Source organism: Vulpes lagopus, chromosome X (genome assembly GCF_018345385.1).
Source record: "Vulpes lagopus strain Blue_001 chromosome X, ASM1834538v1, whole genome shotgun sequence".
NCBI classification, from domain to species: Eukaryota; Metazoa; Chordata; class Mammalia; order Carnivora; family Canidae; genus Vulpes; species Vulpes lagopus.
The window spans coordinates 120843979-120981176 of NC_054848.1; the positions used below are offsets into that span (position 1 = coordinate 120843979).

The 137198-nt window shown below is 61.3% G+C and overlaps 3 protein-coding genes across 13 annotated transcripts; 2 read left to right on the plus strand and 1 right to left on the minus strand.

The window, feature by feature from the left end:
• The first annotated feature begins 5963 nt into the window (after window positions 1-5963).
• On the plus strand, window positions 5964-20308 carry BGN (biglycan). The gene is made up of 9 exons (XM_041742018.1): window positions 5964-5982; window positions 6283-6396; window positions 15362-15621; window positions 15936-16048; window positions 16568-16781; window positions 17270-17380; window positions 17588-17681; window positions 17767-17905; window positions 19111-20308. The coding sequence occupies exons 3-9, from the start codon at window positions 15372-15374 to the stop codon at window positions 19306-19308; spliced, it is 1119 nt and encodes a 372-aa protein (XP_041597952.1). The 5' UTR covers window positions 5964-5982; window positions 6283-6396; window positions 15362-15371; the 3' UTR covers window positions 19309-20308.
• A 7792-nt stretch (window positions 20309-28100) lies between these two features.
• ATP2B3 (ATPase plasma membrane Ca2+ transporting 3) lies at window positions 28101-90746 on the plus strand. Of its 4 annotated transcripts, none has more exons than XM_041741991.1 (22): window positions 28101-28260; window positions 45882-46242; window positions 51033-51230; window positions 51333-51590; window positions 51843-51968; window positions 52604-52729; window positions 54768-54809; window positions 55984-56148; window positions 56475-56689; window positions 57275-57517; window positions 57890-58131; window positions 61243-61477; window positions 63512-63691; window positions 63811-63898; window positions 64456-64562; window positions 65670-65861; window positions 67498-67711; window positions 68715-68926; window positions 70050-70157; window positions 71617-71799; window positions 76984-77097; window positions 87680-90746. In XM_041741991.1, exons 2-22 carry the CDS (start codon window positions 46035-46037, stop codon window positions 88004-88006), a joined length of 3783 nt encoding a protein of 1260 aa, XP_041597925.1. In that variant the 5' UTR covers window positions 28101-28260; window positions 45882-46034; the 3' UTR covers window positions 88007-90746. The 4 variants fall into 4 exon arrangements, with proteins under 4 accessions (XP_041597925.1, XP_041597923.1, XP_041597921.1 ...); XM_041741989.1 differs by having other exon boundaries at window positions 76984-77137; window positions 87680-87853; XM_041741987.1 differs by lacking the exon at window positions 76984-77097.
• A 3788-nt stretch (window positions 90747-94534) lies between these two features.
• CCNQ (cyclin Q) lies at window positions 94535-104923 on the minus strand. Of its 8 annotated transcripts, none has more exons than XM_041742189.1 (6): window positions 104711-104923; window positions 103246-103315; window positions 102559-102742; window positions 100917-101049; window positions 98610-98837; window positions 94535-95080 (listed from the first exon to the last, which is right to left on the minus strand). In XM_041742189.1, exons 1-6 carry the CDS (start codon window positions 104822-104824, stop codon window positions 94991-94993), a joined length of 819 nt encoding a protein of 272 aa, XP_041598123.1. In that variant the 5' UTR covers window positions 104825-104923; the 3' UTR covers window positions 94535-94990. The 8 variants fall into 8 exon arrangements, with proteins under 8 accessions (XP_041598123.1, XP_041598120.1, XP_041598119.1 ...); XM_041742186.1 differs by having other exon boundaries at window positions 94535-95020; window positions 100821-101049; XM_041742185.1 differs by having other exon boundaries at window positions 100821-101049.
• Between the last annotated feature and the right edge of the window lie 32275 nt (window positions 104924-137198).

The window sequence follows — 137198 nt, forward strand, 5'->3', positions numbered from 1 at the left end:
CCAAGCCCCGAGTGGCTATCTGCCACTGGGCCCCCCCCAAAACTGGATTTGCCCCCAGGAAGTTGACTGGGAGGCTCTTGGGGCCACCACCCCCAGGACGGGAGGACAGGAATAGCAGTGGCGGGGGGAGATGGCCGGTGATGGATGACGGCCACACCAAGCCCCGCAGGTGCTCTGGAGCTGAGCGGGTCCTGAGCGGGGCAAGCGGACCCGGCCTGTGCGTAGCCCATCGTCATTACACGGGGGTGCCCGCAAAGGGGCCAGGAGCTCAGGGCAGGCTTGCCAGCAGCTAGAGGCCAGGGGCTTCCGGCCTAGAGGGGAGACTGCCCAGGCGGCACGGCACACCCCCAGGGAGACGTCCCCACAGAGCCCCAGCCCGGGCAGCGAACGAACACGTCATACCGGCTGGCAGGACCCAGCACCCCGCCCTCCCACCCCGGCTGTTGCCCTGCAGCCGCCCCTTCTTCACCCACATCCTGGGTCAGCCTTGACAGCTCTTGTGCCAGCATGAGAGAGGCCACTGCCCTCCTCTTCAGGGCAGCCACTGACCCCACTGGAGGGTACAGGGGTGGGCAAGGCCCAGTAAGTCACTCCCAAAGCGCTGGGCATCTGAGGGGTGACTACAGTCAGATGGCAGGAAGGGAGGCGGTTGTCAGCCCTCCGACTGAGACAGGAGTCCCATGTAGGGGGGAGGCGGAGGGTCAGGATAGTGGGGGCAAGTGGGGACCAGGAAGGGGGACACATAAGCCAACAAGTGCAGTGGTAGGGAACGGGGACAGGGAGCAGAGGTGTAGCCCTTGCGGCTGGACCGATGTCTCCTCCCCAGGACCTCCGTGGAGCCACGTACCTCTGCCCACCCCGCCCAGCCACAGTCCCGCTGTCCTGCCCATCGCCTTCCAAATCCTCCAACCTGCCTTCTCCTTTCTATCCCCAGCACCCCCACCTGGGGGCCAGGCTCCCTGCCTACCTTTCTGCACATCTGGTTCCAAGCCTTTCCCCTGCCTCGTACCCCAGGTGGTGGCAAGCTTAGCCCAAGGCCCCACCTCCAGGACAACAGGCCCAGGGCGGAGCAAAGCATATGTGTAGCATGGTGTGCCCCATGCCCGTTCCACACCCCCCCAGCCCCTGCCCCGTAACAGTTGCCACCATGGCAGGTGAGCGGAGCCAGTCGGCCAGACACGGGCTGCCCAGGCCCCTCCCCTGTGCTGCCCTCACCCACTGTCCCCACCGGAGCCGCCTGGCCCTGCAGGCAGCAGCCAGATGCAGGCACTGCTCCTGGGGGCCGGCCTCCCCCTGGCGGAAGACCAGGGGCTCCCGGGGTGCCTCAGGGCCTCCCTGTGTCGCACCGGCCTGCCGGGCAGCCCGCAGACGCCTCCCGGTGGCACAGCCCCCTGTCCACCTTCCCTCATCTGGCCACACCCCAGGCCATGCCTCTAAAGATAGCCAGACACAGGCCCAGCCTCCGTGGAGACCCCTTCGGGCCCTGAAATTACAGCCTGGCGGCCTGGGCCAGAGAGCCGCTGTGTGATTATGTCCTCGGGGGAAGGTCAAAAAAAGCTCTGGCATACAGAGTGCCAGCTTTCACTGGCCACACCTCGGCTATCGGCGCTGGGAAGCTTCCAGATAGTGGAGGCTCGGCTCACTCTGCACTAGTCGGCTCCCTCTTGGGTGTTTAATGTGAGCCTCGGGGAAAGGTTCCCAGGCTCCCACACCCAGGGGGCCCCTGAGCACCATTAGGTAGGCCACGTCTGGGCTCCAGAGGGTTCCGACGCTAGCCTCTGGGGCGCTCGGGGTGGGAGGGGCTGCCCCCCAGTGACCATGGGCCTGGCTCGCCCCCCCCCCCCCCCCCCCCCCCCCCCGTCACTGCCCAGCCCCCGAGGCCGTGGAGATGGGGAGTGCAGGAAGCCAGGACGTGAGCTTGGCTTTGGGGGCTGCGGTGCCCGAGATCCTCAGGGCCCTCTCTGGGATCTCAGCTGAGTTCTGGGCAGGGTCGCTTGCTCAGGATGTGACCTCCGTGTGTGCATGTGCTGCGTCCCTGCCTGGGCATCTGTCCTGGAGGCTAGGGCGTAAGGGGCTCCTCCCTGGGGTGAGAGCACTTGCTCTGGGCTCACTTTGCAGGAGCCCCATGTGGCCACTCCAGGGAGAGGCTGGAGGGCAGCCCAGGGGGCCACTGGAGAGCCACCCCTACCCCCAGGAAGCCCTCCATGCACCCCCAGTGGTGCTAGTACCTAGGCCGGTGCGCCTCCCTCTGTAGCGCTCATCACACTTGGTCACCATCGTGCTTCCTCAAGCACATCCTGGCTTCTGGTCCAGGAACACATGTGCTCGGCGGGGCGGAGAACAGTGAGGCTGGCTGACGCGGTCCCCAGGGAAGGGACAGAGGGACAGACGGGAGATCTGAGGAAAGAGTGAGGAGCCGGGAAGCACAGACAGGGAGAGCGATGCGTAGAGGCAGAGACGAATGAGCGGGGGCCCAGGCAGACAGGGCTCGGCAGGGAGGCCAGAAGGGGGCTGGCGGAGGGCCCCTGCAGCTCGGGCCATGCTGCTCCTTCCAGGCCCCAGAGGCTCATGGGACCAGCAGCTGGGTGGTCTGGAGCTCAGAGGGAGCTCCATCAGCTGCTGGTACCTTGGTGGGGGCCCCTTGGAGCCCCTGGGCCTTGACCCACTGGGCCACCTCCCAGCCTCCTCCCTCCGCCCCAGGGAGCGCCAGCAGCAGCAGATGCGGGGTTTCAAGTGCAAAGGAGACTTGAAGCCCGCCTGCTGGGTGCCCTGCTTCCTGCCCCGCGTCCCCCTCCGACTCCGAGGGCCGGGCACACACAGCTGCGAGCCAGCTGTCGGAGGACAGGCTGCAGCTGAGTCCAGGCCCTTCGCACACAGGCACACAGGACGGCGGTGGGCTTAGACGGCCCTGCCCCAGGAGCCCCTCGCAGCTGCTAGCAGCCCTGCCTTCCCTTCGTCCCGGCCCCCCTCCCTCCTACACTCGCCCTCGCCCTGGCCCCTGTCCTGTCCCCTGCCTGCCGCCCCTGCTCCGCTCCCTTCGAGCGCCTCGCCCGAACTCTGGGGCCCCGGGCTGGGTGCCGGGGAACGGGCCGGGAGAGCCAGGTGAGGGAGCGGCCTGGAGCCTGGAGCAGCAGGCTCAGCCAGCGCCCTGGAGCCCTGAGAGGGCCCTCGTCACCCGGACCCCGGACCCCCTGACTTGGCCAGCCCTGTCCACCACGTGTTCTGGGGGAGCTAAGACAGCTGCGCATGGGCCTCCTCGGCAGCCCGGGGCCTCAGGAAATGCCTGCTCTTCCTCTGGCCTTGCCCCCCACGCCTGCCCTCCTCTGCCTCCTGCCGCCTCCTCCCCGCGCAGGGAGGCCAGAGGGCAGGGCCCCGCTGACTCTTGCAGGCCGGGCCGCAGGGACCCGTTGTTCCCAGCTGGGGGCCAGGTTTTTCCTGGGCTCCGGGGAGAGCAGAGGCCTGGGGACAAAGAGGGGGAAGGGGAAGGCCCGGACTGAGGTGCTGCCTGGCTGGGCTGGGAGTGGCCCCCAAATTAGAGGGCCCGGCCGGCCGAGTGATTCAGTGGGCCTTGGGCCGGGCGTGCAGTCCGGCCTTATTGCAGACTGCAAACCACAGACACGGGAGCCTTCCAGGCGCAAGAACCGTATTTACAGAGGGATTGCTCCAGATGCGTCCCCCAAGTGCAGAAAAGAGCTGCAGGACGCGCAATGGGCCCTGTGCGGGGTGTTGCCCATCGTCCCTCCCCGCGCCCCCCGACAAGCACCCTCCAGGAGCGGGCCTGGCCAACACCCAAGGCCGTGCAGTGTGCAGGGGACACTGAGGCTGCTGCGTGCCACTGTGCCGATTGCCCCCCACCCCGCTGCTCCTTGCCATGTGCTACTCCTTCCACTACCAACATTTCTCTTCCCTCCTCTTTCTCTTGTCTACTCCAAGTCACCTCCTCCAGGAAGCCCTTCGGAGCCTCTGGTGCTGCGTGTGGCCCCGGAGAGGCCGAAAACAAGAGTGCCCCAGTCCCATCCCCACAGGATGCAGGGCTCAGTCCCCGAGCCCCCAGAGTGGCGTCCCCCAGCAGAGCTCAGCCACCATACTCACGGCTTTTTGCACCCCCCCCCCCGCGACTCCTGGACGGTGCGGGGTGCAGTGGAGGGCGGCCCGGGGGCCTGAGACCAGCTGGGGTCTCAGGCGCAGCTACAGGCTCCTGGGGCCACAGGTATGTCTTACGTGGGGTTTTTTCATTTTCAAAAGAGCTTTATTGAGATATAACGCACATACCATAAAATCCACCAATTTAACACGTCCAGTTCAGTGGTTTTCAGTATGTGTGGTGTGCAACAGCGCCACGGTCCACTTCAGAACACTTCCATCACCCAGAAAAGAAAACTGACGCCTTCAGCCATCACCCTCTATCCCCGCTCCCTTAGAAGCCGCTCATGCCCCTTCTGTCCCTACAGGTTGGCCTATTCTGGATTCTGGATTTTTCGTGTGGAATCATACAATATGTGGGGCTTTGTGACCGGCTTCTTTCCCAGAGCACAGTGTTCTGTGCACGGCCAGAAACTGTGCATGGGGATGCCGAGGCTCCGTGAGGCTACGGGGGCTTCTACGATCTCGTCTTTCTGCTGCCGGAGAAGTTTCAGGATGTTTCCGAAAAACGTTAACAACACCAACGAGCAAGCAGACAAATGGTTCCCCCTCTCTAGAAGGGCTTGTGTTCTCGCAGTCTCTGGCCGGGTCCCGGGGATTTGCAGCCATCTCCCCCAGGGAAATAAGAGCTCCCAGCCCAGACCCCGTTGTTCCCACATCTCCCTTCTCCATGGCCTGGAAGCTTCTTGCAGGCAGGCGCCACGGCTTGATCAGGCCACCATGTGTCTCAGGTCCTCAGCGGGGGGGCCCTGAACTGACGCCGGTGCACATGGAAGGGGCTCGGGGCCCAGCCACATCCCCAGGCAGAGCCTTCTAGAGCCCACCTGCACGTGGCCCCGGACAGCTTGTCCTCTCTCCATGCACTTTCCTCTCTCGATCTCAGGGCCGTGCCCTCCCGTCTTGTTGCCTGCCTTCAGCTTCTCCGGCTGTTCCCTTAGTGGGCCTCCCCACCTCGGTTTCCAGCTCTGTGTCTACCCTCACCTCGCCGGTGGGAGTCTCCCTCCAGGCCGTGTCAGCCGGTGACAGAGGCTGGCTGTGGCCCCACTCCGCTGCACGTGGGGTACACGGACCACGGGAGGAAGGGGACCCCACGGGACAGGGAAGAGGTGTGCTCAGGCCCTGGGCTCTGGACCCAGGTGGAGCTGGGCTCCTCCAAGCCCGCGATCACGTGGGGTTGTGGCCGCTGGCGGCCTCTTCCTGGGACCCTTGGCAGGCCCTCCCGGTTCGCCCCTGTACGTGGCCAGCGTGGGGCTCAGCCCCGAGGAAGTGCCCACCCACAGAGCATTCACTGCCTCCTGGGGGACCGCACGGACAGAGTAAAGAAAGATGACTCACTGTTCCACTCTCGGCTTGCCCGGGCCTCTGCGCCTCGGGGCAGGCAGGCTGGGGAAGCCCCCCAGAGTCTGGGACTCCTTCTCATCCCAGCTGAGCCCCGGGGTGAGATCACGCAGAGAGGACCAGTCCTGCTTTTGAGGGGGGACAAAGACTGCCGAGGGCTGGGGGGCTGGGGTGTCCAGAGTACCTGGAAGCCTGCATCAAGGCCTTCCAGAAAGCCACAGCCGCTACCCCCCCACCCCGCCCCGACTGTGGAGAACCACCTCCTTGTTCAGGCTGGGCTGCTGGAGGTTCTGGGCGGGCTCAGGCCAGAATTCCGGGGGCCACTCACTGGACCAGCAGCCGGAGGCCGCCTCCCCCTCGCCGCCCTTCCCCTCTGCCCTCCGCCTGCAAGTGCCAGCAAGCCAGCGCCCGCCCCTCTCCCGGCCTCAGTGTCCCTATCTGGGCAGTGGAAAGTTTGAGTGTCTGAGGCTGTGCCGGCCCAGAGACACCGAGGGTCCTTGTGTGAGTGAGAGCGTGTCCCTTCCCCATGCCTGGGGTGGGCGGGCGGCAGGGGGGTGCGCAGCTCGCCCAGCCCAGCCGTCTACGAGAAAATTGCTCCCTTTGAAGCTTCCAGGGGGGCCCGGAGGCCGGCCCCCTCCCTGCGTCTTCCCTCCCTCCGTCGCGTCGCCTTCCCTCTCCGCCGGCAGCCCCCTCCCTCCTTTCCTCCCTCCCCGCCCCCTCCCGGTCCCCTCCCGTCGGCCAGCCCGCCCCGCCTTTAGCCTCCCTCCCACCGCTGGCTCCCTCTCTCCGCGAACTGCCCAGGAGCGAGCAGCTGCTCTCGGAGGGCCCGGACGGACGGACAGACGGACGGACGCGCTGCCTGCCTGACACCCGAGCCTGCCAGCCAGCCTGTGCCCAGCCGCTCGCCCTCCCCAGGTAGGGTCCCCACGCCAGCGCCCCCCACCCCGCTGTGCCCGCTGTCCCCCCCTTGTCTCATCCCTGCTGCCACTGCCCTCTCGCCGCCCTGGAGATGCCCACGTCCCTGCTGCCCCCCGCCAGCCCTCCGCATCCCTCCCCTCGGCCCCACCACGTTACCTCCGTGTCCTGCTCCCGGGCTCCTGTGATTCTCACGGCCCTCAGTCGCTGGCCCTTCCTGCATTTTCTGCCCAGCCTTCCTCTCCCCTCTGACCTCACGCAGCTCCACTCTCCCTGCCTCCCTCGCCCCTCGGGTTCTGCCCCTTGCCGCCCCCCCACCCCAAGCATGGCCTGGGCATGGCCCGGTGGCCGGCATCCCAGCTCTGCCAGTGGCCCTCTTCCTTCACTGCGAGTCCCGAGGGCACCCTGGGGACAGGGCTGGCAGGGCTCCGCGCCGGGGAGCGGTCCCCGGTGGCCAGGACCAGTCCTTGGCGTGGGCTCAGAGACTTGGTTTCCCCGGCACACCCCAGGCAGCCTGCCCAGATATTTCTCCCTTACCCGCAGGCTAATTCCCTTCCTCTGCCTCCTCCTGAGAGAGGGGTGGCTCCTCACGGCCCTGGCCACAGGGTCCCCTGGGTGCGGCTGCCTGGGGGGCTCGGTCCTGTCTGTCCCCGGAACCCCGTTGGATTGAGACTCAGGATGGGGAGGGGTGGGCACAGAGAGATGCAGGCGACTGTGCCATGTTACCCTGTGCAGGCCTGGCTTGGGGCCCTGGAGGGCCCCTGGGGACCCTGGGGAGGGGTGAGGCCACAGACCCACTTCCAGACTCGGACACCATGGTCCCAGGATGGGTGCCTTTAACGACCAGTGAGGCTCAAGAGCTCGCTGACTAATTGCTCTGTCCCCCTAAAGTAGCCCCCGCCTACTGGTGCATGGGACGCCTCCAGAACGGAGGGTGCACCCCAGGTCTGAAGCAAAACTGTAGCTGCGAGGTTGCCCCCAGAGTTCTCGGGGAGGGGAGGAGGGGCCCCTGTGGTCTCACCCCCACTCCTTCCATTGTACAAAAGGGACAACCGAGGCCCAGAGACAGGCAGGCACGTGCCCGCAGTTGCACAGCGAGTCGGACACAAACCTGGGGCCACGAGCCAGGGCTCCTGACCCACAAGCCCTGCCTATTGACACCATAGCACCTGGGGAAGCCTCGGGGTCACTGGGCCATGGATACTGACAATTGTGGCACCGCGTGGGCATTGGAGGAGGATGTGACAGGGCCCCTGGCCGCTGTCCTGCAAGTTCCCAGGATGGCTGGAGTGCTGAGGGGCCGCCAGGGGACCCAGAATGGGAGACAGGCAGAACGGAGCTCTCCGCCCGGTCGCGGGGTCTCCCGGGAGGTTGGGGGAGGGGAGCGCCCCACACACACTGCTCCATGGGTGGGGCTGGGCCTGGGCCTGGGCACTGGTTAGTGGGGGCTGCCCAGGTCGGTTCTGCTGGGTGGAGCAGGAGGCCGGGGTACCCAGGAGAGGGTGGGGGGCTGGGGCGGGCGGGGTAGACTTCGTCCAGGCCAGGGAGGTTGTTCTTGAACACTTTTGGTGAAGGGCCACTCGGGTGGCAGATAGGGCCAGCCCCATCCTCAGTGTGCTCCTGCATCTGTGCCCTCCCCTGCTCCCTGGCCTGCCAGGTCTCCGCCCTGGAGGGACCGACTGGCCCGGGGACAAGCTGGACATGCTCAGCTTCCTGGGGATCTCCCGCAGCCCGCAGGTGAGCGCCTCCTGGCGCCCCGAGGCCGCCAGTGCCTCCCCCAGTGGGTGCCTCCCTGGGGAGTTGCCCGTCTGCCCCCCCACACAGCATGGGGCGGCCTTTGAGGGCAGGACTGTGGGGTGCATGGAAAGGAGGGCGCCCCACGGGACCGCGAGAGCAGACGGAGAGCCGGGGGGCAGCTGCCGAGGGGTCCGCCCGCCCAGGGGCCTACCCACAAGCCCCAAGACCCCGGGCCACGGTGGGCATTAACCATCCCAGCGCTCTTGTGCCCTGCCCCAGAGCAGGGCCCCGAGTCCCCGTCGTGTATGTGGGGAGTCTGAAGCCCAGCTGTGGCTGCTGGCAGTTCTCTGCAGGCTCATTTCAGGGGCCCAGAAAGTTGGCACGCCATCCTCTGACCGAACCCGCCCCAGTCCTACCAGTGGCCCTGGCTCACTGGGGGGGCGTAAATGAGGAGAGACCCCAGAGTGGCCTTTCCGGTGCCAGTGCCAAGTCCCCAGAAGACGGCAGAGCCTTCAATAGGGCCTCCCATGTCTCCCAGCTGCCCTGCTTCCCGGGCCACCCACTGCCATCCCTCGCCTACTCCCTGGAGAAGCCCCGTGGAGACAGCCCAGCACAGGACCGTCCCAGCAGTCAGTTGTCCTTAGTTGCCCGGGGACACAGCTGAGGCACGAGAGAGTGGCAGTCCCCCAGGATCTCCCTGGGACACGCAAGCAGTATGCTGTGGCCCGGGCACCGTCCACTCTGCACCCCCTCCCCGCCGCACCCCAAGGATGGTCCCAGCCCCGGCCCCAGCCCCAGGGCCTCTGAAGCCTCATCTGCTGGGCCGCGGGGTCATTTGTCTCACACGTCTCTACGGAACTTCCCAAACCCCTGATTGTAAGAAAGCTCTTCCCACCCCACCCCGACTCCCTCCGCACCCTCCTCATCAGTCACCCCAGGGTGAGAGAGCTCAGTCTCTGCCCGGAGCTGTCTCCCTCTACATTGGTGCACGGGGCACACCAGCCCAAGGGCTCGGCTCAAATCGAGAGGCTGAGGAGTGATGGTGGCTGTCCCAGGGCACCCTCCCCTCCCTCCTGTGGGTGGTGGCGGTGACAGTGAGCAAGGGCTCCCCCTGAAGGCAGAGTCGTGGCAGCTCTGTCCCCTCCTGTCAGCTGGCCCCTGTGGTCAGTGCCCCTCCTCTCCCTCCTGTCTCCTGCTCACACGCTGGGGCCCACACCTGGATCACCCACAGAAGGCCTTCTGGAAGTCCCACCTCCCAGGGAGCAGTAGGGGGCAGGTAGAGGGGCTATGCTGGGGGCGGGAGGGTGTCTGCTCCGCCGCGTCCCCCGGGCCTGAGACCCACGGAGGCTACACAGCCGGGCCCTTCTTCCGTCTCCCAGAGCCAGTCTCCCAGTGGCCCCGGGGATGGGTGTGGGGCCCGCGTGGCCACCTCCTCTAGGGATGGGTGACTGCGATTTGTCCCCCCTCAACTGGAGTCCCCAGCCCGAGCTTCCCGGGGCCTCCTTCACTCCCTCCGGGACTCCAGCTCCTAGGGGCTGCCCAGAGCCCCCCCATTTGGCTTCTCCTGTCCCCGCCCCCCGCCCTGCTCTGGGTCAGGGCAGATCCTGGGGTGGCCGTGGAGGAAGCCTTCTCGCCTAGGGCCCACCAGCCTCAGTTCCCACGGCAGCCTACAGAGTAGCATCACTGACATTCCCCAGCCGGGAACTTAGATGACTCACCGGCCCCTCCCTGTGGTGACACATCTCTGGGTTTCAAGGGGCTGGGGTCTCTGTCCAGCCTCCTTGCACCGGCGCTCCCGGTCCCTGGCACCTGAAAGCCAAACTCCACAAAAACACCAGCCTAGGCTGAGCTGCAAGACTCACCCTGGTTTCTCCTCCACCATCCACCCCTTGGGAGACAGATGGCCCAGGGGGACCCAGCACGCAGGGCTGGGGATTTGGGGAACTGAAGTGGGACTTGGAGGAGAGAGGGAAGGGGCAGGGAGAGGCTGGCTCCAGCAGCTCTGTCCCAGGACACCAGAGGCAAAGGTGACTTTGATCATCCTTCAGTCTGAGTCCCTGCTCACCCTTGATTATGTCCAGCAGGGCCATGGAGGCCCCCGGCCGCAAGGCGGGGTGCATTGGGGGGTGCCCCGGGCCGGGTGCCGAGGGCTGGCTCCCACCACCAGCCGGAGCCCCTGGCTGAGAGCCGGTGCGGAAGGAGCTGCAGGAAACCCTGGGCCCAGGAAGGGCAGGGCCTCACTCCCGGGTGCCTGGCCACCGTCCTGCCCGGGAAGCGGGGCCCAGGCCCCTCGCCTCAGCCGGGCTCAGCCAGGGAGCAAGGCGAGGGGGGCGCCAGGCTCTGGGAGCCAGGCCGAGGACATCTCCCTGTGGGGTCTGCTGCCAGCTGGGACCTAAACGGCTCCAGGGAAGCTCCCTGGCTGGCTGGGATGATGGCCTTTCCATGCCCCTGCAGACCCGGGGCAAGCCGAGCCCCAGGCTTGTGGCCAGCCCGCTGGGGGTGCTGGGGCCAGCGGGGGCGGCTGGCCCGAGGCACTCGAAGACCTACCATCAGTGGCGGTCAGAGCCAGGGGCCGTTGTGCCTCAGGAGCCACGATGGGCAAAGGGCCCACAGAGCAGGGCCCGACTTTCCAACAGCATCACCTCCCAGCTCGGGTGAGGGAGCTGCCGGGGAGCCTTGCCAGGGCCCCACAGGCTGGTCCAGCCCCCCCTGCACAGCCCAGGGAGTATAGGGTCTCGTGGCTTTGGAACAGCAGAGGATGGAGCCAGACACACAGGCAGATAGACAGATGGACAGACAGGGAGCCCCAGTCCTACCGCTTCCTTACTGTGTGGCCTCGGGCCAGAGTTTTGGGCAAAGTGTGAGCCTCAGTTTACCTTTTCATCAAGTGGCAAAAACAGCACTTTCTTCTTTTGGTCTTTGGGAGGGCTACGTTAAGGGATCACTTGAGTCCCCTGCCCCATCCGTGGGAGGCGATAGCATCCACCCTCTTCCTCAAACATTCTAGAATGAGGTGAGGCGGAGCTCAGGATTTCTTCAGTGAGTTGGGAGGAGGAGGAGGAGGAGGAAGGACACCGGGCCCAGGTGTGAAAGGACTGGGAACCTCAGGACCCCCAGCTGACCTGGGTCATGGGCTGCCTGGCCCCTGGCCAGCAGTTTAACCCCTCCCCCCCCCACCCCGCCCCGCCTTCCAGAGGTTTCCCGACAGAGCGGCGGAGGGGCGGAGGGGCGGAGGGCTCTCCCGAATGCTGTGGGGACAGAGGTCTGGCCTCGCCCGCGCCAGCCACCCCGCCGGCTCCCCGGTCCCAGCCCTCTCCCGCCAATGGGCCGGCTCCCTGCCAGCTCCCCACGGCCTCCGCCTGCCACGTCCAGTTCGCATCGTTACCTGAATACCCCAGCGGAGCCAAGGCCATGACGGGAAGGAGCTGCCCTGGCCGGCCACGTGCAGGCGTCTGCTCGCCCTGCAGCCTCAGGTGGCTCGGGCACAGGCGCAACGGGGTGGGGCTCGGGCCTGCGCCCTCGCCACCCCAGCGCCAGCCCCTCACGCGGTCCCCCCACACGCACACACGCGCACGTGCGGGGGCCCCAGCGGGCCCACGGTGGCCCCCGAGAGCAGGTGAGGCTGCCAGAGGGCGGCGGGCTGGGGCCTGGGGCAGGAGGAGCGGCTGCGCGCCAGCCTGGGCTGGGCACCCACCTGCGGAACGCAGCTCTGGACGGCGCTCCTGCCCCCCGCCGGCTGTTCGAGGCCGGCCTCCGAGGCCTTTGGCGGACAGAGGGGTGCGGAGGGAAAGGGGACCCCGTGTTGCCCGTCCCCCCCCGCCCCTCCTCTTCCACGCAGCCCCGGGGACCCGGCAGGGCTAGGTAGACGGTGGCACCCGCGCCAGAGTTCAGGTCGGGTTGCTGGGGGGGGGACACGCCGGGCTGAGGCCTCGGGACGGTGCCCGGCGTCTCCGACTTGGCAGCTGCAGGCCACACATTCGCAAGCGAGCTCCCAGGGCATGCCAGACCTTCAGTCCTGCTCCCGCCGCCCTTGGCCTGGCCTGAATGCCTGGCACGGCCGCTCCATGTTCTCAGAGGCTGCCAATGCGTCTTGTTTGGCGCGGACCGGGAGCAACCTCGCTCGCAGGACTGCGCCGGCTTTCAGAGAGCGAGACAAGGGAGGCCCTATTGGTCTGGGCGCGGGCTCCAGGAAGCCCGGCCCTTTCCCTCGCTCACACCTGTGGGCACTGGGCCGGAGGCCTCGGCGCCGTAACCACTTCTTGCCTTTGCTGTCAGGGCCAGGGGTCCAGCGAGCTCCAAGCACAGCTTGACAGGGCTCGAGGCCCTCCCCGGAGTCCTCGGGGACACCCTGCCCGGCTCCTTGTCCGGCCAGCCCTCCCTCCCTGTGCAGTTCCACCAGCTTCCAGAGTGGAAATGAGGCTCTGCTGGCAAGCCCGCCCAGCCCCCACCCTGCCAGCCTGTCCACTGCCCGGGCCCAGCCGGGAGCGGGCGGCGGGGGAACCAGCCATGCCTTGTCCTCGGCCTCCGTCACAGGGCCCTGGTGGAGGGCCTCCCGCCGTCAGCCTCCGTCCCCCCACCCCACGCCCCGAGAGTGAGCCTGCACTAGAGCCCAGGGCCGCTGCCTGTGGCCCCCAGATGCAGCAACATCAAGCCTGGCTGGTTCGAGCTGAATCATCTCCTCCAGAGCCCCCACTCCTCCAGGACACGTCCCACGAGCCCACGTGGAGCCTGGGTGGCCAGTCTCACCCTGGTTGGCCTTTCCAGTGCCGTCCTGCTCTACTCTGGCGGCCAGGCCAGATCCGGGGGCGGAGGCTCCCCGGGAGACCCCTGGCCCTTCCCAGCCCCCGGAGGGCTAGAGGAGGCCTATTCTTGCCCACCTCCCACCACAGCCTCCCCTGGGCCCTGCCAGACGACCCCATCCACCCCCACCTATCCAGGTGAGCCGTGGATCCCAAGGCCTTCCCAGGCTCCCACTGGGCGTGCCAGCCCTGACTCATCCCCCCTGTGAGGTAGCGGCTTTGGCAGGGGTGCCAGGCAAGAAGACAACAGTCTCCTCCCTCTCTCCCATTCCATCTTGCTCTCCTGCCTCCATCCTCCCCTTCCTGTTCTCTCCGACCACTCGTCCTCGTCCCAGCCCCGGGCTTCCAGTGGTTCCCAAGCAAGGGTCCCAAGCAGTGGCAGCAGGCACCCAGGGCCTCGGCCTGTCCTGTTCTGCCCTGGAGGTTGCAGAATCAGGGGAAGAAGGAGGGACACCTTGTCAGGTAGGCAAGCACAGGGCCTCCTCCCTCCTTGACACCAGGACCTCCCCGGGGGCTCCCCTGGGTCCTGCCCGGCCAGTCTGGGGCTGGCAGGACCTGGGGTGTGATCGTGGTGTCTTGGGGCTTGAGGGAGCCAGGCAGACTGGGTGCTCCCCTGACGTGGGGGACGCTTACTTTGCTGTGTGACCTGGGACAGGCAGGCAGGCAGCTTCTCTGAACTTGCCACTGGGGGCCATGCACTCAGGAGGGCCACTGGGACCTGCTGGGGACACTCTGGGGCTGGCCCTCCAGCCGAGTCCACTGAACCATGTCCTGGGTCTGTGACCTCGGCCTGCCCAGCACACTGCACCCCGGGTCGCCAGTGTCCTCGGGGATAGTGGGAGCCGGGGCAAGCTACATGACCCACTTAGGGGAGCGTGCAAGGGGCTGGCAGGACTGGGATCGATGGGAACCTGGGCACAGAGTAGTTGTGCCCTGGCCTGCTGTGGGAGGGCTCCAGGGGGCCGCGCAGCACCCAGCCCAGCCCCACACCAACCGGGCTCGCTCAACAAAGCAGCAGACCGGGCCGAGATGCTCTCGAGGCTTAAATCCAGCAGAGCCCTCCAGTCCCCAGGGACTCCTGCCACGTTTATATGCAGCAGTCAGGCTCAGAGGTGCCCCGGGCCCCACTGAAGCCCGTCACGGCCCCAAGTGAGGAGGGTCTCCCTGGAGCGGGGGGCCGGTGCGGGTCTGCAGGAAGCCCCTGGCCCCCGGCCAGGCTCACTGCCCACAGAGGCACGTGGGGCAACCCCGGACACCGGAGCCCGGGAGCGGAGCAGGGCAGGCAGGCACACGGACGCCTGCGGAACACATGGGGAAATGAGGCTGGCTGGGACTTTCTGGGGAAATCCGGGAGGGTGAGGGTGGTGGGAGAGGCAGGGGCTCAGCCTTTCCCTGTACAGGACCTTCCAGCAGAGGAGCCTCTGGATGGGGGGAGGAAGGAGGTGGTAAAAACGGGCCCCTGGGGCAGGTTCGGGCAGGGCAGCTTCCCCCTCACGCCCACCCCGCTGCCCGGCCTGGGGGAGACTTCGGACAAGCCCGATCCTGCCTGCCACCTTGGCAGCAGCCAGCTCCCCTCTGGTGGCCTCTCCGGGGGGCTGGGCCACGGGCAGAAGGAAGGCAGGAGCCGGTGTGGGAGCCCCGGGGCTCTGCAGGCCAAGCCAGGGGAAGTCTTGCGGGCCAGGAGAGGGTGCCGAGGCCCTGGGGGGCCTTGGGGAGGGGAGCTGGGGGGCCGCGCCCCCTCCCCGGCAGCGATTGCCCGGGAGGCCGCCCCTCTCTGTCCGCACCGCCTCCGTGGCTCGCCCAGGCCTCAGCCCAGCGTGCCCAGCAGGGTGTCTTGGCCTCTCGACTTTTCTTCAGAAAATGTGGGTGTGCTGCAAGGGGGAGCTCAGGCAGGAAAGGAAGTGACTCATGGTGGTCTAGCTCAATGCTGACTGCACCCACAGGGCCTGGAGCATGTGGGATCGGCCCTGGCCACAATAGGTTATTCAAATCCCAATTCTTCAAAGCCTTTATGGGGCAGACAGCTGCCTTTCCCTCTCTGCCCCCTCCACTCCCTTCGCTCGCCTCACTGACCCCTGTCCCCAGGCAGGCTGCCAGCTGAGGGGCTGTGTGGGGGGCAGTGGGCAGGGGCAGGTGAGCGCGACTCACTGACCGGCAAGACGACCCATTGCCCATGAAAGCCGTTGTCCTGCCCGGGATCAGAGGGGAGCGGAAGGAGGTGTCTCCCGCCTGCCCACACCCCGTCCGTCTGCCACCTGCCCCCCCGCCGCTCCCGCCTTGGGGTCCGGCTGGCCCCACGTGAGGGATGGTGAACACTGTGCCAACACGTGCGGGTCCTCAGCTCCTGGTGTTTGGAGAAAAGGGGAAAGGGCCCAGGGGGCACGTACGGGTGCCAGCCGGGCCCTCCTGACAGCCCCTCCTCACCCCAGCCTCCCAGGCATGCCCACCATGTGGCCCCTGTGGCTCGTCGCCTCCCTGCTGGCCCTGAGCCAGGCCCTGCCCTTTGAGCAGAAGGGCTTCTGGGACTTCACCCTGGACGACGGGCTGCCCATGCTGAACGACGAGGAGGCTTCAGGCGCTGAGACAACTTCAGGCGTCCCGGACCTGGACGCCCTCACGCCCACCTACAGCGCCATGTGTCCTTTTGGCTGCCACTGCCACCTGCGGGTTGTTCAGTGCTCCGACCTGGGTTAGTCCTGGGACCAGGGCGGGGCGGGTGCAGGAAGGCGCGGGCCGGCCTCAGTGCCCTACTGGGGAGACACACGCCTGCCCAGCGGGATGGCAAGAAGGGGTGGGGTCAGAGATGGGGTGACTCCAGCGCGTGGGCTTGGGGAGCCTGGTCTCAGCGTGGAACGGTGTCCGGTTGCTCGGCTGCCAGCGAGCGGAGAGTGAGAAGGGCCCTCACCTGTGGCAGAGCCCCTGCACGAGCGCGTGTGTGCGTGTGTGCGTGTGTGTCCCCTGCTCGGAGGCGCTCACGCTGGTGACGGCGGCCCCGGCCCCCAGGTCTGAAGGCCGTGCCCAAGGAGATCTCACCCGACACCATGCTGCTGGACCTGCAGAACAACGACATCTCGGAGCTCCGCGCCGATGACTTCAAGGGCCTCCACCACCTCTACGTAAGGCCGCCCGGGCCGCCGCGGGGCTCGGAGGAGGTGGCAGTGTCAGGGGTTGGGCGCTTACGGCTGTGGGGGCAGATGTGTGCAGTGCGAGAGGGGGCGGGGGCCGTGGCGTCTGGGGAGGGCTCGGTGGGAGTGCCCCAGGTCCCAGGTCACATGTGTGGATGTCAGCAGCCACAAGCACGGGACACAGTCGCTCAGCCCAACTCCCTCTCCGGCTGAGAACTTCTTGCTGTACCGCTGCATCCCAGCGACACGAGAAGGAAACAGTCTATCACGGCCCGGGTGCCAGCCAGGAAACCGAGGTGCCGCGAGGCGGTGGGCCGTGCGGGGCGATAATGACATGGCCAGGCCCGAGCGCTGGCTCCGGGCTCTACATGCTGCCCGCAGGATCCCCTCGAGGCCCCACTGGCAGCCCCACTGATCGCCAACCCTGGGCGGCCAGGGAGGGGGAAAGTGGTGAGGGCAGGGCGGAGTGGGGAGCCGGTGCCTTCACGTCCCACGCCCTCCCTGCCCCAGGCTCTCGTCCTGGTGAACAACAAGATCTCCAAGATCCACGAGAAGGCCTTCAGCCCCCTGCGGAAGCTGCAGAAGCTCTACATCTCCAAGAACCACCTGGTGGAGATCCCTCCCAACCTGCCCAGCTCCCTGGTGGAGCTCCGCATCCATGACAACCGCATCCGCAAGGTGCCAAAGGGCGTGTTCAGCGGGCTGCGAAACATGAACTGCATCGGTGAGTGCGGCCTGGCCACCCCCGTGGCCGGCGGGGAGGGCGCAGGGAGAGGGACCTCTTCCAGCCGGCCTGGCCGGGTGCCATGGACAAGCCTGGTGGGCCTCATAGAACATTCCAGAGGCTTGTCTCGGGGCATGCCCCAGGGCTGCCATGGCAAGATGAAGAGAAACCTGGGGTCCTTAGAGAGAAGGAAGGGAAAGGGCCAGTGCAGCCAGACGGCCAGCCGGGGTCCACCAAGGGCCCAGCCGGAGGAGCTGAGCAGCTGATCTCTGGGTCCCGTCCCTTTCCTCCTGCCTCCCTTCCTCCCGGAGGCCGATGCCTGGGCCAGCACCCTTGGGAGGTCACGGTCTTGGACAGCCAGGAGTTCGCGATCAGCCCGGTACATCAGCAGGGCTGCTTTCTGGGGGAGCTGGGGGAGCCGGGCCCGTCAGGCCAGCCCAAGCCAGGAGGCCAGCAGGACCTGGGGCTGAGCAGGGCGTCTCTCCTAGAGATGGGCGGGAACCCCCTGGAAAACAGTGGCTTTGAGCCTGGAGCCTTCGATGGCCTGAAGCTCAACTACCTGCGCATCTCTGAGGCCAAGCTCACGGGCATCCCCAAAGGTAGGAAGGCAGCCCTTTCCCCCTGCTGTCCTGCGTCCATGGCACAGGTGGGCGCAGGTGGGGGGGCCTGGAGATATCTGGAGTCGCCAGTCAACTTGGGCTTGGGGAACCCTGTGCTCCCGTCGTCACCCCGCACTCAGACCCAGCCCACACACCTGGCCTCCGCCCCCCCTGCATTCCCCTGCAAGCACCCTGTCTTCCTGGCAGACCTCCCCGAGACCCTGAATGAACTCCACCTGGACCACAACAAAATCCAGGCCATCGAGCTGGAGGACCTGCTCCGTTACTCCAAGCTGTACAGGTGGGCTGGGGATCCAAGCGGGGCGCCCTGCCCCCACTGCTCTTCACTCCTCTACCTTTCGGTACATGTCACGTGTCCTTTGCAGGTTGGGCCTGGGCCACAACCAGATCCGCATGATCGAGAACGGGAGCCTAAGCTTCCTGCCCACCCTGCGGGAGCTGCACTTGGATAATAACAAGCTGTCCAGGGTGCCTTCCGGCCTTCCGGACCTCAAGCTCCTCCAGGTGAGAGCCGCCCGCCGCCCCCATGCCGGCTGCCCTGAGCCGGAGGGGCCTAGTAGGGCCTTGCTGTGCCGCTGGCCAGCCGCTCCTGCTCTCCCTGCGCCCCCTCGTCATCTGGAAAGAAGCAATCACAGGGACCCGTGCTGAGGAAGCAGGGAAGGCGAGCGGGGACTGCACTGGGGATGGCGGGCTGGGGGGTGCGTGGAGAGGGGGTGCGAGGCGCCTGCAGGAGTTGGCCTGGTAGATTTTGCAGCTGAAGTTTTCGTAGGCGGTGGGACCCCAGAAAGGCGCGGCGGAGCCTGGGGGGTCAGGGAACAGCCTGGGCACTGCAGGTGCACAGATCTGCGGTTGGGGGGGTTCAGCTCAGGGCAGGAAGTAGGTCGAGGTGGGAAGGGGGGTGCAGGGTCTTGCCTGGGGTTCTTTCAGGGACCTCGTCCCTGGCTTGGCTTCCAGTCTCTTCCTCGGCCCCATTGGCACTGGCCGGGAGACCTGCCCGCTCACAGGCTGTCCGGACAGGCCCTGCCGCGGGGAGGGGGGCGGGGGGGGGGCGCCCAGATGCTGCCTCACGGAGGCCCGTGCCCGGCTAAGCGCGCCCTCTAGCGGCCGCTGTCCGCTCTGCCTCTAGAGGGCGCTGCTGCAGTCTGAGCGCCTCCTCGCTTGGGGGTTTCTTCCGCCCCCCCCATCCAGAGGGGGGCTTCGGAGAGCGGGCGCCCCTGGGGCCCGGAAGGAAGAGGAGGTCATGTCCGGGCTCCTTCTCCTCTCGCACCTATGCCACGGGGTCTCCGGAGTGACCGGCTGCGACCCAGGGGCAGGCCTGGAGTTTGGGAAGCCCAGGGGGAGCCCCAGGTGCCCTCCTTCCTGCACCCGAACCCACGTCCCGTGCCCCTCACTTCCCACCCGCCACGCGCCGCATCTGGGCCCCACATCCCGGCCCCTGGCCACGCGCCTGTGCCTCCACATCCCAAGCAACACCTACCGGAGAGCCACCCCCAAGCCTCGGTTGGCTCCTCCCAACTATGGAAGGACCAGGTCCTGGCCCTCCAAGGGCCAGCACGGCCATGAAACCCCAATCGTGGGGCGGCGGGGCGGGACTCAGCCAGGAGGGAAGGCCCGAGCCCTCTGCCGTCCGGTCTGCCTGCCACTTGGCCGGCAGCTGGACCGGGCTGGGAGGGCAGGCGCTGGGCCTGAGCCACCCCCTCTGCCCCCAGGTGGTGTACCTGCACACCAACAACATCACCAAGGTGGGCGTCAACGACTTCTGCCCTGTGGGCTTCGGGGTCAAGCGGGCCTACTACAACGGCATCAGCCTCTTCAATAACCCCGTGCCCTACTGGGAGGTGCAGCCGGCCACTTTCCGCTGCGTCACTGACCGCCTGGCCATCCAGTTTGGCAACTACAAAAAGTAGAGGCAGCCGCAGCCGCCGTGGTGGCCTGGGCCGGGTCTCTGGGGAGCACAGCAGACATCCCGAAGGGGAGGGCAGAGCCAAGGAGCCGAGCCAGCGCCCAGCTGCGCCCAACCCAGCCCCGCCCTGATCCCGGACCCCGACTCGCTGCCTCCTGACGCCCTCATCCTGGCTCCCAAGCACGCAGATGGGGCACAAGACCCAGCCGCCCATCACATGCCTGTTGGCCTCAGAGCTGCCCCTGCCCGCCCCCCCACCGTCCTAGCCACTCAGAGGCCCCCTCATAAAGCTCTCCTCCCATTCACCCTCAAATCAAATGGCCCGAGGCTCCAGTCCAAGAAAGACGGGCCCTGGGTCTAGGGGTGGGAAGGGGCTAACAAGGATGGAGACAGCCCCCCGCACCTGCCGGGCGCACGTTCCTCCTTCTCGTGTGCTTCCGGCTCCCGACCGTCCTTGGCCTGGCCTGCTGCTCCTGGCCTCCCACGCTCCCCCCCTTCTGCAAGTTCATGGCCTGGCCCGTCCATCCAAGCCTCTTTCCTCTACTGGCCTCCAGACCAGGATCTTCCTCCCTGGCTCTCTCTCTCTCCCTGTCCCTCTCCATGTGTCCGTCTCATCCCCCCTCTCCTCTCTCACATCTCCCAGCCGGGTCCGCTGTCTGTGGCGCGGGGCTTCTGCTCAGCCCCTACCCAGGCAAGCCCCGGGGCAGAGGGCAGTTCCCCCCAAGCCTGGACAGTCCTGGAGGAGGTCAGCAGGTGGAGACGATGCACCCTGCATGCACCCCGCACTCCAAAGGGGAGCATTGGCCCCGGAAAGGGCCCAGCCTCCCACTGGAGCCCCAGCCAGCTTTCATCGTCCCCCTCTCCCCACGAGATGGCTAGCTCTCCCTTCCCCTCGCCTTCTGGCCCCTGGTACGGTGGGGGTTTCAAACGATCACACCCAGCTTGAGGAGGGGCTGCTTCTGAGGTCGGTTGTTGTCTTTCAATTAAAGAAACACTGTGCAATATGGCTTTGTGTGCTGCCACTCGCGGGGTGGCACCGGGGACCGAGCGGAGAGGGGAGCCACGGTGGGCCCAGGCTCCGCCTCCTCGTGCCCTCTCCGAGCGGTGGGCTTCCCCTTTGCTGCTTTCCCTGCCCGCAGGCCAGGGTCCTCAATACCTCCAGGTCTGCGGCTGGACAAGGAGATCCCTTCCGCTTCTTTCTAGGCACTTCCATCGCCCCAGCGGTCCTTATACTGGGCCCCTAGAGCGGGCCTGGCTGAGGGAGCATCCGCCCTCCCAGAGCGGAGCATTTGCCAAGCACCTGCCACCTTCAGAGCACCCAACCAGACCCTCGCTCTGAGAGGGGAGCCTGCAAATCCTATGGGGCCGCGTCTGCCTGTCCTGATGGGCTGGGGGAGGCTGCGAGCAACGCTACATCCCGGCTGTGGGGGGGACCCGTGCGCAGCACCCCAGTCAGCACCAGGGGGCGCACACCTGGGCAGGACAGGCCTCAGCCGTGGCCGCGAGCACGCACCTGCGCTGGCCTCTCGGCCCAGGAGCTCGGCCCAGGAGCTCGGCCCAGGAGCTCGCACCGCGCGCCCGCAGAGCCAAGCCCAGGTTGCAGTGCTCTGCCACTGGCTCCCGACAAAGGGTCCAGGACACGGCCTGAGAAGCCTACCCGCTGGGGACACGGGTCTGCCCCGGAAAGGGCAGCACGGGCAGGGGAGGGACGGTCCCCAGAGCAGTGTGCCCTCGGTTGGCAAGCCCAGCAGACTGAGGTGGTGGCGGGCCAGAGCCTGGCCGCTCTTCCTTCATCCCCCACGAGGGCCCTCCATCTCGGGTGGTGGGGGGCCAGGGCTTCCCCGGAGCCACCGGTCACCCATGAAAATACAGCAGGCAGAGCCCATGACGAGTGCCAGCCCAGGACAGAAGGAGCTCGGAGGCGCCACGTGCTGGCTCCCAGCACAGAGCTGCGTGCCCTTCTGCCTGGCCTGGCACCAGGGTGCCCGGCGTCCCTGAGTTTCCCCTTTTGGGGATGGGAGGCGCCGCTCAGCATGGTGGCCCTGTGATAGAATGTCACCCGTCGGCATCATAGCACTATTCTGGGCCATGTGCTGCACAGCCCAGCAATCTCTGCTGAGCTGGGCAGGCTCAGGGCAAGGGCACTGGCCAGGGGCCAAGAGACAGGGCCTCAGTCAAGTCCCCTCACTGGCTGCGAGGAGGGACAGCCAGAACTGGGGCCTGCAGGAGCCAGGGACGTGGAGCCCTCGGGCCATCTCTCTGTGGGCCGGCCCGGGGCACTGAACCCTGTCGTGCAGGTCCAACGTAGTCCCTGTAGGTCTCGGTCTTCTCTCCCAGCCTTCCCGCCCTTCCCTTCCTCTCTGCCTCCCTCTCTCGCACAGAGGTGCCCTGACAAACCAGTGAGACGAGTGGGGCATCTAGGTGGCTCAGTTGGTTAAGCCGCTGACCCCTGATCTGAGCCCGGGAACGGGGTCTCAGGGTTGTGAGGTAGATGCCCACATAGGGCTTTGCACTGAGCACGGAGTCTGCTTGGGATTCTCTCTCTCTCTGTCCCTCTGTCCCCCCCCACCCCCGCCACTCACACACGTGTACTCTCTCTCTCCCTCTCTCTCTCTCTCTCTCTCTAAAAAAAAAAAAAAAAAAAAAAAAAAAAAAAAAAAAAAACTAGTAAGACAACTGTAATAATGCTGCTAGGCTCGGATAAGATCCCGGTGGCTGGGCTCCAGGGAAAGCATCCATGGACCTTGTGGGTCACCCTGCACAATAGGAGACCGTGCCCTGAAGTCGGGACGCACACTCTGCCAAGACCAGAGGCCTCGAGGCACCCAGGGGACCATCTGGGCCCGTGGCGGGAGCCCAGGGAGGTGAACAGGGCCTCACCCCACAAAAGCTTGTGAGTCGTGGTTGGAAAACAGGGTTCTATCCTCAGAGCAGCTGGTCAGAGATGGAGGACGTCGTCTCCCTGTGCTTCAAGTGTGTTGCAAGCTATTAGGTGGTGATGATGACTATACAAAAGTGGGGACTGATTGGGCTTAAAAATAAAACCCAGGGGAATCCCTGGGTGGCTCAGGGGTTTGGCGCCTGCCTTTGGCCCAGGGCCTGATCCTGGAGACCCGGGATCGAGTCCCACGTCGGGCTCCCTGCATGGAGCCTGCTTCTCCCTCTGCCTGTGTCTCTGCCTCTCTCTGTCTCTCTCTCTCTCTCTCTCTGTCTCTCATGAATAAATGAATAAAATCTTTTAAAAATAAATAAATAAATAAAGCCCAGGGCAACATGAAGGTTACCCCTGCCACCCGCCAGCCCCCACCTACGGCTCAGGCCATGCAGAGCGCCCTCCTCGTGGAGCTCAGGGCCTGGCCGAGGTCACAGGAAGCCCCAGAGGGCTGGGATGCCCCACTATGAGCTGTGGGTACGCAGATGGGCTCAGGGGTGCCCGCTTTGAAAGCCTCAGCTATGCCCAAAAGGCAGCAGGAAGGATGGTAGGAGGGGCCAGGCTCCAGCCCCTGCACTTGGGGATAGATTGGATGTGGGGTGACAGGAAGGGGGTGGGATGGTGACAGGATGGGGGTGTGGCACCCCCAGGTCCTAGGCCTCTGGAGGCAGAGGAAGGGGAGGCCAGGAATATCACATGAGGACCAGGAGGCCCCCCCGTGCTTTGAGTGTGTCGATGCGGCTCAGAGGAGGGACCTGAGGCAGAGAGTGAGCTGAGGCGGGCACAAGTGCGTGCACAAGCGCGCGCGCGCGCGCGCACACACACACACACACACACACACACACAGACGCACGCGCGTGCTCGAGCATGCACACAGGGCCATAAAAGTCACGGGAGCAGCTCAGTCGCGGGGAGGGCTGTCCCGTGCAAGAAGTGGCTGCCAAGGAGCATTGTCAGTGACACGGGGCCCGGGTGGGGGACATTTCCAAGTACTTACTGCGGGTCAGGTGCCTTCTGAATGCAGCGGGGCCCAGCTGGAGCCTAAGCCGAATCCACTGCTCGGGTTTAGACAAGCTGGGGCTTGTCGGAGGGGCAGCCAGCCAGGCGTCCACAGCCCATGGCCGGGGCTGGGGGCAGGGCGCCTCAGAAGGACAACCCCTCCTTGAAGGACCTGACCGGGCAGGTGGAGGGCTTGCTTCGAGAAGCTGGGAAGCGGGGCCAGTGTTCATTCACTTCTGCTCCCCCTGTGGTCTCCAGGCCCGTCCCCGTGGGCTCTGGGCTCGGGTCTTGGGAGGGCAGGGGCCGCCGGAAGGTGCAAAGCCAGCTCCACTGTGGACATGTGTGGGGCAGGTGCAACGGGGCTGCCGCAGCCCTGGGCAGCCCAGAGCCAAAAGGCCACCTCCCCCAGCCAGCCCCTGAGGACAGAGAGGAAGCCTGGCTCTCCAGAACCTCCGGGGTAGCATCTACTGAGGCCAAGCACCTGGGAGGCCCAAGGGGAGGTATGCTGCAGGCAGGGTTCAGGGGCACCCAGGACTTCTTGGGGGCCGGGTCAGGGACTGGTATGAGTTTTCTGCGCCTGGCTTCAAACACTGGTTGTCTCAGGGCTCAAGTCAAGGGCCCTGCCCCCCCCCCCTGCAAAACTCCAGGGGAGGATCCTTCCTGCCTCTCCCAGCCTCCGGTGGCCCCGCTCATCCCTTGGCTTGCGGCTACCCCTTCAGTCTCTGCCTCTGTCTTCACGTGGCTTCCCCCTCCGTGGGTGCGTGTGTCAAATCTCTTTCTGCCTCCCTCTTATGAGGACACCTGTCACTGCACCTCGGGCCTGCCCAGATAAGCCAGGATCATCTCTCCACGTCAAGATCCCCAACTCAATCACATCTGCAAAGTCCCCGTTTCCAAATAAGATCCCAGCCCGCTTCCAGGGGTTAGGACCTGCACAGCTCTTGGGGGGCATGGCAGCCCGCCACAGGGCCGCAGGTGAGTACCGACCCGGGGGACCCCAGCACGATGGTGGCCCCCAAGGCCTTGGGGGTCAGGGAGAGGAAGGGTCTATGATCTCAGCCAGGGAGAGAGGGAGCACTGAGAAAAGAGAGGGCCCCGGGGCCCAGCCAGAGGCCCCCCATGTCAGGGCTGGGCTGAGAATTGCCCTCCCCAGAGGTGGCTGCGGAGGCCCCAGCGAAAGTAGCAGGAGAGGAACCAGGCAGGGGAGGAGGGGCGGCAGCTGCTGGGCCCAGGAAGAGGGGAGTGGGGACGGTTGGCTGAAGACCTGGGAAAGAAAGCACCCGGCGGTGGGGGAGGGGAGCCGGAGGCAGGTGACAAGGAGGGGGTGGTCAGCAGGAAGGGGGAGGGTGGATTCCTGTTACACGGAGCGTGTGCGGAAGGGCTGGAGGGAGCCGGGCCTGAGGGCGGGCCTCCCGTTCTTGGCTTTGTTTCTTGGGCCAAGAGTGCCTTTGAGACGTCCCAGGAGGAGAGCGGGAGTGAGGGGCAGTGACCCAGGCCCAGGCCCGAGGCTCCCGAGGGGGGCAGGAGGGGCTCGAGCACAGTGCTGACAGGTGTGGGGCTGCAGGAGCGACCAAGAGAGGGTACAGGGGAGCAGGGAGGCCCGGCCCGAGCCCAGCGCCTTCCCCTGCTCACGCCCCAGCCGTGGGCCTCCCCGCGGAGCTGCCCCCTAAGCATTTCCAGTACAGGGGACAGGGCCTGATGCAAAGAACTTTCTAGAGAAGCTCCCCCCCCACCTCTGTAGAGACAGAGAAGCCCAGAGGGGCTGGCCAATGAGCAAGGGCCATTGCTGACGACGGTGGGACAGTTTCCCTGGCACCCAGGCCCCCTCACTGGCCTGAGACCTCCCTCTTGGCCTCGGGGCCACAGGCTTTGGATCAACTGTTCTGAAGCACAGAAAGGGGCCATCCCCTCTCCTGGTTCATGAGCTGTTTGGGGCTGGCTGTTAGCCAGAGACTGGGGATTTTCATGACACCCCGTGGAGCTGTGGCTCCGTCCCTTGGGCTCTCCTGAAGGCCACATACCTTGTTCCTTGGCCAGATGACTTGGGCCACAGCAGGCCTCATCACAAAGGCGTGTGGCCCGGCCAACTCTGGCCTGGGCTAGCCCTTGGCAGTACCCCTAGGAAAGAGGCGGAGGGGTGGTGGTGAGTGTGCCCCGCCTCTCACTTTCTCCCCTTGACTCCTTTCTTCCCCCTGGGTGTTCAAGGGCAACCCCATGCAGAGCAAGGAGGGGGGCCCACGTAACTGTCCAGCCGAGGTGGCTGGCTCCAAGCTCTCAGAACTTCATGTGCTGGTGCCACTGCCCCCATGGGGACAGCAGCCAGCGGGGAAATGAACGTGTCCCCAGGGGCAATCCATATGTCCGCTGGTCCCTGAAGGAAGGCAGTGACGCGGTCCCAAGGGAGTCTCAGCCCTTCTCTCCAGCCACTCCCAGGCCTGCACGCCCGAGACCCCCCCTCCAGCTCAGCACCCACTTCTTCCCCGCACACCTGTGCTCAGAGACTGACCAATAACCGAACGTTTGCTCGGGCAGAGTGTGCGTCCTGCCCCAGGGAGGCTCTCGTAAGGGCCACCAGGGCCTCCTCTGGCTCTGGAGTCAGGGGCCTCGGGCGTGGGACAGAAGGACATGCCACTGGGCCAGGCTCGGTGGCCTGCCACGCTGTGGGGGGCTGAGCAGGGGACCCAGGGCGAGTCTGTGGGGTAGAGGAGGCCACAGGCTCTCAGGAGGCGCTCGCACCCCTCAGGGTTCCTCTTGCCTCGTGTGGCTGCCCCGGGGCTGGGCTGGCACCCCATCTCCTGGCCCCGGGGGAAGGCCCACCCAGCTTCACAGCCGGCTTCAGGTGGGGCCCGGTGGGCGCCCGCTCGGAGGGCGGCACAGCAAGAACAACTCCGAGGCCGCCCGTCACGTGGCAGGAGGCTCCGCGGGCAGCCCCGGCCCGCCCCGCCTCTGATGGGCCCTATTCTGGGCACCGTGCGACCCTGCGACCTGCAGGCTGGGCTCTGGGGCAGCGGACAGCTGCAGCCGTCTGGGGCAACCCCCGCCGTGGGGTGCCTGCTAGCTCTCCAAGAGCAAACAGCCAGGAAAGGCCCGCAGGAGGTGTGCAAGAGTGCGCGTGAGCGCGTGAGCGCGTGAGCGCATGTGACAATGAGGGTGCAGGAGCAGGGCTGAACGACTGTGCGCAGCCGTGCGTGGGAGAGCTCTGTGTCGGGGTGTACGAGAGTGTGCGTAGCTCAATGGGTGTCGGTGGGTGTGCGTGTGAATAGATGCACTGATTGTAAGTGTGGATGTGTCTGACTAGATACACGTGTGGATAACTGAGCGTGTCCAAGTGTGTGAGCGCGACAGTAGGTGAGTGCATGTGAAGAGCCGGTGTGGGTGCGCGCAGGTAGGTTGGCGAGTACACAGGAGCACGTGTCCGCACGAGGGTGTGTGAGTGACAGAGTGTGGGTTGTGGCAATGTGACCCTGCGTGTGAGTGTGTGTGAGTGCGACTGAGCAGGCATGAATGTGAGCGAGCATCGGTGTGTGAGAGAGAGCACACGTGAGCGTGAGCCTCCGCCTGTGGGGAGAGGTGCCGGGTCTCCAGGGCCACCCTCGGAACCCCACTTTGGGGAGGTGCGACAGTCCCCGGCCCAGGGCAAACCCTCTGTGTCCTTTACGTCTCTGCCTGCCGGCTCCCTGTTTTCTGCGCCCCCGCTGTGTCCCCGGCGCCCAGCATGGGCCTTGCACACCCTGGGGCCCTGTTTGTGCAAGGCAAGAAAGACCGTGTGGCTATGTCCAAGTGTCTTCCAGCGGCCACATTCTGGGGCTCTGAGCCCCGCCTGCCCTGAGGTGGTGGCGCATACTGTGGGCCTGTCGCATCTCTTCCCTGCAGACCCGGTCCCCTTCCTAGGCCACCCCAGCCCCCTGAAGGCCTCCTCTGGGTCTGGAGGCGCCCACTATCCCTAGACCTGGGGAAGCTAGGGACTCTCCGGAGGAGCCGCATGGGCCAGCCAGCCCCCCCCCCCCCCAGCTGCTAGGTGTCCATGGGCACACCCTCGGGTCCCTGGCCGGGGGTGTGCCTATGTGTGTCGGTGGGTGTGGGTGTGGGTCTTCTCTGCGTTGGGGTCTGTCTGTGTGTCTGTCTCGGCCTCTGTCTGGAGTGCAAACGTCCCCGTGCATGTCTCTGGGTGTCCACCTGCGTGCAGTATCTCGGTGTCCTGTGTAATGGTGTTTCTGTGATGACCTTTTGGGGTCACCAACTTTGAGAACCGGTCATAAGCTCCAGTCGCCTTCCCAAAGACGCTTTGGATGGTCATGCTCCCAACAGCAGGCAGGTTCTAGAGTATCTCCACCCCCTGGAAGGCCACAGGGGCCCAAGCACCCCAGGCTACCGATCCCTAACCCAGCGCCTCACTCCACCTGACTGTTAGGGCGAGGACCCAGAGGACCCGGTCTTGAGGGGGAGCAGCCACCCTGCGCCCAGTCGCATGCTCAGCGCTTTCTGTGCGCTCCCAGGTGCCAGGGCCCCCAGGTTTGCAGCCAAGCCCACCTCTCAGCCTCCGGCGCCCTGGCGCCCTCCGGGGACACGGACAGGCCAGGAGGGACAGACAGCCCCGCGCATCCCGGGGACAGAAGGGCGCGCGCCAGGAGTGTGGCTCCGGAGCCCCACGGCCCCCGCGCAGCGCGCCGCCCCCCGCGCCCGCTACCTCCTTCCTCCCCCCTTCTCCTCCCCCCCCCCCCCCCCCCCCCCCGCTCGCTCGCTGCCTCCCTCCCCTCCCTCCCTCCTCCCTCCCTCCCTCCCTCCGCGCTCAGAGCTGCGGCTGGAGCCGAGCGCGCCGCGTCGCCCGCCGCCGGTGCGGAGCGTGGGGAGCACTCGGCCGCAGCTCTCGCCTGCCGCGGAGGGTCGCGCCCCGCGCCTCCGGCCAGGCCGCCCTGTGCTCGGGCCTTTCCGTCCTTGGAGCGGATCGCTGCCCGCCGGGCGCCCGCCTGCAGCGACAGCAGCCGCTGGAGCCGAGGCCGCGGCGTTGGCCGTGCCCAGGACCGGGTAAGTGGTGCCTGGGGCGCGCAGGCAAGGGCGGGCGGGGCGGGCGGCTCGGCAGGTGGCGCGGCCGGCAGGTGGGGGGACGCGGGTCCCCGCCCACGGCACCTGCGCCCCGCGGCCGGCCTGCGTGTCCTTGCGGCGCCGAGCGTCACCCCGGGGGCCCTGGGCCGGCGGGCAGCGCCCCGCACCCCGCGCCCCGCGCCCCGCATCCCGCGCGCACGCGCATCTGCGCCGGGGTGGGGGGGAAAAGGCCGCTGGGGGCTGCGGGCGGGGTCCTGGGCGGGCATAGCCTGGGCGCCGGGGCCTGGGCTGGAGCCAGGCTGCGCCCGAAGCACCCTCCCGGAGTCTCCTGACACCCCCTCCCCTCCCCCCGTGCACCCTCACCGTGTCATCTTCCCCCAGCACACCGAGAAACCCTCCCGCGTTCCCACACTGTCCCCAGCACGCCCACACGGCTGCCCAGCAGACCCCGCTGCTGGCCCGGGCAGCGCCACGACAAGCCTCCCAGGCCACACTTCGGTAACTCCTTTTCCATCCCTCCACGCACAGCTGTCCTCCCCCTCCTCACCTGTGTGACCTTGGCCAGATGGCTTCTCCTATCGGGCCTCAGTGCTCTCTGGGCTTAGGATTCTGGAATTTGGAGCTGGTGCGGCATCTCCCTAAGGAGGGAGCCCTGGGTCTCCGCCTTTGACAGTTAGATCCTCTCTCTAGGACCTGGTCTCCCTCCTGCTGCCCCCCACCCCCCACAGGCTTAGCAGCTGGCCAGGCGAGGAGGGGTGGCAGGCAGGGTAGAGGCAGGGCCCAGGGCTGATGTGTTGGCAGTGTTGGGGTGAGAGCCATGAGGGCTTGGAAGACCCTGGGGAACACTCCCTCAAGGGGCAGGGCAGGGCCAGCATCCCTCAGCTGGGAGCGTGACACTCCCCAGGTCCGGGCAGGTGAGTGTACCCTCTCCCACTCCGTATTTCAAAGATGAGGTCATTGAGCCTGGGACCGAAAGTGGATCCCTGCGGGCCACAGGGTCCAGTCCAGCCTTGACCCTGGCCATCCCAGTCTCCCCTGGCCCCCAGCCCGGAAGGCATCCCCCTCATTCACCCACGAGATCGGTGCCCTCTCCACGGCCATCACCCTTCACTCCTCTGGGAGCCCTTTAAGGCAGGGAGCACTGGAGTGCCCAGCACAGGCCTGGCTCACAGTGGGCACAGGTGTCTGTGTGGCACGTTGGCGACCTTGACCTCACTGAATCTGCAGAATCACCCAACAAGGGAGGCAAGGCTGGGCTCTCTGTTCCCATTTTTCAGCTGGGATCATCGAGGCCTCAGGAGGGGACGGGCCTCGGCCCTGCATTGACTGGTTGGGTGGATGGCTGGGGACACTGCCAGGCGCTGGTGGGACAGAGCACCTCCCACGTGTCCCAGCACCATTCAAAGCAGGTTCCTGGACCCCCCCCCCCGCCCCCACCCCCCCCCAGGCCGACTCTGTCAACACCACAGGCCCGCCGCTGTTTGCACTGCCCCCTTTCAGGCGAGCCATGTGGTTGCTGAGCAGGCTGCTGGGAGCCCCCACCGACTGGCCCACAGAGAAGAGGGCTGCGGGGCTGCCAGGGCCTTAGCCTGGCGGCCCGTCCGCGGGTGGAGCTGGCCCCTGGAGAGCCAGCCGGTTGGAAGGGGCCGGGCAGCGTCGGTCCCAGGGCATTGATTGTCCCCACTGCCGGCCCAGAGGAGACGGACGGCCAAGGACACTGCTAGTCTTGATCAAATCAACCTGGTCCCTGCCCAGCGCTGCCAGGTGGTTCGAGTGAAGGGGCAGGCAGCTCTGGCACAGAAGTGTGTGTGTGTGTCGGGGGGGCACAGGCAGATGGAACTGGGGTGGCGTGGGAGGGGGCTTTGTGCAGAACCAAGGAAAGCCATGCCTTGGGGATGGAAGCCCCCGAGGCTAAGAGCACAGGGGAGAGCGCAGCAGAGATGCTGCAGGGGACCCAGGGGCCAGGGAGGCTGGTCAGAGGTGTCCCGGCCCGCGGGAGCTCCACTTTGCTGCCAGCTCCCGGCCTGATGGTCTTCGTGACCTTGGCCAAGTCCCTTCCCTGCTCCAGGCCTGGGGAGGGCAGGGGGGGGTCTCAGAGGCTCCCCTGACATTTCAGGCTTCTGAGCCCAGAGCTCTGGAGGTTGAATCATTTGTGAGCGAGTGGGGAGAGGCCGGGCCCTGAGTCAGTGCGCGCTCGCCACCCCAGAACATCTCCCAGCCCAGGAAGGCAACCAAGGGTGCTGGGGTCAGCTCCGGCCCCTGCCCCTCCCCCAGCGTGGCTTGGAGAGAGGGGCCCCCTGCCTTCCTGCTGGATGGGACCGGAGTGCCCGGGCCCCTGGGGGCTTTGAGGGCTGAGCTTCAGGCCCCACTTCCTGCTTCCACTTACGGATCATGTTGTCAGCACGCACGTGGGCTCTGCCCATTGCCCTGCCTTCCAGTTTTAAACTCGGGGCTGCCACCTGCGTCGGAGGTTACTGGCCCGCTCAATAAAGTCAGTAGTGACAGTCGTCATAATGGCACTCGTCTTTCCTCGGAGTGCTTCACGCACATTCCCTCACTCCGTTGAAACAACAACCAAATGAAGCAAGGGCTGTGACTGTCCCCATTTTTCGGATGGGGCCCAGAGAGGTTAGGCGACTTGCCCAAGGTCGTGCGGCCGGCAGGTGGCAAAACCAAGATCGGAGAGCAGGCCCGTAGCTGGACGGGGGAGCGGATGATCGAGGGCCCTTCCGCCCCGGGAAGGCCCCGCCGCCCTGAAGCCACTGGGGCAAACGGCCGACCGTGGGTGGATGTCAATCCCAAGCAAGTTGGGGGTCGATCTTCAGCAAGTGTGCGCGGCCCCTCCGGGTCACCTCTAGGAGGAGCGTCTCCGCGGGTGTCCGCGGCAGCTGGTGGACGCCCGGCTGTGGCGCGAAAGGCGGGTGCCTGCCTCCGACGGCGAGCTGCGCGGGAGCGTCGCCGGTGCCATCTCCGAGATGGGCCCGCGAGCCAGGCTCGGGCGGCGTGCTTGCGGGGCAGGGCAGATGTGCGGCGTGCGCAGATGTGGCCTCCCCTCCCGGGCGCCGTCATTTCCCGGGGGGCCGCTTCCTGGGCCGGGGCTCTGGCGCCTCACCGCGCCCCTCTTCCCTGCCCTGCCTAGGCTGGCAGAAGCCGGGCCAAGTGGCGCCCGGCTGGCACGCCGTCCCCTGCCTGTGCACCTTCTGTCGGGTGGGAGGTGCTGGAAGGCGGCCGGGGTACCGCCTGGAGAGCGGGATCCGAGCCCACGCGTCGCCGGGATGGAGGGAAAGGATCTCGGATGCGGGAGTCAATCAAGGCTGGGTGTCCTGGGCTGCCGAGGTCGGGAGGGGACAGAGGTCGAGGTCACATGGCTGAGTCGCTGGCAGAGCCCGGGCCAGAGCCACAGGATCAAGTGGAAAGGCCCGGAGGGAGGAAAGGGCTGGAGGTTTCTCCCGATTCCCACCTCCGGGCACTGGCGGGGGCCTTGGAGCACAAGAGGTTTCCAGAGACTTGGCTCGGAATCGGAGTTGGGCGGATGGGGTGCCGGGCCCGTGTTATCGGGGAGCGCCTTATTTGAAATGGTCCTGAGCCTGCCTGAGGTTCCGTAGGTGGGTCCCTCAGTAAAAGGGAACCCCTTATACAAACGGGACGTTGTTTCCTGCAGCAGCGATGTTGAGGCGCTGTCTAGAGAGCCTCGCAGTCCACTAGCCACAAGTGGTAATTTAGTTCAAATTAAGTAAACTTAAAAATTCCGTTTCTCAGTCTCAGCAGCCACATTTCAAGTGCCCAGTAGCGACACGTGGCTGGTGGCTACTGTACCGGACAGCCCACAGACAGAGAACATTTCCATCATTCCAGAAGCTTCTGTCACATTGTGCCACCGGAGCCAGTACAGACTCCAGTCGTCACCCGGACCCCGAGCTCACTGCCCTGCCTATCCCCCCATGGTTCCTTGCAAGGGACTGGGTCAAGGGTGGTGTGGAGCCCTCTGGGCAGCCCGCCTGCCCCCTGGGGAGCCCGGGGGCCTTTGCCACCACTGCGGAAGGCCAGCCCAGGGGCCCCCACAAACATGGCAAGAGCGCCTCATGCTGGGAGCACACGTGCACGAGGCCCTGGCACACTAGCTTGGGGGCAAACGTGGATCTGGCCCTGCCCTGCGTCTCAGGCTTGCTCACCTGGAACATGCTGGTGGCCCCGAGCAGCTCTGCACAGATGGGCGAGGTTCTTGGGTCTAAAAAAAATAATTAAAAAAACATTTATTTCTTTCCATTTAAAAATCATGCTCTTAACATGCATGCGCTTTATAGAAGATTCATAAAACACAGAGAAGTAGACGACGTAGGAACCCCCCTCCATCCTATCGCCAGAATGCAAGCCAGGGTTTCCATCTTATTGGACTGGTTTCCTCTCCGCTCTCTTTGCATAGGCCGTTTATTTTCACATTACTGTAATTATACCGTGGGCACAATCGTCTAATCTATTTTTTACTTCACATAAGCATTTTCTTTATTAATATAATCCCTTCCTAAATGAATTTTTTTTTTCCAAAATGGATATGGTTTAATTTTTTGAGGCTTTCGAAAGCAGTAAGTGCTTCTTGCAAAAATCGGGAAGGAATTTGAATCGTGCGAAGAAAGAGCTGCGGATGCTCATTTGCCCATTCAACAGCGATTTGCCCGGCACCCAGGATGTATCAAGGCAGTCCTCAGGGCTGTAATTACAATTTTTAATGGCTGAATAATATTCTCTCAAGAGATTATAATTCGCTTAATTATTTGGCTATTTGTGGCGATCCAGGCAGTCAGATCCGTTTTGCTGTCATACGTGAGGCTCTGCTGAGCATCTTGGTGGGTAATGCTCATCCTGTCCCGAGGAGAGAGTGCCCAGACCGAAGCTCGTTCTGCCAAATTGTTCTCCAGAAGGGCTCTTCAGCACATCCGAAAGACTGGCTCACTGAAGCCGTGCCAGCATCAGATATTATAATCAAACAACCTGGCAGAAACATCCAGGTCCAAAATATCGACTTCGGTATCCACTTCTTTAATTGTCTGCGAGCGTGAGCGTTTTCCCACGTTCATTTAGTCGCTTCTCGCGCTTTTTTAGGGGTTTGTCCCTGCCTCGCCTTTATTGCGACCCTAGTGGTTTGCTCGTGGGTTTGGATAAACTCGACACATGAACGCTGTTGACAATTGAGCGTGCCTGTTGCAAGTGATTTGGAAAATCCTTTGTTCCTTGCCTTTGAATGTTTTCACGTACAAGATAAACACTTTCTATGTCACGGGTTCTTGTGATTTCTTCCATTGCTTCTGGGCTTGCAGAACCCCCGACAAAAATCTGAGAGCTAGCCTTTCTGGGGTTTGCCCTGGGTGTGCGTATGTGCGTGCGTATGTGCGTGCATGCATCTGTGTGTGTGTGTGTGTGTGTGGTTTGCACTTTGAAGATGTTCAACCCTTTGATTCAGGGGTGGGCAAGCTCTTCCTACAGAGGGTCAGAGAGTGAATATTTTCCCCCTTTGCAGGCCACACAGTCTCTGTCCCAAACGCAAACAGGACAGAAATGAATGGATGTGGCCGTGCGCCAATAAAACTTTATTCACAAAAACACTTGGCTGCCAGCTTTGGCCCTTGGGCCATAGTTTACCAAACCCCATTTCATCCAAAGGAAACCTGCCTTGGGGACTAATTCAAGGTGAGGCTCTGGGTTGTCTCCCTGAGGGCCAGCCCATCTTCCCCGTTTCTTTTCTCCAGTGCTTTGGCCCCAGCTAACGTGTGACGCCTCCTAAGCCCAGAGGGGTCCTGATGTGGAGTAGGGCCCGTTTCTGAGCTGCCCGGCCCATTCTGCGGACCTGTGTGTGGCCCCACACCTTGTATCTCTTAATACCCGGCCTGCAGGTCACACCTTAGAAATCTTAAAGCGAGACGAACGTCCTCTGCTGTCCACAGACACTGTGGGTTTTCCTCACAGAGATGCCCAGGGGGAGGTGGGTGTGGGCAGGCGAGTGTGCGCAGCAAAGGCTCACAGCTGAGGACGGCCAGACAGCCCAGGAGCACCAGGGCCTCTTGATTAAGAAACAGGAAAACAAAGCTGGCAAAGCCGGGAAGGGGCAGGGAGAGGTGGGGATCGCCGCCGGCCGCCTTCACCCGGCTGGGGCGTGGGACTCGACCACAGGGCTGAGTCACGTCGCTGGCTTGCCCCAGATGAAGGAGCGTCCCAAGAGCCACCACCGCCTGTTTTCCCCCCAAGTGGCCTGGGGACGGCGTGGGTCCCTGGACCATCCGGACCCTGGGAATCCCCGCACGCTGCCGTTTGGGCACAAACCCCGCACCGGGGTCGAGACGCGTGGGGCAGCCTGTCTCTGCAGCAGCTCCGTGGGCAGGATTGCTGGCACAGGCCTCGAGGGTGGCACGGGGCGCGACCGTGAGGGGAGGGTCCTCCACAGTCGACCCGGCCGGCAGGGAGTGCTCAGTGCCCTGGGTGCATAGCGTGGGGAGGTGCCCGGGCAAGTGCTTCCTGGGCCCCGCTGGTGCCTTGGGGCCCGATTTTCCCATCTTGCCTTGGAGCCACAGGCCCATGAGAGAGGCACGTGGCCCGGGGACAGGCAGCCTGGGCTCCCTGGGCTGCTGGGGTCCCCGAGTGCTGCCCCGTGAGTGGGGTGCCCCCGCGGTCAGAGGAAGGCCCGCACCTGATCAGTCCAACACCTGCAGGAGAGGGGCGTGGGGCACATGCCCGGCAGAGGCCAGTGCAGGGTGCCCCCACCCCCGCCTGGTGCCTCCTTGCCGAGGCCCCTGGTCCTTGGCCGATGGGCCGTGGTGTGGGGTATGCCGAGGGGGAAGGCTCAGCGCCCGCCACGTTGCCGTCACCATCGAGGTGTCCCCACACAGGAGGGGCCCCCGCGCCTCTGCGCCAGCCCTCCGTCCCTCTCGGCACCTCCTGGGCCTGCGAGAGCTTTGCAGTGTCCTCTCAGGGCTTTGCAGGAGATGCTTCTGGCTTTGTGTCCTGGGGTCCTCCGCCAGAAATAGGCTTTCGGGACCTGGCGGGACTTGATCTTTCAGGAGATGGCAGCCAGGCCCTTGGTGACCTTCCGGTGCTTCCTGCCACAGTGGCCGGCCGGGGTTAGTAAGGGTGCTAGGGCCGGGCCTGGAGGCATTGCAGCTAGCCCTCCCTGCCCGTCACTGGCTCCTCTGTCACCGCCGTTAGCAGCAGGTACTCCTCCAAAGTCAGCCCGGAAAGGTGGCGTGAGCGCTCTGGTGTCTGGGTCACGGAAGGCCAGCTAGACTCAACTGCCATCTGCAGTCTGGACATGTCTTCTCCGCTTCGGCCCGCACCCTTGCCACTCCCCTTGCAAAGCAATGGCCAAGGCCCAGGTCTTTCCTAAGTGCTCAGAGTGACCTGTGCCTAAGTTCCCCAGATGGTGATGGCCCCGGTCAGCTCCTTCTCCACGTCGAGTTGGCTCTAGGGACCTGCCCCTAACCTCAGCCAACTGGGGCCTTACAAGGCTCCACCCTTTTGTCTGTGGGATGGGAGATGTGTGGGAGTTTGCACCTGGTCTTCCAGACTCTTACTGGCCACCAGGAAGTGGGTCTCCTTCCCTGACAGTCCTCCTGGCCCCTGACCTTGACCCACTGAGTCTCCCCAAGCCCATCCTCCCAAGGGCTTCAGCCTGACTCCAGAAACCAGATCCTCTCCTCAGCAGGAGCCACAATGGGACCCCCGTGGAGCCTGACCCCAGGGGGACACGTGTGTTTCCCGGCAGCCTCCTTGTCTGGTCACCCGTGGGCCTGCAGCGTCCCGTGGCCTTCAGCGGCCTGCCATTTCCTTAATTTCCTGTCTAGGCCTTGGGTGCTTCCAGTGGCTCGCTGCTGGCTTTGGGGATCAGAAGCTGGCGGGGCGGCCAGTGTGGTACCACGGACAGAGCTGGGGAGACAGGGGAGGAGTGGGATGGGGCACCCCTCCTTCTGTCCGTGTGTCCTCTATGAAAGCCTGGGAAACAGAGATCTGCTACCTCCGAGACCCTCCGTGTATTTTCTCGGCCCCTTCGTGGGCTGGAGGCAGGTCCCAGAGGCCAGCCGTGGTGTGCCCGGGTCCCCTCCTGCCCGTCACTCCTGAGACCATAGGCCGCCCGGCTCAGCGCTCTGTGGGGCAGGCCCGGGACCTCACTACCCGCCAAGTGCTCGTGGGATAGAGCGGGAGGGGCGTGGGCCACAGAGTGCCAGGCCACGAGTCCGGGGGGGAAGGGGCGGCTGGCTCGGGCTCCCTGCTGCAATGCAGCTCTGTCCTGAGCAGCCCGCTGTAATTGGATAATTAGTGTCATTATGCTTCCTGCCCATCAGCTCTCCTCTCCTGCTCTCTCGCACTCTCCTTCCCCAGCTCTCGCCTTCTCTGGCAGGAAACAAATGACTGCCTTCCCCAGGGTAGAGTTGTGACCCCTATAATGACACTTCAAGGCCCCAGCCAGAAAGGGGCTTCCGACTTCCCTGTGGGACCCAGGGGCACCTGGTGCTCTGAGAGGCACCAGCGTGGGGGTGTGGAATTCCCTCCAGAAGCATCGTGGGGAGCCAGCTGTCCCCGCAGTGTCTAGCACTCTCCAGGAGGGATTCGTGGCCCCGGCCCCCAGGAATGGGGAAGCGTCCAAGTGCTGCATGGGGTTGGCGCCTGACCAAGCAGAATGTTCTGGTCTCTCTAGTGGAGCCTGGTTCCGACCTCTGAATTCTGGGGTCCAGATGGGCTCAGAGAGAGCTCAGGGCTTCTGGGCAGGTGGGCGTGGCAGACGAGCAGCCAACAAGGGGCGTGGCCGTCCTCATCTTCCCTGGGGACCTGGCTAGGCACGCGGGCACCCCGTCCTCAGAGCTCACACCCACCCAGGGAGGAACGATGCTCCATTTCCCAGATGCGAACGTGGAGCCCCAGAGAGCTGCTGCTGTGCCTTGAGCCGCCTGGGACAGCCAGGCCTGGCTCTGGTGGCTGCACTCCCGAGCCCTGAGGTTTATGGGAACAGATTTCCTGTCTAGCCACTTTGTTGAACTCTTTTAATTGGTTTTAATCGTGTGTTCATTGCTTTTCTGGGGTTTCCTGGGCAGTCACTTGGCAGAGGAGCGATGTAGAATTCTCTGGAGCCAGACCACTCGGGTTCACGTTGGCCTCTGCTCCTTGCTGGCTGTGTGACCTGGAGGGAGCTCCCCAACCTCTCTGGGCCTCAGCGGCCTCAGCTCAGAAGTGGGGATGAGCCCCCTTCCTGGCTGGGAACAAATCCTTTCCGGCGTGCCTCGTCAGGCACGGGGAGCGGCGCCGCTCGTGGCCCAGGCTCTGGGCATCGCCTGTGACCAGACTGTCCTTCTGTCTGTCTTCAGTACTAGCACGGTTGCGTCTTCTGCTTCGGCTACAACTTCCGGGACAGGGTCCAATACACAGGTGAGCGGGAGCCCAGCTCCGGGTCGTCGCGTGTCCCAGGGAGCGCGTGGACGCGTGGGCCTGGGTTAGGTGGCAGAGACTTCGGCGAGCCGCGGGGGGCGTTCCTGCCCTTTCCGACGCAGCCCTGAAGTTGGCCCTGTCCCCCTTCCGTCCCGTGTGCCATCCCACGTGTAGTCCAAGAGTGAGCTGTGGCCCTGTCCCTGGGCCCGCTGCTGTTGGCCAGGACCGAGTCACGTGGTCACAGGGAGCTGCACCAGAGTTGGGGGAATGCAGTCGTTCTGCTGGATGACAAGACGCCTGATTAAAAATTAAAATACAACATTGGAAAAGAGGCGCAGAGATCGGGGAATGTCTAGCAAGTCTCTGCCACAACCTCCTGGGGGTTCGTTAGCACTTCCGCAGGCGTCTTATGTAAGCAGAATGCAGAGGGGGAGGCCCGGCCTTCCCCAACGGCTCTGGCCATCCCCTCTGGTCCCTTCTGAGGACAGGGTGGGGGGCGCGTGGGAAGTGGGGGGCCACACTTCCGGCAGGTAGGAGGGCAACAGCCGGTGCCAGTGGCCGCCGGTGAGCCCAGCTTCCCGGCTTCTCGGCTTCTCTTTGTCTCTGCCACCTAATAGGGCAACCACCCAGCAGAGGCAGGATGTGGGCGGTGTCAAAGGTCAGGACGAGCCAGCGCAAAGGGTGGGGGTAGGGCCGCACAGCCGGTGCCTTGGGTTTCCACTTCAGATAGGGGATGGATGCTCCTGAAAGTTAAAATTTCCCTGGGCACGACCACCGGCCCGCCCGCCAGTCAAGGCGGTGGGACTCCTGCGATCCCTGGACACAGGGCAAAGGGGGCGGTGAGACCTGTTTGGTTTCTCAATTGTGGTTAAACCCCGAGGACCTCAAATTCACCATGTTAACCACGTGCACGGCGCGGTGGCACCAAGAGCGTCCCTATTTTGTGCAGCCGCCCCCGCCACCCTGCCCCGGCACCTTTCGGGCGTCCCCACTAAAACCCTGTCCCGTGAGACACAGAGGCCCCCTCCGCCCCCCCCCCCCCAGTGCACCCAACGTCCCACGTCCTGTCCCTCTGAATCCGTTGCTCCGGGCACCTCGTAGACGCATCTGTCCTTTTGTGTCTGGCTCTCGGGCTCAGCAGGATGTCTCCCGCGTTCACGCGTGTCGTGTCGTAGCAGGTGTCTGAAAGTCCTCCCTCTGGGGGACCGCACGGTGTGCCATTGCACCGCCGGCCACATCGGGCTTATCCCACCCCCCCCCCCCGTCCCCCCGGGGCCCTGGGGCTGCTCCTGCCTTTTGGCTATTGGGCATCAAGCCGCTACGAACGAACCCGGGTGTGCGAGTCTCTTAGAGACCCTGCTTCCGATTCTTCTCGGTCTGGACCCCGACATGGAATTGCTGGATCCCACGGTGACTGTGTGTTTCGTTTTTTGAGGAGTTGCTGTACTGTTTTCTGTAGCAGCTGCACCATTTTACATTATCCGTCGGGGCGTGTTTTAGCTGGAGGCTTCTGGGCCCTCCCCGAGCCACGAAGGCAGGCCGACGTGGGGCATCAAAGCTGGCTGGGCCCCGGGGCTCCCCGGGCAGGGGGCTTTGCACGCTCCCAGGGCCACCCTCTCGTGACTGCGAAGCCTCGGTTGGGACTGTGCACCTTGCAAGTCCCTGTGGAAAGGGGGCCCTGCACGTCTGGCATCCACCTCTCTAGAATAGTCCTGGGCCCTAGGTAGCCAAGGCTACTGTAGAAGTTCACGCACCTGTAGGCCGGGGCTAAACCCCAGGTCCCTGCCACCTCTAGGAATCTAGACTTGAGTTTCTCCGGGTTCCAGAATCCTCCTTGGCTCGGCTCTAATTAGCAGACTTCCAATGTCTGGCGTCTGTGCATCTGTCTTTCTGCCGGCCTCAGACGGTCGTGTGAGCCTGGACCAGGCACTGGCAGGAAGCATCCTTTGCCCTGGCTGGCAGCCCCCAGTGGGTCCCTGAGGTGGCCCTCGTGGCCTGGTTGTGGCCTGGGGGCGGCCCTGTGGGGCGGAGGTGCGGGGACCTGCAGATGGGGGGCGTGTGTGTGAATTTGGGAAGAGGGCGGGGTACAGGGGGTGTGTGGGGGGCGGGGGGCTGGCCCTTCTCTGCTGTTTCTGGTTTTGCCCAAAGCTGTTCCCCGTGAGAGCCGCCTGGCTGTGCACAGATTGTACCAGGAACAAGGAGGAGGAAGGAGCGGAGGGGGGACTGTCCCTTTAAATCTGTTTTCTCTGTTTGATTTCCTTCTTTCTTCCCATCCTCCTCCCTCGGCTAGCACCAGTGCTGGGGCTGCGAGGGCCCAGGAGCTGCAGTGACGGTGCCTCTGAAATATTAATGAGGCTGCTCTCGGCCTGGCTCCCCCCTCCCAGCGCGCGCTCCCTCCCTCCTCGGCTGAATGCAGGCCTCATCCCCGGAGCCCTCTTTCCCCCTACCTGGTGGCCAGCCAAGGTGTGTCAAGCAGAGGGGAGGGGCGGGGCTGGGCAGGAGGAACAGGGCCCCCCGCAAGGGAGGGGGCGGCCAGGGGTCCCAGGGGCGCCCAGCCACCTCTTCACCTGCCTGGGACAGGAGAGGGCAGGGCTCTGGCGGCCGGTTGCCGAGGGCCCCTGCACCCACTCCCCACCTGCTCCTGCTCCCGCCGGCCCCGCCCCACCTCTCCAGGTGCGAGGGAGGCCCGGGGCCAGCCTGGGGGGCCTCCCGCTGTCCCCCTCAGTCTCCGCAGGGCCTGACCCGGCTTCCGGGGGCCCAGGAGGTGGACAGAGGAGGGGACAGTTTTTCCAAGGAATCCCCACAGTGAGTCACGTTGCTGAGCCATGGGTCTTTCTGGAAAGCGGCCCGGCTCGGTGGGTCTGTTGGGAGTTGGCGGCAGGCAGTGTGCCCCAAGGAGGCCGGTGGTGGAGGGCATGTGCCCGGGAGGGCCCTGAGGCCCCGTGTCCTACCCTCCGACCCCCGCTTCAGAGGTGACTTGGCTCTGCCGGATTCTGCTCCTTTCTTGCCTTGGGCAAGCACCGGGGGGATATTCTTGTCACCAGTTTACTGACCACAGGGTGAGGACACCGTGACTTGGAGTGACGCAGGGACCTGGGACTTCCTGGCTTTTAGTCTCTGCTGCCAGCCAGGCCCCATCCGTCCTGGGGACACCTGCCCACTCAGACCCCGGCGGCAGCGGGCAGGGGCTGCAGGGGGACCGTGTCGCCACAGTTGAAGATGGGGTGAATTCCTTAGCTGCCAGGAGGGAGACCCCCCCCCCGGTGCTCCCCCAGGGGGCCTGGTCTCCCGTGGGGGCTGCCCACGCTCGCCTTCACGGAGGGGACAAGGACTGGAGAACGAAATCCCGCAAGTCAGAGGTGGCGACGCGTCAGGATTCAGCCTCAGTTTTTGCATCCGTGAAACGGACAGCTGTGTTCTTGCCCCTTGCTTATGAGGTACCGTGAGGGAAGCATCTGGACTGGGGTCCCGAGAGAGGGGAGCCTGGGAACAGAGGTGCCCCCACCTCCTTCAGGAAGCTCCTAGCCTCCTGCCGGGTGGTGGGGTGCCCAGAGCCTTAAGGGAGGAGATCCAGGAGGCCAAGTGGGAGATCAGGGCAGGGTAAGTCAGGGGTGCTGGGAGACCCTCCAAAACCTAATTAGAAGTGGCCAGGGAGGGCAGGCACAGAGCAGATGGGGACTCCCAGGCCTCTCATCACATGGCTGTGAGTCCCTGGGCCGGGGGACAGGAGGCCTCAGGGTGTTGAGGCCCCACTGGAGGGAAGGGTCCAGAAGGTGACAGGCCCGAACTTGACCTCTGGCAGCACCCTGTTGAAAGTCACAGAGCAGGGGTGTGGCGGGCCGGAGGACCCGCCACAGGTCTCTGCTGTAGTCCCCACCGCCCCCCCCCGCCCCGCCGCGCCCCACCGTCCTGGCCAACTTGGGTCAGGATGGAGCAAATATCAGAAGGCGTGAGTCCCTCTCTGTGGAGGTTTGCAATTCAATTAAGCCAATTAAGGTCTGAAAGATGAAAGTACCAAAATGGTATGTTCCCTGCACTTTTAGTGCCTACAGTCCGTTCTAGGCAGCCAGCCCAGGAGAAAGTCTCCATCAGGCCTGCAGAACTGATAGGCCCGGTCGCTTCTGTTCTCGGCCCTTCCAGTGACGGTTACTGTCCTTATTCGGAACGAGGGAGGCAATGAATTGCTCAGCTTAGAGAAGCCCCCAGAAAAACGATAGCACTTGCCGTTTGGTCTCTACAGGAGCCAACAGTCACGCAAGACAGACTTCGATTTAACTGATGGCTCCTGTCTGCCCTGTTGCCTGTAGAGTTAATGAAGCCGAGGAAGGTTAGCATGAGCACGGTCTTGGACTCGAGGGGCCCCCCAGACCCGGGCGGAGCCCCTGGGCACACTGAGAGGGATGTGCTGGGGGTCCAGGCACTCCTGCCCCTCATCCCCGTGCTCTCCGGGATGGTGACCCCAACTCACACAAAACACTCCCAGCTCTTCCTCGCTAGCCAGCCCCAGGTCACGCACGCCTCCAGGCCCCCGTTCCCGTTCAGGGCTGGCCACGGCGCGGACGTCCTGCCGGTTCAATGACCACGTCTCGCCAACGGCTTACGACCCCGAGAGCGGGGAAGACGCGCTCACCGGTCACCGGCGAGCACAGCAGAACAGGGACGGTCGCCGGATTACAGACTCAGCAGTGATCAATTTGGGCAGAGACTTTGTGGAGAATGTTCCCCTTGAATTGCCACTCACATGTGTCAGAGGTCATCAGGTGGAGAGGGGACGGAGGGTGTGCGGGGCGAGGTGCCTGTGGAGCGTGCGGGGCGTGCGGAGCGGGCAAGGCCGTTGGGGCAGGGCGCCTGATGCCACGGGTGGGCAGCGTGCGGAAGCAGCGGAAGCGGGAGAGGAGCTGGCTTTTTATTTCATGGGGGAGGTGGACATTGAAGCGGGGGGTATGGCTTCCCAGAAGGCAGCGCAGAGGCAGAGAGAGCGGCAGCATCTGAACCGGGGAAAGTGGTCTCCCAGAGCAGGGCGGTGACAAGCTGCTCAACGGGGGGAAGCTATGAGGTGGCAGGTGGAGACGTGGGGCCTGCGTGGTGGGCGCTGAGCGAGCGGGAGCGGCCACAGCTGCAGGCGGGGAGCCAGGGGATACTCGAGTGCGGAGGAGCGGCAGGACCAGCTGAGAGGCAGTGGCGAGGGCAGGAGCGCGCTGTGTCCCGCCGAAGGTCAGGCCTCGCGCCTCCCTGCCCGGTTCCCTTACGTGAGTCACCACAGGCCCCGTAGGCCGCAGTGATGACAGCACACCAATTAGGAGCAGCTCAAGGACCCTGTGTGGCTGTCTGGGCCACCGCTGTTGCTTAATCAAAGGCGGGGCCACCCCAGGGGGCAGGCGTAGGGAACAGGAGGGGAGGCCAGAGCTCGCCTTCGGGGAGCCCTGTTGGGGGGGCTGTGCCTCCGCTGTGAGCAGGTGTATGGAGGGGTGCCCTCCTCCAGGCTGTGCTGCCATCTCCCAGCACCTGCCCCTGAGCCCGCCCGCCCCTGGACCATTCATTCTGTCACCCCTGAAGCCCTCTGATGCCATCTGGGTGGGGTTGGGTGCCTTCCAACCGAACCTTCTCCAAGTGGGTGTAGAGGCCAAAGAGATAAAAGGTTCCGAAGGAACCAAATAATTCACCTGGCTTCCCTTCTAGAAGGAGCCCCGTGGAGTCCCTAGGCAGCTCTGGGGGGGCCGTGCAGACACATAGCTGGCCCCCGGGGCCCGGGAGCCCAAGTGGAAGGTCTGGGGTGCCGGCCAGTGGCCTGCCTGCCAGAGGCATCAGAGCCTGGGGTGAGTGCCGCCCGTTCCCCTCAGCCTGACGAGGGGACCTACCAGCCGGCCGGGACTGACATGGCACGGGGACTCTGCTCGGGGACAATTGACTCACATTTTTGCTAAGTGCCGCCCTACCCCCCCCCCCCCCCGCCAGGACTCACACCTCCCACAGCCCATTGGTTGGTCTTCTCGCAGCAGCCCTGCCTGCCCGGGGCCTACTCGCGGAGGCATCTGTGCCATCAGCGGGGTGAGACCAATGTCTGCACAGATGAGCCAGACCTGTCCCTCGTGCCCCACGGCCGACAGGCTAGAGGGCTGGGGACACGGAGCCCAACACTGTGGGTTTCCCCCTGGGGTCGCCACGTACTGGGAAGGGAGAGGCAGACCGGCGACGCTCAGGGTCCGAGAGGGGGTGGGACAAGGTGCGCCCAGCAGGGCCACTGTCCTGAGCAGCGGGGGTGGATCCTGGGGGTCGGGGGGCAACAGGCAAGGCATCTAGAGAGATCCAAGGCGGCCACGGCTGCCTCCTTAGGTTCCGGAAATGGCCTGTGGTCAAAGTACCCAGGTGGCCCACTACATCCGGCCGACCTCTGTTCCCGGTGATCCCTCCTGCGCCCACCCAGGCGAGGGGGCGCCCTGGCATAGCACCCCGGAGGGAGCCCACTCTGCCTCACACGCCCTGAACATGAAAGCTTCACTTCCTTCAAATTCCGCCCCTCCAGCCTGTCCTCAGCCGGCAGCTCCTGCTTGGTGACGCCCGGGTCCCCTGTGGCCCCGCGGGGTCTGCAGCCCTCGCCCCCAGCCTGTCCCGGCCCCCGCCTTCTCCCTACTGTCAGAGCACTCCTCCCTCCGGAGGAATGGCTCACTCCTCCAGCACGTTCTGGTCTTTTCTCGAATGTGCCCCCTTCCAAGAGGCCTGCCCTGGCCCGGACGCCGACTGAAGCCCCGGCACCTAGTAGATGCTCAGTAAGGACCCTTCAGAGGGCAAACAGGGAGGCGGGCAGCGGGAGGCTGCGTGGGAGGGCGGAGGCCGCGCATCCTGGGGGTGGGGGGGCAGATGTTCCCGCATCTTCTGGACGGAGGCCGCTCCCTGTGCAGAGGCTAGAGGATTAACACTTCGGTGCTCGAGCTTACAGAATGTGGAAGGCGCGTTCTGAGGTGCCCGTCTGCGCCCCACCGCAGGGGGACGTCACGGGCGGGGACCAGCCCAGGGACCTGCGCCGCTTCTTGACGTCGCAGGGCCAGCGTCCCGAGGAACTGAGGCCCCTCAGGGCTGTAGGCACGGGGGCTGGCCCTTTCCTCCCAGGGACCCTGGCCTGTCCCCCGGGGCCTGTGGTGTCTGCTGGGCCCGCAGTAGGGGGGGGGGCTCTCCTGGGAGCAGAGGCCGCAGGGCTCCGGGCCCTTGGGCCTCCACGGGCGGTCCTAGGTCAGAAACCTGGGGCGCTGGCCACCATCTGCTTCCCAGAAGATCCCTCGGAGCCCGGAGCCTCCCCGAAGGCCAAGGGTGAGGCCCACCTGGGCAGCGCTGTCAGGAGGCCGCCCGCGGCTGTGAAGGCCAAGGCCGCGTGCTCCTAGCCTAGTGCAGTCCTGGGAGTGTGACCTTCGGGGACGCTTGCACTCACGCTGGCAGTATGTGTGTCTGTGGCGGCTCCTCCACCCACCACGTGGAGGGCAGGAGGCCGTGCACGGGGTGGTGGCACCGAGCCGCGGGGGAGCTGATGCGCAAGTGGCCAGGGCCCCTCGCTGCCCTCCGCTCTCTCCTGTGTGCCCGCCCCCACCTCTCCCCTTCCCCCCTCCTTCCCCTCCACGCTCCCTCCCTCCGGGCCACCTCCCTTCCTTGCCCAAGCCGCTCAGGTGCCCTCAGGGCAGCCGAGACCCCTGCACACTAAGCCCGGGCCTGGCTCGCTCCCTGCGCCCCCCCACGCGGTCCCGAGCCTGAGACCGGGAGCCACAGAGGCTGTGCTGGACCAGCGCCACCGCCGCCGTGGGGCTCGGCCATGGAGAACGGTGGTCCACGTACCCCCGCCCGTGCCGCCGCGCCCCCCCAGCACATCGCCTCCACTTCGCTGTTGGCTCCTAGACAGATTGGGAGGCAGTTAGAGCCTCGTATCCCAGCTGGGCTGTGCCGGCAGCAGCAGGTCCCTTCCAGGGGACACTAACGCTGGCTCCCTCCCCACCGAGGCAAGCCTCCTGCCTCCGCTCATGCTGCGCAGGACTAGGGGTCGCCGGCAGTGGGCCTGGCAGGGCACGAGGGCCGCGGGCCCAGGCTCGGAGGTGAACTTTGCGGTCGGCATCTCCGTGGCCCCGACGGAGTGCAGAGCTGCGGAAAATGGCTGGGAAGCGTGGACCCCAGTTTTGTCTCACCTTCGCCCCTGGCTTCTTCTCACCTCTCCCCAGGTGTCCGTGCTCAGCCGCGTCTCCCGTCGCCGGCTGCAGCTCCCCGCACCCCGCCTCACCCGGGCCCTGGGACCTCGGGTGGCCGCCCGCCCCTAGCCGAGGCTGCACCTGTGAAGAGGTCGGGCGCCCTGTCCTCCCAGCGCGGCAGGCAGGATGGGCGACATGGCCAACAGCTCCATCGAGTTCCACCCCAAGCCCCAGCAGCAGCGGGAGGCCCCCCATGCCGGCGGCTTCGGGTGCACACTGGCTGAGCTGCGCTCCCTCATGGAGCTCCGAGGAGCCGAAGCGCTGCAGAAGGTCCAGGAAGCCTACGGGGACGTCAGTGGGCTTTGCAGGAGGCTGAAGACCTCGCCCACAGAGGGTAAGGCTCCCGGCAGGGCCCCGATGCAGGCCACGCGGGTATCAGGGACGTGTGGTCACGGGCCACCCGGCAACCCCCATTCAAGGGGTGTCCTGAGGGTGCTCCGTACCCCCGGGGCAGGCCTGGTCAAGGCTGGGTGGGGCTACTGCAGCCGCTTCCTAGAGGCAGTCTTGACCCTGACTGTGCCCTCCCACGGTGGCTGCCCACCCACCCCTGCCCTCCAGCGGGAGCTGCTGTGTGTGGGGTGCAGAGGTCCTCCTGTCGGTGACCTGGGGTCCTCGAGGAGCTGTGGTCTGATCCGCTCCATTATCAGCAGCTCTCTGCTCTCGCCTCTTTGGACTCAGTAGAAATGGAGCAACAGAGAAGGGGCAGGAAGAGGACGGTACAGAAAGCCCAGAAGCTCTTGTGAGCAACAGGGTGGGCACCCTCCCGTGCACAGCGGAGGACGCGGGCAGGGCCCTGTCGGCCCCAGGGCTCCCTGAGGGTGCAGGAAGACGAGGAAGGGGTGCAGGGCCCCGGCCCTGTGAGGGCTTTGGTTACGGGGGGCCTCTCTCTGGAAACCGAGGGGAGCAGGGTGCTGGGTGGAGGTGCCACTGGCCGCAGGCCGTCCCAGAGACGCGCAAGCCTGGTGCACGGGAGGTTCGCTGGTAGAGTTGTCGCCTGCCAACGGGGTGCAAGCCTGAGGCGGCGTAGATCTGAGGAGAGCTGCCGCACAGAGCCTTAGGAAGGCTGAGGAACCACTTCGAGAAGGTTCCAGAGGTAGAGGCCTGACCACCATCTTGGGGCCCTGCTTCTGCCCAGTAGCCCGTTGCCCCCGCTTTGGAGACAAAGCTCTGCCCTACCCTGCAGCAGCCTTCCCCAGTCCTGCTCGCTGGGGCTGCTGGGAGGCTGGGACCACCAGGAGCCAGGCTTGGCCCCAGATTCCAGCAGTTGGAGTGTTTTCTGGCCCAGCTGGCACCTCCCTGGCAGGGCCACTAGGCCCGTCCCAGCCCAGTGCCAGGCTTGTTCTCAGCCAGCACTGATTGATCTCATCAGCTCGCATCTCAGCTCTCACACCGTTGTCGACCCAGGGCTCTGGCCGTCACCCCTATCCCCTGCTCCCTGGCCCTGTCCGTCTGTGGGGGGTACATAGCTGGGGCAGGGGGCAGAGGTGGCCCACCCAGGAGGCAGTGGGCCCGAGGGCTGGGTGAGAGGGTGCCCACTGCGCCAGGTCAGGAATTCCAAGCCTAAGTGGCCTTCCCCGGGCCATCTGGGTCTCTCTTCTTTGTGCTCCAAAGGGACCCAGCCTGGTGTGTTGTGTTATCAGGGCAGATGGCCTGGCTCAGGGCCAGAGGGATCTCTCTCCTTCCCTCCTCCTTGCCCCCCCCCCAGGATTTGGGGCTGGGGGGAGGCTGGGGTGGAGGGCCATTTAGCCACAAGGGCTCTGGCCTCTCCCAGATAAAAGGAAGCAGATGGGCTTCAGCTGGCAGCTCTTTCCTCTGCCTGTCAGGCCTTGTTAAATATTTAAAATGTCAAGGCCCCTGGGAACCTGCCTGATTCTGCCACAGTGGCTCTGGAGCCTGCCCGGTGCCTGTGGAGGGTGGGTGGAGGGAAGGGCAAGTGCCCAGGTGGGTGGCCAGGCCGCGACAGAGGGAGCCAGCCGGGCCTGATCTGCATCCTGAAGCACCAGCAGTGTGAGGACTACCCCTCCCCTCTCAAGCCCCGGAGCCCTGGCCCCCTGCACCCAGGCCGACTCAGCCCTGGAGCCCGTCACCCAGATGTCCCTGCTCCTGCCCAGACATGGTGGCCTCGGCGTTGGGCCCCTCTCAACGCCGAGGCCACTGTGCGGCTTAGCTGCACCCCAGGCCCCACATCAATGCCCTGGCAAGGTGTGCCACGGGGGCGGGGGCGTGGCGTACCGGGGCAGGAGGCCTAGTCTGTTCCCGGCAATAAGCGCATCAATGGGCTCGGCCCTTGTAGCTATTCTAAGAGGATTCCAGAAGCTGGGGGAACTGGGGTTTGGGCCAAGCTCGGTGGCAAGGCGACCGGAGGGACCCGGGTCCCAGCCCTCCCCGGCCTGGCCTTTACCAGCAGCCGTGGAAAGGAGCGGGCGGGTTATGCAGGAACCGCACGGCGTGGTCCTAATCCAATTCCGATGGCATCTGGCCTCTGCTCTGGGTAGGGCCCTCATCTGTGTCCATGCCAACCGGCCCGCCCCTGCCCCGGCACTCCAGCCGCTGCTGGGGGCCTGCCGGGCAGCCACATGCTTGGAACCGGGCGGCCGCAGCTCCCTTCTGACCCCCACATGACTACCGGGAGCAGCCGAGACCCCCAAGCCCGACAGGAATGCCGTGGCCTGGGGCTGCGGTAGGGCAAGGGAGAGGAAGCATGGCTAGAGCACCAAGGGCAACCCAAGGCCAAGGGACAGGCTGAAGGTGGGGGGGAGGGGGGAGGGGGAGGGAGGAACCGAGCCAGCTCAGTCCTGGGAAAGGGGCCCCAAGGGCCTGGCCTCCCTTGGAAACAAGCTGGCCGTGAAGTGAGGCAGGCAGGATGCAGACAGGGCGCCGAGGGGATCCGTGGGCTCTCTCTTGAGGGTCTCCGGACCTGTGGCCTCCTCAGGCAGGCATCGTGGCAACTCTGGGTGCCCGTGAGGGCCAGGGTGCAGGGGCCTCCAGAGTCCTGACCCCACCTGTCACATGTCTTGTAGCTTAGAGGCCCAAGCCTCAGTGGGGAGCGGGGCCCAGGCCCTCAGCCAGGCCCCCAGCCCCCACGAGCCGAGGTCCTGAGCTCCCGGGCACCCAACTGGAAAGTTGCAGCCTCTAGAAACTTGAGCCCCTGCAGGGCCCAGCTCCGGGAGGCCCCGGGGAGGAGGCCAGGGACAGCTGGGCTCGGCGAGCTGGGGGGCCCAGCTGGGGAGGCGCGCCGGGGCTATGCCGCCGCCCGCGGCCTTTGGCTCTACTCCTGCCTCAGGTGGGCCCCACTGGGCCCCCCCAAAGCCAGATGTCCCTGCCGGGGGACACCCACCCTCCTCCCTCCCCAGTCCTTCCGCGCCCCCACGTAGCACTTCACTTCCTTGCTCTCAGGGCGCCTGGGGGCCACGTCCTGTGTGCCCGCCCGAGCCAGCTGGGGACACCCCAGAGGCTGGGGATGGGGACCCCCACCTCGCGTCGTCCTGTCGCTTGCTCCCTGCCCCCTCAGGAGGCCAAGGGAGTTGCAACTCCTCTGGACCGGGAGCAACGAGCCGCCGTCCGTCCACCAGGTGTCAGTGTGGGACTGGACACCCTGGGGACAGGCCTAGAAGGAAGCCGCATCCTGAGGGCTGAGGGCGGGTCCAGGGGACTGGGTCCCGGCTGCCCGCCTGGTGGAGGGGGGAAGATGGCCAAGTGGGCGTCTGGCCTTGGGGGGCGGTGGCCTGGGTGTCGGTTCCCACATGGAAGCTTCTGGTAGCTTCAGGCATGGACCTGACGGGACTCATGCTCTAGAGGCAGACCCAGAGGGCTGGGTGCCGGCCTGGGTAGGAAGTGGGCTGTGGCGAGAATGAGAAGTAAGCTGAGGGCCCACCTTCCAGACGCCGGAGCTCGCCCCTCCGTGGGCCTCGATCCTGAGTCCTTCATCCTGCCTCCTGCCGCCGGCACAGCAGCTTGTCTGGGATGTGGACGGGGCCTCCCGGGCCTTGAGCACACGGGGTCCCCACTGGGACTGGCTTCCTCATCCTTCACCCTCCTTGTCCTCTGCCTGGTGGCCCGGGGACACGGTGGCATCAGCATGAATCACCCGCAATCCCATTAGCCTCATACATGTTCATTCACCAACTGCCACCTACGCAGCCGCCCAGGCCGGAGCAGGTGCGCGTGTGCAGGGTATCCCGCGTCCCATCGCCGCCCTTCTCCGGGGCGCCCAGCTCGGGGCTCAAGGTTGGCACAGCAGCGGGGTCTAGAGAAGGCGTCAGGGAGGAGCCAGCTGTGTCCAGAGGGCAGGCCGTGAGGACGCAGGGCCGGGGATGGTTCCTGCGCACCTCCTAGGCGCCATGGGTGCGAGGCCCACGCTCGAGTGCTCAGGTGAAACGGTCTTGGGGCCCCTAGCCCGACCCTCCCCCAGGTCCTGTCAGATGATAAAGGCTCCGGGGCCCGCACGCAGTGATTGGCCCTGCCCCCGTCTCGGTGGCTGCGCATCCGTGAGGCCCCTGTCGCCCTGACCTGGAGTCCTGGGCTGCCGTCCAGAGCTCTGGCTCACGGGTACAAGGCCCCTTCCCTCCCCGGCCTCAATTTCCTCCTCTGGACCCTGAAGGAATGGAGCGAGCCCTTTGGCCGGCTCACGGCCCAAGTGGGACCAACCACTGGGCCCAGTTGACGGTGGCCTGCTGGCTCTGGGCCGTGCACCCCAGTCTCGTACCAAGCTCCGTTCTCTTCTGTGTCCAGGTGATACTCGGCCATCCTGGGCCCGGCTGGGTTCCCTCTGCCCACCCCCCCCACATTGTGTGTTATTGCTTTCCTTCCCATCGGCCCTTTGGGGGACCCAGCGCAGCCCGGAGATGTCCCTGGGCCCCTCGAGGGGATGGTCCAGCGCCCCGCACGCCAGGGGCTCCACGTCGCTCACTGCATGTTGGGTGCTGGTGTGCCAGGGTGGCCCAGGCAGCTGGGGGGCGTGCGCCCCCGCATCCGTGCCCTCGGGGCTTGCAGAAGGGCTGGGGTGCGGCCGGCTGGGGGGTGGGACGGGCGCCCGGGGTCGAGCCGGGGCGGAAGGGCAGGGCCTGGTGCTGCTGGTCCCCCACGGTCCCCCGTGTCCCCGCTCTCCGTCCCCGCGCCACACAGGCCTGGCCAACAATGCCAACGACCTGGAGAAGCGCAGGCAGATCTACGGGCAGAACTTCATCCCCCCCAAGCAGCCCAAGACCTTCCTGCAGCTGGTGTGGGAGGCCCTGCAGGACGTGACCCTCATCATCCTCGAGGTGGCCGCCATCGTGTCCCTGGGCCTGTCATTCTACGCGCCGCCTGGAGAGGAGAGCGAAGGTGAGCGGCGGGCCCGGCAGGGGGCACGGAGCGGGGCCTGAGCCCAGGGACCGCGGCGTGACTGTGCTGCCACCCGTCCTTCCCTGCCGCCCTCGGGCACAGCGTGCGGGAACGTGTCAGCGGGGGCAGAGGACGAAGGGGAGGCCGAGGCGGGCTGGATCGAGGGAGCCGCCATCCTGCTGTCGGTCACCTGCGTGGTGCTGGTCACGGCCTTCAACGACTGGAGCAAGGAGAGGCAGTTCCGGGGCCTGCAGAGCCGCATCGAGCAGGAGCAGAGGTTCTCCGTCATCCGGGATGGCCAGCTGCTGCAGGTCCCCGTGGCCGCGCTGGTGGTGGGAGACATCGCCCAGGTCAAGTACGGTGAGTGCACCCCGGGCCGGCCTTGCCCCCTAGGAGCGCCTGGGCCTTCACCCGCCGGGTCGGGGGGCCGAAGGTGGGGGCTCGGGCGGAGACAGGGCTGGGGGTCGGGGAATCCGGCCCGGAAGGGAGGAGCCTGGGGAAGAGGGCCCCACACCCCAGGTTCGAGAGCCGTCCTGGGGCAGCTGGGAGGCGGCAGGGAGGACGGCCACCTGAACCCACAGCCTGTGGTCCCGGCTGCCTGGCTGGCCTTAGGAGACCTGCTGCCTGCTGACGGCGTGCTCATCCAAGGCAACGACCTCAAGATCGACGAGAGCTCCCTGACAGGCGAGTCAGACCACGTGCGCAAGTCAGCTGACAAAGACCCCATGCTGCTCTCAGGTGAGGCTGTGGGGAGGCCAGGACGCAGGCTGCCGCTGCCCTGGGGGCCAGCTCAGCACCCAAGAGCCTGGGAGGCCATGCGGCCCCGCCACCCCGCAGCCAGGGGTCCCCTGGTCAGAGAGTCTGAAGACGCCCCCCGCCCAGGAGCCAGAGCGGCCTGTGGCAGGCGTGGTGGTGGTAGCTCCAGCCACTGGGGAAGGCAGTGGGCACTCCAAGCCCCAGGGGCCCCCCGAAACCCGGACGAAACCCCCTAGAGGTGGGGAATTGGCTGAGTCAGCATCCTGCGGTGGGCCGCCCCAACCCAGACACTCAGGAAGAACCAGGGCGGGTAGCGTTCCCTTTCCAGAAGGTTTTGGCTTAGCCCAGTGCTTATCCCAGCAGCAAATGCAGTGGGAAAGAGGACAGAGAGGCCGGAGACCCCAGGTGGGACCTGGGAGGACCCCGCCTTATGCTCCTGGGCAGGCAGCTGCTCCCGTGTGGGCCTCCAGGCCCCCTCGGAGCCAGGGTCAGCAGAGCCTCCAGGGGCCTGCAAACATGAGTCCCTGCTTCTGGGATTCGTACGAGAGAACTGGAGGTGTTTAGTGCGCCTCCTACCAGCCGTACAAATCCCTGTCCTGGTCCCTCTGTGTTGCCAGGTACTCATGTCATGGAAGGTTCTGGAAGAATGGTGGTGACTGCCGTTGGTGTGAACTCCCAGACAGGCATCATCTTTACCTTGCTCGGAGCCGGTGGAGAGGAGGAGGAGAAGAAGGATAAGAAAGGTGAGGAAACGGTGACGTCCCGTCCCCAGCGGCGACCAGGGCCTGGCCGTCTGTGTGTGCAGCCGCCTCTTGCTCCTTTCATCCCCTGTGGCCTCATTCCATGCTCCAGCTCCAGCCCTCAGGGGTGGAAGGCTACACCCTCTCTTCTCACTCCTTTCGGGGACCCCATCTTCTGGGGTCTGCCCAGAGCCAGCATGGGGTAGAGGGCAGTTCTGCGTAAGGGCAGCTTCCCTCGGGCAGCTATTCCCAAAAGGCTTTGGGAAGTGTGTGCCAGGGTGGGAATGGGGTTGGAGGGACAGGGGCCAGCCACCTGGGCTCGGGACAGTGCTGCTGGGGACCTTGTGCCCACCCTGGGTGCGCTCATCCCAAGCGGAACGGACCGGCCCCCCCGGAGGACGCGCAGGGCCAGAGGAAGCTGGGATGGGGTGGGGGCCGTCACCCCCAGGGAAAACAGTGTTGAGGGACGGATGTGTTGTGAGAGCCCAGCTCTGTAGCCACCGCGGCCTCCCCGGCACACGGCCCTCCTGCCGCCTCCTCCCGCCGCTGCTCTGAGCCCCCCGTGTGGCCAGCGTCCTCCTCTCCGGTCCTCAGAGCAGTGCCGGCAAAACGACAGAACTGTCCTCGGCACCAGCCCCCTCCCAGAGTCCCAATCTCAGGGTCAGGACCCCATTACCTGCACCAGCTCAGCGCTCACCTTGCTCTGACCTGGGTCTCCCCTCAGGCTGCTCCTGCAGTCCAGCCAGGTGGGGAGCAGAACTTTCTAGATGTGTGCCTCCGAGAGAATTCACTCGGGTCCACTAGAAGCACAGAGAACCTGCACGTGTGTGCAGAGAGCGTGTAAAAAGCCTGTAGCTGGGGCCCCTGGGGCAGTGGGACATCGGGGTGCCAGTCCCCGGCCGCACCTCAGTCAGGGCCCCTAGGCCCAGAAAATAGGCAACAAGGGGGCACGTCAGCATGGGAAAGGGTGTGCTAGTGTCCCCAGCCCTGGGCTACTCTGCTCCTAGAGGCGGTGAGGAGACGGATGACCCGCTGTGGGCCTAGAAGCTTCCGTGGGCCCTGTCCACCTTGGCCGTGCCAAGCCTCCTCCCCCTGCAGGGCTCAGCCTAGTGGCTCCCACGGTGAGCCCCCTGGGGTCCATAGGCAGGTGGGTGGGTGGCCCTGGGCCTCGGGCTGGGCCGGAGTCCCCAGCCCCCTCTCCAGGGAAGCCTCAACACGGCGACGGCTGCTTGGCAGGGTGCTCCTTCTACCCTCCTCCCCGGGCTCCCCGCCTCCAGCTCTGGCCCCTAAGTGTCCCAGGTCTCCAGGACTCGGTTCTGGGCCCCTCCTCGCCCAGCTGGGCAAAAGCCCGCCGGTGGCCCACCCCTGATGCCCTGGAAAGACGGGGCCGGAGGAGCTGGGTGCAGAGCCTGACCCTGAGCGCGGTGCCGGACTCGCTGCCAGCACTGTTGACCTTGGCCTGGGGAGGCAGCCCCTGCCACGGTCGCAGCACCGGCTTCGTGGTCACAGAGCGTGTTCGTGAATGCCCCCCCCGGAGACCCCCCTCCAGGGACCCCGGGCGGGCACCCAAAGCTGGCAGGTTTCTGGAGCCTCACCCTCCTGGAGCTACCTGCTGGCTGTGCGCAGACAGAGCCGATGTCGAGGCAGGTCGGGGCTAGGGACCCCCTGGGTCAGCCGCTCGGGGCCCTGCTCCACGTCGGCACAGCTGGCAGCTCTAGCTCCCCACGGTGGCGGCCTCTTTGGAGACCTCCCACTGCTGGCCACGTGTGACCCACAGTGCGTCCAGGGCTGGCTTTGAGGGATCGCTGGAGGCCTGGGGCGTCCGTCAGGAAGCCCAGAGCGGGGCGCCCACGTGCCGGGAGGCCACGATGGGCCGCCGGAGTGTGGCTGGGGGTACGGAGCCATCGTCCCCTCCTCCGCACTCTCCACCCTGCTCTCTGGCCTCGCTGTCCGTGTCCCGCTGTCCCGTGTGCATGGGCGTGTGCCAGGACCACGTGGGTGTTCTCAAGTGTTCGCGTCTGTCGTTCCTCTTCCACTGTAGGCAAGCAGCAGGACGGGGCGATGGAGAGTAGCCAGACCAAAGGTAATGTGCGCCCTGTGCTCAGGGTGGGGTGGCGGGGGTGTGGCACGGGGTGGGGGCCGCCTGCCTAGGTTGCAGGAGCAGCACCCAGGTGAGTGGGGCGGTGGGGGGGGCATCCGCAGACCCTGCCAGAAGTATGCAGAGATCACCTGTGAGTGGGCTTCCGGGTGAGGAAACTGAGGCTCAGGCCTGTGGGTTTCCCAGTTCGGCTGCAGCTTTGAGGCAGGGTGACTGGGTGGCCATCTGGCGCCCGCTCTCCTGTCAGCCGACTGTCTGGTGGGTGCTGCTACTCTGTGGCCGGGATGAGGCTTGTCAGTGGTCAGATGCAGGTGCCGGGGATGCACAGGTGGATAAGCACGGTCCTGGATGTTGGGACGGTGGCGGTGCAGAGAAACGGACCTGGGGCAAGACTCCAGTGCACTGTGGGACCCAGGGACACAGAGACCAAGAGGAGGTCAGACAAGGACACTGGAGTTCAGAGGATAGCTAAGGTTGGGAGGGCATTTGGGTCAGGGGGACAGCCACCTGTCCCAGAAGACAGCAAAGTGGCTGCAGGAGAGTAGCGAGGGCCCCATGAGGAGAGAGAGGGGCGAGGCTTGCCCGTAGAGGCCTGGCCCGTCCCAGCGGCAGCCACCTGCAGCCAGGGACTGGGCCGAGGGGGCGCCCAGGGCGGGCCCGGAGCCTGATGGAAGTCAAGGCACCCACTCGAGAGGCAGGGAGCAGGGGAGAAGGGTGCAGGGGCCCCTAGGCCTCCTGGGGAGAGCAGGGAGGTGGCTTGGACACCGGAGGACCAGTGGGTCAGCTCAAGGTTCCGGAACGTTCCCCAGGTCCCAGGCCTCTGCTGTCAGGTGTCGAGATTCGGGGCCTCATGGGACCGGCCACCGTGTGTGTGTGTGTGTGTGTGTGTGTGTGTGTGTGTGTGTGTGCGCCCCAGTGACTCGTGCTGGTGCGTGTCCTCTGCCCTGAGAGGGCCCGAGACGGCCACGTCCACCCCGGCCAGCGCGGCCCTGGAGCCCCCGCCCGCGTCAGGAGGGCCTGGGCTGCCGGGCAGAGAGGAGGGAGAGGACAGCGCCCCTGGGCTGTGTCACTCGGAAATCACAGACAGCCCCTGAGCCCGCCAGCCCCTCGCAGCCGCCCCGGGGCCCTAACTTGGGCTGGGGGGCTCCCCTGTGCGCAGCTAAGAAGCAGGACGGGGCGGTGGCCATGGAAATGCAGCCCCTGAAGAGCGCGGAGGGCGGCGAGATGGAGGAACGGGAGAAGAAGAAAGCCAGCGTGCCCAAGAAGGAGAAGTCGGTCCTGCAGGGCAAGCTCACCAAGCTGGCGGTGCAGATCGGGAAAGCAGGTGCGGCCAGGGGAGGCGGGGCCGCGGGGCCACCCGTGCGTGCCCACGCTGGGCTCCGGGCTCGGGCCGCAGGTGGCGGGGGGCAGCCAGGCAGCCAGGGGCCCGCCGGGGCCGGCAGTGGCCATGGGGTCAGGCGCAGCCCCAGGCAGAGAGCGGGGCTCCCGACCTCCTCCGCGAGGCTGGGCGAAGGGAGTGCCCCCCAGCCCCCCTGAGCCGGAGCGGCCCCTGCTGCAGCCCCCCTTACGCCTCCTTCGCTCTCCCCCGTCCCTCCCTCACCCCGCTAACTCCCCTCCCCCCCCTCCCTCGGTGGCTTCCGTGGCCCGCAGGGCTGGTGATGTCTGCCATCACTGTCATCATCCTGGTCCTCTACTTTGTGATCGAGACCTTCGTCGTGGACGGCCGAGTGTGGCTGGCGGAGTGCACGCCTGTCTACGTGCAGTACTTTGTGAAGTTTTTCATCATCGGTGTCACTGTGCTGGTCGTGGCCGTCCCGGAGGGCCTGCCTCTGGCTGTCACCATCTCCTTAGCCTACTCGGTCAAGGTACTAATACCAATGAACAACACAGTAGGAGTGAGAATCCCTTGATACCAGGACACAGACCCAGAAGGCGGAGTTCGAAGCCATTAAGCAACTTGGCGAGGCGAGGATTGGAGGAAATTTAGAATCAGTTCGGGGTGGGGGGCGCGGGGGCGCTGAGCAGGGGAGCCGCGAGATGAGCCGGGAAGCGGGGAGGCGGTGGGATGGCCCTGGCCTCTGCAGGACGTTGAGGGTGCTGGTGTCACTTGCAGAAGAGGGCTCGGAGACAAAGTGGGTGACCAGGAGGGGAGATCATGGGGGGCGGGGTGGGGGACCACAGAGACAGCGGGTGATCTGAGAGGGGGCTACACGCAGGGGGGTGTCTTGGAAGCAGGGAGGCCCCAGGCGAGCTCTGGGGAGAGCGGCTGCCCAGAGGTGACCGCTTGGCCAGCTGAGCGAGGCCCTCCGGGCTGTTAGTGCCACCCAGAAGGCTGGCAGGCCCGAGCAGACTGGCACGGGACATGCTGACAACCTCCCGCTCCCCCGCCCCATGGGCCAAGCTCCCCGGGGACAGCTGGCTACCCAAGTCCCCGTCCGTGCCCTCTACAGAAAATGATGAGGGACAACAACCTGGTCCGTCACCTGGATGCCTGCGAGACCATGGGCAACGCCACAGCCATCTGCTCAGACAAGACCGGCACACTCACCACCAACCGTATGACCGTGGTCCAGTCCTACCTCGGGGACACCCACTACAAGGAGGTTCCAGCCCCCAGCACCCTGACCCCCAAGATCCTTGACCTCCTGGTCCACGCCATCTCCATCAACAGTGCCTACACCACGAAAATACTAGTGAGCGGGCAGCGGGCAGCGGGCAGCGGGCCGGGCCAGGCTGGGGCGGGGCGAAGGAAGGGGACCAGCCGGGAGACGGCAGCGTCAGCTGGCACCAGGGCCGCGGGGGTCTCCGGGACGCTGGTCGGCCTCCACTCATCCCTGGGCTCCGGTCCTGGCTGCGGGGCGGGCACCCGCAGCTTCTGGAAACCCCTTCCAAGCCCCGTGCGCGGGGAGCAGCCCGCCCATCTAGTCCCCGCGGAGGCCCTCCTCGGCTCCCTGCCAGCACCCCCTAGAGACAAGGCGGCCACAGCCAGGCGGGGCCCCGGGGGCCACCAGGAGGGCAGACGCGGCCCCTGCCCCGGTGCCATGCTGGGTCTCCTTGCCTCGTAGCCTCCAGAGAAGGAAGGCGCGCTCCCACGCCAGGTGGGCAACAAGACGGAGTGTGCCCTGCTGGGCTTTGTCCTGGACCTGAAGCGGGACTTCCAGCCTGTGCGGGAGCAGATTCCAGAAGACAAGCTCTACAAAGTGTACACCTTCAACTCCGTCCGCAAGTCCATGAGCACAGTCATCCGCATGCCTGACGGCGGCTTCCGCCTCTTCAGCAAGGGCGCCTCGGAGATCCTGCTGAAAAAGTGAGCGGGCGCCCCGGGGGCTGGCGGCCGGCCACACAGGACGGGTCCCGGGGTCCCGGGGTCCGTAGAGTGCCTGTGACATCAAGCTCGGCCACTTGAATCGCTCTCAAACGTCCGTGCGGCGGCCCCGGGTGTGCTCCCAGGGCGGTGCGCTGTCACCGGGGTCACAGGACCTTCTCGTCCGAGGAAACCCTCGTCCCCATTAAACGGCCCCTCCCGTCTCCCCTTCCCGGCCCCTGGCGGCAGCTCCTCCCCTTTCTCCACGGATGTGCCCGTCGTGGACATCCGATGCCAAAGGGGTCGCATGCCACGTGGCCTCTTATGTCAGGCCGCCTTTACGGAGCCGAGCGTCGCGGAGGTTCCTGCAGGAGTCGGGGCGCACATGGGTGCTCCCCTCCTCGTGGCTGCGTGATATCCCACCGTGTGGCTGGACCACACGTTCTTTTTTTTTTTTCTTTCTTTTTTTTTTTTTTATGATAGTCAGAGAGAGAGAGAGGCAGAGACACAGGCAGAGGATAGAAGCAGGCTCCATGCACCGGGAGCCCGATGTGGGACTCGATCCCGGGTCTCCAGGATCGCGCCCTGGGCCAAAGGCAGGCGCCAAACCGCTGAGCCACCCAGGGATCCCCTGGACCACACGTCCTTTAACTGTTCGTCCTCTGGCGGTCCCCTCGGGCCGTTCCCGCCTCTGGCTCCTGTGAACCAGGCTGCCGCGAACACGGGTGTACACGTCTTTGTCCGAGTACATGTTTCCAGGGCTCTTGGGCATATTCCTAGGAGTCGAGGTGCTGGGTCCTCTGGGAACAGAGTTTCCCCTTTCGGGGAGCCACCAAACTGTTTCCCACAGGGGACGCATCATGTTCTATTGTCACCTGCCGCGCATGAGGGTTCCAGTGTCTCCTCGTTCTCACCAACATGGGTCCCTCTGCGTCCGTTAGGACTGTCACGACTACTACCATCGTCATAGCCATCCCAGTAGCTGTGATCTGGGGCCTCTCGGTGGTTGTCTTTGCGCTTCCCTGACGACTCGTGATGTTGGCACTTTCCCATACCCTCCCTGGCCATTTGTGTGTCTTCTTTGGAGAAAAAGCTAGTCCAGGCCTTTGCTCATCTTCGATTTGAGTTTTTGGGTTTGATGTCACTGAGCTGGAAGAGCCCTTGCTGTACGCCGGGTACCAGACCCTCACCACACCTGATTTCTAATTACCTTCTCCCCGGCCGAGGTCCGTCTTTCACTCTCCTGATTGGCTTTTTTTTTTCTTCTTTTCATCCTCTTGACTCATCCCTGGATGCACAAGCGTCTTCCAATGGCAAAGTCCAGTTCATCTCTTTATTTCTTGTGTTGCTTGTATGGGGTTTCTCTTAGGGGTGATGAAAATGTCCTAAAATCGACTGTGGTGACAGTTGCACGACTCCACATTTTTCTTAAAGGATTTTATTTAATTATTCATGAGAGACACAGATAAAGAGGTAGACACACAGGCAGAGGGACAAGCAGGCTCCAGGGAAGCCGATGTGGGACTCGATCCCCAGACTGGGATCACGCCCCGAGCCGAAGGCAGAGGCTCAACCACTGAGCCACGCGGGCAGCCCACGACTCTACCTCTTAAATGGGCTAATTGTGTGGTGTGTGGATTAGATCTCAATAAAGCTGTAATGAGAACGAAACTGGGGGGAGCGTGCAGCTCCGCCTCCAGGCCCCCACCCCCGCCCTCCACTCTGCCCACCTAGCTCCTCACTTCCTCCAAAGCCACCTTCTAAAACACGAATATTCTCCCCCAAAACTCTGCCCAGGCACAGACTCCCCAGGTGCAAAGGCCACCGCTTTGCAGCAGTTGTCGCTGCAACTGGGGGAGGCCCGGGGTTCATCTCCTCTCCCTGAAAGGAAGAGGGAGGCCCGGGGTTCATCTCCTCTCCCTGAAAGGAAGCTGTCCTGCCGCATCCCAGTGGGTGTGGCAGCTGGATTTGGGGCCCCAGCCCCCTTCGTGTGCTTCCCTTCCCCTCCGGCAGGCGCAGTACCATGCCCAAAAGCCTGATTCCTGTAGTTGGGCGCTGGGCTCCAGCCCTTGCTCTGCTCTTGGCCAGCGTGTGAACGTCGAGTTACTCCTCTGCCACAGACTCAGTTTCCCCTGCACGGAGACACCAGAAATACTTCCCTCCTGGGAATGTCGTGAGATTTCCGTGACTGAATCCACAGAAAGGCTGGAGTCCCCACCGGCTCTTCCTGTGATGGTGACTTCCCGCCCTTCCCCAATCTGTCTGGGGCTCCCGTTCGCCCTCCGCCTGCTTCTGGTATCCTTGGTGCCTTTGCCCCTTCCTTTCTGCACCTGAGTCCCACCAGTCCCGCCATCGTGGGCTCGCCAGAGCTTATGCCACCGTGGCTTCTTTGTCATGGCCTCGCTCCATGGAGTGACAGTTCTGCTGGTGTCCCACACTCTCGCCCTAAAGCCTAGAGGGGCAAGAACAATGTGCCTCAACTCCCAGAGTCCCTGTGAGGCTGGGGTGAGCTGTGCACTCTGGGGTCTCCTTGCCTACACAGGTCTATGAGTTTCCGGCTCCTGGAGCTGCCAGGACAAAGGACCATAAATTTGATGGCTTAAAAGCATAGAAAACTGTTCTCTCAGAGTTCTGGAGTCCAGAATTCCAAGACGAAGGTGTGGGCAGGTCCGTGCTCCCTTCGAAGCTGCCAGAGGAGGATCTTTCCTGGTCTCTCGCAGCAGTCCTTGGAGCTCCTCGGCGCAGAGATGTGTCACCCCATCTCTGCCTGCGTCCTCACGCTGCCTCGTCCGTGTGTGTCTCTGTCTCGATGTCCTGTTTATGAGGACACCGCTTAGTGGACCAAGGGCCCACTGCAAACCAATATGACCTCATCTGAATTTGCAACAACCTTCTTTTCAAATAAGGTCACATGCTGAGGGGCTGGGAGGAACGTGAAGGCGTGGGGGGACCCCGCTAGGCCCCGCAGAGGCAGGACGCGTCCTCCCTGAGAAGCCTCTGCCACGCAGGATGGACGGCTCACACTGAGTGGCGCCCGCTGAGACGGCCTGCTGGTCCAGCTCCCCTCGCCTCATTGACACCAAGCCGTGTCGTTCTGTCCCCCCCTCCCCCCAGGTGCAGCAACATCTTAAACAGCCACGGTGAACTGCGTGGCTTTCGCCCCCGGGACCGGGATGACATGGTGAAGAAGATCATCGAGCCCATGGCCTGCGACGGCCTGCGCACTATATGTATTGCCTACCGGGACTTCGCCGCCGCTCAGGAGCCCGACTGGGACAACGAGAACGAGGTCGTGGGCGACCTCACCTGCATAGCCGTCGTGGGCATCGAGGACCCCGTGCGGCCCGAGGTAGCCACCTGCCTCTCTGCGGGCGGCCCAGGTGGTTGGCTGGGTGGAGGGGCAGCCCTTCTTCCCATCCGGCCTCCGCGGCGTGGCCCCTTTCTCCTGCCTGCCCTGCGACCGCACGACCTCCTGCTGGAGTCCAGAAAGGTCAGGAAAGGCGGGCAAGGGCAGGGCCTCGGAGTCCCCCAGGTCGGACCTCCCCGGCACACTCGATCCCCCTTGCCCTCCCGCCCTTGCTCATGCTCTGCCTCTACCAGGTGAGAGGCGGCGCCGGTAGGACCTCGAGGGCTGTGACACCCGCAGGACTGATGGAGTCAGGGAGAGGGAAGAGTCAGGCGCCACTCCCAGGGCTCTGGTTCAGACACACGGGTGGATGGCAGTGCTGTCACTGGGCTGGGAGTCCGAGAGGACACAGGTCTGGGGGGCGGGGGGCAGTCCTCAGTCAAGGGTTCAGTTGGGGTCAAGTGAGGTTCGGGGCATCCCCGTAGAGATGTCAAGGGGTAGGCATCTGTAGGAGTGGGGAGCTCAAAGCAGAAGATCCTGGCGGGGGAGAGATTCCGGAAGCATCCTTATCTGAGGGATGTCATGGAGTGAGCGTGCAGCTGAGACAGATGGGGGAGGAGGCTTCAAAGAGACTTGTAGGAAGGGTCCAGATGGGAAGCTGGTCTGCGTAGATGGCTCTACCAGCAGCTTTTCTGCAGAGGGAATGGAGAAACTGGGCAGAAGCTGAACAGGCCGTAGAACAAAGGAACACAGGGGCCACTTGTCGGTCCCCAGGGACAGGAGGTCCCTAAGAGAGGGAGAGCCGCGGGGCTGAGCCCAGGGTGGAGCGCCCACGGCAGTGCTAGGACACCAGGCCCCATGGGGACCGTGCAAGGTGCAGGCGGTACAGGTTGCCAGAGGCACGGAGGGACCCTCTGTCTCCTCCCGAGGCCTCTCCGGTGGCACCCGTGTCGTGTCAAAAGCAGGGCCACCCCTGGGGATGCACGGTCTTGGGCCTTTCCCCTCTTCGACCCAGAGAGGAGGGGAGGCACAGACGAGGAGGCCGAGTCACAGCGCTCTGCTCCCCTGGCATAGACCCGAGGGCCTTCCCCTTCTGGACGGAGCTGCTCACCGCCGCCCCCGCCCCCCACACACCCCTGCACGGCCGCAGGCCCCTGGCTGGTGTTCAACGGTGCTCCCAGGCTGCTGGGTGTGGGAACACCCCCGGGACCCAGGGGGCATCGTCCCTGTACTCCCAGGACCCTGGCCACAGCCATCTCTGTACCGCCGAAGGCAGCCTGCCCCCCTTCCACCTCAGCCGCCCGTCCACTTGCTCCGTCTCCCCTAAGGAGGAGTGACAGGACCTTATCACGTGAAGCCTGTGGCTCTATGTGTCTCAGATTTTGTATTGTCGTAGAAACGAGCGGGCTGGGGCGGGCGAGTGAGAGGTGCCCAGAGCTTGGCCACAAGCCTGCTGATGGCCAGGAGCCGGCCCTGAGTCAGGGCCCCAAAGGGACAGGCCTGCCGTCAGCCCTGCCATCTGGCAGGGTAGCTGGGGACAGAGGTGCCTTCTCACTCTCGCAGAGCTGACACAGCCACCTTGCCAGCCAGCCTGGTAACCAGGGCCCCTCCTGGCTCGGCGGCTCGGCAGCTCCGCGTCTCGTTTCCCAGTGGAAAATGGGGTTGACGGAGCCGGCCGATTTCTCTGGTCGCCTTTCCAGACACGACTCCGGTGGTGCCCCCTCGACAGCGCAAAAGCTTCCAGTGCCATCTCCTAGCCCTCTTGGTGCTTGGAGGCCTGGGTCTGAGTCATCGCCAGTCCTGGGGCCCAGCTCCGTGAAGCAAGCACCCAGGGTTGGGGAGGGGTGCTGGGGCCCTGAGGAGGCACCCTGCCCGCTGCGGACCAGGCAGCAGAGGAGACAAGCTGTGTCTTCCCCGGATGCCCTCCTTGGGGACCACGATGGGGGGAGGGTGCCGCACATCTGGATGGCACAGAGGGAGAGGGAACAGCCCAGACACAGATGGGCCCGGCCTCAGTGACTCTCTCGTCTCTTCCAGGTCCCTGAGGCCATCCGCAAATGCCAGCGTGCTGGCATCACGGTCCGCATGGTGACTGGAGACAACATCAACACGGCCCGGGCCATCGCGGCCAAGTGCGGCATCATCCAGCCTGGGGAGGACTTCCTGTGCCTGGAGGGGAAGGAGTTCAACCGGCGGATCCGCAATGAGAAAGGCGAGGTAGTCCCGGGCTCGGCGGCGCCCCGGCCTCAGTACAGGGTTCTGGCTGTTTGTCCCCCGACCTCTGCCCGGCACCCCCCACCCGGGCTCTGCAGCCTCTGTGTGCTTCCCCCTCCCAGATAGAGCAGGAGCGGCTGGACAAGGTGTGGCCCAAGCTGAGGGTCCTCGCCCGATCGTCTCCCACCGACAAGCACACCCTGGTCAAAGGTAATGGGGCTCGCCCCGCCACGCCCCACCCCTCCCCGAGGTGCCGCGCCCGCCAGACTCCCAAAGCCCAGCTCCAGGGCCTGCCTAAGAGGTGGGGTCCTGGGCTGCTGCTGGACATGCCCCCCCCCCCCCCGCACTTTAGTCTCCTCGCCAGGAAAACAGGGGGTAACGAGGGCTGACAGGCCAGGGCTCACTCCTCTGCCCCTCCTGGCTGACAACCTGGGTGGAAGACGCCAGGACAGGATGGCCTCTCGCTGTAACACATGGGGAAACTGAGGCACCGGGGAGGGAGACACTTGTCCAAGTCCCCCGGTGCTGAGCCCCCTGCCTCTGCCCCTTTGCACCATCCTGTCTCATCTGACGGGTGTGGGGCCGGGGCCGGGGGAGGGGGCCGGGCCGCTGTCAAGGCACAGGGACTGGACCGCGAAGGTGACAGAAGCGCAGAGGCCGGGGGGGCCGTCGGCACGGTGGCAAGCCCGAAGGGCTTCGTGAGTCACCAGCCCCCCACGGCGCCCAGGCAGGAGCCCCGGGCACAGACGCCCCACTCTGCGTTGCAGGCATCATCGACAGCAACACGGGCGAGCAGCGGCAGGTGGTGGCCGTGACCGGGGATGGCACCAACGACGGGCCGGCCCTCAAAAAGGCAGATGTGGGCTTCGCCATGGTAAGCCACCCCGCGCCCGCCTGGTTTGCCACACCAGGTAGCGTCTTATGTCTCGAGGACGTGAGCTTCGTGCAGGAAGGTGGGAGCTGGTGTCGAGGCCTCCTCCTCTCTCATCCCAGCCACTTGGGCCCCCACAGGCTCTGCGGGGCAGGGGACAAACGTGTGATTTGTTTAAAGGCACTTGGTGTGGGGATGCTCGAGGTGACGCTGGGGGACTTGGCACTTGTGCACCCACCTCAGCCGGGCCTGGGTCATTTGAAGTGACCTTCAGAAAAAAAATAATAATAAAAAATAAAATAAAATAATAAAATAAAATAAAATAAAATGAAGTGACCCTCAGGCCCAAGTGTGATCACCACAGCCCCCCAGACGAGCTTGTCCTCTGTGTTGCTCTCCTGTTGCTTCTGTGGAGCTAGTATTGCCGTAAAGCCCTGAGCCCGCTGCCCGGGTGGCAGGGTGACGAGGCGCGCTCGGTGGCCAAAGGCGGAAACCCTGTGAGCCCCTCTCCCCGCCTGGCACCACAGTGGTTGCAGCGCACCGTGGGCGGGCGCCAGGGGTACAGGCCAGTCCTGCTCAGAACCCCGGGCCCAGAAGGGGACCAAGCCCCAGCCCCCAGGCTCGGTGAGAACCAGCCTCGGGGCAGCAGACAGGGTGTGCAGCTTTGCCAGGCCGCAGCTGTCCGGGCACCCGGGGCTTTGAGCAGCAGGGACGCAGGTCCTCCTCCAAACAGCTCCGTGCAGGCCGGGAAGCCCTGTCCCTGCTCTGCCGAGGGCGCCCGGCCCGGCGCTCACGGAGCTCCTATGCAAGCGGCCCTGGCACGCTCACACCGCACGGAAGGCTGGTCGGCGGCCACGCGCTGGCGGCTGGGCCCCGCACGTGATGCCAGAGCGGTGGCCATGGTGGCGGCACCCTCTGTTTATGAGCCAAGACCCTCACCTTGCCGTGAGACCACCTGCCGCCGTAGGAGAGGCCGCGCTGCGCGACACAAGATCCGTGTCTAGCTGGTGGGGAGGCTCGTTTGGAAGGGAGGCCGGGCCGGCGGCCCAGGTGGCGGGGCTGGGGAAGGGGCCCGTGGACACTGTGCGTGTCTCCGCACCCCCCAACCAGGGCATCGCAGGGACTGACGTGGCCAAGGAGGCCTCGGACATCATCCTGACCGATGACAACTTCACCAGCATCGTCAAGGCGGTCATGTGGGGTCGCAACGTGTACGACAGCATCTCCAAGTTCCTGCAGTTCCAGCTGACGGTCAACGTGGTGGCCGTGATCGTGGCCTTCACCGGCGCCTGCATTACTCAGGTGGGCACTGGGGGGTGCCGTGCCCGAGGCCGACCCCGGGCTCGCCCTCCCACCAGCCACGGAGTCTGCAGAAGGGGGCGCTCCCCCCCCCCACGCCAGTGCGACCCCCCCCTCCCAGGAGTGTGCGGGCGAAGAGCCCTGCCCGAGGGCTCGCCGGCGACAGCCAGGTCTTCTCTCCGCTGCACGTTGTTTTTAACTGACATGGAAATCACAGGCTACAAAGGTCGCCATCTGAGAGCACTCGCCGTTCAGTGGCATTCGGTGCATCCACAGTGTGTGCAACCCCTGCCCCTGTCTGGCTTCTGGACATTTTCACAGCCCCTAAGAAGACCCCATCCCCGTCCCCGTCCCCGTCCCCGTCCCCCAGTCCCTGGCACCCACAGGTCTGCTTTCCATCTTTACACACTTGCCCGTTCTGGAACCCTTCGTGCAAATGGGACCAAGTAACACGTGGTCCTCTGTGTCTGGCGCCTTTCGGTGCGCATCATGTTTTCGGGGTCCATCCATGCGATGGCTTGGATCGGCACCTCGTCCCTTCTGGTGAGACCCGTGCTCCGTCGCATGGAGCGAGCGCCTCTCGTTTGTCCCTGGCTCCATCGATGGGCACTGGGGTCGCTTCCACCGTTCGTGGGCTGTGAACACGCGCGTACAAGAGTTTGTGGGGACCTCTCCCTTCTCGTGGGGCTAGATCCGGGAGGGCCAGTGCCGGCTCCGATGGGAGCTCCGTATTTAAACCCCCGGAGGAGCCCCTTCCCCGTTTTCGATGGTCCAGTTCTCCCCCGTAGTGAGTGTCCAGAATCCGCGTCCCTCTGAAAAGTCTTCCTCATGGAGACAAAGTCCACATCGCATACGCTGCCCTATCGTACCGCTGGACGCGCACCGCCCGGCAGCACCCGGTCCATTCACGGCGTCGGGCCCCACCTTTGCCTCACCCCGATGCCAGCCTCCCTGCCCCCAGCTCCCCACACCCACTCATCTGCTTTCTGCCTCTGTGGATCTGTAGTTCTGGAAATTTCAGAGCAACACAATCACCCGGAACGGGGCTCTCTGTGTCTGCCTCCTGCGGGGCTGGTTTCTCACCAGCACAGGGGGGTGAGGAGAAAGGTGCGGGGGAGACCCTGTGTCTTCCCGCCCCTTGGGTGCGGGTGGTTGGGAGAGCGCCCGTTGCAGGGGCCGGGGCTGCCAAGCTCCTGCTGACAGTTGGGACCGCACCTTCTAGACCACTGCCACCAGGTGACACAGGGAGCACGACTCCGAAAACGCACCAAAAACTCGCCGCTAACCTTAACGACAGGGACGGAGAGGTCACGTTTGTTTCTTTAATTTTATTTATTTATTCATGAGACACAGAGAGAGAGAGAGAGACAGAGGCAGGGACCCAGGCAGAGGGAGAAGCAGGCTCCATGCAGGGAGCCTGACGTGGGACTCGATCCCGGGACCCCGAGGTCACACCCTGGGCTGCAGGTGGTACTAAACCGCTGAGCCACCCGGGCTGCCCCAGGTCATGTTTTTTCTGGGAGTCAGATTTGCCGCATGTCCTGCCAGGGACGCTGCCCCCAAGCCGACTTGGTCGCCGGGAGTGGCGGGCCGGCGGGCCTCCCGGCCCCGCGCTCGGGTGACTGCCTCCTCTCCACAGGACTCTCCCCTCAAAGCCGTGCAGATGTTGTGGGTGAACCTGATCATGGACACGTTCGCCTCTCTGGCCCTGGCCACGGAGCCACCGACCGAGGCGCTGCTGCTGCGGAAACCGTACGGCCGCGACAAGCCCCTGATCTCTCGCACCATGATGAAGAACATTCTGGGCCACGCGGTGTACCAGCTCACCATCATCTTCACGCTGCTGTTCGTCGGTAGGTCACCCGCGGAAGGGTCGGATGAGCACCTCGGAGCCCCCTCCCTCACCTCCCTGCCGGCCCTGTCTGCGTGCCCCCCCCCAGGGGTCACAGGCGCCTGAGCAGCCGAGAAACCGTCCACTCCCCAGAGAACAGACAGCATGTGTCACCCTCCACCCAGAGCCAGATCGCGCTCACCCATCCACGCGCCCCGCGACCATCTCTCCAGGGGACAATGAGCAGAGCCCTGTTCGAGGAGGGGGATCGGGAGGAAAGAGAGGGAGGAGAGGGAGAGCAGGAGGGGGAGGAGGAGGAAGAAGAAGGTGGTAGAGGAAGGCAGAGAGGAGGAGGAGGGGAGAGGCACTAAGGGTCAGGAAGCGGGAAGGGGGCGCGGGAAGGGGGCGAGGGCAGGAGGGGAAGGCAGTTGCGGGGGGAGGAGTCGGGGAGCCCTGAGCCTCAGCAGTGGCAGCTATGCCCCCCCTCCCGTCTGCCTCTGTGTCTGGCACTTCCCCTGATTCGCAGCGGGGCTGGGTTTGCTGGTCCTGGCCCCTGTCCCTCATGTCAGGGCGCCCTGGGCAAGTCCCCAACGACAGCTTTTGCTGCCGGACAGCAGTCCCGGAGAGGGGGGCGCAGGGGGTCTCTCGGGGGGCCTTCCTCTGATGTCCTGGGAGCCCAAGCGCCCCGTGGCCTGGCTGAGGGCCGTCGCCTGGCCGCCCAGGCTTAGGGACAGGGCAGAGAGGAGGCCCGGCCTGCAGCCTGCTTCCTCCGGGGCCCACCCGTGGCTCAACCTGGCCTGAGCGTCTCCGTTCCTGCCCTGGGGAGGGTTTCTCACCTGGGGTTTCTCACCTGGCTGCGAGTCAGGTTGTGGGGTGAGACTCCTTACTTGCCCTCAGCCGTCCTGCCACAGGGTTGGGGCTGCGTGTGCCCCCGGCACGGCCCCCCCGGCACCCCTCAGGTGATGCCGGCAGGGAGCCGTGTCCGCCCAGGGCTTGGCTCCCCTCACGCACCCCTTGGCTTGCAGGGGAGCTCTTCTTTGACATCGACAGCGGGAGGAATGCACCCCTGCACTCCCCACCCTCCGAGCACTACACCATCATCTTCAACACCTTCGTCATGATGCAGCTCTTCAACGAGATCAATGCCCGCAAGATCCATGGTGAGCGGAACGTCTTCCATGGCATCTTCAGCAACCCCATCTTCTGCACCATCGTCCTGGGCACCTTTGCAATTCAGGTAGGAAGGGCGGCCCCACTCTTACAGCAGGTGGGGGCGCAGGGGCTCTGCCCCGGGCCCGCAAGGGGCCCGCCCGTCCCGTTCTGCTCTCCCAGCCCCTGCCCGCGTTCCCTGGGACCCCGTGTCCTCTGTGCCCATCTTCAGAGCGTCCTGGCCTTGCCCTGGCTTCACCCGCTGGGTCCCAGAGAGCCGGAGAGGGCCTTACTCGGGACGAACCCCCTCACAGTCCTCTCCGAGTCTGCCGCTCCCGTTTCCAGCATATGATTCCTTGGTGAGGGGCCACCAGAACCCCCGAAAGTTCCTCGGGATGCGCTTCCTAGCTCCGGTGCTGACACACCAGCCTCTGCCTGCCCCTTGCTGCAGACAGGCTGGCCAGTCAACTCCCGAGGAGAGGCTGAGCCTTCAGAAATGGGGTGTATTAATAGAAAACACGAGGCGTAGTGAGGGCAACAGGCCAGCACATTTGCTCCTTACAGGAGCTCCTCGCTTCCCGAAGGAGGGGGCCCCCGCCGTGGGGGGACCACCCGCGGAAGCACCTGGGTCAGTCAGGAGGCAGAGCAGGGAGCGGGAGCCTTACTGAGGCTTCTTGGGAGAAACTGAGGTGGGGTGAGCAGGCTGAGGACTCACGGTATGAATGATTTCAGGGCTCTGGGGGCCACAGGGCTGCCTCTGCTTGTCTGGGCCCTGGCCCTGGGTCAGGCAGGCAGGGGCAGTGGCCTGGAAAGGAGAGCACAGTTACAGGGGTGGCTGGGCCGTGGGCCCGGGATTGGTTGGTCTTTATTGAAAAAGCTCACCCCACGGAGGGCTGTTCTTCCCTAGGAAGGGGCCGCGGGGCATCAGGTGGCCCGGGCAAGGCTAGCGGGGCATGTCCTCGGGGTGTCCGGATCACGGCCTGCCAGCACGCGCGCGCAGGGCAGGTGTTAAAGTGTCGGGTCTAGAGAAGCTGGAAATGTGGCCGATCCATCCACTGAGCCCCGGCCAGAGGCCCGTCTGCCTGGGGAACCAACAGCCCCTGTGACCTCTGACAGGGAGGGGGGCTGGAGGGCGGGCCCTGAGTGCTGGAGGAGGGGCCTCAGTAGCTGTGCCCGGCTGGACCTGCCTCCCTCCCACCCCACCCCTGCAGATTGTCATCGTCCAGTTCGGTGGAAAGCCCTTCAGCTGCTCCCCCCTGTCCACGGAGCAGTGGCTCTGGTGCCTGTTCGTTGGCGTTGGGGAGCTGGTCTGGGGACAGGTGAGTGTCTGCCTTGTCGCCTTCCCCAGCCCCACGCCTTAGCTGTGTCCTCCACAACAGCACCAGAGAGGGGCACGATGCGGGGGGATCGTGGCGCCTCGGGGCCCATGCATCCGGTGTGTTCACAGCAGGGCTCAGGCCTGGGCCGTGTCACCACTCGGGGCCAAGGCCGCAGGTGACAGTGTCAGCACAGGAAAGGCAAAGGGCCATGGCTGGGATGTCACAAAGCCCCAGCAAAATCACCCACCACTCCCCTTTTCATGGTAGAAGCCAAAAATCGTCCCCTAAAATGGGGGTGGCTTGGAAAGTACCCATATATTTGAAACTAAACAACACTCTGCGAAATTCTCCGAGGGGCAAAGAGAAAGGGTCAAGGGAAGTGAAGAAATACTTTGAGATGATGGAAGGTGAAAGTCGGACACCTCAAGCCCTTGGCAGTTAAAGCCACGTGCGGCGGGAGGCTGGTGGCACCCAGCGATTACGTTAGGAAACGGCCCAGGCCATAGCGCACAGGAGGCTCCCAAGAGCGTTGCTCTGCAGTTCTAGAACACTGTACAGGAGGCCAAGTCCAGGATCCACTTTGTCCTGCGTCTTAGTCCCCTCAGGCCACCCCAACCAAACAGCACAGCTTAAACAGCGGATGCCATCCTGTCACAGCTCCGGCAGCTGCAAGTCCAAGATCGAGTGTGTGCAGGGCAGGGTTCGGGAGAGAGCAGGGGCGAGCCACCAGGTCCCTAGCCGGGGGGAACCATCACATGTCACACATGTGATGTGTGACAACACGCATGGGGCGCTGCCACCAGGGCCGCTGTCCGGGGCCTCGGGTGCAGGGTCGGTCCCGGAGGCCCGGAGCTCCCGCGGGGTGACCTCGGATACCCAGGCCCTGCCCCCTAGACGTGAGGCCGAGAGGTGTGGCCCAGGGCCCCGCCAGGAATCATGCGTCAGCACAGACTGCTTGGTGGGCCCTCGGCCCCAGGGAGACGGAGACCCCCCTCGTCAGGCAGGACGCGCTGGGGGCCTAGAGGTCCCCTGTCGGGAGCCGAGGCCCAAGGCCACACCTCCCCTCCCTGGAAACCACTCCTTGCTCCCGACGGCCTCCCCACCCCGCTCCCCCAGGACCCCTCCGGGTCAGAGGAAAGAGGCTGGCATCTCTCTGGAGAGCAGCACTTGGCAGCAGGCACAGGTGGCCCAGGCAGGCAGCCTCGGGGACCAGGACAGGACGTCCCGTCCCCGGCTCCACCCGCAGGGAAGAGCCGTTGTGGAGACAATGGTGCACGAGGCCGGAGCGCAAGGGGCGTAGACGCGGGCCTCGGCCTGGGTCAGAGGGCGGCGGGCGGGCTGGGGCCTTTCCCGGGCCCAGCAGAGACCCCCCACCGCCTCCGCCCCCACACACCCCGGAAAGGACCAGCGCTGCTCTGACAGCCACCTGTGTCCGCTGCCCTCACCTGTGGCCCCGCAGGTCATCGCCACCATCCCCACCAGCCAGCTCAAGTGCCTGAAGGAAGCAGGGCACGGGCCCGGGAAGGATGAGATGACCGACGAGGAGCTGGCCGAGGGGGAGGAAGAGATCGACCATGCCGAGCGGGAGCTCCGCCGCGGCCAGATCCTCTGGTTCCGGGGCCTCAATCGGATTCAGACGCAGGTAAGCCGCCGTGCCACCTGGCCACCCTGGCTTTCCCGCCCTCGGAGGGTGGCAAGCAAGCAAGAGGCAGAGAGCGGGCGACCTGAGCCCCCTACCAGTAGGGAAACCCTTGGGTGTTGCTGCCTCGGCGACAAGGGCCATCCCCAGGTGCGCCTGCTGGCGGCTGCGGTGTCTCGATGGCCTGTCTCTGTCACGTCCCTCAGAGCCCGGGGGCCCTCCCCCATGCCAGGTGCAGGTGTCACCGAAAGGTATCTGTTGTGACCGATAATTGTCTCTTGGGGGGCACAGACCAGCCACCGTCTGCGTGGCTGCGGAGCCTTGCGTCATTTGCCGGACACAGCCGGGTGGCAGGGGGGTGACAACCTGGAGGAGCCAGATGCCCATTACAAACAGCCTTTGGCGAGCTCGCCGTTCACGGCCTGTGTGTGAATTCTGTGCAAGCGGACTCTGGCCACAGGGTTGGGCCTTTCTGTTCATCTCAGTGTCCAAATATCAGAGCTCGGGGAGCCCGGGGTCTCCGGAGTCACCTGGTCACGGGGACCACTCGGCCTCGGGCGCTTTCCCAGGCTTCACCAGACTCGCTTGCCCGAGCAACCCCTGTTCTTTGCCCCCAACCCTTCCCAGTGGCCTTCTTGCTTGAATATTCTGTACTCGCTGTCTCTCCACATCCTCTCCTCGCACTCACTGGTGGTCCCACCACAGCCTGGCCTCTGCCCCAACGTCCCAGAGGCAGTTGTCACCAAGGGCTGTCCCTCCATCCTGCGTCAAGGCTTCTTCCCAGCGCCCTTCCATGAGCGCAGTCGGCCCCGCTCTCTGCCGTCCCCTCCATCCCACTGTCTGCTCCTCAGCCTCGCTTGCCTGGCACCCCCACTTCCCACCCACACCTTGGTCCCCGCTGCTGCGGCCCTCACACGTGCATAGTCCCACAGCGCTGGGGGCACGGGACCCAGTAGGGGCGGAAGGAAGAGCGGGTGAGAGCTCACCCCACCCTCGGCTGTCTCAGCTGCAGTCCCCCTCCTTTTACCCTGTCCCGTGGCCTCTGCTTGGGCCCTGTGGACGCCCCTTGGCCAATTCCCCGCTGCCTGCCCCTTCCCTGGCAGCCTTCACACGGCACCCCAGTGCCCCCCACGCCCCGTCTCCTCCTCTGCCCGACCCGAAGCCCCCAGAGTGCCACACCTGAACCGAGACGCCCACAGTGGCCTTGGCCCGGACCACAGTCCCGGAGCCCAGCTCCTCCCAGCCCCTGAGCTGCTGGCCGATGGCTCCGTCACCTCCCCTGAGCCAGCCGGGGCCCCAGTGCCATCCCAGACGCTCTTCCTGTGTCCGCACACAGCTGGTACGCCAGCCGTCCCCCTCGAACGCACGTCCCCAATCAGCCACCCCGGCCCCCATCCTCCCGGCCTAGCCGCCAGTGTCTCTGCCTGGCTCAGGTCTCCCTGCTGCCTCTGTTGCCCCCGGTGACACCGGTCTCTCTCCACGTTCTGTCCAGGACGCCCAGCCCCGTGCCCCTGACCTGGCTCCCACTGCTCTGCCTCCTGGGGTCCCACCTGGCACCCAGCCCCGCCTTTCTGCACATTCCCTCGAGGGCCCCTGGGCCAGGGGCATGACCTGAGAGCACACCTCTCCCCAGTGTGTGCCTCCGGGGTGTCACATGGCCTGTCACTCAGCACTACGGGCTCGTCCCAAAGAAGCTCACACAAAGGTGCCCCTCAGCAGCCGGTGCCTACCCCGCCCGGGCCTGACGCTCCTGGCGTACGCAGCTTGCCAGCTAGTGCCACACGATCCCCGGCAGTGTCACGGGGCTCAGCCTCAGGCCCCCTCCCCGACTTCTTCCCTCCCCGGGCCCCAGCCTCAGCTCTGGCCACAGGCTCTCGGCCTCCCGCCTGCCCCTCCAGCCTCTGCTCGCCGAGCCCCTCCGGTGACCCCCGTCCCCGCCGTGGCCGTGTAGCCGCTCTTCCTGTCTTAAGGGTCGAGTCCCGAGTCCCGACCGTGGCCTTCCAGCCCCTGCCTCTTGGCGTCGTCATCCCTCGCACCCTGTGTTCCTGTTACCCCGGCTGCTTTTCTAGACATGCATTCGCTATGCGTCCGTGCTGGCCACTCAGGGCCCCAGGACTCCCCGGCTCCCACATGCTCCCTCGGGGCCCCTCCTCCTCCTGCAGCCTTCTGAGTCCACTCCCTCCGTGCTCCCAGCCCAGGGCGCTAGAATTGGTGAGGAGCACAATGCCCCAGGGAACTTACCGAAACTGCAGAGTCCTGGGCTGCTCCCAGGGCTGGGGATATTGTAGGGCTGGGTGAGGCGGCCCCAAATAAGTCACCTTCAAGGAGCTCCCCAGGGATGCAAGGGGCTTCTCCAGTGGAGAAGCAGGAGGCCAGTTCTCTGGCTCATTCGTCTTTGCATCCCGAGCACCTAAGCCAATGTGGCCAGGGACGAATGTCTTAGGTCCAAATGGACCGCTGAGTGCCCAGTAGAGGAACAGGAACGACTCCGTGGCCAGATGTCCAGGTCTCCCCTCATTGCCTTGCAGCACGCCGTGAGCCCCTGCCCAGCCCATCCTGGCCCCTCGGGCTCCCATCTGTCATGCCCCAGTTCAGCGGCAGAGCCCAGTCAGCCTGAGACGGCGGGGGGCAGGCGGGGGGTGACTGCAGCAGCACCCCGCTCCTCCAGGCAGCCCCCTCCACTTCCGCTGATGAGCCCAAGGTGATGGTGCCTTTCTAGCAGCTGAGACAGCAGCCCTGCCCAGTGTGCGGCGTCTGGGGAAGGGTCAGTGGTTCCCGGCCAGCTGTGTCGGTGTGCCCACGGGCTCCCGGGCCTGCCACCGCTGCCTGGCTAGTCGAGCGGGTCCCCTCAATCAGGGTCTTGGAGTTACGGGCCGTTCTGATAATCACCGCCCATGTAGACGCTGACCAGTCACTTTATACATGGTGAAATGGGACCCAGACAGAAGGGACTTGTCCAAAGTCACCCAGCAAGAGTCTCCCCTCCCCGATCCCCTAGCGTACTCCTAGCCCTCCCCATACAGCCACTCTTCCCTCCAGAGGTCACTCTGTCACCTCACATCCCCCAAGCTCACAAGAGTGCCAAACCAATTGGCTACTTGATACTTGAGCTCGTTTTCTTAAAGAGCATCTGTTCTTTGTGATTCAAAATACCTGCTCAAAAAACAAATCAAGTCCTCCAGCTTGTAGGCATCCCCCAAGCCAAGGGAAGCATCGCTCCAGGCAGCCGGCCCTAGATTTCTGGATTTTGCGAACCACAAAGTTGCTCTCCGGATTTGGGAGGCCAGCGCAGCTTTTTACGTTGCTAAGTGAAGGCATTTTGTAACCTGCTACCTGCTGTCACCATCATTCCATACTAACGTGTTAATACACCCAAAGGGTTGGGGACCGGGGCGGGGGGGGGGGTCATTCCAGAATTGCTAAGAGTCCTTGAAATGGAGACCATGGAGCTTTTTCGAAGCGCTCATGCTGTGGTCTACTTCACGTTGCATTATGGGCCAATGAGAAGCTTCAGCAGCAAGTGGGCTTTTGGGGGGCAGGGGGCCAGTGTGAGGCATTTTGATTGATACCATCATCCCATCGGGACACCGTGAGGAGAGGTCAAATCAGAGGCAGGAAAAGCACCTTTTCCTTCCCTCGTCGCCTCTGCTGCCGTAGAGTGCCCTCTTGAGACAGACCTTAGACACCTGTTGGCCATCGAGGGAGGAGAGCCTCCCTGCCCCCAGGGAGAGGGGGCCCTATGGCCTGGGTCGTCTTCCTTCCGTGCCTTGGGGCACACTAGACGCCGTGCCAGCCCCCCGTGGCCACTCAGTGTGCCTTATGCATGGGTGTCCGCCCCGGCAGTGAGGTGCCCTTGCTGAAGAGCGGGCTGTGTGGGTGGAAGGGGGCTCGGCGGCAGAGTACACGGCAGTAGCCTTTTCCACTGCGCGTCTAGGAATCGAAATCATGCACATCTTCATCTCGGTTGGGGTGGGGGGAGTCTGAGCACTCAACTGCCTTCTTCTGAGAAGCCTGGCCCCGTGTCAGACACCCCGCTGGACCTAGCGGCCACCACAGAGCCACCGCAGGACTTGGGGGTGGCATGGGGCCCCTCGCTCTGGGCCAGAGTAGGTAGCCAGTGTGCATCAGGTCCAGAATTGCATATTTGCTTTGCTGCTCACATCATCCAGTGAACTGTATGGCACTTTCCAGAAATCAGAGCCACCCTCGAAGGCCAAAACGGCCTGCCCCCACCCCAGCCCTGGAAGGCATCCCCAAAGAGGCAGCCTAAAGCGGGCCGCGCTGGGCCGGCCTCCCCTCCCGGAAGCCAGGCACACGGTCTCCGACGGGGCCACATGCAGCGAGGCCACTGAGCCACAGGCCTGCTTCACCCCCAGGCCTCCAGGCCGGTGAAGGGCCGCGGGCGGGAAGTCGGAAGGCCCGGGGCCTCCGAGCAAGCTCGCCACGTGGCTCTCACTTCCCATAGACCCACCTGCCTTTTGACGCCTGGGAAGCTTAAAGGGCGGAGGACAAAGCAAAAGCCGTCTTTGCTCCCAGGCCCCCCCGGTCTCTCTGCTCTCCCTCCCGCCACACCTGTGGCCCTGCGGAAGGGGGCCCGGGAAGACAGAGCGGGTGCTTTGGCAAAATCCCCCCCTCTCTCTTTTTAAGTCCAGTCTTTCACCGAGAGCGCCCACGCCCACGGGGGAGCCCCCGAGTCACTGCAGGGCAGGGCGGGCCAGGCCAGCGGAGTGCCAAGCGGTCGATGCATGTCGCGTAGACCAGGGCAGGCCAGGGAAGGGCCCCTGTCCCCACGCCACCCCACCCGCGAGCACAGCCGCAGGGCACCTCGTCCTAAGGGGAGCTGTCACATGCCCCCCGCAGCCGGCCGACGCGGGGACCTGTTGACACGCGGCTTGCGATGAGCATGCGGTGAACGCAAGCGGCTCCTTCCCCGACGGTTGCTTGCGGCGCCCCCCCGCCCCGCCCTCCCGGTCTTGTGGGTGCTCGTCATTCGCTCAGCAAACCGTCCCTCTCTTGCTGGACGGCGCGGACGCACTGTCGGCTCCCAGGGAGCGGGGCGGCCTAGATGAGGCGTCGCGGTCACACCCCGAGCCCAGCGTGGCGCCCCCGTCCTCACCCAGCCCCACCCCCGCGCGCTGGCAGGGACAACAGTGCAAGCCAACCTTTATCTCATTTTCTCTCCCACAGATGGAGGTAGTGAGTACCTTCAAGAGAAGCGCTTCATTTCAGGGTGCCGTGCGCCGGAGGTCCTCGGTCCTCAGCCAGCTCCATGACGTAACCAATCTTTCTACCCCTACTCACGCAATTCTCTCCGCCGCCAATCCCACCAGTGCCGCTGGGAGTGAGTCTTGAGTCCCCTTTTCTCTCATAAATGGCATCTCGGGGGGAGAAAAGCCTCCCCGCCTCTTCCTTCTCTTTTTTTCCAGTCTTGCATCCTCCGCTCACCGTGGCTTTTCCGTTCTTCCTCCACCGCCCTGTCCAGTCCTTCCCGCCCAGACGGTGTGTCTCTCCAAAGCCATATTCTCTTATGAAATGTCCTGAGTCCATGGCACTGCTGGACCTCCTGTTCTTTGCTTTGTTTGGTTTTTTTTGGTTTTCGTTTAGTGCTCCTTCTGTCATTGGTCTTTCTTTTCTTGAACTTGTCTGCACCTGCCGATGGTTCTTCATGAACTCGGGCCGCTTCTGGTGCTGTCTGGTGTCGGGGCAGGGCCTTGCTCAGGTTCCGTGGGGAGGCCCATGGGGGGGCCCGCGGGCTCGGGGCTGCCCTCCAGGGCCGGACGGGGAGGCAGCTGCCGTCCCGGGCATCGCTGGCAGCGCAGAGCTCCAGCCCACCTACTTGGGGCGAGAGCGGCAGCTTCCAGAACTCCCCCTGCGGAGGTGTCACACTGGAGGCGGGCTCCGGGGTGGCCAGCAGCTTGTGCTCACGTGCCCCGAGCCCACGCCGCTACAGGCGTCCAAGGTGTTCCTCGGCCCGGAGTCCTCCTCACAGCCCGAGCCTGCACCCTGCCACCTTTCCACTTGTCCCCCAGGCACCTCCGCTCTTTCCGGACAGGCCTCAGGATTGGCAGGTCTTACCCCGATCCGGTCCACAGTCCCTCTCCTCCTTCCTCCGAGAAGCTGGAGAAGGAGGCTCCCTCCTCTGTGCTCCAGGGCAACCCCCTCCCCCAAGGGCTGCCCTAAGCGAGGTAGAAGCTTCCACCATTGCTCACATCTTTTTACAAAGACCAAAGGAAAGCCACTAGAGCCCCCCGAACCCGCCGCGGCGGGGTTTCCCCAACGAGCGAGAGGGCCGGGAACCGTGTGAGCCCCAACTCCTCCCGGGCCTCCTGCCTCTTGTAACAACCTCGAGATGTCAAACACCAGACAGTGAGCCTTCGAGTATGAGCCCAGAGCCCCCCGGGATGGTTCGATGCTACCTGTTTCCTTTCCTTCCAGTGAGACCCGGCAACTCTCACCTCCGTGAACACATCGCTTCCCCCCAGACGGGAGCCGTTAACTACGCTTTTTCCCTCACCAGACTCTGGGATTTTCTTTTTGCTTGATTTCTTCTCTTTCTCTTTTTTCTTTTGTCTTTCTTTGTCTTCCCTCCCCTCCCCTTCTTTGTTTTTCTTCTTTTTTTCGTTTTCTTTTTCCTTTTTTAGGACCTGGTGAGAGGTCCCCAGTGGGGGGCATCCCTCCTCTTGCTTACACTATCGTTTCAGGCCACTCTGCCCTTTAAGGAAGGGATGTGGGCCGCACCAGTCCCCGCCGGACCACCTTGTCCCCTCCGGAAACAGCACGTGTGCATGCACACACACCCACACACACACACACACACACACACACACACACACCCCTTCCCCAAACCACGGACCGCACACACCTCCAGCTCCCTTGCACACTCAGTGGGCTCCCCACCCGGGCCACAAACATTAGCCAACAGCCATCATGTAGGCGGGAGCTTGTCCCAGAGGGGTCTTGCCACCACTCCACCCAGAGAGGTGTGCAGGAGGCTCAGCTCCAAGTCACTTGAGGACAGAAACGGGTCTCGGCCCCCGGGAGCGCCTCAGCTAGGGCCTGGCTGAGGCAGCAGCACCCCCCTTCCTGGAAATGAAGGGACAAAAGGGGGCGTGGGTCGGCCCAAGGGGCACATACTGACCTGCCCCTGTTCTTCCCTCTCCCTTGACTTTTTTCCATACGTTTCTTTGCCAGCTCTCTCTGCACTTCCTGTCTGTCTGTCTGTCCATCTGTCTGTTGACTTGCGGGGGAGGGGAGGCAGCCGACAGAGCCCCCACTCGTCACACCCCTCAGGCCTTCTCCACTCCGGGGCCAGCCAGGGCCACCCTCTGGGAACCTGGCGAGGCCTGCTGTCTCTTGGCTCCCTCTGGATTCCTTGGGCTTCCTCCCTGGCGGTAGGCTCTTTCTCTCCTGTCTTCCTAGCGCCTTCCTTCCTTCTGCAGCCATCTCTCATCCCACTTCCCACTCTGGGGAGCCCAGCAGTGCCTGGTAAGAACAGTGCGAGAGACACCCCCCGCCCCCCGGTCACGAGCTACTCCAGGGGGATCGAAAACTCGTGCCTGACCAAAAACAGGGCCACCGTCCCTTCCACCCACGTGCCACCGGGTGAGGAACGGGCCCCAGTGAGAGCGGAGCACCTTCTGTCTGAGGAGGGTGCTGCTGTGATAGCGAGGGGGTCCCCAGGTCCCAACCTACGAGCACCAGCCTAAAAGGCTCATCCCACTTGAGCAGCCGCACCTCAGAAAGGACCCCCCATGGAGGAAGATGCTGGCAACACCAGGGGACATGCCTGCTTCTGGAAGCCACCAACCAAAAGCACTTCCCGCCATCATCACTGTGTGGCAGACGGGTTTGGAACTCAGAACCGGCCCCCAGTGCAAGATGTGAGGACCTAGAGAAGTCATTAAGCCCGGCACCCTCTTTGGACGAATCAGGACAGGGCACGGGGGACGGGGAGGGGGGTAGCCACTGGCCCTCACCCCCTCTGGGAGCTTACCGGAAGGAAGGCCAGGCGCAGCTCACAACAGAGCTCCTCGCCTAGCCGAGGGGCAGCCTGGCAGAGGCTGCAGTGCTCACAGGCCGCAAGGTTTTCCCGAGGAAAACCCCAGCCCTTTCTTACGGGAAGATTCCTGTCCCCTGCGCCCACCGCCCCGCCGGTCTGCCCGTGATTGCACAGGCCGGGGCAAGTCTCTCCAGCACACCGGGCCTCTGCTCTGACTCACTCCCGCCGAGAACCCCGGGCTCTCCCGGCGGAAGGCCCAGTGCCGGGCGAGTGCAGGAGCCCCAGGGCCGCAGGGCAGGGGACAGGGCTCACCGACACAGGTCCCAGCGCGCAGCGCGGTGCAGGGGGAGCCGGAGGCAAGGGACAGCCCCCTGGAGGGGTGAGCAGGGACGGTTGGCGGCGCAGAGATCCTTGGGGCTCAGCACACCCACGCTCACACGCACCCATGATTTCCAGCCAACCTCCGGGCCCCCGGGCTTTCTACACCCACGTGTCTTTGCGGCTTCTGGATCTGGGAGCCCCAGTCGGTCCCCACTGCCCTGGCCACACACGGCGACCTCGCATCCCCAGGACGGCTCACTCAGCCTTCTCGTTCTTGGCCAGGGCATCACACCTGCCCTTCACGGGCCGCCACCTCCAGGCCACCCCCCAGCTCGCACGGGACCTTGGCCGTCGTCGTCCCTGCGATCGTTGACCAGCCCTGTCCGCCTTCCGGAAGCTAGCAGGGACTGCCATCCCGTGCCCCATCCCCAGGCCCGTCAGGCCCGGCCCGCTCGCACCCACTCGCGCTGCAGGACACCCGGGCCCACTCCCCGGCTGGGTGCGGGGGCCCAAAGGCCTGGCCCGACGGGGTGTTGTGCTCACTCGGGTTCACTCCCGGGCAGCAGGCGGGCGCCAGGTGGCTGCCCCCGGGCCTGAGCGCCCCGGCGCCCCCTCCCAGCCACACCTGCATTGCCTGCTCCCCCCACCCCGCTTGGCCCCCTGGCTCCCCCAGCCCCCCGCGGTGGCAGAGCGGGCTCCTGACCCAGCCGGGCCACAGCGGCAGGGGAGTTTGGTCAGATGCGGCCCGAAGGGCTCCCTGGGGCTGTTTGGTTCCGACCCTCCGAGCCAGGAACAGCCCGTAGCAGTTGCTTTGTTTGAATTGCCTTTTGCAACACGAAAGCCTTCCATCCAACTTGGCAAAGCCGATGCCAGGTAAGCGCCCCCGCCCCCGATTTCCTGGGACACACCCTCTGGGGCCTGGGGAGCCGAGCTCATCGCACACTGCAGGGCAGCAGCCCCGCGGAGGAAGGAGCCTTGCGGAGGGCAAGCAGTCTTGTTTGCTGGAGTTTGCGCCTTTCTCGGGAACTTCGTTGATTCCAAGCCAAGTCTCTCCGCTCGGGCTTCTGGGAACAGTGTGCTGGCATCTTGTCTCAGCTATTCGCCAGCGTTGTTTCCACATTAGGAATAGCTTCAGCCGCGCCCTGCCCGAGCCTTCCCGCCACCGAGGGCCCGACCACAGGGAGGGACCTTCCGGCTCCTTCCTAACGGACCGGCTGGCTCGAGGCCTGAGGCAGACCCAGAACCCCTGCTCCCAGCCCTCCCCAGTAGGCACTTCCAGGCTGACTCCCGGGGCTGGGAGCCAGAGCCCGGGAAGCTCAAGACTTATTCGAGGCCCTGCAGCCGGACGTGGCCGGGATGAAAAGCCAGGCCGACCACCCGAAAGGCCCGGGACGCACCGTGCCTGGGTCAGCTCAGTGCAGCAGCTTGTTGACAGCAGCAGCGTGAGTCTGGACTCTCCCAGGCCGGGCCCAGGTGCATGCACACAGGACGGGAGGTAAACTTCACGAAAGGTGCCGGCCGTTAGCATTTTTGACTTGCCAACGCGCACAGAGCCCTGTCTTTAGTTTGGTTTGGGGTTCGATCCCTCAGAAAGGAGTTTGCCTTTTCACACGTCCTGATTCCATGGTGAGGAAAGGGAGCCTTCCTCTTCGATTGTGGGTATGTCACCCCACGCCTCTTTGTGTCCCATCCAAGCCCCGAGATACCCCCTCATGCGTACAAGGATGCTTTGGGGCCTGGGAGCCCCGAAGTTCCTGGAAAGCAGTTCCCCTGGCTCTCCCCAGCCGCTATGTGCAGAATGTGCTATAAACCCACAGCCTGGATGCCAGGAGAGCAGAAGGTCCCCTTCCTCCCGTAGAAGACTCTGGATGAGTGGCTGGTACAGAGGCAGGCGTGCCCATCAGGCATGAGGGGGCTTTGAGAGAGCAGCAAGACAGGAGCAGGGGGCGGATAGCATGACGACCCTGCCCCAGCCAGGGCCTGCGTGTCCCATGGTACAGAGCAGAAAAGGCCAGAAGGTTGTCGAACCCAGTTTCTGTTGTTGCCGTTGTCATCATTGTTCAGGGGCCTTTGCTTTTCTTTTTCTCTTCACTTCTTTTCTTTTCATTCCCTTTTTGCATTCCTTTCCTTGGGTGGGTGTTCCCTCCTCGCCTCGCCTCCCCGTTTCCACATCCCCTCTCCACCCCCATCAGCACCTGCATTGCAAACTTGAGCGATGGGAGGTCAGACCAAAAGCGGAGCACGTCCACTTGGAACCGCGACCTTCAGCCCCGCTGCCGCCCCGTCCCCAGCCATCCATCAGCAGCATGGTCATGTGTCACAGTGTGACATAAGCACCCCTTCTGCTTTGGCTCCGTGTGGCTGGAGCGGCGCTGTGGGCTCGAAGTGTCACCCTGCCTGTCCCCGCTGACGGAGCTCTCGGCTCGGACAGCAAAGCACAAACCGAGAAGTAAGCTTCTGTTAAGTGTAGATGGTCACAAGCCCCAGAAGAGAAGAAAGCAGAGCAAGAGAAGTGTCGGGAGGGCTATTCTGGATGAAGGTTGTCTGGGGACGGCCTCTCGAAGGGTGGATATGTGAGCCGGGTTCTGAACAAAGAGATAAGGCCAGCACGGGACATCCTGGCAAAAGAATCTAGGCAGCGGAAGGGGCAGGTGTCATGTTGCCGGGGGGACCCGAGCTAGCTGGTGAGAGGTACTTTCAGCAGCCGCCCACTGAGCCCCTGCCGCGCGCGGCCACTGTGCTGGGTGCTGGGAGCCGGGGTGGTCAGTGAACCAGACAGACCCCAGTGTTCAGGGGCCTGCGGAAAGGAGGCGGAGGAGGGAACAATGGGCAGGGGCGGTGAATTGAAAGTGAGCCACGCCGGGGAAGAAAGGAACAGGTGCAGGGTTTCTGAGGGAGCCGGGAGGTTTGAGCCTGGAAACAGAAAAGGTGAGGGGGGGCCAGGAGGCTCCCTGGGGAGGAGGCTTCCCAGCGGAGGGAACAGCTTGTGCGAAGGCCTTGAGGTAGGAGCGTGGGAAGAGCCAGGAGGCTGAGGCTGGAGACAGTCAAGGATAAGAACTGAGGCAGGCCCTGACCCCCGCCTATTAAAGGGTTCAGATGGGCGGAGGGTGTGACAGGCTCTGGCTTCGGTTTGACCGGATTTCTTGGGCTGCTATGAGAAGAGACCGCAGAGGCCAAGGGCAGCAGCAGGGAGACCGAGGAAGAGGCGTGGGGTGGGGGGTGAGGTTACAGTGGCAGGCCGAGCCCCGAGCCTGGAGATAGAGATGTGGGGCTGGTCAGCAGACAGATGCCACTTGGGGTCACAGCAGCTAGGAAACGTGGGGGGTGGGGGGAGGCCCAAAGATGAGCCCCGGGGCCCTCGGGTGTCAAGGGATGGGGAGAGGATGGAGAACCTGGGGCCCCGGCTACAGCCAGGCAGCAGGGCTGTGGCGTGGGGAGCATTGAGTGCCCAGCTGGGGACGTCCCTGGGGAGCAGGGGGCCAGGAAGGAGCTACTGGCAGCGGCTAGAGAGGACCACAGCACCGAGAGGGTCTCTTTTTTAAGACAAGATGTGTGAGCAGGCAAGGGAGGGGGGCAACATGCTTAAGTGGGTGCAGGGGCCGGGGGAGAGGGCACCCAGGCAGTGCTGGGGCAAGCAGAGCTGCTTCTCGGGCCTCAGGAAATGGGGGGCACAGCGGGCCCCGACCTGACCCTCCTCAGCCTTCCCAGACGCCGTGGCCCTAACCCTAGGAGGCATCTTTACTGGGAAGTACTTTTCGTGTCTGTAACGTTTACGGTCACTGGACTTTTGGGGGGCTCGGGGTCCAGCTGGGTGAATGCCCCACTGCTCAGGGTGGACCCAGGGCAGCCCCATCCCTGCTGGAATGCTGGGCGTCCCCACCAGCTAGGCTGGAGGGCAGGGGCTGCCAGGGGCCCCAGAGACGTCCGCCCCACGGGCGGGAGGCAGGGAGGCTCAAGAGGCCGGGCAGTCAGGGCCTCTGGCCTTGGGGGCCAAGCCCCAGGGGCCGCCAGGGATTCAGGGGAGCCACGGAGGGCTCTAGGGTGGAGAGGCCGGGGAACCGGGGGCTGCGGGACATGCTGATGCGCGGCACTGGGGTGGGGGATCGGCGGCCCTGGGACCGGCAGCCGGGAGTGACCCTCAGCCCCTTCGGTTGGACAGAGCTGACAGCCGCTGTGCAGGCTGGGACGGGCCCATGCGGCTGCGGACACGGGTGGTGCGGTGGCACGGACAGCCTGGAGGGCGGCAAGGTCCCTTTGGAGAGGTGACCCGAGGGAGCCCGCCCTGGGCCTCGGCTGGAGCTTGAGGAGCAGGGCAGGGCGTGGAGGAAGGGCCCTGTTTCAGCTCAGCCTCGCTCTCTCTCGTGCTGGGACACGCTGAGCTCTGCCATGGGGCGGTCCCAGGTCCCCCCAGCACCCCACCCCGCGCGTGAGCTCGGGTCTCTAGGGCAGGCCTCTCTTCTCGAAGCGTTGGCTGGTTCTCACCTAACCAGCGTCCCAAGAGGTTAGTTCTTCGGGGCTCTTCGGGGTTGCGGGGCCTGAAAACACCCCATCAGAACACCAACACCGAGCACCTTGATGACAGGCTGAGGTCTCACGCGGGGAAGTGGGACGTGGAGGAAAGCTGACTGTCCGCCAGCTGTCAGACACTTGGGGTGACACAAGCCTAGCCTCGAGTCCCCGGCCGCGTGGGTGCGTGAGCAGCCCCGGCGCCACCTGCCACCTCGCTCCGTGGAGGCAGCAAACAAGGCTGGTGGCAAGAGGGTCATTAAACCGGGAGGAGCGCCCTGAAGGAACATTCCAGAACTGCAGAAGCTAGAGAGGGAAGGGCTGGCTGCCGTTTGGGGGCAGGCTTTGGAGTTGAGCCAGGCACGGGGAGACCCGAAGATGGGTTTCAGCAGGGGTTCGGCCATCAGGGGACCCCGGTCCAATTGAGGGGAGCCGCTCAGCTACAGGAAAGCGTGTAGCCACTGTGGCCAGGTCACTGCTGCCAGGCTTACCCCCCAGGCCCCCAGGCCCGGCGGTGTTGGGGTGCGGTGACCTGAGGGCTGTGGCCGACAGCTGGGGCAGACACCGCAGCACCGCCACGCAGCCGCGACAGATGTCCCGGCAGCTCCCCCACAATTCTGGCACCAGAAAAGGCCCAAAGAATGAGGCTCCATCTGCAATGCCTCCAAAACGTGAATTCTGTTTCTTTGCATTAAAGTGTCAAATGAATCTCACCTCGATTTCTGGGTGACTCCTTTCTCAGAGGCCAGCCTGGGGGAGTCAAGGGAGTGAGGGCAAATAGTTGGCCATCTGTAACGCAGAAGATGTGACTTCACCAACTTCCGAGAAAATCCTCACCAGATGTGAGATCTGGGGTTAGGAAATCCCAGTTTTCCCGAGCTCTGGCTCACTGACTTTGCTTCAGGTGACTTAGGAGCCCTGTGCTTGGCCACGCGATGGCAGTGCCGGGATCCAGACAGCGGAGGGTCGAAAGGGACTCATTGTGAGCGGGACAATTCACGGTCTAACCTAGGGGCCGCCGACTTTTCCTCTCAAGGACCTTCAAGTAATCAGGGTTAGCTTTGCAGGCCAGGTCTTGGTCACAACTAGCCAGCCCTGCCCTGGGATCTCCAAGACAGCCGTAGACGACCGTAGACCATGCAGAAGCCAACGGCGTGGCTGTGTGGCAATAACACTTTAGAAGACCAAGCGGAGGGCCAGCGTGAGCCCTTGGGCCACAATCGGCCAACGCCTAGTCTAAACCAAGAACACCAAGCCCTAGAACCTTCGACCTGGAAATGACTTTAGAACTGATGCCGTGTCCATCCACTCACATGGGGAAGAGCTGGCTGGTCCATCTCAGCACCAGGCCAGCTGGCTCGTGCGGGGCCCAGCAGAGGCCTTCCCAGCAAGTCGGGCTTCTAGAACCAAGAGGGAGCCCAGGTGGGGGCACCAGGGAGGGAACAGAGAGAGGCAGCGGCTCTGTGGCTCATGGGCCCGGCGACATTCGAGCACTCACGGAGGCGAAGGTGTGATCGCACAGACCGAGGGGCTAGTTCTGGGAGCAAGATTCCGCAGGAGGAGAGGTGCGGGGGTCAGAGGGTGCCTGAGCTCGGCTGGGGCCGAGGGCCACCATAGCCGGGGCCCAGGGCACTGTGGGAAGCTCTTCCCTGCGGAGTTATGCTGATCCGAGGTCTGCCAGTGACAGTGGGACAGCCAGGGAAAAAGCCTGAGTAGAGGGAGAACAGGGCAGATTCCAGGAACTAAAAGAAGTTGTCTGGCTTGGAAAGTGAAGAGGAGGAGGAGGAGGAGGAGGAGGAGGAGGAGGAGGAAGAGGGAGTGCAGGCCGGGGAGGGCTGGAGAGGCAAGTGGCGCCAGATTGCAAAGTGCCTGTGAAGGCAGGAGACCCGAAGGCAGCGGGGTCTGCGAAGGGAAGTGACCACCAGTCGGAGGCACCCAGCCACGGGCTGGGGGGGCTTCAGGAGGCAGGAGCAAGCGTCGCGGGGGATCAGGGCACCCAAGCAGGACAGGTTTAGTGGGTGCATATCAAAAGTAGGGTCGGATGCCTCCAGACGGGAGGGTGGCAGGCTCTCGGGCCTGGAGCTCTGAGGGGGGGCCTGGGCCACAGCCCCCGGCTACAGCCAGGTGAGCCCCGTGGTGGTGGTCAGGGCCGGAAGGCGGGCCCGGGCTTATGAACGGAGAGGAAGAGGAGGACCAGGGCCAGGCCAGGGCTCTGGGGCCCCGTGGGACAGAGGAAGGAGAAGTGGAGGAGACAGGGCCAGAGCGGCCGGTGACGTAGGAGGAGGGCCAGGCCGTGGCAGTGTCAGGGAAGGCGGGAGGAGCTTCCAGAAAGAGGAGCAGTCAGCTCTATTGGGTGCCCCTGAGAGACCACATAAGACGGGGACACAAAAGTAGCCACTGGACTTAGCAGCAAGGAAGGCTGATGGCCCTATGGGTCTGGGCATGGCGGGTGCTGGCGACAGTCGGGACAGAGTGGAGGACTATAGAGAAGCCAGGGAGGGAAACCCCACTGGAGAAAGGCCAGCCACGCGCCCATAGGCCGGGGACCTTCTCTTACCAGAAAGTTCTGCCGCCTTTCTGGTAAGAGGAAGTGGAGAGTCCACTCTGTAGCATTGTCCCTTTGTGGGGTCACCTTTCTGTCCTCCCAAATTGGAGCTCACATGTGGCAGAGGGCCCAGGGGCCGCCTAAGCTGCCCCTGCTTCCCAGTGCTGGGAAGCGGGAGGCAACAGCCAACAGTCCTGCGCAGTGGTCACTCTCGAGTTCCAAAATACCTGCCCAGGCCGGCCCAGAGAAAGCCGCTGCCACGTGTCCTGCAGAGGGACCGGTTGATGGGACGTGGACCCCAGCCTGAGGGCCCTTGCCGCCCCCGCCGTCCCTTTCCCGCGGATGAACATTTGTCACGCAGCCTAGCTTGCGCTCTTGGTGTGGGTGGACGTTGCCGGCGCCGGCCAGCCACTGACTGTCTCCTTGTTTCCTTCTTTGTCTCCTCCCTCCGTCCCTCCGTCCCTCCGTCCCTGCTCCCGCCGCGGGCCCCTGGGCGCCGCGTCCCCCTCCAGATCCGGGTGGTGAAAGCATTCCGTAGCTCGCTCTACGAGGGCCTGGAGAAACCCGAATCCAAGACGTCCATTCATAACTTCATGGCGACGCCCGAGTTTCTGATCAACGACTACACCCACAACATCCCCCTCATCGATGACACGGACGTGGACGAGAACGAGGAGCGCCTGCGGGCCCCCCCGCCCCCGTCCCCCAACCAGAACAACAACGCCATCGCCATCGACAGCGGCATCTACCTGAGCACGCACGGCACCAAGTCCGCTACCTCGTCAGTGCTTTCTTCCAGACCGGGGAGCCCCCTCCACAGCGTGGAGACGTCCCTCTAGGGGAGCGCTCGGGGCGCCGCACACACGCACGGCCGGCTGGGCCTGCAAGGACGCGGCCGAGGCGGCTGGAGACGGGCTCGCAGCGCGGCGCTGGCAAGAAGCCTCCCACCCGGGGCTTCTGACCTGGGACCCAGGACGAGGACGGAGAAGCCGGAGCGTGAGAACAGCTGTGTTTCCCTTTTTTCTATCGGAGCTTTTTTTTTTTTTTTTTTTTTTCTAATGAACACGACAATTCCACCAGATGTTGGCGGCTGGGGCTGTGCGGTGGGGCAGGGGGCTGGTGTCAGGTTTTGTTGTTTTTTTTTTTTATTTCCCTGCACCCGCCGGAGAGCGGTGGGCCCGGTAGGTTCAGACGGAAAGAGAAAGGACGAACGTTGCTCCGCAGGGCCGGGGGGACGGCCCCGCCCGGACAGCCCCCCCAAAAGCTGGGAGCCGCCTGCAAATGTACCCGCATCACCGAGCGCCCCTTCCCCAGGACCACGTGCGGTCTGTCTGTGTGTGCGTGTGTGCGTAGATAAGTGCGTGCGTATAGACATATACGTGCACAGATGACCAGATGCATATTTAAAGAATAAGGAGCTATTTATCAGCATGATATTTCCATTCCTCTTATCAGGTGTTTTCATTTTGAAATTTCATTATTTATTGTGGCAGGTTTTTTTCAGGGAACGAGACTGCGAGAATATCTTTTTGGTTGCTTGCCCCCCCCCCGCCCTCCGGCCTCCCCAATCGCGGCCCCCCCACCTCCCGCCCAGCCTCCGTTCTCCACCCCGGGCCTCTGTCTCGCACAGTCCCGGGGACCGTCGCTGTGCAGACCCCTGGGAAGGTCGGGGAGAGAGACACGAGGCCGGGGCGGATCTAATTGGAACTCTTGCACTTTGAGACCCCTGCCTATAGCGGAGAAACAAACCCTTTCAATGGAATTTTTTTATTTAAAAGGAAAATACCAAAGTATTGACGAGAATGATCCCCTCCAGTAGGTGGAAAGGGGAGTTTCGCTCTCGGTTTCCGTCGGTTTCGGCTCCCAGTCCTGAGGTCGGCCTCGTGGACTCTCTCTGTCCGCAGCCCAAGTTCAAGAGTATGAAGTGCCCCCCCCCCACCGCCTCGTCGACCCCTTGGCAGAGCCCAGAATCCCGGAGCAGCCCCAGGGCCCCGAGGTAGGGGGGTGGCGGGGAGAGCAGCGCGAGCCAGGTGGAAGGTGGCACAGGAAGAGGCACCATCCAAACCCAAGAGGAGCGGACGCGACTGCAAGCGAGAAGGTGGGCTGAGGGATCTGTCGAGTGACTGGGCCAAGGTCTCAGTCGCCACCTGCCAAAGCACCCTTCCGACCCGGGTCTTCTCGTTCAAGGACAGCTCTGACCCACGGAGGCATGGCTTCGTGTCTGCAGCTACCTGCGGCGACGCAGGGGACGCAGATGCAGAAGTGCAGCCCCTGGGAGCAAGGGCACCTGGGAGCAAGGGCACCTGGCTGCTGCTGCTCCTGCCACACCTGTGGCTCCTCCTCGTGCGCCCCGGAAGGCTGAGGAGGTCAGCTTCGCCGAGCCGGCGGAGCCCCGTGTCTGCGGGTGGGAGAGCTGGGCCTGGGCTCCCCAGACGGTTCCCTCGGGGACCTCTCCTTGCCGTATGGGCACCGCTGGTGCCAAGCCTCAGTTTCCCCCGAACGCACACTAACCAGGGAGGGAAATGCAGGAAAAGCAGAGGCTCCTTTACCTTCTGAATTCATCTGTCTCGCGTTTTGCAGAGAGGCCACTGAGGCCCGACCACAGCTTGTACATGTGCCTATCACTTGGGCCTGAGGCTGAGCCACTGAGGGACAGCGGGGGGCTGAGGGACACGGGTCAGAACGGAAATGCAGGTGTGGATGGGCAGCGAGGCTGGCTCACCCGTCACGTCCCCTGTGCTGCACCCACCGGCAGGGGACTCGTCTCACCTCCACCTGCCTGTGTGAGCATCCGGGTGGACATCCCAAACACGCTCGGTCCCTACCGTTAACGCGAATGCCATGTCACCCCTGAGCAGGAGTAGTCCAATCTCGGGCAAAGGAATTTCAGTTAGAAAAGAAAATCCCACTCAAAATGCCAGCTACAGATAACTTAAAGCCATCCCTTTATTCCAAAGGGCACATCGAGAATGTTACCCATTTGTAAACTGTTCCCTAATGTCCTTGTTTCAACAACAACAAAAAGGGCAACTCAATTTGTTGAGGGTCTGTGTGTTCTTAAACTAGAAATAAAATCGGAAATCTTTCAGTTGAAGAAGATAAGCTGCATACGCTCTGCTCATGGGCTTCTTTTCATTCTCTGTTAGAGACACCTCGGTAGAACAAATGGTCAACATATATTAAACAAAAACCCTCACTGCTGCTGTACAAAGTTGCCTACTGTGTGTGTCCATTGTTGAGTTTCTACGTTGCCTTTCCTCGGGGTGTGGGGTTCAGAAAAGGGGCGCCGTGACCTCGGATTGTCGCTCTGGTTTCTGTACAGTCTTCAGGCCGAGGGACCTGTCTCGTGAGGAAGCCCCTCTCTATAAAAGCATATTATACGGAATGGCTTGGTCAACTGTGTTCAGTTCTTAAATATGTTTTACCTTTTTATTTGCCTGTTATAAAGTTGAACAAAAATTATCTTCGTGAGGAAGACCAGATGCATAATAATTTCGAGTCTGTAGTTGAATTTCTTAAAGAATAGACCAAAATTTCTGTGTATTAAAAAAAAAAAAATGAAAGGCTGCTACAGTCCCAGTCTGGGTAACATGTGTGATTTATTAGTTGGTGAATTCTCGTTTGGAATGAAAAGGAGGTGTCTTCACCCGCTTCACCAAGCTGCGACGAGCCCCAGGAAGGGTGTGCGGAGCGCCCCCTGGTATGCAGCCACCTGCCCAATCCTTCTGGAAGGAAGAAAGGGCTCGGCTGCCCTGTGGGGTCGGAGGCCCTGCTAGCCGAGGTTTGCATGGTGGTCCTCTAACTGTCGTGGCCTAGAGGATCCCAGCCTGAACGTCCAGGCCGGGGTCCTCAAAGGAAGGTGGCAGGGGCCACCAACCCAAATGTTAGAACCCTGGCACACATGCGGCCTCCCTCTTTTTCTTTATTGTGGCCAAAGATATAGAACATAAAAGTCACTGTCCTGACCGTTTTGAAGCAAACAGCTCGATGACATCAAGTAGTTTCACAGCGCTGCGCAGTCATCCCCACCATCTGTCCCCAGAATATCTCTATCTCCCCGAACTGAAATGTGTCCGCATTAGACATTAATTCCTCATCGTGCGCCCCGAGGTCCCCGTGCCCAGCATCCTTCCTGTCCCTGAATCGACTGCTCCAAGAGACGCTGCCTAGTGTCCTCGAGCTTCACGCGCATTGTAGCCTGTGTCAGAATTCCCTGCTTTATTTTATTTTTTTTATTTATTAATTTTTTGTATTTCCTGCCTTTTTAAAGCTGAGTAACATTCCACTGCGTGGATGGACCGCAGTTTCCCTACCCGTTCACCCGTCAGTGGACCGCTGGGTTCCTTTCTGCCTTTCGGCTACCGTGAACCATGCTGCCATGGACACGGGTGTGCAGATATGTGTTTTGAGTCCCTGTTTTCAATCCTCTTGGGTCTACATGCACGAGTGGGGTTGCCGGGTCATCGGTAGTGCTAGGTTTCATTTTTTGAAGAGGTGCCGCACTGTGTTCCACGGCGGCCGCACCATTTTAAACTCCCGCCAGCAGCACACGAGGGTTGCAATCACAGACTTCCCCTTTAAGCCAAAGCCATGGAAAGAAAACCCATTATTTCATTCACTTGTTCGCCGGGTCATTCCCCCGCCCGTTCCTTCGCACACTTGGTGTCTCTGAACACCTGTGGGGAGGGGAGCCTCTGTGCTCTGCGACCCACCCCCTGCCCACAAAGGCAGCTCGGGTCCAAACCTTGCAAATGACAACCACGGTGACAGCCAAGACTACCCACATCTCCTTTCCCTGTGTTGCTATTTTTCCACTCCACACATCACCCTTCCAAACTTGGCAATGCCAGCGGATGCCTTTTCCAGGGAAGCTGCCAAGAAAGGAGAAAAAGCTCCACCCGCCCATAAAAAAGCTCCCCCCCCCCACCACCACGAGTCCATACTTCTAAAAAAGGCAAAAAGACAAATAACACAAAACAGCAAACAAATAGCAAAGAGCCCTTGCTTCACGGATGTGTGAATCCACCTCGAAGCACAAGGCTGAGCGAGCTTAGATGGGGCCGGATGCCACGTCAAGACAGCTGGCACCTTAGGGAGCGATGCCGCCCCCCACGTTGCTCATTCCTGCCTGTGGACACTCTTCCGCCCCCGCTACCAGGTACACCACAGGTTCCCGTGCACAGACCGGTAGCTGGCCAACTGAGGTGGCGCAAGGAAGCGCTCCGACGCTCATTCCTTCACGAAGCCCGCCAGGGTTTCACCATTTTCACCAGCAGGTGCGGGAGTCCAGGGAAGGCCCGGGGTGAGCTGCCGAAGTTCCACAGGCTGGCGGGTGGGGCGGTGGCTAAAGTAGCAGAAGTTAGCGTCCCCAGCTCTGTCCCCAGCTCCGGGGGCCAGGAGTCAGGGACACGGGTGTGGGCAGGGCGGAGCCCCCTCCCAGGGCTCTGGGCGCCGAAGCTCGTCTCTTCCAGCTGCTGCCCTTGGCCTTCCTTGGCTGCCAGACGCACGGCTCCCATCTCTGTTGTCACACGGCCGTCTCCCTCTGCACACTCCACCACTGTGTCTTACAAGGTCACCAGTCATCCTGGCTTCGGACCCAGCGGACTCCCATAGGATCTCATCTTACATTGACAATTCCTACAAAGACCCCATGTTCCAGGGGTTAGGACACAAACACATCTTCCGGGGGCCGGGTCCACTGCACCACAGCTTTCCAGAGACTGGCCCAGGTTGTCCTAGAACCCGGATTGCCCCCACCCCACCCCACCCCACTCCTTCAACCGGTTCAACAGGCCAGGCGAGGCTCGGCGATTTATCACTTTCCAGTAAGGAAGATGTGCTCTGAACCGAGAAGCTCGCGGAAGCTTGGGCTTTCAGAACATCTTATCTGCCTCCTGCATTGCTGACCGGTGCCTTCCCTGCTTCTCTGTTCCGAGGACGGCACACTGAAGGTACAGCTTCGGGCCCCAGCCGCAGCGGGGCAGACGGATGACCCCAGAGCGCCCGGCGCTGACAGGACAAGGCCCAGGGGCCAGCCCGCGAGGCCTGCAACTCCCGCCGGGCAGCAGGACAGGCACACAGGCGGGCCAAGGGCTCTAAAACAGCAGTCAGAAAAGAGTGAAAATAAAAATAGCAACCAGCAATCCCAGTCTGACATCATCTGGTCCAACCTGCTCAATTTACCAAGTGGGAAACCGAGTCCCACAGAAAGAAAGGAACCGGCCTGCTATGCGGTAGGCATGAAAGGAAACCTAGAGCTGCATAATCTCCACCCAGCGCCGCTAGCCCCGAGCTATGCTTTCCCAGTTCAGCTCGGGCCTCACAACCTGGGGTGGGGAGGGTCACCAATCCCTCCAGGGCTTGATCCAACCATCCTCCCTTCCTTCTGGTAGGCCCCGGGGCAGGGGGTGGCGAGCAAACAGATTGAACAGGTGCAGACGGAGAGAACTCGCCAGAGGGCTGGCCCGGACCCCCCCACCCAGCCCTCCCATCCAGAGCAGGCGGTTCTGATTTCTGAGAGCTGAGAAAACAACCTCGCACCCAGCGGGGAGGGGTGGAGGGCAGCTGCTGCCTCACCGGAAGCTGAAGCTGAACAGATCCAGAGAAACTGAGGCTGCTCTAAGAGCCTGTGATCTGGTCAGGGGAGAGAAGACAGATTCCAAAGGTGAAACAGCCGTGGCCCAGTTCCATGGAAACCGACAGTAAGCAGCCAGTATCCAAAGCCCGTGCTCCCCTGGCAACAACGTCACAAATCCAGGGAAGCACCTGGGACAGTCCCCGGGCCCCCACACCATCATGTCTTGAGGGACAGTCCCACCTCGATGGCGTGTGGAGCCCAGTGGGGATTCCCAGGAGAACCACCTAGGCTGCTTGGTTTCTCTAACGCACCCAAAAGCAGGTCTTCTGGAAGAACTGCCCTTCGAGTGGGTCAGGAGGGTGCCGTGGCCCCGAGATTCCCCAGGCTCTCCATCTAGAGTCACAGTCTTGACGTTAAAGAAAACTCCATCAATTACTTTCCAGTTACATTTTGGTCAGATCTGGGTTTGGGGAACCCAAAGGATAGGCCCTCATCCCTCTCTCCAAAACCGATGCTCACCCACCGAACAGGACGAGCGCCAAGCTCCACGAACGTCCCAGTAGTGGAGGAGGGAGGACACGGGGACTCCGTCGGGGGACACCACCACGGTGTGAGTGCACGCCGGGCCACCACGCCCTCAGAAGGCAACAGAGGGGCCTGCCTCCAGGACGCCTCCGGAGCACAAGGGGCGATTCCACGCCGGGAGAGCATTTCAGGGGAAACTGAGGTTGGACGGCACCCCCAGCAGCCAGAGCAGCCTCGGCCACAGAGCAGAGACAGGGCATCTCCATTGATTTGCATCATCTTTTATTACACAAAATAAAATTCCATCTATGTTGCACATTCATACTTCCTATAAATCTGGCGTTAAAAAAATCCCCAAGAGTGCAGTCTCATGTGTTCTTTGATTTTTCCTTCCAATGATTCCACATTCAACTGCAGTTGGTGTCCTCTCAAAGGACAAAAGCAGACACGGATGCCTTGGGGGCCCCTCCCCTGGCGCACCCCGGCCTGCCCGCAGGAGGCACAGCTCCCGTCACCGTCCGGACCGCAGCTGCCAGGGACAGTCAAAGCATGAGAACCAAAGCGGCTGCAGGTCATCGCCTTCGCCAGCCCGTCTCCAGCAGCACAAAACCAGTCCTCCCAGCTGGTCGTCTGGGGACCAGCCGTCACGGCGATGCGGTGGTGCCGTCCCCAGGCAGCCGAGCATCCCGGGCTTCTCTTTGGGCAGGCCTGGCCCAGGGCCTTAGGGGATCTCTGTGTCCATGGTATAAATCTGAATGAGATCAGACACAATGTTATCAATGATTGGCTGGGTAAGGTCGTCACTAAACACCTAGAAAGGAGAAGGAAAACAGGTGCTGATTAGACTCCCTCTGTGTTAAATGAGGCACCCACCACTAAGCAGGGCATCCCATCACATGGGGCGGGGGGGGGGGGTGGCACAGGGACGTGGCTCTCAGATATGAGAGCGGCTCTCTGCAAAGCCAGTTCGCCTCCAGCCTGCTGAGGCTGATCACAAAGCAGAGAACGTTCCAGATGGAAGAGGCCTGGGTGATCATCTGACCCAAATAGGACAGGGACTTGGTGACAGAGCTGGGCCAGGAGTGCGTTTCCAGAAGTAAACAGGCTAGACTGCTGAACCCCACCCCACCCTGAGCTGGCCCCTGGAGAACACCCGGGGCCTGGTTCTATAACCTGGACCAGCCGTCCTCCAGACCATGCTGGAGAGCTTATAAAATTGTAAAGTAAACCCCCAGGGGCCCAAACCAACAGGGTTGTACAGCTTAGGGCCAACCCCACATGTCCCCCAAGGAAGCTGGGGCCCTTGCCCAACCCCTGGGAAAGGACCTCTAGGCCCCTGGCGTGTCCTGCCTGACGAGGGGGTCTCCGTCTCCCTGGGGCCGAGGTCCCCACCAGGCAGTCTGTGCCGACAGCGTGATTCCTGGCGGGGCCCTGGGCCACACCTCTCGGCCTCACGTTTAGGGGGCAGGGCCTGGGTATCCGAGGTCACCCCGCGGGAGCTCCGGGCCTCCGGGACCGACCCTGCACCCGAGGCCCAGACACCAGCACACGGGGAAGCAGCCCTGGTGGCAGTGCCCTGTGCGTGTTGTCACACATCACCGCGGGAGATTCCCCCGGCAAGGGACCTGGTGGCTCGCCCCTGCTCTCTCCCGAACCCTGCCCTGAGCTCCTTTCGTCCTTGCTGGTTCCAACCCGTGTGCTTTCACCGTGAGTGACCACAACCACCGTAACTGTGAGCCGATCTACAGCTCTTCTGAGTCCTGGGAGCCCCCCTGGTGGAGCACCGAGCCCGAGGGTGCGCTCAGGGAGCCCTGATACCACAAATAAAAAGCAAAACAAGGAGATCTTGGTTAGATGCTGTGGCCCCTTGGGCCGGGGGTTGCTGCCTGGGGAACCAAGGTACCAGAAGGGTCAAGACCTTGGGCCAAGCCAGGGCAAACACTACACCTGAGTGTATCCCATCCACGGCCCCCAAAGAAAGCCAGGGCCCTCCATAAGCTACTGCTGCAGGTAGGAAACAGCGGCCCGAAAATCCCCTAAGCCCTGGCTCAGGAAGATGGGCCAGCTCGCCCCAGACTCTCGGCAGAAAATTAATGCCTCGGAAATATGGGCTTGGGCTTGCTTGCCAAGGGCCACTACTTGCATGTTCCTGGGGAGCCCAAGCCGAGAAAAGACTGTTAAAAAGTAGTCCAGGGCCAAGAGGTGGAAGCAATCCAAGAGTCCCCCCGTGGAGGAAAGCACGGACACACGATGTGTCGAGCGGTAGCGAGGAACAGCTTTCAGCCTTCGTGAGGGCAGAGATGCTGACACCTGCCACAACACGCTACTGCTTAGAGTCGGTGCCTCGTCCGCCCAGGGCCCGACCCAGCTTGGCACGCAGCCTGCCTCGCCACTATCACGCTCAAGTGCAGGCAGGCTCCGGGTGTGGAAGCACAGCAAGCTCTCCCAGGGCTCCTGACCAGCACGGCGAAGCCCCAGCCCCCCGCAGGCAAGAGACAAGAGACGACAGAGGCAGCTGCGAGGAGTGGCGGGGAGCGCAAGGAGCTCAGGCGGCAGCGCCCACGGCCGGGCAGGCGGGGGGCGTCATCCAGAGCCGTTTATCATAAGGCGCTGGGCCTGGCGCGTCACAAGCTCAAAGGCACCCAGACTGTGGATACTCCGGGCGCCCGAGGCCCGGAGCCACCCAGGAAAGGTGAAGCGCTGAGCCAATGCGAGTATGCCACCCCGCTCCTTGCAGCTGTCACAGGTCCTGGGTAAGCCTGTGAAAGCTGCCTCCCAGCACCCTCCTCTGCGGAGGGCCGGGAGTGGGAGGCAGAGGCGGTAGGTGGCGCCCTGGGAAGTTCAGGAGCAGGCGACAAGAAAGGAGAGCGGAGAGGAAGACAGGGGCAGAGCAGAAAACGTGGGAAGCAAGTGATGACATCGCAGACCCAAGCAGCCAAGAGACAGGGGCTGCCCACCAGATGCCCTCGGAGAGCAGGGCCGGCAAGTGGCAGCCCCTCCTGCTGCCACCCGGTTCCTGCCGAGCAGCGACAGTATGGTCACAGGACCTGGAAGTTCCCTGGGAAGCCCAGCATGGAGCAGTACTTGCTGTCTATGCAGATGGCGTTCGACCCCGTGCTGCCAGAGGAGGGGCGTCTCGCCGGAGACCAGGGCGACAGACATGTTTGCTCGACGATGCACGAGCACCTACTGTGTGCCAGGTCTCGGCGCCGGACGCAGGGCAGCTGCTGAAGCAGACAAGAGCCCTAACCTCCCGGCAGCTACCGTCTGGGCAGGTGGAGGGGTTCCACAGACAACAAAGGACAAGAGAACAGAAAGCAGAAGCTGGGCGTCCGCGGAGGGGGGCTGCAGGAAGGGAGGGGGAGCCCGGAGCGGCCCCAGGAGGGCGCCCAGGAGGCACCCCCTGTTCAGGAAACAGACGGCACATTCTAGAGGACCTCTGGCCACGGGGTTTCACCAGGGAGGGCGGGTGCACAGGACGAGAAAGCTCCACGTAGCGCCAACACTGCTCGCAGGGAACATGTCCAGGGCAAGGCCAGACAACGAGGCGATAGAAGAGGAACAGCAAAGTTCGAGCGTGCGAAAGGGAAAGCGGGAAATGATCTCAAAACTCCACCCTGGGAAACAGTGGGCACTCCTCGGGGGCAAGCCAGAGGCCTGCAGACGTCCTGGGCGGCGGCCCTTCCCCCCCACTCGCGCTCTACGAACCGCGCTGTGGGTTCAGCAGGCCTGGGCCAGGCCGGCAAACCCGGACCGTCAGCCTCACCATCTGCCGTCTAGCCATCCAGCCGTCCCTCTTCTGTCCTCCATGTGTCTGTCCCGCACCCCGCTCCCCCTCTGGCATGTGTCGATCTAGGTGTCATCTATCTGCCTCTCCAACATCGATGCATCTTTCTAGAGGGCTCCCTCTGCCTCTTCTGATGTGACTCCAAGTCTGTTAGCCTGTGATATGTGACAAGCTTGCGCTCAATTCAATAAAAGTGCTTGGCTGAACAAAGTGGCTCTCAAGCGGGGGTGATCCCTACCCTAGGACACTTGGTAACGTCCAGGGACATTTTTGGGTGTCATGACCCGGGTGGGGGATGCTCCTTGGCATCTACAGTGGATGGTGCTGCCACAGAGAATGACCTAGGCCCAAACGTCCACAATGCCAAGGGGGACAGTCCCCGCCTGAGACGACTATGACGGGGTATGTTCCAGCCTCTACATTCCAAAGCAGCCCGTAGCCTCCTTCGTGGACAGTTACTACAGAGAAACATGGACATCTGGGTACTAGGACATCTGGAAATCCTTAGGCAAAGGAAAGGGGGACAGGCCAGTATACTGAGCAGTCACCTCACCTGCCACCACGGCTTCTCGGCCTCGGCCTCGGCGGGCACCTCGACCCCGTAGGCCTGCAGGGCCAGGTGGATCACTGCCACGGCTATGTGCTGAGCCCGGAAGCGGAGGCACAGCCCCCCATGGTAGCTGTCCCGCAGCAGGGCCCAGGCAGTGACGGAAACGGGGGTCCGCTGCCAGCTGTAACGGTTCAGCCAGTTCTTGAGGGAAATCAGGTAGTGGAGCAGGTACTGCAAAGACACACCAGTCAGCCAATTGGCCTTCGGGGCTCCAGCCCCCGAGACACCTGACTCCTCCCTGAGAGGTACTGTGCCCCCCGCACCGCCCACCGGCCACTCTCCCCCTGAGCTGTCTCAGGAACCAAACACAAACTGGATCGAGTCATCTCTCTGTCCTACCCTCCAACAGCTGCCCGCGTCACTTGGATAAAGGCCCCCCGTGTCTTCCTCGGGCCTCGGGGCCCCGCCCACCCCTGCCCCACCCGCCCGACTTGCTGGAACCTGCCAGGCAAGCTTCCCCTTGGGCCCTGGCGTTCGCTGCTGCTCCCTCCTGCTCCCTCCTGCTCCCTTGGCCCCAAATCGTCTCTCTCCCCGCCCCAGGGCCCATGTGCCCACCCGCTCTCAACTCCTGGCCTGCTCCCCGACCTGCCCGAGCCACTCTCGGTGGCCACCCCTACCAGGGTCCCTCTCCGTCACACAGCCCTACTTAGCCATCGTCAAAAATCGCTCTGTGTATGCCCTGGCCCAGCTCAACATAAGCTCCAGAAATAGCGTCCTCATCTTCCAAACAGACCATGGCACCCCCGTGCCCGGCCCGAGGCCAGGGGCTGCCCGGAGACAGGACGCCCACTTTCGGGACCGAGGCTGGTGACTGTCAGCCAGGAGCGCTGTCCTCGGCTGTAAATTCTTTACTGGCTTTACTGGCTCAGCTGCCTGTGAGCTCCCGCTCTGGGAAGCCGGCTGCTTTGCTTGAACCACCCGACCTGCCAACCCACCAAGAGGCCCGCTCGACGGGCTCGAACACACACGCACGGGACTGCAGCACGCCCCGGAAGAGGGGGCTCCTCGGCACCGTATACCCCATCCCGACCTGATGGAAGTGGGGGCCGCGAGGCTCCAGGCACCGACAGCCCCCTTGGCAGGTGCCCTTCTTCCCCAGACCCGGCGCCTGGCACCGTGACCGCCCCACAGAGGCAGGGCGGCTGCTGCCTTCCCCCTGCGTCGTGCAACCAACAATCCGACAGACCGACCGACCAACCGACCGACCGACCGGAGACACAACTATTTCAAAATCTCCACCAGGGGTTTCTGGGACTGGAAAGGCAGTCTGGAAGGGTGGGGTGAGATTATAAGGGCCCCTGTGCCGCTGGAGCTTTGTACGTTAACTGCGGTGGAGGATATACGCAGGTGCTATGTGATAAAGTCGTACAGCACCACGCGGTACAGGTAACAAGCAGGCAACACCCGGAATCCCTGGCAGGGGCGGGGCTGTGTCGGTGCCGACACCCTGGCTCGTATATGGGTTGGAGTTTTGCAAAATGTTTCCGTTCGGGGAGACTGGGCAAAGTCTCCAGCTCAAATAGGATCTCCGGGTTATTCCCTCCAACTGCTTGTAAATCTACCATTGCCTCAATAAAAATGCCAATTAAAAAAAAAAATCCTGTTCGCAGCCCATGTCCCAGCCCCGCACAGCTCCACATCTTTCCCTGCAGGCCGTGCTTCCCAGCTGCCCATGTGGGGGCCTGGGGCCCCGAAGGTATCATGCCCAAGGGCTCTAGGGGCGTCACAGGTCCCTTTTGCTGCTGTCTGAAACAGTTCGATCGGGACCTAGGTGTTCCTGGCGGTGAAAAGTGTTGCTACTTAACTTTGTGACTCAGCTTTTTGGTGGGTTTCTAAGCGCAGCCAGGCTGCGTGTGGGCTCTGAGGCAGAGCAGCAATTCTGCGGGCCAGGGCGTCTGGGAGGTCCTGAAACCCGTCCTGCTTCCCTGTGGCTCACTGAGCACACAAGCCATATGGGTCACGGGATCTGCAAGGACTTCAAGAGTCGCGCGGATCCCGGCTTGTGGCCTCGGCCGAGCAGGCGGGGAGGCGGAAGCCGAAATCGGAACTGAGAAGCCCCGGTGAGTGGGACAAGAGAGGCCGCCTGAGCCGGTCACTGGGCGCAGTCAGGACCCCCGGTGCCCGGCGGTGGCGCCTCTGCTGTCCCGCACATACCCCACATGTTCTTGAGGGTTCGGTGGGTGCGCTTTCTGGATCAAAGACGGAAAGGTTCATGCCTGTAGAAATAGTTGCCGATTCCCCAGCAGGTACCTTGTGTGGGTGTTGGAAGGAGACTTGGAAACGCAGGACTCTGAGCATGAGGAGCTCGCACTGCACTATACTGTCCCGGAGCGCCCAGAAGCGGGAGTCCAGCTCCAAGGGTTCACTGCCTGGGTGAAAGTACCTGCGTGGAGAGAGACACAAACTCCAGGGGGTTTCTGCCATAGATCAGGCCAGTTCTGCTGGTGCTTTTCAACTCATTCGTCATCTACCTGTCTAGGCGTTAGGATAAAACAGTAACCAACAGCGAAAAGAAGCCAGCTTCTAGTCTCAGCCCTCATGGGCTGTCCCGTATCACTCAACAGGATGTCCAGGGGAAAGACGAGTTCTGTGCAATTGTTCCAGAAGCCCTGGAAGCTCCAGTACCCTGCACTGCTCGTGCTCTCGTTACGGTCGGCCCGCTGTGAGGGACAGTCTGGATCACCTGGCCCGGCAGTGCCCAGGGCTCTTACTCTGGGCCCAGGGGAGGTATTTGAACATGTGGTGGTGATGCTCTATGCAGAAGAATGACTGTATTTCAGCTTTACGTTTCCCAGACCGTCCTTCCTTTGTTCCAGATCCTTCTGTCCTTATTTACACCATACATATCCACAACACTCCCACCTAAGGAGGATCACCAAGATGCAGGAGAACAGAATTCACACTCAAGTGATCAAAATTCCCTGCTGATGACTCAGCCTTCCTAGTTCCTCACTCCTTTTCCAACTTCCCCCACGGAATCCCACCCGGGGGCTCATGTCCAATTAGCGGGCCACACAATTTCCCCTCTGCCGGTCCTCCCTGCTGGGGACCTGGCAATTACAGGTGGACTCTGGCAGCCCTCCCTTGCTTCCCTCTCAGGTTTTTCTCTCAGCCTTTAACCGTACACCATGAACCTGTCATGCTTAGCGGGGGAGGGAATGCTTTTTCCGTTACCTGTTTATTAAAAGAGAAGCAGCACAAAACAGGTTTCTTTCCTAATGACTGGTTTCTAGAAAGGTTATGCCATTCTGCTGGTCAGTGACTTTCCACAAGTTGCTTTCTCCTGGGCCCCCTGGGTGTCGATGCAGCCTGGCTGGCTGGACCCCCATACCCTTCCCCAGTGGGAATACGGCTGCTTGCGCCCAAGGGTGCTGCGCGCAGAGCACCATACCCACAGCAGGGCAAGAGACGCTGGTTAGCAACTCTGACTCGCCTTCTCACACCATCGTAATAAAATAATTGCCCAACTGGGTCCACGCCCTCCCCCCAACATGGAAAGGTTGCACAGGTCTCACCAAACACAGCTGGTTCGATCCATCCTGCCCCAAAACTCCAAACGAATCCACTTGGACACATCTCACCAAGCTCCCTGTGCTCTAGCCAAGCTCCCCAAGCCATGAGCCCGGCTCCACTATGCTCCCTCTGGCCTTCTAGACTTCCCTTCATCTGGCCTCAGCTTCTTTTCCACTGACCCCCAGGGGTTTCTGACCCTGGCCTCATTCCTGCCCTTGCGGCTAGTGCCTCTTGCCCTGGTTCAAGACTACCCTGGAGCTTCCTTCTGAGCTTGGCTGCTGGCAACCTGAGGTCAGGGCCCAGCGGGACCCCTCTCTGCCCTCCCATTTGGGCGGACACCGGTGAGTCCTCCCAGAGGCCCAAGCCTGGAAGACATTACCTGTTGGACACGTTGATGATGTCACGAGTGCGCAGGTGCTGTTCCTCCACTTTGCCGGCCAAGTAAAGGGAAGACATGGCAACCAAGTAGGGGTCGTAGGCGTCCAGCTCGATCTCGCAAAAGAACTTATGGTAAATGGTACAAGCAGTGGCGATGGGAATGGACTGCATCCCCAGCTTGACACCTACCAAGAGAAAGCAGGCAGGAGGCTACTTCAGTCCAGTGCTCAGCATGTGCTACCGCGTGAGTGGAGCTGCTGTTGGGCCCTAAGGGGGTACCCCACTGCTCAGACAAGACCAGGAGCTTGGAGCCTAGCTGGCCTTGGGTGCTGAGTCTTTCACTGGGCCCTCTACCTGAGAGGTTTGCAGCCAGGCTTCTCAGGTCCTAACGGGGCAGTGAGCCCCTTGGGGGGTCGTGCGCAAATGCGGTGTCCCCTCCAGCAGCACTGTGGATTGCACACTTCTCCCAAGCCACCCCCCCTCCCACCACCCGGGGTCAACCCCGGGTCACACCCAAGTTACAGATGTGCAGACCACACTAGGAGAGGCAAGGCTTCAGGCTAGTGCTCGGTTAGCAGCTGGCTTGTAGGCTTCTGCACCACATCACGGAAAGGGCCACACGCTGTCGTGTGTCTGTGGCTACCTTAGGGGGCATTTAACTAGAGGCCGCCCCACCCCCACAGCTCACCTAACAAAAATCCTGCCAAGATGACAGCAGAGGGGAAAGCCTCCGCCCCGGCCCCGCCTCTGGACAGCTCCTAAGGAAATCACGGCATTGGGTCACAGAACCAATATAAATTCACAATGAGAAGATTAAATGGCATCCAAGAGACTGAAAGAAGGTGGAGGACAACCAACATCATTAAGATCACACTCGCTAGCCTCTCCCTGAGGGGCGTTAGTCCCCTGGGGCTGCTCTAACAGATCGCCACAGACTCCGTGGCTTCAAGCAACACCTTTTTGTTACGGCCCTTGTGGTCAGGAGTCTGAAATGGGTCTTGGGGGGCTAAGCTGGAGGCGTGGGCAGGGTGGATTCCTCCTGGAGCCTCCACGGGAGAAGGTTTCCTTGCCCTTTGCAGCTTCTGGAGGTGGCTGCAGTCTTTGGCCCGTGGCCACTTCCTCCCTGGTCAAAGTGCGGGGAAGCATTTTCTAACCCTGCTTCCGTCCTCACGTGGCCTTCCGCTCTGCCCATCACTCCTGCCTCGCTAAGGACGTGGTGGGTGGCATCATCCTGGGCCCGGGGAATAATGTAGGGCAGTTTGCCCTCCACATCAAGATGCTGAATGTCATCTGCAAAATCTCTCCTTTGCGTGTCGTTACGTGGGGTAAGAACAGTCACCAGTGTGGGGGCTTGGGATGGGGACACCTTCGGAGGGCCAGTGTTCAGCGTCCCACGGGGGAGCAAGGGCATGTGCAGGCCATTGTCTCAAGAAGTCCTCCGAGAGGGACCCGGAAGGGCTTTCGGCCTTTCAAGCTTTGAAATTCAGTTACACAGTTGGGACGAGGCACCCCTCATACCAAGGGATGTCAGAGACGGCGCCAGAGCTGCGCATGCCCCTCCAAGTCCTGTTTCGTGGCCAGTGCTCAGAGGGCCGCATGCTGCCCTGGGTTACGTGGAGCGTCCACGCGGGAGCACGGCAGCTCCGAGAGGCCCCGCCGTCCTCCCTCTCGCCCCGGGCAGCGTCCGAATCGCGGGGCTCAATGGTCCTGCACCATTTCCCGGCCCTGCTGAGCTGGGCTGGGGAGCGGACCCCCAGCGGCCGCACGCGCCCCGGGCGCACAAAGTAACAAAGATCGGAAGTGGCCGTGTGGCCGCCAGAGCCGCTACAAGGGCCGGAGAGACACAGTGTTTCTGCAGGAATCCGCTTCGCTTCATTGTCTCCACTGGGAGCCCGGGGGCCGCCGCGGCTGCCGACGCGCCCGCGGGGCTTCCGAGCGGCGCGGGGCCCTGGCGGGCAGGTGCGGCGGGCGCCAGGGCTGGGGGCCGGCGCCTCCCCCGCCGTCTCCTTGGGCCCGCGCCCGTCCGCGAGGTGGCGGCGGCCGCAGAGCCGAGCCCCGGGGCGCGGCGCGACGCGGAGGCCCGTCCCCGGGAGCCCCCCCGCCCTGGCGCCCCCTCCTGCGGGCAGCGGGTCCCCCCGACCGCGGTTACCTGCCTCCATGATGAACCTCGTCACTCGGAAGTGCACCCTGGCCTCGGGCGCCGGCCGCCCCTCCGCGCCCCGCGCCGCGTCCCCTCCTCCGCAGCTGTCCGGGCCCCGGGCCTCCATGAGGCCCCGCCCCGCGGCCCCGGACCCCCCGCCGGAAGGACAAGGGGCCCCCAGCGCGCGGCGGCCGGCTCCGGGGGTCCTCGCGGCGGGCGCGGCCACCCGCCCCGCCCCGCCCCGCCCCGCCGGCCCCCGCCCCGCCCTCGCCCGCCCGCCCCGCCTTTCGGGTCCGTCCCCGCGCGGCGGGGCTGGGGGGAGCGGGCCGCGCGGCTGCGCGCAGGCGCCGGCGCAGGCGCAGAGGCCCAGTCGGCCGGTGGCCCGCCGGCGTCCGCCTGTCGCCGAGCAGCGCGCGCTCCGCCGGGGGAGCTGGCGCCCCGCCCCCGGGAGGCTCCCGCCCCGACGGCCGCGCCGCGCTCCCCGGAGCCCGACCCGCTGCGCTGCTTCCCCGGGCCCCCGGCCCCAGCGCGCCCCTGGGCCATCGGGCCTTGCGCCCCCGCCTTGCTCCCCTTCCGGGCGGGGCTGGACGCTGGAGGAGCCCCACAGACCAGTGCGCGGTGTTGACTCCCCAGCTCGCGGGGCCATTTCACAGGCATTAGGGACGCAGCGCACCAGGCCCCCCGCCCCAGCTAACGACCGTCATCTGGGCCCTTCTGGTACAATCGGATGGTGGCCACGACTTGAGAGACTTGGGAGCTTTGAGAGGAAAAAGCCACTGCTCCCAAGCTCTTCCACCAGGGTGACCAGACCCTGGTGACAATCCTGATGTCTCCTGATCCACCCAGGACAGCCTGGTCTCCTTCCTCAGCTCCCCCATCCCTGCCCGGCCCAGCTCCCCCCAGTTCCCTCCACACCAGCTGTGATCTGTGCTCATTTCCCCTGCCCGCTGTGGCAAGTGGCCACAAAGGGACAGACCTACCACCGCAGGAACTCATCAGACCCCAGAAGTGTGACAGCAAGATGCCGACACGCCCATTAAACCCCTGCAGGCTCTACAGCACGATCCTTCCTGCCTCTTCAGCTGCGGGAGGCCCCAGGCGTCCCTTGGCTTGTGGCCACGTCACTCCAGTCTCTGCCCCCTTGTCCTGCGGCCTCCTCCTCTCTGTGTCTCTGTGTCCGTCCTATTATGTGTCTCCGCCTTCAGGGCCCACTGAGGAAATCCAGGATGGTGTCAACTTGAGATCCTTCACGTCACCACATCTGCAAAGACCCTTTTGCCAAGTAAGGTCACATTGACAGGTTCCAGCGGGTACAGCAGAGGGGGCCACCATTTGGCCCGCAACACCAGCCGCCAGCCAGAGCCAGCTTCCTTGGATGAAAGCCAGAACGGGCCCGGTCCTGGATGCCCTCTTCCAGCACCCCTCCAGCTCAAGAGACAGCCGAGGCCTTAGCCTGACATGCCAGTTCCTGGGGAGTCACCCTGTCGGCCGGCCAGCCTCCGGTGTCACCACTTTGCCACTCGTGGCAACACCCTCGAGCAACTCCCTGGAGGTTTACGGTGTCCCACCTAAGGGTCTTTGTGCACGCTCGGCCCCGGTGAGAGGATTCCTGCTCCACAAACCCTTCTCCCCAGCTCCCTCCGTCGGGGGCAAGGCACGGGCCCTCTGGGCTGAGTACCTCTGTGTGTGCATGTGCGTGTACGTCCACGCATGCCCGTGTGCACGGGTGTGGAGGGACTCATGACCCAAGGCCCCTGTGCTGCTAAACCTGTCATGCCCATCACCGCTGTCTGCCCTCCGTCCGAGGCCGAAACCCAGACACCCAGGCACCCAGAGCACCAGCCTGAAGGGGCCCGCCATGCACACACCCACAATCACCCAAAACCGTACAGTACGCACACACATGCACGCATCCAAATCGCATCACTCTCCCCTCTGGCCCCTGGCCCGGTGGCCTGCCTGTCACCTCCCCATCCCCCGTGTTTGCCGGTTAAACAGCATGGCTTGAACTCCTCCTTCCCCCCTGGGCCTTTTGTGGTGTGAAGAGTCTGGACTCAGCAAGTAATAGGTGCCGGTGAATGTGAGTCAGGGGAATGACTCAACGAACACATTAATTTTTAAAACCCTGGGTCACAGGGCACCCTCCTGGCAAGCAGCCTGGACACAGTGGTTGACAAATGAATAATTCACTAGCCACCAGTTGGAGCCAGCAAACCTCTAGGCAGGGCTTGGTCTCCCACCATCAAGCCACGCCCGCTGCCTGGGCCCTCCCTGTCACCTGTCACCAATCTGAAAGGTGGTGTCCCTCCTCTCGCCACCCCCACCACCCCCTGACCTTGCCCGGGGATTATCTCCAGACCCGGTACTGAGAAGATGGTCAATAAAGGAGGGGCGGACAGGCGAACCAGAGGAGGATCCTATGGGATTTGCCAACGCTTCCTTATCTAACCTTTGCTGCGTGAGGAACAGCAGCCTCCTCCTCACAATGGCGCTGTCAACCACTGAGTGAGCGAGTGAGCGAGTGAGCGAGGGCCCAGGCTGCAGCTCAGCCGATGAGCCGGGGAAGGGGAGAGGCATCGGGGTGCAGAGGGAAGGCCGCGCCCACGCAGGGCCAGGGCCGCTGGAAAGCCCGGCTGGCGTCCGCAGGCAGGACATGGTTTCCAGAGCGCTGGCGCCCCCCCCCATGCCCTGGCCAGCGGCATTCGCCCTAGGAGTGGTCACTTGCAGGGCAGCCTCATCCAAGTGCAGTCCCGTCACGTGTCCTTGGGACCTTCTCGCAACCCGAGAACCTCAGCCCACTGTCACCCCTTCTCCCCCACCTCTGCCCCTGTCCACAAGCACCTTCTGCGCCTCCAACCCCTCACCACGAGCAAGCCCGACGGCCTCCCTCCGGGCCCGCCTGCCCGTCTCCGCTGCCCTCTGCCCTCCCGTCCTTCTCACTATGCGACTCTGAAGCCACATGTGTCCCCGGATTCCGCAGCCTCCTGGGCCCCACATCCGGCCCTCCCGCACCATCCCCATCCTCGTCCGCTCAGGCTACTACAGCTCAACACCAGCCTAGGTGGCTGATAAACAACAGAGGTCTCTCTCTCGGATTTCTGGAGGCTGGGGATCCAAGGTCGGGGTGGCCGCGTGGTTGGGCTCTGGGGAGGACCCTCTTCCCGGTTGCGGAAAGCCAGGTTCACACGGTGGGCGGGGAGGGGGGCAGGCCAGCTCTCTGGGGTCTCTTTTCTTTTTTTAAGATTTTATTTATTTATTCATGAGAGACACACACGGAGAGAGAGAGGCAGAGACACAGGCAGAGGGAGAAGCAGCCTCCATGCAGGGAGCCCGATGTGGGACTCGATCCCGGGACTCCAGGATCATGCCCTGGGCCGAAGGCAGATGCTCAAACGCTGAGCCACCCAGGCGTCCCTCTGGGGTCTCTTTTATGAGGTACTGACTCCGTTCCCGGGGCTCTGCCCTCCCGACCTAATCAGGCAGCCCCACGCCCTAATACCATCACCCGGGCGTTCGGCCTCGCCACCTGAGTTCGGGAGGAGGGACACGTTCAGAGCATAGCACCCACCAAGGTCAGGCGCCGCTTGCCAGCGGCCTCCTCCCGGCAGCCCTGGCTTCTCCGTGCTCTCAAGTCTGACTGCTGACAGCCCTGGAGCTTCATCGTCCCTGTCCCCTTGCGCCCCACATCTGGGCAAGTGCTCCTTCCTTGGCGGCAGAGGAGAGTTCAAACCACACGCAGGAGCCCTCACCCCTGCCCTAGCTCCAACCGTGACAAAGAACCCTGCCAGTCTCCTCTCTGTGCCCTCGCAAGTCATTTTCTGACCAGCTTGGGGACCTGCCCTGCGATCCCCAGAAAGCCTCAGTATGTGAGTAAGGAACCTTTTCATAACCTCCCGGTGGATGTGGTGCCATCAGTCTCTGTCCAAACCAAATTTGGGGGCGGGAGGTCAATCCTGTCTCTGAAGACAGACCACGACACACTCCTTCCTGCCCCGAACATCTTCCGCTTGTGGATTCCTCACCCCCACTCTCCCGGCTCCCTGCCTCCTTCCCTCAGTGACCGAGTGCCTGCATGAGCCAGGCTCAGGCCTGGTGCTGGGACGGAGCAGACAGGGTCTCCCTTCAGTAGCCTTGCCCTCCTCCCCCACCCCCTACGCTCCAGACAAAGCCACCTTTGTAAAAGCAAAGTCTGATTGCAGCCCTTCCCTCTCCGAGCCTGCAAGAGCTACACAAGCTGCCAGGACACAGCTCTATTTACCTGGCGGGTCAGGGTTCACTTTTATTAAAGAAGGTGGAAGTTTCCTTACAAGTGGAGACACTGTGGGGATTACAGGTTTTAGTTAATCTACTACCTGAGATTATTTCCTTTTTTCAAAGTTTTGAGTAAAAACAAGCTCAGTAGAGAGAAAGATTGAGCAAGCTCTGAACACCCACGAGATCTGGTGTGTGACCAAGTTGGACCTCAGAAGTGTTGAGAGTCGGCACGAAGGTTCGAAAACCTACCGCAGCGCTAGATATGCACACACGGCTGCTACAGATCCAGAGACAGAATGTCGATTCGTGGGTGCCAGGGGCTGGCTGGGGGGGGGGGGGGAGCGAGGGAAGTGGCTGCTAATAGGGACAGGGATTCTTCGGGGAGGTGATAAAAAATGTTCTGGAATTGGATTGTGGTGATGGTGGCACAACTCCGTGAAGGCAGTAAAACCCATTGCCTTGTACCGTTTAAATGAGTGCATTTTATGGCGCGTGAATCGTATCTCAATAAAGCTGTTATTTTTAAAATTCCCACTGACAATTGTGCCACCGAGGACCAAACCCTTTCACGAGGAGAGGAGATTTCATGAAAAAGAGCCAGAAGACTGGCCAGCACAGAGAAGCAGAGCGCCAAGCAGCGCTGGGGGAGGGAGCACGAGATACGTATGTAGCCAGGGGGTTCTTCGAAGGGCTGAGGCCCTGCGCGGACAAGTAAACACACAGACCCGAGGAGCAGAAGCCGAGAAGCCGGGGGCCGTCAGCAGTGAGGATATGATGCTGAGCTAGAGAAAGGCCCAGGGACCCTGGGTAGCAGGAGACAGGAGTTCAAGGAAGGGCAAGGAGGCCCCGGAGGCCCTGAAATGGGGCTAACGGTGTCAGTTCTGAAACCCAAGACTCTGAGATGTGAGGCCCCTGGGCAGGGAAAGCTTGAGTGGATTGCTGGGGGTGGGGAGCGCCCAGGCCCGGGGGTGCTGGCGGAAAAGTCCACTCTAGCTCTGCACACAGGAGGCCCACCCGCCCGACTGGAAGTTGCTGGAAACATCTTGACCCAAGTGCATCTCATGGGTGGCCTCCTTAACCCATAGGCCACTTGAAGACAGAGGCAGGGACCAGAGTGATAGTCACAAGTCAAGGGGTGCCCGGGGCCACGGGAAGCTGGGAGACAAGGAAGGATCCTTCTAGAGCCTCCGGAGGGAGCGCAGCCCTGCAGACACCTTTATTTCCGATGTCTGGCCTCCAGAAGCACGAAAGAAGAACTATGTGTTGTTTAAGCCACCCCGTTTGCGGTCGTTTGTGACAGCAGCCACAGGAGCCTCCTGCAAGGGGGCAGGGGGTGCCTGAGACTTCCCCTTGATGTCCGCTGATAAACTCGAGGCCGAGACCGCAGAGAATAGCCAAGACGGATGTTGCCGCCCATGCACAGGCCGCTCGTAACCCTGTTGTCGGAGGGAAGAAAGCCCGAGGAGGCATAATTCATCCGAGGGCGTTGAGAAATAAAAGATGAGAGGAATGCAGATGAAGACATCAGATCCAAGAAGGTCAGGTGGCTTCTCAAGGTCACGCAGCACAGGGATGCCGTTCCAAACGCGGGGCTTTTAGCTCCTGGCACAGTGCTTTCCTTGTCATCCCAGATGTCCCCCACTGAGGCTGGGAAGTAAAGTCCTGGCTAGTTTTGTCATCCTTGCCGGCACCCCCCTCTCAGTGCTTCCACAGGACCCTCTCGGGGTGACTGCCCGCAGAGCCTTTCCTGTGGTTGGGATCACTGAGGCCCGGAGCGAGAGCCACCAGCCTTCCTCACTGCCCCCTGGCTTCCCTGCTCCCGTGTCTTTGGCCATGGGGCCAGCACAACCCAGCCCGCCAACCATGTGCCCACCATCATTTGACCAAGTCTGTCTCCAGAGTCAAAGTCCAGAGGGAGAATCTGATTGGATGAGCCTAGTTAATGAACACGTCGTCGCTGTGAAACAGGGAGCCGACTTTGGTCCCCTGGGGGCAGGCCAATGGACCTACTGGGTCTCGTGGAAGGGACTGTGTGAAAGGAGTCAGTCCAGGAGCCCAGGGACATCCACTCAGCAGGGGCCACTCCAGGAGTACCCAGGGCCATCGCTTTGTGAACCATTCCCTTCCACCCAGAAGGGGACTCCGCAAAGGACAAGTGAAGCCAGTCCGAGATCTTGTCTTTGCCATTTGTTTACTGGGCAAGGAGGTCAAGCCCTCAATTCTCCTGGCAGGCAGTCAACAGAGAAGGTCTAACTCGTTACATGAAGAAGTAGCTGTGGAAAGCACTTGTCTACTGATAGGAGCCGCTGTTAGAAGAGTTACAATGTTACGGTGAAGGTAAGTGAGTGAAATGATAACAAAGTGCTTCTGGAGTGGAAAGGGAGAGATAAAACTTTCAATTCACAGGTGGCACAATCTCGTATAGAGGAAATCCGAAGGAATCCACAAAAAAAAAAACAAAAAAAAAAAACCTCTCAGAGCTAATAAACAAGTTTGGCCAAATTGCAGAATTCCAGAGCCAACTTTGGCCAAATTGCAGAATTCCAGAGCCAATATACAAACACCAATTGCATTTCTGAACCCTACCAGTGAACAACCCAGAATGAAATTAACGGTTCTAGTTATGATGACGTCATAAAGAATAAGACACCTAGGGATGAGTGTAACAAAAGGAGGGCAAAACTTGTACAACCATCTACTATTGAAAGATGTTAAAGCTATATATAAATAAAAACACATCTCTCGGTATGGATCAGAAGACCTATTGTTACAGTGACAATACTTTCCAAATTGAACCACGAATTTGATACTATCCATATCAAAATTCCAGCTGGCTTTTTTTTTTTTTTTTTTTTTTTTGCAGAAATTGACAAGCTGATCCTAAAATTCATATGGGAATGCAAGGGACCCAGAATAGCTAAAACAATCTTCGAAAAGAACAAAGTGGGAGGACTCACACTTCCCGATTTTATTTTTATTTTTTTATTTTTTTTTTTTACACTTCCCGGTTTTAAAACGCACCGTAAAGCTACAGGAATCAAGACTGTGTACTGCCGGCACAAAGATAGACATAGACCGATGGAATAGAACTGAGAGCCTGGAAATAAACCCATACTTACTGTTATGGTCAACTGATCTTCAACAAGAGTGACAAGCTATTCAATGGGAGAAAGAAGTGTGTCTTCAACGACCGGTGCTGGGACAACTAGATAGCTTCATGCGGAAGAATGAAGTTGGACGCCCCCCTCACCTCACACCATATACAAAATTAACTCAAGATGGATCATAAACCTAAATGTAAGAGCTGGAACCATAAAAGTCTTTCTTAAAAAAAAATAGTAAATAAAAACCCAGGCATGAATCTTTGTGACCTTGGATGAGACAATGGTTTCTTACCTATGATAGCAATAATACAAGCAACATAATAAAAACGAGATAAATTGGGCTTCATCAAAATTAAATGGCTCCGTGATGCAAAGGACACCACCGAGAAAGCAAAGAGACAATCCATAAAATGGAAGAACCCGTCTGCAAACCGTACAGCTGATACGTGACTTGTATCTAGAATATATAAAGACCCATTACAACTCAATAATAAAAACGCAAATAACCCGACCAAAAGGGGCAACAGATCTAAATAGACATTTCTCTGAAGACCATCTACAGCGTGCCATGAGTTTACGAAAAAAATGCTCAACATCACTAGACAATCAGGGAAATGCAAATCAAAACCACAAGATACTACTTCCTACCCACGAAGGTAGCTATAACTGAAAAGACATAATAACAAATGTTGTCAAGAATGTGGAGAAATTGGAACCCTCATACATTGCTGGTGGGAATGTAAATGGCGCAGCCACTATGGAAAAGTTTGGCAGCTCCTCAAAAGAGTTAAATATAGAGTTATCATATGGCACAGCGATTTCACTCCTAAGTATATACCCAAGAGAAATGAAAGCATATGGCCACACAAAATCTTATCCATGAATGCTTATAGCAGATTTATTCATGATCGCTAAGAAGTGAAAACAACCCAAATGTCCATCAACAGATGAATGGATACACAAAGTGCGGCCATACAAGGGAGTATTATTTGGTCATAAAGAGGAGTGAAGTCTTAATAGATGCTACAACACAGATGACCTCTGAAAACATCACACCGAGTCCAAGAAGCCAAGCCCCAAAGGTCGCATGCTGTATGATTCCCTTTTTGTGGGAAAGGTCAGAATAGGCAAATCCGTAGAGGCAGAAAGCGGATTCATGGTTGCCAGGTGCTAGGGAGGGGAGTGACTCATTAGTGGGCATGAGCTTCCTTTGGGGGTGATGAAAATGGCTTGGAATGAGACAGCGGTGCTGTTTGTGGAACAATACGGTGATAGCGATGACTATTCTAAAGCCCGTTGACTTGCACCCTTTAAATGGGGGCGTGGGTATGCAGATCATCCCTCAACAAAGCTGTACTTTAAACGTGAAAGCCGGACGGAAAGGCTTGCACTGTTGCTGCCCGGAGCAACTCTAGCTAGGAGGTGAAGGCGTGGTCCTGAGCCAAGGCCCCGGCGTGGGAAGAAGCGGCGACAGGGCGACGACCTGAGGCCGGGTTTGATGCTGCGCTGTAGTTGTGTTAGGCGCCACCATTGGAGGAAGCCGGGAGAGGAGCACCCACGTGTCCCTGTACTGTCCTCGGAACTTCCTGTGACTGTAATCATTTCAAAACCGAAACAAAACCCAACAAAGATGTCAGGTGGGCGGGGCTCTTATGTGAAGGCTCCCGAAGACTCTACATCCAGGCTGTTGGCAGGACCCACGTCCTTGAGGCTGTGGGACGGAGGTCGCCGTTTCCTTGACACATGGCCTCTTCGTCTTGCTGCCAGCCATGGTGGGTGGAATTGTTCCCGTTATCTTTGAATCTTTCTTTTCTTGTTTTTAAAGGTTTTTATATATATATATTTATTCATGAGACACAGAGAGAGAGGCGGAGACACAGGCAGAGGGAGAAGCAGGCTCCATGCAGGGAGCCCGACATGGGACTCGATCCCGGGTCCCCAGGATCACGCCCTGGGCTGAAGGTGGGCGCTAAACAGCTGGGCCACCCAGGGATCCCTCTTTGAATCTTTCGGACTCCCGTCCGGTCTCAGCTGGGAAAGTTCTGCGTGTCGGGGCTCCTGTGACGGCAGTGGGTCCAGCCTATGATGTAGGCTGATATTCTTATACTCAGGCCAAGTGGTCAGTAGCCTTAATTACATCTGCAAAGTCCCCTTGGCCACGCAATGTAACATATTCACAGGCATCCCATCAGAGGGCAAAGGTCACAAGGGCCAAAATCATGCCTACCGCAAATGGATTTTCTTTTTTTTCCACAAATGGATTGTTTTAAAAGCTGTTTCATTGTATAGGGACAGATGGTGGCTACGCGTGCTGAGCATAGCATAACATACAGAGATGTTGAATCACTATGTTGCTCTACTCCTGAAACTAATGTCGCGGTGTGTGTCACCCATACTGTGATTAAAAATAAATCAATAGGGACACCTGGGTGGCTCAGCGGTTGAGCATCTGCCTTTGGCTCAGGTTGGGATCCTGGATCCTGGGATCGAGTTCTGCATCGGGCTCCCTGCGTGGAGCCTGCTTCTCCCTCTGCCTGTGTCTCTGCCCCCCCCCCCCGTGTGTCTCTCATGAATAAATAAAAATATTTTTAAAAAAATCAATGAATCAATAAAATAAAGAATTTAAGGATAAGCAAATGGGGCAGCCGGGGTGGCTCAGCAGTTTAGCACCTGCTTCCGCCCAGGGCCTGTTCCTGGAGACCCAGGATCGAGTCCCACATCGGGCTCCCTGCATGGAGCCTGCTTCTCCCTCTGCCTGTGTCTCTGCCTCTCTCTGTGTGTGTGTCTCTCATGAATAAATAAATAAAATATTTTAAAAAATAAAATAAAGAAAGAAGAATTAAAAATAAGCAAATGAATGAATGAATGCTATTTGGGATGTAAGCCCCCCAGAACGGGAGAGGAGTTGGATGCTGGAAGGCGGAAGGGGGGCATCAAGGGGCTGTTCCCGGTCTGGGGCGACCCCAGTGGAAGGGCCTGGGCAGACAGGAGAGGAACCGAAGTCACCCCAGAAGACAGTGGGGCAAGTGGAGACTGGCTGGGCAGGGTCCCGCTGTGGTCGCCCCTCCTGGGATGCTTTGCTCACCCTGTCCCGCCCCCAGCTTAGCCTGTGATCTTCTCCGCGGCCCGCGCTTCGGAGGACCAGTGTCCCATGGGTCTCCCGCGTCCCCCAAGACCTCTGTCCCACATCCCGGCTGGAAGGAATCCCAGGGAGCGCAGGCAGCCACCTGCCTCTGAGCGCGGGGTGCTGGCGGAGGCTGACCACGAGGGGGCACACGAGTCCACCCCAAAAGCCACACAACTGGCACGTGTGCCCGCGCGTTGGGGCCGTGCTGCTCGTGGGGTTGAAGGGACTCAGCTCTGTCCCCCACCGCGTCAGAGCTTCCTGCCCCCAGCCAGGCGGCTCGGAGGGTCCCCTCTGCTGAAACGGAAAGCAGGCCCCTAAGAATTGGGGGAGGCCCGGGAGGGGGAGCCCAGCGGGGTCGGGCCGCCCCCCAGGCCCCTCCAAAGCACCCATCTCCCCCCCCCCCCCCCCCCCCCCCCCCCCCCCCCCCCCCGTCTGGCCTGAACCAGGGATCGAATTGCGGGGAGCCAAGGTTGGGGGCCGGAGCTGCGGGGCCTCCGAGGAAGGAGGGGAGCGCGTCCTCGTCCCGCGCCCCCACGCTCGGCCCAGTCACCCCGACGCCAGCTCTCCAGAATTGAAATTCACAGCAAAATGCAGAACCAGTGAATAACTGGGCTCAGGTCCCAGAAATAGGCTGCCCTTTCCGCGGGGTGACGGGAAGATCCTCCCAGCTTCCCGTTGCCATGGTTTCCACCCTGCTAGCAGGCAGCCGGCTCGGGAGCCATTTCCTGCGAGGGGATGCTGGCCCCGGAGGGAGCACCCCTGGTCCCCGAGGTCCCCCGCCCCAGAGTAAATGTCAGGGCGTGACACACTCCCAGAGCACACACTGATCAAGAGGCCTTGAAGGAGGCACTGCCGAAAACCATCAAAACAATTCATAAATAAAAAGTCAAAAGTTAACAGCTGGGCGCCGGGAGGGGGTGGATGTGCAGGTGGTTTGGCCACGGGGCGTGGGTTCTCCGCCGGGGAGCCCCTTTTCTCTCCAGGCCCGGGAAGCAGAGCAAGAGGGGAGAGCGCCAAAGGCCATGCTGCCCACGGGAGGAGTGTCTTGGGGGACCCCAGCCTGCGCTGCACACCACAGACTGAGGTCCAGCTCTGTTCCGCCCTGACATTTGGAGCCTTAGGAAATTGCTAGTAGGTCGGAGCAGGGGTGCGGGCAAAGGGGTTCCCCATGGGCTGCAGCTCCGCTGTTGAGCCAGGTCTGTTTTGCAAGGGCCCAGGGATGCCCTGTAGGCCTGCCCACCCCGGGCAACCTGCCACCCTCCCAGGAGAGCAGGTAAACACCTGAGTCCCTCTGCCCCCCAGATTTACAGGCTGCGCTGGGCCGGCTCAGGGACCCTCACCTCTGCCTCAGTTTGCCCTGAAAGCACAACCCAGTGACCTTTCTGTCTCCACTGACTGTCTCCCCAACCCTGTCCCCGTAGCCTCAGTTAGGGGAGATGTCTCCTGGGGCTGCACATCAGCCTGGCTTGACTTTTGGAAAATAGAGAGTCCTTTGGGGTGCGGCCCCACTGCCCCCAGACCCCTATCCTGGCTGCCTCCTAGAAGGGAGCCCTTGCCCCACATGCTGCAATGCTTCCTGCTCGGCCACGGGTGAGCCCCAGCCACGGCCCACGGCCCCATCTGGGGGGGACAGGGCATACAGAGCCCCGCAAGAGGGGGTGTACCCGGGCCCATGGCTGCCCTGGCACTTCCTGGGGCTCCACCAACCGTTCCAGACATTTCCTGCCAGTGGAAGTCAGGGTAACGTTTGTTTATGCAAGTCAGGTGTGTTCCGGCACCTCCTCCGACCCCCATTCCCTCACCCCTGACCATTAACTTTTCTGGTTCTTTTGGGTGATTAAAATTCAGCCCAGATTCACATCCTATTTGAAACTCCCCCTCCCCAGCCCCAGGACTGGAATGGACTGGAATAGAGACAGGGTGCTCTGACTTCCCCTCCCCTCCCCACCCCCTCCTGGGCTGAGGCCGGCAGGCCTTGTCTGGGGCCCAAGGTCGAAGGGAGGAGGGTGCTCCATCTTTGCCTGTGGCTTCTGCCAAGGGGGTCACCTCTTTCCCAGGGTGGGCTCAGCCCCCTCTTTGCTGATAATTCTTTAAGGTTGGCAAGCCCCATCCTCTTGGGGCCCCAGCCACGTCCACAGCCCGCACCCCAGGTGAGTCCCCCCTGCAAGGACTGCTGCCCAGGCAGCACTCCCCATCTCGGCCCTCTGGACCCAAGGTTTCCTGCCTCCAGGGTGGAGTGGAGCCAGGGTATGGGTGCCCCATCCTTTCTCTCCCAGCACAGTCCCTCCTGGGCCAGCTGGGCAGTTCGACCAGCAAGCATCGTGCCTCCAGAAACCCCAGCGGGCAGCCGCAGGTACCCGCTCCTGAGTCCATGTGCGCCCCCATTCCCAGAGCCACTAGCTCAGCTCTCCCTAGAATTCGCTCCCCATACCTCACTTCCCGCTTGGGAAGCAGCCCTGAAGTGACACAGCAAGGGGTCCTTCTCCCCAAGTGACACTCTCTGAGCCCCCTCGACCCTGGGCTGGGGATCACCCTTCCCCCCACGAAACCATCAAGAGCTTCTGGGTGAAGGACAGCAGAGAAGGCCTTGCCCCCCAAAGGTGGTGGAGGCTCATGGGGAGCAACGGCTTGTAGGGGAGAATAGTAAAGGAAGAGAAAGATCTAGAGGTCTGGGTGGAACTCTCCTTGCTAAGGGAAAGGCAAGAGAAACTCAACGGGAGGAAGCCAGGCTGCCCCAGGAAGGTACCCGGAGGCTGTAGGGCCCTCCACTTCCACCCCAGGCGTCAGGTGCATCAAAGCCCGTTCTATATCCAGGGCTTTATTTTCTCCCAACTTTTTGGCATTTTAAAGATTAAAATTTTTTTTAAAAAAAGGAGGAAAACAAAGCATTCTTCCCAGGGTAGCTCGCTTTAATCTGTGTTTCTATAGTAGTTAAAGTGGATCTGCTGGCCTCCACAGCAAACAGTAAATGGATTAACTCGCCTACTCCTCCTCCTCTGAAGGACAGGCTGTTCTTGCCCCATTTTAGGGAGGAGGAGGTTGGTATAACCTGTCCGGGGTCAAGGGCCAGTGACAGCAGAGTCATCGGATCCAGAGGCCATGAGAAGCCAGGGGGACACCCACCTGGTGTCCACTTCTATTTTCTTTGGACTACATCAAGGACTTTTTTTTGCCTTTTGGTATAAAGATCTTTCCCTAAAGGTTGTTTTGTTTTAGACATGAGTATATTTTATTAACATATTTTGTACATTTTGTGTTTCACAAACCCATTTCCTTTGTGAATTTGATAGAGTGCAACATAACGTGCAGCCAAGGGCAGTAACTGGCTGTCCCACCTGCCCCTTCAGTGGACAAAACTGGTGGCAGTGGCGGTGGCGGTGGTGCGAGTGCCCCCCTCCCCGCCATGTGGCCGGTACTGCAGGGGCTAATGGGCAGCTCTAGGAAACCCTGCGACGTGGAGACACATTTGCCGCGGGACCCGGCCACGTTGGCAAGACGAGAAAGAGCTCCCAGGAGAGCGAGGAACCCCCAACCCAGCTGCGCAGCGATCCTTGGAAACGCACCAGGGCCACAGAAGGGCCTTTCGGTGAATTGGTTGCAAATGCATGATTTTTTTTAATTGGGCAAATTGATCATTAAAGGACTGATTAAGCTGGAGTCACTGTTAGAATAAAAGGTGAAAATAAACTCCTTCATTTGAATTCCAAATCCCGGCTTGGAGGTGACCCGGTAATTAGACCAACTAGTCATTAGGCAAACTGGCTGTGGGTGGACTGGATGGCAAATGGATCCGGTGTGCGGAGGTAACCTTGAGTCTTCTCTCCTCCGAGGGTGGGGGTGCTGGGTCTTGCTGCAGAGCTGGGGGTGGGCAGCATGAATATTCCTTGCACTTGACCCCGAGGCCCAGGCAGGGAGGCCCCCCGGGGCTGGAACAGGATCCAGAGAGCAAGCGCTAGTTACAGAATCACATGGGGGCAGGACGCCCCCCAACCCAGGGGAGGCTGGGGCGGCGGGCAGGTGGGGAGCAGTTGAGGTGCGGAAGTACCCCCAACCCACGCTGTCAACTGCTGTGACCCAGACCGCAGGGTCAGAGAGGGGGGGCTGCTCCCCAGCCAGGCCTCAGAGCCCGAGGGCTACTTCCGAGGTTCCCAGCCACAACTGGGTCACAGTGGCTCCCCGTCGGTAATTCAGCAGAACTCTCCCTGTTTAAAAGTGTTTCTATGAGACATCGAGGAAACGCAAGCGCCCACTTACCAGAATCCCGTGAGCCTCCGTGTGCTCACCAGCTTGGAAAGAAGAAAGGTGACACTACTAACCTGCGAAGGAGCCTGAGTGTCCCTCCTCGTCACCCCCCACCCCGGTTCAGAGGTGACCTCTTTCCCGAGCAGTGTGCACTGACCAGTCCCATGCTCTTCCCTACAGTTTCACCACCTCCGTGCGCAGCCCCGAGCAACACCTGCTTTCCTTTTGCCTGATTCGAACTTTACAGAAATGGAATCACGCAGATTGTATTGTCCCGCAACCTGCTTTTCCATTGAACACGAGATTCCCAAGACTCGCCCATGCTGCTCCAGGAGAGCTGGAATCCCTTCGTCCCCTGAGCGGTCTGGTCCCCGGTGGGACTAACCTCCCACCCTCCTTCACTTTGGTCCCGTTGTGGGCCTGATGAGCCAGCGGACGTGAGCCCGATGGACAGTTGGGTTCGTTTCTGTCTTTTGTGAGGTCTCCATCAGGTGTCCTGACGCCCAGCCCGAGTTCCTCTAGTAACTACACCCGGGGGGTGTCCCTGTGCCACGGGAAACACGCACCCACTCCCGTTGCTGAGGACTAGTGATTGCACCAGGGCCCAGACCCCCCAGCAGGATCGAAGGCTTCTTGCGGTTCCCCAGGCTTGCCAACACCTGACATTGTCACACTTCATTTGCCATATGGATGACCAATTGCCTCAGCATTACTTGCAGAAAAAAGCCCCTTCCTCCACTGAGCTGCAGCGCCAGCTCTGTCGTAAGTGGAGTTTCTACACGCGGTCCGTCTGCTTCCACATTCTCTACTCTGTCCCCTGGTCTATCTTTTTTTCCCCCCCTGGTCTATCTGCCCAACATTTTGCCAATACTGTACCGTCTTAAATGCACTACCTTTAGAATAATTCTTAGAATCTGCTAAGGCAACAACAGTCTCCACCTCCTTCTCTAGGAGCATTTTAGCTCTTCTTGGCCACTTGCTCTTCCACATAAATTTGAGAACCACCTTGTCAAGCTTCATTTAAAAATGACATTTAGATTACAATTGCATTCAACCTATAAATCAAATGGAAGAGAATTGGCATGTTCAAAACATTGATTTTTTTTTTTTTGAGAATTCTGGGTAACCAAGATAATGGCAAAACCTTCAACATAGCTTCCAAACAAAAATCAATTAAAAAAAAAAAGGAAGAACAAAAACACACAAAAAGCGTGGCCTCAGCATCACTAGAAGACAGAGAGCATCTCAACTTCAAATTATCTGTAGTAAATAAAATCACAAGTTTGCAGCGAATTATCCAAAAATGAAATACAAATGGGAACAAATGGACAAAGCCATACATCAGACAATACCATAACCACCCTGAAGGGGAAGAAAAGAACTAACTCAAGCAACTTTTGAATGGTGTCCTTGGATGATATGCCCTCAAGACGAAAAGAAACGAATAATGAACTCTAGGGAATAGTTTTCTTTTTTGCAGACACACGGGGTGACAATTCTGAAACTGCTTTCTGAGGATTCTAGGGTTGAACAAATACTTATACATATAGTGTGGATGCCTGGGAGCCAGCTTTCTCAGTGAGAGAGAGAAGTTACGAATAAGCAAGTGGGAGGAAGGCTAGGATGAACTTGGAATTAGGGGTGTCGGTATGAACTCACAGAGGTGGATGGATGATGATAGATACGTAGAAATGTGGAAGTAGGGGATCCCTGGGTGGCTCCGCGGTTTAGCACCTGCCTTTGGCCCAGGGCGCGATCCTGGAGTCCCGGGATCGAGTCCCATGTCAGGCTCCCGGCATGGAGCCTGCTTTTCCCTCCTCCTGTGTCTCTGCCTCTCTCTCTCTCTCTATGTCTATCATAAATAAATAAATAAATCTTTAAAAAAAAGGAAATGTGTAAGTGTGCATACATATATGTACCTTATCTCTACATTTAGTAATAAATGTGTGTATGTGTGCATATACGTACGGGCTGCGTGTGTGAGAGTTTCCGATAGGTTTCTAAGTGCAATTACTCATTCGAATTGAACTAGGGATAAATGGCTGGTTCTAGGAATGGGGGGACAGGGAACGTCTTGTTCTTCCAGAAGGTAAGGAATCTACGAGTCTCCAGTGATATAAATAAGTAAGTCAATGGGGGAGAAAAGAAGCTCTTCCCCACGGTAGAAAGCCAAATAATAAATGTAGAAGGAATGACGGAACTGGAAAATCGCCATCTGGCAATCACGATAGTAATGACTGATTCCAGCAAAAATGATCAATGGATGAAAAAAGTAGTGGGTGGAAGTTTGATGAGGAATAGGATATTTAAATAGTCTCAAAATGTCTCCCCACAAAAGGAAAATAATAGCAACTTGATAGTGGAGAAAGCTAGCAGACATGACTTTAACCAAGTGACAAAGACAGACTCACCAGTAATGGAACAAGCCACCACTGTGTGCCCCCGGATCCGATGCACGGCGGATACATCGCTTCTCTGGCATTCCTACCTCAAATGCAAAACCTGAATCGAAAGGTAAGAAAACACTGGACAAGACCAAACAGAGGGACACTCCGCAACGTCACTGCCCTGTGCCCTTGAAAAATGCCAATGTCATAAAACGCAAAGCCCGAAGAGCTACTCCAGATATCATACGTGAAAGTCATGCATGATCAGAGATGCTCCTTTTCTAGAAAGGACATTATTGGGACAATTGGCCAACTCTGGATAAGGTCTGTAGACTGTAGGATTGTATCAATGCGGATTTCTCGATGTGGGTAACTGTACGGTGGTTCAATAAGAGAATGTTCCTTGTTTTTAGGAAATACACATTGAAGTTTTCAGAGATCAAGAAGCATAATGTCTCAGTTGATTTGAAAGATTCATAAAGGGGCACCTGGGTGGCTCAGCAGTTGAGCGTCTGCCTTTGGCCCAGGGTGTGATCCTGGGGTCCTGGGATCGAGTCCCACGTCGGGCTCCCTGCAGGGAGCCTGCTTCTCCCTCTGCCTGTGTCTCTGCCTCTCTCTCTGTGTGTCTCTCATGGATAAATAAATAAAATCTTAAAAAATAAAAAAAGATTCAGAAAATAAGTGTGTGGATGGGGGGGCTGCTTGAGGGGCACTGTGGGAGGGTGGGAGGGCGTAGACATACAGACACAAGAATGAAACAAACATCATAAAATGTCAATATTTGGGGAATCTGTATGAAGGGTATGGAAGAAATCTATGCTTTTTTTTTTTTTTTTTTTTTTTTAGCTAAATTGAGACATAATTCACATGCCATACAATTTATCTATTGGGACTATCCCTAGGAGTGAAATTACTGAGTCATATGGACGCTCTATGTTTAACATTTTGAGAAACTGCCAAGCTTTTCCAAAGCAGCTGTACCACTTTACGTTTCTATCGGCAAAGTATGAGGATTTCAATTTCTCTATATCTTCATCGATATGTTTTGTGCCTCTTTGTGATTCTAACCATTCTAGTTGGTGTGGAGTAGTATCTCCTGATGATTTTGGTTTGCATTTCCCTAATGACTAATGATGTTGAGCATCTTCTCCTGTGCTCATTACCCACTTGTAGATCTTCCGTGGAGAAATAGCTATTCAAATTCGTTGCCCTCTTTTAGAATCGAGTCACTTATTTTTTTATTGTGGAGTTGTAAGGGCATTTTATATATTCTAGATACAAGTCTCATATCTGATATATGATTTCCAAACATTTTCCTTCATTCTGTGGATTGTCTTTTCACTTTCTTGATAGCATCACATGCGGCGATTTATCTAGTTTATCTTTTGTCACTTGTGCTTTTGGCGTCATAGCTAAGAAACCATTGCCTGGTCCAAGGTCATGAAGATTTACATCTATTTTTCTTCTAAAGGTTGCATAGTCTTAGCTCTTTGTTTTTTTAATTTAATTTTATTATTTTTTATTTTATTTTTGAAAACATTATTAAAGTAAAACATGTAAAAAGGTATGCAAATCATGCACCACAGAATATATTGTTACGTAGTGGATACACTCATATGATCTGTGCACAGATTATGAAGCAGAACATGCACCAGAGACCTCCCCATCCAAATGCAGGTCTCTGATCCATTTTGAGTTACTTTTTGTGTGTGGTGTAAGGTAGGGGTCCAACTTCACTCTTTTGCATGTAGATATCCACTTGTCCCGGCACCACCTGTTGGAAAGACTGTTCTTTCTTCCATTGAACGGTCTTGGCACCTTGTTGAAAAATTAATTGACCATAAATGTCAAGGTTTATTTCTGGACTCTCAGTGCTATTACACTAATTTATAAGTCTGTCCTTATGCCAATACCACACCGTCTTGATTCCTGTAGCTTTGTGCTAAGTTTTGAAATAGGGAAGTAGGGCAGCCCGGGTGGCTCAGCGGTTTAGCGCCGCCTTCAGCCCAGGGTGTGATCCTGGAGTCCCGGGATCGGGTCCCACGTTGGGCTCCCTGCGTGGAGCCTGCTTCTCCCGCTGCCTGTGTCTCTGCCTCTCTGTGTGTGTGTGTCTCTCATGAATAAATAAATAAAATCTTTAAAAAAATGAAATAGGGAAGTCTGAGTCTTCCAACTTTGTTCTTCTTTTTCAAGATTGTTTTTGCTATTCTGCATCCCTGCCATTTCCATATGAATTTTAGGGTTGGCTTATCAGTTTCTGCAAAAATACCAGCTGGAATTTTGGCTGGCATTGCACTGAATCTGTAGATCAGTTTGGAGAGTATTGCCATCTTAATATTACTAATATTTTTTTATATTAATAATCTAATTCATGAACATGTTATGTCTTTCTGCTTATTTAGATCTTCCTTAACGTCCTTCAGCAATATACTGTTGTACAAACCTTGCCATTCTGTGCATTGGCCTTATATCTGCAAACTTATTGAACTCATTTATTAGTTATAGTCATTTTTTAGTGGATTCCTTAAGATTTTCTTTTTTACATAAATTTATTTTTTATTGATGTTCAATTTGTCAGCATATAAAATAACACCCAGTGCTCATCCCGTCAAGTGCCCCCCTCAGTGCCCGTCACCCAGTTACCCCCACCCCCCGCCCACCTCCCCTTCCACCACCCCTAGTTCGTTTCCCAGAGTTAGGAGTCTTTCATGTTCTGTCTCCCTTTCTGATATTTCCCACACATTTTTTCTTCCTTAGGATTTTCTATATGAGATCATCTCAACTGTTTACTATAGATAGTTTTGCTTTTTCCTTTCCAATCTGGATAGCTTTTATTTCTTTTTCTTGCATAATTTCTCTGGCTACAATGTCCAGTACAACGTTAACTGGAAGTGACAAGAGAAGACATCTTTGTCTTGTTCCTGTTCTCAGGGAGCAAGTTTTCAGTCTTTCAGTATTGAGTATGATGTTATCTATGGGTTTTTCACTCATGCTCTTTATCAGGTTGGAGATATTCCCTTCTATTTATTTCTACTATTTTTGTAACCTTTTTATAAATTTAAAATTATGTTCAAGAAAGTTAAAAGGAAGGAGGCTAGGGTAGCTCAGTCGGTTAAGCATCTGACTCTTGATCTCAACTCAGGTCTTGATCTCAGAGTCGTGAGTTCAAGCCCTGCATTGGAAAATTCTCAGGAATCATCTCTCTTTTTTTTAAGATTTTGTTTATTTATTTATTTATCTATTTATTTATTTATTTATTTATGAGACAGAGAGCATGAATGGCGAGGTGGGGGGAAGTGAGGGGAAGGGCAGAGTGAGATGGAGAAGCTTCTGGGACTCTAATTACACATGTGTTATGTTTTACTGTCACTTCTCTGTCTCCTCTCTCTCTCTCTCTTTTTAAGATTTTATTTATTTATTCACAAGAGACACAGAAAGTGACACAGGCAGAGGGAGAAGCAGGCTCCCTGCGGGGAGCCGAACATGGGACTTGATCCCAGGACCCCAGGATCATGCCCTGAGCCAAAGGCAGACGCTCAACCATTGAGCCACCCAGGTGGGGTGTCCCTGTCTCCTTCTCTTTTTAAAAAATTTCCATCCTTTTGTTCCTCCTTGCTTCATTCTGGATAGTTTCTCCTGATTTACCTTCCAGTTCAACACTCTGTTCAGCTGCACATATGCTGTTATTATGCTCATCCATTAATTTCTTAATTTTGGTCACAGTCATTTTTAGTTCTAGAATTTTCAAATGGCTCATTTTTATAGTTTTAGTCTTCTGCTATAATTATCAATATTGTCACTTATATCTTTGAACAATGTGTACTTAGTTATTTTAAAGTTTATACTTGATAATTCCAATGTCTGGAGCAAATGTGGGTCTTTTTCTGTTGTCTACTATTTCTGTTGTTTTTCACTCCTATTGTCTCCTCTCCTCATATGCCTACTTGTTTCTATTGTTTCCTGAACATTGTAATTGAAAACAATGTTTGTAGCAATAACTTGAGGGCGAGAGTGATGTTATCTTCCTCCAGAGAAGATTCCACTTGGCTTCTGAACCCAGTGTGGCTTCTCTTAACAATCTAGGACCATCCTAATCTAGTTCCAGTGATTGAGAGGATAAAAAGCTAGCTAAAACCCTAGGAGACCCTTTGTGGTGGAGGTTTTTTAAAGATTTTATGTATTTATTAATGAGAGAGACACACAGAGAGAGGCAGAGACACAGGCAGAGGGAGAAGTAGGCTCCATGTGGGGAGCCCGATGTGGGACTCGATCCTAGGACCCCGGGATCACGCCCTGAGCCAAAGGCAGACGCTCAACCACTGAGCCACCCAGGCGTCCCTAGGAGACCTTTTGTATTTCTGGATCGCCTTACTCCTAGGGAGCAGCTCATCAGAGTCTCAACTGAAACGAGGCAGATTCACCAGGGTGTTTTCTGGGCAGGTCCTAGGTCCCAATGCTTATCCTTCTAGCCCCATGTAGTTGTCAATAGCCCTCTGCCATCTCCAACCCACCCATTCTAGACTCTGCAGACACCTCAGAGGATAATTAGCTCCAAGCACTGGCTTCACCTTCCTCAGTTCCTGTTCTTCTTTGTATCCTGGCCTGGAAATTCTCTTTTTTCTCTACGATGCCTTCAAGTAGGTGACTTACATATATTTTTTTTAAAGATTTTATTTATTTATTCATGAGAGAGACACACAGAGAGAGAGAGAGGCAGAGACACAGGCAGAGGGAGAAGCAGGCTCCACGCAGGGAGCCCGATGTGGGCCTCAATCCCGGGTCCCCAGGATCACTCCCTGGGCTGAAGGCAGCCGCTAAACCGCTGAGCCACCCAGGGATCCCCGGGCGACTTTTATATTTTTCCAGCTTTTCTAATTGTCCTAATCAGGAATTAGGCATGAGTTAACTAATTCATCATTACCAGAAATGAAAATCCTTCACTGAATTTTTTATTTCTATTTTATTTTTCAAATTTAGAAGTATTATTTTTTTCACGTCTACTTGATTGTTTTTATAGAATCCTGCCCTTTATTATATTTTCAATATCTTATTTCTCTGAACATATTGAGTATGCTTATTTTATCCTCTGCATCTAATAATCGCACCGTTTGAAGTCTTTGGGGTTTTAATCTGCTGTCACTCCCTCGTGGGGCTCTGTTCCCATTTTCACTTGTGTGCTTCAACTTTCTGACTGGATATTTTGCTTCCTTAAAACTTCATAGTGGGAACCTAGATTGAAGGCAGATTCCTTTGGAGAGCATTTGCTTGGGCTTCTGGTGATTTTTCTGGAGGCACTGCGACCCAGAACCATTTTAAATTCTCAGTTTAGGGAGTTTACAGACTACCCAGGTACTCTAATCCTGGCTGCAGATCCACGTGGTGCTCGCCTGTGAGCACGAATCTGCAGAGCAGAAACTCTCCCCTCCCTCTCACGCCAGGTTCAGAAAGAAGCCACTCTGCTTGCGGTCTGGTGGACCAAGAGGTGGTGGTCAGGGTCCCTAGCCCAGCCCTCCAACGATGACATAACCTTTCATGTCTCACCTTCATGCAGCGGGGGGAGGTGGATGAAGGTTTCCTATTTTGCAAGACTTGGGCTTTGTGGCCTGTCCCCACATCCCATGAGGCCATGAAAACTGAAGCTTAAGGTCACCAGGGTCCACCAGTGCCCTCAGGATGAAAGTTGGCCTCTGTGTTCTATTTACCTCTCTGGGGTCCTGTCTTGACTTAATTTTTGGACTCTGGGCTTCCCGACTTTTTCACCATCTCATTGGTGCATTTAAAAAGATGATTTTAACACCTTCTTGTCAGCACTTTTGGCTATTTTCATCCTAATGGACACTCAGAGCATCTAGTGGATAAGACTGAAGGAAACAAAGCAACTTGTATCTTTTGAAATGTCACAAACCTTGCACGCACACTCACTTAAAAACACTTTCCTTGGGATCCCCGGGTGACTCAGTGGTTTGGTGCCTGCCCTCAGCCCAGGGCATGATCCTGGAGTCCCGGGATCGAGTCCACGTCAGGCTCCCTGCATGGAGCCTGCTTGTCCCTCTGCCTGTGTCTCTGCTTCTCTCTCTCTCTGTCTCTCATGAATAAATAAATAAAACCTTAAAAAAAAAACCATTTTCCTTCTTGGTTTTCTGATTGCAATATTCTGGATATACATTCATCCAAATTGAATCTTTCTCTCAGTCTTGGTTTGTTTATTTGTTTTTGTTGGGGGGTGGCCTGGTACTTTTCTTTCGTAGATATTTTTGCAATCATAATTACTTACCTATTAGATGTGTCATTAACTGGCTGTCCCCCCACTGATAATATCAGAGACCTCTGTTTTGTTTTGTCCTTTGTCCATTAGGATTAGGTTTAGGGACACACATGAGAAAAAACTAATAATAATGGTGGCTTAACCAAGGAAAACATTTATTTGTCTTGTGTCTTAACGAAGTCCGGGGGTAAAACGTTCAGGGCTAGCATGGATATTCCACAGAATCGTTAGGGTTCAAAGGTACTTCCAGACTATTCCAACTCACTAATCTCTAGGGTGCGGCCTTCAATGCCATGATTCAAGGTGGCAGCTAGAGCTCCAGCCGTCACATGAGAAGAAAGATGAGGCCGGGAATAGAGGAAAGAGTCGATAAGAAGAACAGGAGAATACCAGCATGTCTGAAAGGAGTTTCCCAGAAGGTGCTATACCAGACTTCCAGTTAAATCTCACTGGCCAGAACTGGTCATGTGACTGCAACTAGCTGTAAAGGAGGCTCAGAAGGATAGGCTTGGTTCAGGCAGCCGTGGGCCTAGCTAAGAATCTGTCACAGAGGAGAATGGGCAGACAGATGCTGGGGAAGCAAGCAGCAGTGTCCACCCCAGTCACGACGTCCAGGGAGCCCGGCCCAGGGTTTGGCACCTGACCAGCACTGTGCACGTGTTGAACTAATGAAGGAGGAGGCGGAAAGGAGGGAGTCTTACTGGCCTGTCAAGAGTAGATACTTCTCAGTAATGACAAACGACTGGGAACCAGCCACCACCCACCACTCAGGCCTAGCTGAGTCTGCTCTGCTAGGCCTGCCTCTCGGAGCACTCTGCAGCAGGATAAAGGGACGCAGGAGCGCTCCCTATACCCCCTGGAATGTCTCCAGGATGTAATGATACATCCACAATATATAAAAACACTTGTATAAGAAATAGGAGAATATAACTAAACACGTATTGTTTCGTGAAAAATGTTTTCTATTATTAGAAAATCACAAAGGGGGGATCCCTGGGTGGCTCAGTGGTTTAGCGCCCGCCTTCGGCCCAGGGCGTGATCCTGGAGTCCTGGGATCGAGTCCCACGTCGGGCTCCCTGCATGGAGCCTGCTTCTCCCTCTGCCTGGGTCTCTGCCTCTCTCTCTGTGTCTCTCATAAATAAATGAATAAAATCTTTAAAAAAAAAAAGAAAAGAAAAAAGGAAGCCAAAGCAATCCCTCAGAGTCAAAAACAAACAGAAACAAATGAACATAGGCGTATAACAGTTTTGGCATAACCGTGCAAAAAAGAAGTGTTTCAAGTGTCTTGAAAACACAGAATCTTCATTGTACATACGTAGTGGGATACACCCAAAGGAGCAGAAGAACTACAAGAAAATCTGAACCGTACTCAGCGGTGTCCAGGTGTGGTCTCCCGGGATATCACCTCCTTCCAACAGGAACTCGGACTGGAGCACCAAGTGTACCCGTGAGCCCGGGACGTTCCGCTATGGCAGGAAGTGAGGGAGACCTCAGACGGGAAGGCCACATCATGAGGACCTGGGAGCCACCTTGCAGGAGCTCGCACAGGCCACAGATGGAACCACCTGAGCCTCAGAAGGAAGAACATGGCCATCGCAGACACACACTCCATGTGTAGAAGTGCAGGCATTCTTAATGACTGGCCATTCTGGAAGCTTCGGGGGGACCAAGTCACTACGCTGAAGGGGACTAAAGAGAAAGAAGGCTCATGCCCCTAGGCTGCCCGTCCCGGATTACTTGTGTTTCCTGATAACCCAATAGTTGATGAGGGAAGTTTTTTCTGCTACAGAATTCCAACTAGAAAATGCAGGAAGAAAAAAAAGAAAAAGAAAAAGAAAATGCAGGAAGAATGATCAAATCGGAAAATCACTTCTTTGTAGCCCTATGATGAAGGACTCGGCTTTTCCAACAAACGACGATGCAGAAAAGTCGAAGAAGGAGTTGTTCTAGGTTTTTTAAGCCGCAGGAGGTGGGCCGCCCGGGTGGCTCAGCGGTTGAGCGTCTGCCTTCGGCTCAGGTCATGGTCCCGGGTCCAGAATTGAGTCCCGCATCGGGGACCCCGCAGGGAGCCTGCTTCTCCCTCTGCCTGTGTCTCTGCCTCTTTGTGTGTCTCTCATGAATAAATACATTAAAATAATCTTTTAAAAAAAAGACATATGAGGCATGCTGACCCCATGCTAAGTGTGGACCTTGCTGGCATTCACATCGGAACCAAGCGCTATCAAAAGGCATCTTTGGGACAATCAAGAAAGGTGCATATTAGGCGGCATTAAGGACTTATTTTCCATACCAATTGGTAGGTACGATAATGACATTGTGGGGTTGTTTTTAAAAGCCCTTCTCTGCTGGCAATCCGTAGGTAAGTGTGCCTGTGTGAAATGCCAAGATGATTAGCATTTATTTTTAAATGTTCCAGACTAAAAGCAATGTGGGGGGCGCTGGGGTGGCTCAGTGGTTGAGCATCCACTTTCAGCTCAGGCCGTGATCCTGGGGTCCCGGGACCAAATCCCACATCGGGCTCCCTGCAGAGAGCCTGTGTCTGGGCCTGTCTCTGTGTCTCTCATGAAGAAATCAAAAAACTTGTTTAAAAACTAAATAAATAAATAAATAAAAGCAACGTGGGGTCCCGGACAGGGTCCTGAAACAGCAAAAGGACAGTAGTGGCAAAACGGGGTGAGGTCTGAATGAAGCCTGGCCGCGAGTTGGGCGAGAGTGGGGTGTACCCGGGAATTCTCAGTAGTGTCTTCATAACATTTCTGTTCAACTAAAATTATTGTACAAAAGCTCATTTAAAGCTGTATTCCACGGGAAAGAGCAGGGCGCGGGGTGGGGGGAGTACAGGTGAACAAGATGGGCAAAATCCAACAGTGAAAGGCAAACAGTCTGCTTAGAAAATCAACAAGAGCCGTTTCACCAAAGAGGCCCTGCGAGTGGCAAACAGGGGCAAGAGAAGGTGCTGGACTTCCTGGGCCCTGGGAGATGCAAGTCTAAAGCCCAAGCAAGGCGATAGCTCTGGGCATCGGTCGGAAGGGCGACCGTAAAAAATAGTATCAGTAGCCAATGCTCCCTTACCCCTGCCGGGGGACAGGTTGGCAGGTTCTTTGAAAAACCGAGGGAAAAAAAGAAAGAAAGAAAGAAAGAAAGAAAGAAAGAAAGAAAGAAAGAAAGAAAGAAAGAAAGAAAAGAAAACCAAGGCACACCCAGAAAGAGGCAGCGGGGGGGGGGGTCTGCGGGGCGCTGAAACAGTGACATTTTGACCGTGGTGGGATCCCATGGCTCGACACCGATGACGACGGTTCAGAGAGGCACGCGGGTGTCACTGTCATCCGCCGGACGTGCAAGGTGCTCATGCTCGGGGCAACTGCCCGTGAAGCGGGTTATTTCAAAACAGGGCATTCCAAAAAAATACTCCAGGAAACAAAGGAGGCTGCAGACGAGAAATGCCGGCAAATTGTTGATGATTGTTGACCCTGGCTGATCAGGCTCCAGGGTCTCCGGGGCCTCAGTAACGATTCTCTCTACCTTTGTTTAAGGTTGACATTTTCCATGATAAACAGTTTTCTTAAGAGTCACTGCTAAACAAATGTCTGTTGAATGAATAAATGAAAGCTTAATGAATAACCCCAGTCTAAACCCGTGGTTCTATAGATAATGGAAGCAAGACTTGGGGAGGGAGAGGCTTGCTCAAGGCCGCACCGAATAGCAGAGTCCAAGCCAGGGCTCCCGATCTCTAGGCTAGCTCATATTTTTTTAAACTTTACACAAGCAGGACAAGCACACATGCTCATTGAAAAAAAAAAAAAAAAGGAAAGGAAAGAAACAAAAAAGAAAAAAGGAAAAAAAAAAGAGAGAAAATTGCCCATACACCAAGGACTCCAAATGGGGGAGCTCCTCGCAGGACATGGCAAAGGGCGACCCCGGGGACAGGGGACCAGGCCGCTGAGCAGCCTGCAGTCAATTAGAGGGCTTTGCCACAAAAAAATTTTCTTAAAGAAGAAATTGCTAGAATGCCTGGTGTGTTTGAATGTCTTGAGAGAACATTTACACACCAGGACGAGTCTAGGGTTGAATTAGTGATAAGTGCACGGGAAGCTAAGCAAACAGCTAGCCAAAGGACAATTATTAACTCCTGGGAAAACAAAATGCTGTGCAGAGAAGAAAAGTAACCATGGTTTGCATGGCTTAACTGTGAATGGCATTTATGTAGCTGCATAATTTTCAAGGATGGGGAGCTGGGAGGGGGCGGGGAGCCCTGGTCTTGCAGAGGAGGCTCCGAGCCCGCGGGACTGTAAGGGCGCCCGCCACCGCAACCTCGGGAGCAAAGCGGGGTGGCCACCTACAGAGGGTTCTCGAGATGGGGCTGGGCCCTCTTTCCCAATGCTCCCGGGCTCGGAGGATCATCCCTGAGCTCCCCACGCTCCTCCCCCGCTCCCGCCATCCCCCCCTGCCCGAGCCTCGTCTATGCTGAGCGACCCCAACCTGCTGCCCCGCCTGGGCCGCTTGCCCCTCACCCCGTCCTGTCTCTCCTGACGGCCTGTCCATGCGCCCGGCTGTGGCCTGCCCCTCCTCGGGGGCACCAGCCCTGCCCCACTGGCCCACCCCGAGGCCCACTCCTCTCCCGGACACCAGCCCGTGCACTTGCCAAGCCACGGACACAGCTAGGCTACTCAGGACAGGACGCCACCCGGCTGCGTGCCGGACCATGGCGAGGGGACACTGAGGAGCCGGACCCTCGGCTCCCTGTAGCCGGGGTGGGAAACAGCTGCAGAGCCTGTGGCTTGGGTGGCCGGCCTTTCAGACTTTCAGCAGAGAAGAGGACAGCACCGTGATGGTGCGGCTGGGGCCACCGAGCCCCCCCATGAGCCGCTGTCCTCAGGAGTGGGGTGCCGGAGAGTGTGGAGCACAGCGCAGGTGGTAGGGTGAACGGGGCCCCCAAGAGATGTGTCCGCAGCCGCGATCCTGTGAGTGTGACCTTGTCAGGGCAAAGGGCCTTTGCAAATGTGATGAAACGAAGGATTTGGAAATGTGATCCTCCTGGATTATCAGGGTGGACCCTAAACCCAAAGACAAGTGACCTTAGAAGAGACAGAAGAGGACCAGGAGGAAAGGCGAGTGAAGATAGATAGATGCAGACTTTGGAGTGGCTTCTGCAAGCCCAGGGACCCCCGGGGCCCCCAGAAACTGGAAGAGGTGGGAAGGATCTTCCCTTCGAGCCTCCAGAAGCCCTCCGATGCTTTGATTTCAGCCTCCCGGCCCCCACAACTGGGACAGTTCTGCTGTTTTAAGCACCATCCCACCTCCCCGCAAGTTGGTGATCCGTTAGGGCCGCCCCAGGACATTTGCACAGTGAGAGAAATCGGGGTGTGAGTAAAGCTCTGCTCCTGACCCGGGAGACAAGGGCCGTCAGCCTCCGCTCGGGCGCCGCACACCCTCGGCCCGCAGTGAGGGTCGGGCCCGAAGAAGGGGGCGCGGGGGCCCCGTGGGGCTCCCCTCCAACCATCACCTTCTTCCTCACAGACCGGCACCCGCTCCGCTGCCAGCCACCCCTCCCGACACGGCTGTGGCCAGGGTGGCCGGTGCCCTCCGTGTTGCCAGACCCAGTGGTCCTCACGGTTCGGGCCTCAGGGCGCCGGACCTTCCCCACGAGCCTCAGGCCGTCTGTCTGGGGCTCCAGCTCCGGGGTCTGGGGCCTGGACTGGGCCCCGGGCCCGCCCGAGCGCGTCGTTCTCGGAGAAGGCCTGGGGTTTGCAGGCAGACACGGGGACTCAGCGCCGGGGGCAGGAGGAGCCAAGGCTCGAACCAGAGACATAGAATGTTCACTCGGGGCACAGGAGGGCACAAGGAGGGGAGGGCGCTGCAGAGGGGCGCTGGCCACCCCGAGCCCTCACCCCCTCCTCGGGCCGGGCAGGCCTAGAAGCAGCAGCCAGGCTCACCGCAAAGCAGGTGCCCAGAGTTTCTGCCCCCAGGATGGCCTCGCGGCTGCACAGACACTGCCACCTAGGACCTTCCAGTCACCCAGGAGCCGGGGTGGGGACTCAGGGCGCTGCCGCAGCCACGCTGGCCCCAAGCAGCTCCGGGAGGGTGCCTGGGCCCAGGTGCACCTTGGCCTTTGGGCAACTTGCCCTCCATCAGAGTAAGGTCCAACTCCCCCGCTGGAATGTCACTTGGCTCTGTTCACCTCTCTAGCAGCACCCAGCACAGCACTCGCACGCCGTGGGTGCCTGCTTCACCGTTGGATGAACGCACGAAGACGCCCAGCACCCGCCACGAGCGGGGACAGAGGACGGCCTGGGCAGCACCTGCAAGCGGCCACTGGCATCGAAGCACGCTAGCTGCGCCCTCTCCCTCCGTGGGGGTGGCCTGGGGATCAGGACACGGCAGACAGTGTCCTGCTCAAAGCCACCTCGGCCTGGAGCCTCGGGGCCCCTGGAGACACGTGGCCGAAGTCCTGCTCTAGGTCCTTGCGGCCGCTGGACCCAACTGTCTCCGCCCTGGTCGGGTCTCGGGCCCACCTCTCAGGGCTCTGGCCTCTGAGCCGCTGCATGCCGGGCACGCAGGCCCCACACAGAGGGCCCCCCACGGCAGGCAGAGGTCTCCTCTCTAGAGGCGGAGGAGCGAGGGTGTCGGGGAGCACGTGAGAGGAGCTGGGGAGGAGGAGCGGGGAGCAGCACGGGTGACGGTGTGCTTTCCTCCTCGGCCCCGGCACCCCGGCTGGCCCTCTCCCCAGCTGGCTGGCCTGGCCATCGCCCCCTCCTTGTCTGAGCTTGGCCCGGGATGGGTGGGCCGGGTATCGGGGGTTCAGGGGGCGCCGGTGCCGTCTCGGTGCCCTGGGGGCCCTGGCCAGGCCAGAGGCCACCTCCTCCGAGGGGCCGGGCGCCCAGTGTGCAGCGGGTCCCGGGGATGCCAGCGGGGAAGGGGCCTAGAGCAGACGTCCTGGGGACGCCAAGGGGCCAACGGGAAGGGAGTGAGCCCCTGGGGAGGGAGGGGTCCGAGCCATCAGTGGGCCGCCTTCGCGGGGCGCAGGGGTCCAGGCAGTGCCTGCAGGAAGTGGACACCGCCCCAGAGCCACAGAGGGTGTCACGTGGGCTTGGTGGGCGGGAGAGCAGGGTTTCTTCTGAAAGTCCACGGACATGTCAGTCAGCGACAGGAGCAGCCGGCACCGGGCTAGCGTACCCCATTTCTCCTCCCATCTGCCCCCCTTTATTGGAGCCAGAGGGCCTGGGGGTGCCCTGAGCCGGGCTCAGCCTGCTGCATGGGGATGCCCGGGAGCTCTGAGTTCACAAATCAGCCCCTGGTCCCCACAGGACCAGGTCAAAAGCCAGTGTGGGTGGAAGGTGTCAGCAAGGGCCACACGTGGGAAGCAGAGTCCTGGGGTGGGGGTGGGGGGCGCAGGGAGCAGCAGCCCTGGGGCGCTTGCCCACGTGGGGAGGCAGAGTCAAGGGGAAGCAAGGTCGTCAGCAGAAGAGAGGGAAAGTGCGTCAATGTGGTGCAAAGGTCAGGCGTGCGTGGAACCGGAGCCTCAAGGGGTGGGCAGGGAGGAAGCTGGGTGTGCTGACCCTGGGGCCTGCGCCCCCACCGCCTGCCATTTCCTGTGCCAGCCCAGGCTCGCAGCAAGCCCCCGACCCGTGGCCCCAACGGCCCACCTACCACCTCACGGGAGCGCCCTGGCCTCCGGCCCGCAGGGGAGGGGTCCCTCACACACCTCCAGCACCCAAGCACCCTGGCCGAGCATCTGAGCCATCCCACGATGCCCAGCACCCTCCACCTGCTCCCTAATTCGGCTCCGGGTGCAATTGCTTCTCCCTCCCGCGTGTCTCGTGGGCCCGTCGGCTTCTCCACACGCCCTCCTCAAGGGCACACGCAGGCCCCCTGCCAGGAGGCTGGGCGATGGCCACGGCACCCCAAAGTCCGGCTCCTTGTGGCACAAATGTAGGCTGCTTAGGGGTTTCTGGAAAGCTCTGGCCCTTTCTCTCCAGCGGCAGCCTGAGGAGCTGAGTGAAGCCTGGGAGACACACACACACACACACACACACACACACACACACACACACCTGCTTTTACCCTGCACATATGAGCGGAAATCATATGATCCCCACAGCAGGCAGGCAGGGAGCCTGGGCCCTGCAGGCGAGACCCTCCGCACAACCAGATCTTGCAAGAGGACCACTCCGAGGGACCAGCCAAATGGTCAGCATCCCGTTGGCCCCGGGAGGTGCCTGGCCCCGAAGTGAGCTTCTCAGGTGAACACGGAGCCGGCAGGGCCAGCAGCAGGCGCTGGGCACCTAGGGCCTGGCCGCGGGTTGGTGGCCTCCCGAGCAGGCCTACCCACCCACCCCGCTGGGACCCCGGCCCCTGCCCTACCTTGCCCGCCTTCCTCTCGCCCACCCCTTCGAAGGTACAGGGAGCCAGGGGCTGGCAACGAGGGGTCAAGGCCAGCCAGCTGAGAGCCCTTGTCAGGAGTGACAGGCAACGCGAAGGGGCACCTCCAAGGACAAGCTTGCCTTCGCGCAGCAGAGGCAAAGGCTCTTGGAGATGAGCTGGCATTCGGGAAGCATCTTCAGCATCTTGCACAAAGGCAGCAGCCTCCACCGCCTCCCTTCCCCCAGCCCCCGCCCCCATCCAGCAGCCACGAGGCCACGTCTGTCTGGCTCTGCTGCACCTCCAACCTCATTTCACTCTAAATAACACACACGCATGCACGCCCCAGGGCAAGAGTGTTCAGGTCTCTGAGCAGGTTAAGCGTTTCCGCGCCCCCCGTGCTCTCGGCCCGCCGTCCCCTCTGCTCCCCCCGGGGAGCTCCTGCTTCCAGAGCCCGCGCTGGGGTCCCCCCTCTGCCCCCTGCCCTATCTGCAGATCGTGTGGGTCACTTGTCGCAAGCCGTCCACTTCCTCCTGGGTGGTCGGCCACCCTGTGGGTAGCTGTCCCCAGACCTGGGAACGAATCGAGTCGGTTCATTCATTTATTCCGCAGACACGGGTCAGGCGGCTCCTCCCTACAGATAAGCTCGCCGTGAGCAGGTCTGTAGATCACTACACTGACATGCATATTTAGGAAACCCTATAAATTAAAGCAAGGTTTAAAGAAATGCCATAAATTAAGAATAAACTAAGGACCTTGGGTTG

Bases quoted from the DNA above. Each gene is read 5' to 3' on its own strand.
- CCNQ (XM_041742185.1), bottom strand. From the start codon at position 104,824: ATGGAGGCCCGGGGCCCGGACAGCTGCGGAGGAGGGGACGCGGCGCGG. The intron at 102,743-103,245 runs GTGAGCTGTGGG...TTCTCTTGGTAG, and splicing joins CTTGGCAGGATTTTTGTTAG to GTGTCAAGCTGGGGATGCAG. The intron at 95,081-98,609 runs GTGAGGTGACTG...TCTCCTTTCTAG, and splicing joins CCGAGAAGCCGTGGTGGCAG to GTGTTTAGTGACGACCTTAC.
- ATP2B3 (XM_041741991.1), top strand. From the start codon at position 46,035: ATGGGCGACATGGCCAACAGCTCCATCGAGTTCCACCCCAAGCCCCAG. The intron at 51,591-51,842 runs GTGAGTGCACCC...GGCTGGCCTTAG, and splicing joins CATCGCCCAGGTCAAGTACG to GAGACCTGCTGCCTGCTGAC. The intron at 56,690-57,274 runs GTACTAATACCA...TGCCCTCTACAG, and splicing joins CCTTAGCCTACTCGGTCAAG to AAAATGATGAGGGACAACAA.
- BGN (XM_041742018.1), top strand. From the start codon at position 15,372: ATGCCCACCATGTGGCCCCTGTGGCTCGTCGCCTCCCTGCTGGCCCTG. The intron at 16,049-16,567 runs GTAAGGCCGCCC...TCCCTGCCCCAG, and splicing joins AGGGCCTCCACCACCTCTAC to GCTCTCGTCCTGGTGAACAA. The intron at 17,682-17,766 runs GTGGGCTGGGGA...TGTCCTTTGCAG, and splicing joins CGTTACTCCAAGCTGTACAG to GTTGGGCCTGGGCCACAACC.